The sequence below is a fragment of the Saimiri boliviensis genome, chromosome 17 (genome assembly GCF_048565385.1).
Source record: "Saimiri boliviensis isolate mSaiBol1 chromosome 17, mSaiBol1.pri, whole genome shotgun sequence".
In the NCBI taxonomy this organism is placed as follows: Eukaryota; Metazoa; Chordata; class Mammalia; order Primates; family Cebidae; genus Saimiri; species Saimiri boliviensis.
In genome coordinates this window covers 5,736,744-5,858,639 of record NC_133465.1, presented here as the reverse complement: position 1 = coordinate 5,858,639, position 121,896 = coordinate 5,736,744, and the positions used below count along the sequence as shown (strand labels likewise).

Genomic DNA, 121,896 nt, shown 5'->3' with positions numbered 1-121,896 from the left:
TGACAATGATTTGCATTTCCTGGAGTAGGGGCTGAGACGTGCCCTGGAATCTTTCCTCTTTCCTGTGGATTTTCCAATGAGGGTTTTCCGTGAATAGTCTTTTCTGCTTGAGTGATGGGCCAACACACGGGCAGGTTCGCAAGCTTTGTCTTCCTGCGGATCCGTCCACAGAGGCAGGTGACAAACGCTCACTCGAGGATGTCTTGCAGGCTCCTACTCAGGAACCCAGGCGCGCCTGCGCGTCGGAGCCCCTTGGTGGCGGGGGTCCGGCTGCGCATGCGCAGTCGGCCGGCCCCGACAAGTGCGCTGCACCATTGGCACCGGCTGGGGGCGAGCCGACCTCGAGCCGCCGCCGCCGCCGCCGTCGTTGCTACTGCCGCCGCGGCGTTCCGAGGGCCCGGACGTGGGAAGACTTCCCACACGGTGACTGAGATGTCGTCCACTGCGGCTTTTTATCTACTGTCTACGCTAGGAGGGTACTTGGTGACCTCACTCGTGTTGCTTAAATACCCGACCTTGCTGCACCAGAGAAAGAAGCAGCGATTCCTCGGTAAACACATCTCTCACCGCGGAGGTGAGAGGGGGGTCCCCGGAACCCGATGGCGGAGGTGGGGGGTGGGGGGAGGAGGCTGAGGGTCCTTTGCGGCTCCGCAGAAGGCAGCCGGGTGGCCGCCATCCCTGAGAGTCTGAGGGAGAACGGGGTTGCGCGGACTGGGGGCTCCTCCGGAGGCGAAGGCTGTGTGAAGGGGAGGTCTCCTGAGGGATCCCCAGTCTGAGCCACGGCGGGGGTCTCTCGCGGGCAGCAGGGCGAGGGGGGTCCTCTGAAATGGGAAAGACCCGATCGAGACTGAAGGGGAGGCGGAGCGTGTCTCGGCGGATGGAAGGATGATCGCCAGGTCCCTTCCTAGCACCGAGACACAAAGGGGCAGAGCGGTGCCGCGCCGAAGGGGCTCGGCGGGGGGCACCGGGGACTCACTGCTCGGAGCGAGCCGGTGGCTGAGTGGATGGGAAGAGCCGAGGCGGGGAGCAGGGCGGGGGATTTTCGAGAAGCGGTGCCTGGGGGCACGTCCCACCCCCACGCTCCGAGCACTCAAAATTGAGTGGAGAGAGGGAAAACGAGTCCCCCGAGACAGGGACATTTCCCAAGGTCACAATGAGAGCTTGGGCTGAACTGAGACAGGAACTAGAGTGTCCAGGTCCCCAGGGCTGCAAACCTTAAGACCTTTTTTCTGTCCTCTGAGTACTGCAAAAAAAAAAAAAAAAAAAAAGAAAAGAAAGAAACGCAAGGACAGGTGGATTTTTCAAAAGACTAAAAATGATTTCTTTTAGGACAGGACAGTATTGTTTAAATAAAACAAAAAATAAGTTTCCTTTGGAAAAGTGTTTTGCTAAAAGGAGCCTAGGTTGCCCACTCTCTAACTTCCCAGATAACAGGTCAAATCTTTGCTTCTTCATTATTGTGTTAATAACGTGTCCTCATTGCATTTCATGTATGATGTATAAAGTTTGGTGAAATTGGATTATCTTCAATCAATTTTCACTGTTCTTTTAAGGATGAATGTTAAACCAGTTTAAAAGTTGCTTGAAATTGAATACATACTTGAAATGATAATTTCTAAGAGTTTACAGTCCAAAACTTGATTTAGTACCATAACCACTTTACTAACACGTATCAGCCAAGGAATAAGATTTTGAAATACAAATACAGACATACATGATCATTCTTCTGGATTTTGTCAGTGAAACATAGTTCTAATGAGTGACTTCAATACTATTCTAGTCTTCCCACTCATGAAGAGCATCAGAGGTTTTAAAGGGTGGCCAGCCAAATGCCATGTTATTGCTTATTTGGGTTATCTGTTTTAATAAGCTATGTGGTTAAACTGTAGGATGACGTTTAACTACTAAGGTGCCTTCAACGATTGGCACCAGGGGCCAACTTTTAGTATTTAAGTTGTTGTCACAGAAACAATCTTCTTTTCTTCTTCTTCTTCTTTTTAAAGACGGGATTTCACCATGTTCGTCAGGCTGGTCTTGAACTCCTGACCTCAGGTGATCCACCCGCCTTGGCCTCCAAAGTGCTTGGATTACAGGTGTGAACCACCACGCCTGGCCTATCTTCTTTTTCTTTTTTGTTATTTTTTGTTTGTTTCTTTTTTTTTTTTTAATTAAAAAAATTTTTCTTCATCATCATCTTCTTATTCTTTTTTTTTTTTTCACTTATTATTATTATTATTTTTTTTAAGATGGGGTTTCACCACATTGGCCAGGCTGGTCTTGAACTCCTGACCTCAGGTGATTCTCCTGCCTCAGCCTCCCAAAGTTCTAGGTTTACAGGCCTGAGCCACCGTGCCTGGCTCATCTTTTCTTTCTTTATTCTTCTCCTCCTCCTCCTCCTCCTCCTCCTCCTCCCTCTCCTCCTCCTCCTCCTCCTCCTCCTCCTCCTCCTCCTCCTCCCTCTCCTCCTCCCTCTCCTCCTCCTCCTCCTCCTCCTCCCTCTTCTTCTCCTCCTCATTCTCCTTCCTCCTCTTCTTCCTCCTCTTCTCCTTCTCCTCTTTCTTCTTCTTCCTTCTCCTTCTTCTTCTTCATTTCTTCTTTTTTGAGGCGGAATTTTGCTCTTGTCACCCACACTGGAGTGCAATGGCACAGTCTTAACTCACTACAGCCTCTGCTTCCCAGGTTTAAGTGATTCTCCTGTCTCAGCCTCCTGAGTAGCTGGGATTACAGGTACCCGCCACCACGCCCAGCTAATTTTTGTATTTTTAGTAGAGACAGGGTTTAGCTATGTTGGCCAGGCTGGTCTCCAACTTCTGACTTCAGGGGATCCACCTGGCTTGGCCTCCCAAAGTGCTGGGATTACAGGCATTGCACCTGGCCAGAGTAAAGTCCTATTCTGGGGATGGGCAGTACACATTACTTTTTTTTTTTTTTTTGAGATGGAGTTTCGTTCTTGTTACCCAGGCTGGAGTGCAATGGTGTAATCTCGGCTCACCGCAACCTCCACCTCCTGGGTTCAGGCAATTCTCCTGCCTCAGCCTCCTGAGTAGCTGGGATTACAGGCACGTGCCACCACGTCCAGCTAATTTTTTGTATTTTTAGTAGAGACGGGGTTTCACCATGTTGACCAGGATGGTCTCGATCTCTCGACCTCGTGATCCACCCGCCTCAGCCTCCCAAAGTGCTGGGATTACAAGCTTGAGCCACCAAGCCCGGCTTACTTTTTTGTTTATTGTGTTGACTGATTTACAGAAAGTATGCTTACTAAAAACTCCAAAACAAAACCAAACCAGATACTCTAAAAAGCTATCTAAACTGTCATTGTGAATGATCAAAATTTTGTTTTAGAAGGAATACTTGTCAATCTTTGAAATTTTGCAACAAGTTGAAAAAACCCAGTGCTCCATAGGCATTAAAGACTGTGCTAGATCATCATAGCAAGTATCAAAGCCAGGATAAGCTAGATCTCAAATTTTTGGTTACTGTTCAAGATACTTTTAAACTATTTTCTTCCTAGATATTGAGTCGTTTCAATATTACCTCTTATATAAAAATTTCCATTCATTATTTGTAAATGTGGCATCAGTATTTATATATTTAAAGATGTAATGGATTCTTTTTTTTTTTTTTTGAGACAGAGTCTTACTCTGTCATCAGGCTGGAGTGTAGTGGCACAATCTTGGCTCACTGCAACCTCCGCCTCCCAGGTTCAAGCGATTCTCCTGCCAAGTAGCTGGGATTACAGGCACGTGTCACCACGCCCAGCTAATTTTTGTATTTTAGTAGAGACGGAGTTTTACCATGTTGGCCAGGATGGTCTCAATCTCTTGACCTTGTGATCTGCCCGCCTCAGCCTCCCAAAGTTCTGGGATTACAGGCATGAGCCACCGCACCTAGCCAATGTAATGGAAGTTTTATGAAAATCTTGTTAAATATCTGCAGACTAAAAATCTGTTTTACCTATATAATGGTCCTACAACTGTTCTGGAAAATCTTACCCAACAAGAAACCCAAGTGACACTCAGGATCGGAGGAACACATTTTATTATGCTGGCGGGCCCAGAAGGGTTGCACCCAAAAGTCTGGACCTCGGCTTAGAATAGTACACAGTTTTTATAGGTAAGGGGAAGGGAATGTAACTTAGGACTTCAGGAATTAATTTAGGACTTCAGACAACGCAGCAGGTTTTAGACAACGTGGCAGTTTCTCCTAAAGGTTTTCCAGTTAGTAAGCAATAAGCTGATGTACAGAAGCAGAAAGAGGCAGTTACTAACAAAAATAGGGGCAGTTTTAAAATAGGGATGGTTGCCGACTACGTGCTGACAAAATTCTGGGCAAAATTTCCACTTCACAACCACTGTAGTAAGTTCCCATGTCAGTGCTTCATACACTTTTGTTGAATATGTACACTCAATACTCCGGTTGAATCCAGAGTGATAGAGGAGATAAAACACTTTGTCATGCAAGATACTATGTCTCTGGACAGTAAGAGACATATGTAACTAGGAAGGAATTACTCCCTTGATTGCCTTTAATTTTTGTCTTAGACATGGATAATAGCAATCACTGGTTTCTCTGTGCAGGTTACTAGTATTTGGGCTTATTCTCTATTGCCATAACTGCAAATACCTGATATTTATTTATTTTTCCCCATAAGTAAACAATGATATTTCTTGTAAATTAGGTATATGACCATTGAAACATTGATCATGTTATGTGTATAAAGTATATGCACTTGAATTGATATAACCTGAAATTCTGAGTATCTACCCTGTTTCTACAATATTAGGTCTACTCCAAAAACATGATAAAGATTGTTTTTTTGAGACAGAGTCTCACTCTATCACCCAGGTTGGAGTGCAGTGGCGTGATCTTGGCTCACTGCAACCTCTGCCTCTGAAGTTCAAGTGATTCTCCTGCCTCAGCCTCTCAAGTAGCTGGGACTACAGGCACGTGCTGCCATGCCCGGCTAATCTTTTCTATAGTAGAGACAGGGTCTCACTGTGTTAGCGGTTCTCTTGACCTTGTGATCTACCCACCTTGGACTCTCAAAGTGCTGGGATTACAGGCATGAGCCACCATGCCTGGCCACATGATAAAGATTTAAATCACCCGAGTCAGATACTAGATTTGCCAGTAGTTAGCCTTGGGAACAAGTCTTAGTTTCTTTGTTTATTTTTCCGGACAGACTCTCGTTCACTTACCTTAGCTGGAGTTCAGTGGCAGCGAGCCAGGATTTTGCCATGTTGGCCTGGCTGGTCTTGAACTCCTGACCTCAGGTGATCTGCCTGCCTCCACCTCCCAAAGTGGTGGTATTACAGGTGTGAGCCATCAGGCCTGGCCAGCCGGAAGCCTGTTTTTACTTACTACAAACTGGGGACCATTTGCTTTGCTTACCTCTTTGAGTTGTAATGATGATCAGGTGTATAAAAGCCTCTTTGAAAAGTGTGAAAGTGTTTAGAAATATTATATGGGTGGATACAAAGTTTTCACAGTTGTATTTTGTAACAAAACTTTGAGGTCATTGAAAAGGAATGAGATCAGTCTTGTGGTTTCAAAGTTTTAATTTAACATTTTGGCCTTTTACTAGGATTGATAGTCTTTTAAAACAGAAAATACTCTGTTTCAAAAATTAAGTGCTGTAGGCTTTATTTCTTTAAAGCATAACATTGTATTTAGTGTATTATATTGTAATAGGATCTGTTGATCCAGCTGCTTCCCTTACTAGACTCTGAGTTCCTTATGGGCAGGGATCAGATTTGTTAGTTTCTGTGTTTCTAGCCACTAGTACAGATGCTGACATATGATAGAATAATAGCTAATTGTCTGCTAATTATCTACTGTGTACTAGATACTTTTCATGTGTCTCCTAAATTTATTTGATCATATAACATTTTTAATAATTACAAAGTGTTGATGAAACATCAGTAAGACTAAAGAGAAACCCTTTGGATTAAATGGAGAACAAACAATGCTCTCAAAGACTATTTTCTTAATTACTATATAAATTATGAATTTTATACTATTTTTTTTTTTTTTTGAGACGGAGTTTCGCTCTTGTTACCCAGGCTGGAGTGCAATGGCGCGATCTCGGCTCACCGCAACCTCCGCCTCCTGGGTTCAGGCAATTCTCCTGCCTCAGCCTCCTGAGTAGCTGGGATTATAGGCACGCACCACCATGCCCAGCTAATTTTTAGTATTTTTAGTAGAGACGGGGTTTCACCATGTTGACCAGGATGGTCTCGATCTCTTGACCTCATGATCCACCCGCCTCGGCCTCCCAAAGTGCTGGGATTACAGGCTTGAGCCACCGCGCCCGGCTAAAATCATACTTCTGCCAGGCGAGGTGGCTCACACCTGTAATTCCAGCACTTTGGGAGACTGAGGCAGGGAGATCACCTGAGGTCAGGAGTTCAAGACCAGCCTGGCCAACGTGGTGAAACCCCATCTCTACTAAAAATTAAAAAATTAGCTGGGCATGATGGTGGGTGCCTATAATCCCAGCTACTTGGGAGGCTGAGGTGGGAAAATTGCTTGAACCTGGGAGGCAGAGGTTGCAGTGAGCTGAGATCATGCCGCTGCACTCCAGCCTGGGCGAGAGAACGAGACTCTGTCTCAAAAAAAAAAAAAAAAAAGAAAAAGAAAAAACAAAATCATACTGCTTGTGCTTGAATCCCAGTTTGTTTTATTGATTATGTGACTTTAGCCAGTTTTTTCTTAGAGATAGTTAATATTAATACTACCTCATGGGTGGTGGTGAGGATTTTAATGAAATAATATATAAAGTGCTAAGTACAGTCTCTGGCTTTTGCTAATTATTAATGGCTTGGCTACCTTTTTAATATTTTAGTAGTGACTATGTAATAAACATAAAATAGATGAAGGATCTTAATATGTTGGCATGCTCCAGCTGTTAGGTTTAAATGAATTACAGTTAAATTTACTATGGAAAGCAGACATAGAAGATGTAAATAGGCAAATATGGAATGTAAATACTGGTAGTAATAATCATATTGACCGTGGCGAAGTGTGTTGAATTTCTGTCCTATCTTTTTCCTAGCATCTTTCCCCCAAGCCAAAAGATCCAACAAAAAATGTCTTTTTAAGACTCCCTGAACCCATCACAGATGTAAACAGTTATTAATTTATGCCCAGTCAGGCCGGGCGCGGTGGCTCAAGCCTGTAATCCCAGCACTTTGGGAGGCCGAGGCGGGTGGATCACGAGGTCGAGAGATCGAGACCATCCTGGTCAATGTGGTGAAACCCCATCTCTACTAAAAATACAAAAAATTAGCTGGGCATGGTGGTGTGTGCCTGTAATCCCAGCTACTCAGGAGGCTGCGGCAGGAGAATTGCCTGAGCCCAGGAGGCGGAGGTTGCGGTGAGCCGAGATAGCGCTATTGCACTCCAGCCTGGGTAACAAGAGCAAAACTCCGTCTCAAAAAAAAAAAAAAAAAAAAAAAAACTTATGCCCAGTCTTTTTAGCCCAGCTAATTTTGTATTTTTATTTTTTATTTATTTATTTTTGAGATAGAGTCTTGCTCTGTCGCCAGGCTGGAGTGCAGAGGCGCAGTCTCGTCTCACTGTAACCTCCGCCTCCTGGGTTCAGGCTATTCTTTCACCTCAGCCTCCCTAGTAGCTGGGACCACAGGCACGTGCCACTACACCTGGCTAATTTTTGTATTTTTAGTAGAGACGGGATTTCACCATGTTGGCCAGGATGGTCTTGATCTCTTGACCTTGTGATCCGCCCGCCTCAGCCTCCCAAAGTGCTGGGATTACAGGTGTGAGCCACTGCGCCCGGCCTTTTGTATTTTTAGTAGAGACGGGGTTTCTCTATGTTGATCGGGCTCGTCTCGAATTCCTGATCTCAGGTGATCTGCCAGCCTTGACCTCCGAAAATGCTGGGATTACAGGCATTAGCCTGAAATTCTAACAAATTTCAAATTTCAAATTATTTCAAACATAATACTCATGGAACATTCTTTTGTGGAATATTCTAAAAGATGTTAGGACAAAGTTCTTGCCTTTGGGATTTGAGAAGACTAGTAACATTGCTTACTTTCCCTTCTCAAGTTTTGAACCAGTTTAGAAATAAAATACAGGCATCAGATAACTAGAAGTCAAAATATTAACTCTATTATTAATATAACTGAATTTCGGCCCTATAGTGCCCTCTTGAAATTGATCTTAACACTAAAATGGAGTCCTTTTCCTTGCATTGACAGGACCTACCTTGGCAAATTTTCTATACAGATGAACAGAAATTTTATTTCTGAGGTTGGGCTACTCCAAATTAAGAGTACTCCGGCCGGGCGCGGTGGCTCAAGCCTGTAATCCCAGCACTTTGGGAGGCCGAGGCGGGTGGATCACGAGGTCGAAAGATCAAGACCATCCTGGTCAACATGGTGAAACCCCGTCTCTACTAAAAATACAAAAAACTAGCTGGGCATGGTGGTGCGTGCCTGTAGTCCCAGCTACTTAGGAGGCTGAGGCAGGAGAATTGCCTGAGCCCAGGAGGCGGAGGTTGCGGTGAGCCGAGATTGCGCCATTGCACTCCAGCCTGGCTAACAAGAGCGAAACTCCATCTCAAAAAAAAAAAAAAAAAAAAAAAAAGAGTACTCCGATGGGTTGAATTACAGATGGACAGACAGTTCTTTCTCTCTCCTTTTTTTTTTTTTTTTTTGTGACAAGGTCTCACTCTGTCACCTAGGCTGGAGGGCAATGACACAATCAGAGCTTACTATGGGCTCAAACTCCTGAGTTCAAGCAATCCTCCCACCTCAGTCCCCTGAGTAGCTGAGACTACAGGTATACACCACCAGGCCTGGCTATTTTTATTTTTTTATAGAAACGGAGTCCCACTATGTTGCCCAGGCCGGTCATGAACTCCTATACTCAAGCAATCCTCCTGCCTTGGCTTTATAAAGTGTTAGGATTATAGGCGTGAGCCACTGTACCCAGCCAGAAGACTATTTTTATTTAAAAGACTGGGGCCAGGCGCGGTGGCTCACGCCTATAATCCCAGCACTTTGGGAGGCCAAGGCGGGTGGATCACGAGGTCAAGAGATCGAGACCATCTTGGTCAGCAAGGTGAAACCCCGTCTCTACTAAAAATACAAAAAAATTAGCCGGGCATGGTGGTGCACGCCTGTAGTCCCAGCTACTCGGGAGGCTGAGGCAGGAGAATTGCTTGAACCCAGGAGGCGGAGGTTGCGGTGAGCCGAGATTGTGCCATTGCACTCCAGCCTGGGTAACAACAGCAAAACTCTCTCTCAAAAAAAAAAAAAAGACTGAGTAGCTGCCCAACATGGCGGCTCACGCCTGTAATCCCAGCACTTTGGGAGGCCAATGCAGGTGGATCACCTGAGGTCAGGAGTTCAAGACCAGCCTTGCCAACATATTGAAACCTTGTCTCTTCTAAAACAGACAAAATTAGCTGTGTGTGGTAGCACATGCCTGTGATCCCAAATACTTGGGAGGCTGAGGTAGGATAATCGCTTGAACTCGGGAGAACTCTGGAGACAGAGTTTACGGTGAGCCGAGATTGCGCCATTGCACTCCAGCCTGGGTGGGCAACAGGAGCAAAACGCTGTCTCAGAAGAAAGAAAGAAAGAAAACAAAAGAATGAGTAGAAAATTGTGGTTACTTAGGCTTGATTATTTAGCAGTTATGTTCTTTTTTTATTATTATAATTGTTATTATACTTTTTTTTTTTTTTGAGACGGAGTTTCGCTCTTGTTACCCAGGCTGGAGTGCAATGGCGCGACCTCGGCTCACCGCAACCTCCGCCTCCTGGGCTCAGGCAATTCTCCTGTCTCAGCCTCCTGAGTAGCTGGGATTACAGGCACGCGCCACCATGCCCAGCTAGTTTTTTTGTATTTTTAGTAGAGACGGGGTTTCACCATGTTGACCAGGATGGTCTCAATCTCTCGACCTCGTGATCCACCCGCCTCAGCCTCCCAAAGTGCTGGGATTACAGGCTTGAGCCACCGCACCCGGCCTAATTGTTATTATACTTTAAGTTCTGAGACACATGTGCAGAACGTACATGTTTGTTACCTAGGTAAACATGTGCCATGATGGTTTGCCGCACTCATCAACCCATCATCTGCATTAAGTATTTCTCCCAATGCTATCCCTCCCCTAGCCCCCATCCCCCAACAGGCCCTGGTGTGTGATGTTTCTCTCCCTGTGTTCATGTGTTCTCACTGTTCAACACCCACTTATGAGTGAGAACATGTGGTGTTTGGTTTTCTGTTCTTGTGTTAGTTTGCTGAGAATGATGGTTTCCAGCTTTATCCATGTCCCTGCAAAGGGCATAAACTCATCCTTTTTTTTTCTTAAATTGCATTTTAGGTTTTGGGGTACATGTGAAGAACATGCAAGATTGTTGCATAGGTACACACATGGCAGTGTGATTTGCTGCCTTCCTCCCCTTCACCTATATCTGGCATTTCTCCCCATGCTATCTCTCCCCAACTCCCCACCCCACACTGTGCTCCCCTATTTTCCCCCGACAGACCCCAGTGTGTGATGTTCCCCTCCCTGTGTCCATGTGTACTCATTGTTCAACACCTGCCTATGAGTGAGAACATGTGGTGTTTGATCTTCTGTTCTTGTGTCAGTTTGCTGAGAATGATGGTTTCCAGGTTCATCCATGTCCCTACAAAGGACACAAACTCATCGTTTTTGATGGCTGCATAATATTCCATGGTGTATATGTGCCACATTTTCCTTGTCCAGTCTATCATTGATGGGCATTTAGGTTGGTTCCAGGTCTTTGCTATTGTAAACAGTGCTGCAATGAACATTTGTGTGCATGTGTCCTTATAGTAGAACGATTTATAATCCTTTAGATATATACCCAGTAATGGGATTGCTGGGTGAAATGAAATTTCTATGTCTAGGTCCTTGAGGAATCGCCACACTGTCTTCCACAATGGTTGAACTAATTTACACTCCCACCAACAGTGTAAAAATGTTCCTATTTCTCCACATCCTCTCCAGCATCTGTTGTCTCCAGATTTTTTAATGGTCACCATTCTAACTGGCGTGAGATCGTATCTCAATGTAGTTTGGATTTGCATTTCTCTAATGACCAGTGATGATGAGCATTTTTTCATATGTTTGTTGGCCTCATGTATGTCTTCTTTTGTAAAGTGTCTGTTCATATCCTTTGCCCACTTTTGAATGGGCTTGTTTGCTTTTTTCTTGTAAATCTGTTTTAGTTCTTCGTAAATTCTGGATATCAGCCCTTTGTCAGATGGGTAGACTGCAAAAATTTTTTCCCATTCTGTTGGTTGCCGATTAACTCTAATCACTGTTTCTTTTGCCATGCAGAAGCTGTGGAATTTTTTTTTTTTTTTTTTTTTTTTTTTTTTTTTTTTTTAAAGACGGGGTTTCACCATGTTGGTCAGGCTGGTCTTGAACTCTCAACCTCAGGTGATCCTCCCACCTTGGCCTCCAAAGTGCTTGGATTACAGGCATGAGCCACCATGCCCAGCCTGAAGCTGTGGAATTTGATTAGTTCCCATTTGTCTATTTTGGCTTTTGTTGCCAGTGCTTTTGGTGTTTTGGTCATGAAGTCCTTGCCTACGCTTATGTGCTGAATGGTTTTGCCTAGATTTTCTTCTAAGGTTTTTATGGTGTTAGGGGCTTTAATCCATCGGAGTTAATTTTAATGTAAGGTGTCAGGAAGGGGTCCAGTTTCTGCTTTCTGCACATGGCTAGCCAGTTTTCCCAACACCATTTATTAAACAGGGAATCCCTTCCCCATTGCTTGTTCTTGTCAGGTTTGTCAAAGATCGGATGGTTGTAGATATGTTGTGTTGCCTCCAAGGCCTCTGTTCTGTTCCATTGGTCTATATGCTCTTTTTTTTTTGAGATGTAGTCTCACTCTATTGCCCAGGCTGGAGTGCAATGGCTGAATCTCGGCCCACTGCAGTCTCCGTCTCCCAGGTTCAAGCAAATTCACCTGCCTCAGCCTCCTGAGTAGCTGGAACTACAGGCGCGCACCACTATGCCCAGCTAAGTTTTGTATTTTTAGTAGAGACAGGGTTTCACCATGTTGGATGATTGCAATCTCTTTACTTCGTGATCCACCTGCCTCAGCCCCTCAAAGTGCTGGGATTACAGTTGTAAGCCGCCGCACCTGTCTGCAAGCAGTTATGTTCTTGGAAATGAATAAAGTGAGTCTGTTACTTTAAGAAAATAATCTAGCTGACTTGTATTGAGGCAGCACCAAGATTAATTTTCAACTTTCTTTTTCATTTTTATTTTTATTTTTTAGACTAGTCAAGTGCAGTAGTGAGAAGGAGGGAAAGAGTAGAACAAGGAGTTCGATCTGTAACTGACTGTGAACAATCAATTGAGATAACTCACTACCTTTGGACCAGCTTAATTTGAGCTTTCAATAAAAATTAGAATTTTAGAAAACTTGTATCTGTCACCATGATGAGCTTGACATCGTTTAAATTAAAATACAAGGCCAGGCACGGTGGCTCATGCCTGTAATCCTAGCACTTTAGGAGGCCAAGGTGGGTGGATCAACTGAGGTCAGGAGTTCAAGACCAGCCTGGCCATCATGGAGAAACCCCATCAAACCCCATCTTAAAAACAAAAAAAAAGTAAAAAATAATTCTTAAAGACTTTCCTAATGAACACAGATATTAACAAGTGTGATTTTTAAAATATTGCCTAATGTGTCAACATTTAGAAGGCCAGCATGATTCAATGAATTGATCGTTTCTAGATGAACTATGCATGCTATCAGAAAATCATGCATGGGTGGGGCCGGGCACGGTGGCTCAAGCCTGTAATCCCAGCACTTTGGGAGGCTGAGGCAGGTGGATCACGGAGGTCAAGAGATCGAGACCATCCTGGTCAACATGGTGAAATCCCATCTCTACTAAAAATACAAAAAAATTAGCTGGGCATGGTGGTGTGTGCCTGTAATCCCAGCTACTTAGGAGGCTGAGGCAGGAGAATTGCCTGAACCCAGGAGGGAGAGGTTGCAGTGAGCCGAGATTGCGCCATTGCACTCCAGCCTGGGTAACAAGAGTGAAACTCCATCTCCAAAAAAAAAAAAAGAAAATCATGCATGGGTGAAAGATCATTCAAAGTTCAAGATGGACCAATGGATTTTCACATAATAGAGTATGAAGTGATTACTCATATGGCTTAGATTCCACATTGCAATTGAGAAACTAACACTTGTTGAGCTGCTTGTGGTGGTGCCTACCTGTATTCCCAGCTATTTGAGAGGCTGAGGCAGGAGGATCACTTGAGCCCAGGAGTTTGAAGTTGTTGCTATGATCATGGCTATGAATCGCCACTGAACTTCAGCCTAAGCAACATAGCAAGACCCTGTCTCTAAAGTAAGGAAACGAATTACCACTTATTGAATTTTGATGTCATATCAAAGAAGACTCTTTCATTTCCAACTACACATCTCCGTGACTGTGGGTATAAATGAAGCAGATATGAAAATCTTACTGCTTTCTCTTAAACCAGATATTAAACAGATTTGCAAAAATATAAAGTGATACCACTCTTTTCATACATTATTTTAAAAAAGTTATTTTTTATAAAAATGTTATTTTAACATGTAATGTGTTTATTATTTTCTCTCTCTCTTTTTTTTTTTTTTTTTTTTGAGATGAAGTCTTGTTCTGTTGCCCAGACTGGAGTGCAGTGGCAAGATCTGGACTCACTGCAACCTCCACCTCCTGGGTTCAAGCAATTCTCGTGCCTCAGCCTCCTAAATAGCTGGGATTACAGGTGGTGCCACCATGCCCAGCTAATTTTTTTTTTTTTAGTAGAGATGGGTTTTGCCATGTTGCCAGGCTGGTCCCAGTCTTCTGAGCTCAGGCAGTTAACCTGCCTCAGCCTCCCAAAGTGCTAGGATTACAGGCATGAGCCACCACACCTGGCCTATTTTCAAAGTGAGGATGTAGAAGTCAGCTTGAAGGAACTAACGCAGAAATCAGCTTTGATCACTTGTTAAGGTGGTGTCTGCCAAGCTTTTCCACTGTGAGGTTACATTTTCCCTTTAAAATTAATAAGAGAAAAGGCCCTTATAATTAATAAGAGGCTCCCCGCCTCAGCCTTCCAAAATGCTGGGATTACAGGCATGAGCCACCACACTCAGCCAATTTTTAGAGGGAAATACTTTTAAAAAGTACACAAATATCCCATTCCTTAGCAAATCATGAATCCGTTTATTAAAATGGATTCAGAATTTTATTATTTATTTTTTCTTAACTTTTTTTAAATAACTTTTTTATTGTTATTTTTTGAGATGAAGTCTTGCTTTGTCTCCCAGGCTATAGTGCAGTGATGCGATCTCAGCTCACAGCAACTTCTACCTCTATGGTTCAAGCGATTCTCCTGTCTCAGTGTCCCAAGTAGCTGGGACTACAGGCACCTACCGCCATGCCCAGCTAATTTTTGTATTTTTAGTAGAGACAGGGTTTCACTGTGTTGGCTAGGCTGGTCTCAAATGCCTGGCCTCAGATGATCTGCCTGCCTCATCCTCTCAAAGTGCTAGGATTACAGGCATGAGCCACCGTGCCAAGCTTGGATTCAGAATTTCTTTTTTATTTTATTTTAATTTTTTATTTATTTATTTTTTCTTAAATTTTTCTTTTTTTTTCCATAACATTCTTGGAGTGCAGAATTTCCTACTCACTGATTTAAAATCTGTCACTATCATTATTTTGATGCTAGCAGTGTCACAGATTTGTCCAGTGAGAGGTCCTTCAAGCTGGCTCTTGTGTCCTTTTAACTTCTTTGCTCTTTGAGACAAGTGGTCAGTAGTTTAACTTAACTTACTGGTAACCCCTTTAGCACTCTTGTCTTTTTAGAAATATTCAAGAGTGGGCTGGGCGTGGTGGCTCACACCTGTAATTCAAGCACTTTGGAGGCCAAGGCGAGAGGATCACCCAAGGTCGGGAGTTCAAAACCAGCCTGACCAACATGGTGAAACCCCGTTTTTATTTTTTTTTAAAAAAAAAAGAAAGAAAGAAAGGAAAGAAATATTCAAGGGTGCTTTGTTTTTGAATATTATCTGAATATAATGTATTTCCATAGTTTTTGATCAAAACAAGGGCCAACTAACGCCATCCAATAAAAGGGTCATCTAACCTCAAAAGGCAACTTAAAAAAAACCAAATAAACCTATAACCTTCATATTTACTGCATCTGTTATCTATCATTGCATCAAGTCTAGTAACCAAGTGAATCTAAAATCAAACTCGTGTTTTTTATTTTTTTAACATGGGTATCTTCCTTCTGCTAAAGTGATGAAATTTTAGCACATTAAAACCAATATATTTGCTTCTGCATATCATATATTTCTATTGATTATTAATTAGGTCATCATAAGAATACAATCTAACGGGGCTTGGCATGGTGGCTAATGCCTATAATACCAGCACTTTGGGAGGCCAAGGTGGGCAAATCACGAGGTCAGGAGTTTGAGACCAGCCTGACCAACATAGTGAAACCCTGTCTCTATTAAAAATACAAAAATTAAGCCAGGCGCGGTGGCTCAAGCCTGTAATCCCAGCACTTTGGGAGGCCAAGGCGGGTGGATCACGAGGTCAAAAGATCGAGACCATCCTGGTCAACATGGTGAAACCCTGTCTCTACTAAAAATACAAAAAATTAGCTGGGCATGGTGGCGCGTGCCTGTAATCCCAGCTACTCAGGAGGCTGAGGCAGGAGAATTGCCTGAACCCAGGAGGCGGAGGTTGCGGTGAGCCGAGATTGCGCCATTGCACTCCAGCCTGGGAAACAAGAGAGAAATTCCGTCTCAAAAAAAAAAAAAAAAAAAACACAAAAATTAGCTGTGTGTGGTGATGTACACCTGTAAAAATACAAAAATTATCCAGATATGGTGGCATGTGCCTGTAGTCCTAGCTACTCAGGAGGCTGAGACACGAGAATTGCTTGAACCCAGGAAGTGGAGGTTGCAGTGAGCCAAGATTGTGCTGCTATACTCCAGCCTGAGCGACAGAGCAAGACTTTCTGTCTTTAAAAAAAAAAAGTTTTTTTGGGGGGGCCGGGCGTGGTAGCTCAAGCCTGTAATCCCAGCACTTTGGGAGGCTGAGGCAGGTGGATCACGAGGTCAAGAGATCAAGACCATCCTGGTCAACAAGGTGAAACCCCGTCTCTACTAAAAATACAAAAAGTTAGCTGGGCATGGTGGTGTGTGCCTGTAATCCCAGCTACTCAGGAGGCTGAGACAGGAGAATTGCCTGAACCCAGGAGGCATAGGTTGCAGTGAGCCGAGATCGGGCCATTGCACTCCAGCCTAGGTAACAAGAGCGAAACTCCGTCTCAAAGAAAAAAAAAAAAAAAAAAAAAATTTTTTTTTAACTTTTGAGTAGCATCCATAAAGTTAGTTAACATTTTTTACATACTATATAACATTAGACTATTTTTTATAATTCAGTATGTTCACATAAAAATCTGTAAAATTACAATATTATTTATTATTCCAGTTAATTAATGGACATTTACCAAGCACCTACTCTTTAACAATCATGCTAATGATTGTTATTATTATTACTATTGCCATTATCACTATGATTTTAATGTTTCTCCGAATGTTTACTATAGAATTTCACTGAATCTAATGCCTTTGGTTATAAAGTACACACTTTTTACATACATGTTAAGAAAGAGACCCCTGGCCAGGTGTGGTAGCTCATACCTGTAATCCCAGCACTTTGGGAGGACAAGACGGGTAGATCATGAGGTCAAGAGATTGAGACAATCTTGGCCAACATGGTGAAACCCCATCTCTACTAAAAATACAAAAATTCGCTGGGCGTGGTATACGGTCCCAGCTCCTCGGGAGGCGAGGCAGGAGAATCACTTGAACCTGAGAGGCAATGGTTGCAGTGAGCCAAGATCATGCTGCATTCCAGCCTGGTGACAGAGAGAGACTCCTCAAAAAAAAAAAAAAAAAAAAAGAAAAAAAAGAGCCCCTATAAAAGTTGATGGAAAAAAAAAAAAGAGAGAAAAGCTTGCCAATTAAATTGTTCATTATACACCCTTAATTGTAAAGTACATCTTCAGAGATGTTAAAAAGTGAAAAGCTATCATTTTAGAATTGATTGGCTGGGCACAGTGGCTCACAGTTGTAATCACAGCACTTCGGGAGGCCGAGTGGGAGGATTGCGTGAGCTAAGGAGTTCGAGACCAGACTGACCAACACAGTGAAACCTCATCTCTACTAAATAAAAAAATTATCCTGATGTGGTGGCGTGTGCCTGTAGTCCCACCTACTCAGGAGGCTGAGGCAGGAGAATTGCTTGAACCCTTGAACACAGGAGGCAGATGTTGCAATGAGCCGAGATTGTGCTTCAGCCTGGGTGACAGAGCAAGACTCAGTCTCAAAACAAACAAAACAAATAAACAAAAAGAATTGATGACATACAGCAATTTAATTATTAATTCATTTGATTACACCAATTCTATGAAAGTTAGATAGCTTTTCTAAGGTCGCATAATTATTAAACAGATTGGAGATCAAGTATACTAAAACTCCAGAGTCTCACCCTTAACCACCATAACTATACTCCCTTCAGTCAAGGTGATTAAAACAGTCACTTCTTTTAAGCAATTCATGAAAATGGGAGGAGAGAAATAGATAAATAATTTATGCCATAATATGATAAATGCCTTAGTAGAGCTATGCATAAGAGACTATGGGGATACAGAGGAGAGACTGTTTAACTCTATCTGAGGAGATGTATGTGTACCAAGTCCTCTTTGGTCTTTCCTTTGACAAATAAGCAGATATTACAGCTTAAAAATCATGGTTAGGCCAGTCACAGTGGCTCATGCCTGTAATCCCAGCACTGGGAAGCTGAGGCAGGAGGATTGCTTGAGTCCAGGAGTTTGAGTTTGAGACCAGTCTGGGCAACATAGTGAGATCCTTGTCTCCACATACACACACACACACACACATTAGCTGAGCATGGTGGCATGTATGTAGTCCTAGCTACTTCGGAGGCTGAGACTGGAGGATTGCTTGAGCCAGGAGTTTGAGGCTGCAGTGAGCTCTGATTGTGACATTGCACTCCAGCCTGGGAGACAGAGTGAAACCCTGTCTCAAAATAATAATAATGATAATAATAATGTTTAAGTTCTGTCTAACCCTCTTGTGTTGCTGTGGTTGTGTTTTGATCTTTGATTCCTACTGTTGCAGTTAAAAAATATTCAAAATACAGATTAAGTTTCCCTAATCTGAAAATCTGAAATGCTCCAAAATCTGAAACTTTTTGAGCACACTCACAGCTCCACAAGTGGAAAATTCCTGGTAAAAAATAATTTGAGGGAAAAAATAAATTTTTTAAAAAGAAAAAATAGATATATATACAGCAAATTCCCTACCTGACCACATGTGACAGGTTGCAGTCAAAAGAAAAGCAAACAACACACTGCTTATTCAGCATCCCCAAAGGAAAAAAGGCCCTTCCAGCTCCCTTCAGTTACAATATCTTTTCTGAGTTTGCCCAGATTTCCTCATGCAAGCATGCCCATGAAGGGTAATAAAATGGTAGGTATTTAGACTGGTCACAGCAACAGCAGATTCCTCATGATGCCCTGCATGATGCCAAGACCTATATGCATTATTCATTGTGTGTTTTTGGTTGTTTGCTTGCTTGCTTATTCTCTGCTCTTTGGTATAAACATGTTGTTAAAAATATCAAAAAGGCCCACAGATACTCCTGTGGGTTATAGTGATAAGAAAAAGAGTTAACATTTATGTTTATCAGTTGCACAGAAAGCTAAGGTGTTGTAAAAACTGAACAATGGTGTAAGTGTGAAATATCTTACAGAGGAGTATGGTGTTAGAATAACCGCTATATATGACCTGAAGAAAAAGAAAGATAAACTGTTCAAGTTTTATATATATCGGAAGTAGTACATATGAAGTGGAAGTGATGAACAGAAGTTAATTAAAAATAGGAAAACACTGCATAAAGCTGAAATGAAGATCTTAATCATGTATTGAAAGTGCATCCAGCCGGGCACGGTGGCTCAAGCCTATAATCCCAGCACTTTGGGAGGCCGAGGCGGGTGGATCACGAGGTCGAGAGATCGAGACCATCCTGGTCAACATGGTGAAACCCCGTCTCTACTAAAAATACAAAAAAATTAGCTGGGCATGGTGGCACGTGCCTGTAATCCCAGCTACTCAGGAGGCTGAGACAGGAGAATTGCCTGAACCCAGGAGGCAGAGGTTGCGGTGAGCCGAGATTGCGCCATTGCACTCCAGCCTGGGTAACAAGAGCGAAACTCCGTCTCAAAAAAAAAAAAAAAAAAAAAAAGTGCATCCATCAGCATCACAGTAAATACATGCCACTTCATGGTATGCTGATTAGGAAACAAGCAAAGAGCTATCATGATGAAGTTAAAATGAAGGGAACTGTGAATAATGAACAGGCCAGATGCAGATTTTTTTTTTTTTTTTTTTGAAACGGAGTTTCGCTCTTGTTGCCCAGGCTGGAGTGCAATGGCGCAATCTTGGCTCACCGCAACCTCTGCTTCCCGGGTTTAAGTGATTCTCCTGCCTCTGCCTTCTGAGTAGCTGGGATTACAGGCATGTGCCTGGCTAATTTTGTATTTTTAGTCGAGATGGGGTTTCTCCATGTTTGTCAGGCTGGTCTCGAACTCCTGACCTCCGGTGATCCGCCCACCTCAATCCCCTAAAGTGCTGGGATTACATGCGTGAGCCACCGCACCTGTCGCATTTGCAGAAATTTAAGAGATGTGACATTACATTTTTAAAGATTAATGTTGATTTAGCATCCACTGATTACGAAGCAGCAAAGAAATTCATTGACAAGTTTGCCAAGGTTATTGCTGTTGAAAAGCTGACCCAAGAACAAGTCTATAATCCTGATGAAACAAGAATGTTTTGGCATTACTGTCCCAGAAAGACACTGGCTGCAGCTGATGAAATGAGAATTAAGGATGCCAATGATAGAATAGCTATGTTAGGATATGCTGATGTAGCAGGCATGCATAAATGTAAACTTTCTGTGGTAGGCAAAAGCTTCCTTCCTCACTGTTTTCAAGGAGTGCATTTCTTACCAGTCCGTTATGCTACCAAAAAGGCATGCATGGATCACCACGAATATCGACATCTTTTCAGATCGATTTCACAAACATTTTGTACCAGTGGCTCCTGCTCACTGCTGGGAGGTTGGACTGGATGACAACTGCAAGATTTTGTTATTCCTTGACAACTGTTCTGCTTATCCACCAGGTGACATTCTCATACAAAATAATGTTTATGCCACGTACTTCCCCTAAACGTGACTTTATTAATTCCATGTGACCAGGGTATCCTTGGATCAATGAGAGTAAATATAAAAACATTTTCTTGTGCTAGCAGTAGTGAATAGAGGTGTGGGTGTGGAATGTTTTCTTTTATTTAAAATTAAGACAACCACAGATTGTTCCCATGGATGATTAACATAGTGACTCCTTTGCTTTCTGATAGTTTGGGGGACACAAACTTTGTTTCATGCATAAACTTCTTTTTGCTGCGTTGCCCAGGCTAGTCTCAAACTCCTGGGCTCAAGTGATCCTTCCATCTGGGCCTCCCAAAGTGCTAGGATTATAGATATGAGCCACCATTCCCTGCCAGAAAGTTTTCAAAAGGAGTTTAGCATGGACACCTTATATGCTGTTGCCAATGCTTGGAACACAGTGAATAAAGATAAATTTGTGTGTGCCTGGTGCAACCCCTGGCCTCTGACTATGTTTAGTGATGATAATGAACAAGTGGTGACTTTTTTTTTTTTTTTTTTTTTGAGATGGAGTTTCACTCTTGTTACCCAGGCTGGAGTGCAATGGCACGATCTCGGCTCACCGCAACCTCCGCCTCCTGGGTTCAGGCAATTCTCCTGCCTCAGCCTCCTGAGTAGCTGGGATTACAGGCACGCACCACCATGCCCAGCTAATTTTTTGTATTTTTAGTAGAGACGGGGTTTCACCATGTTGACCAGGATGGTCTCGATCTCTTGACCTCGTGATCCACCCGCCTCAGCCTCCCAAAGTGCTGGGATTACAGGCTTGAGCCACCGCGCCCGGCACAAGTGGTGACTTTTAAGGATTCCATGTGTCAACAAAGTGAGAAAAAAAATGATGTCTTGGCCGGGCGCGGTGGCTCACACCTGTAATCCCAGCACTTTGGGAGGCTGAGGTGGGCAGATCACTAGGTCAAGGGTTCAAGACCAGCCTGACCAAAATGGTGAAACCCCGTCTCTTAAAAAAAAAAAAAAAGATGTCTGACCTACTTACATATACAAAAAAATTGCCTTGCATTTGTGAGTAAATTGAAAGAAGTGGATATCAAAGAAATTTTTTTTTTTTGAGACAGAGTCTCCATCTGTCACCCAGGCTGGAGTGCAGTGGTGTGATATCGGCTCACTGCAACCTCTGCCTCCCTGATTCAAGTGATTCTCCTGCCTCAGCCTCCTGAGTAGCTGGGATTACAGGCGTGTACCACCACACCTTCCTAATTTTTGTATTTTTAGTAGAGATGGGGTTTCACCATGTTGGTCAGGCTGGTCTCGAACTCCTGACCTTGTGATCCACCTGCCTTGGCCTCCCAAAGTACTGTTTTTTAGCATTGACCATGAGATTCTAGTTGTTCATTAATTGACCAATGGTGAAACAGATGAAATAGTTCTGAATAAAGGTGATCATGATAATAGTCATGATAAGAATGAAGGTGATGTTAACATGGCAGAAAAAGTGCCCATAGACAACACTATGAAAATATGTGAATAGCTTACTGAAGGACTAGAGCAGGGTGCATTCATAACAGGACGGGAAATCATGTTCGTTTATAAAATCAAAAAGGGACTTCCAATACAAAAACTTGTTAATGAGGCACATGACTTTGGAGGAAACATTTTAAAAATCCATCCAGCAGAATGCCTACTCATCCCTAGAGGACCCAATTCCTGGTCCTTCAACTGCTTCTGATGTTTCTTCTCACCTAAAAAAGGAAAAGAAAAAAAAAATACAGTGTATGGTTACCTTTTAATCAAAACACAGCAAGGCTGGATGCAGTGGCTCGCACCAGTAATCCCAGCACTTTGGGAGGCCAAGATGGGCGGATCACTTGAAGCCAGGAGTTTGAGACCAGCCTGGCCATTATGGCAAAACCCCATCTCTACTAAAAATATAAAAATTAGGCAGGCATGGTGGCACATGCCTGCAAACCCAGCTACTCGGGAGGCTGAGGCACAAGAGTCACTTGAAGCTTGGAGGCAGAGGTTGCGGTGTGCTGTGATCATGCCACTGCACTTTAGCCTGAGCAACAGAGTGTGACTCTCTGAAGAAAAAACAAACCAAAACAAAACAATGAGACAGGTGGAGACTAAACACCTGCCTTTTTGTTGCTGTTTTTTTTTTTTTTTTTTGAGACAGAGTTTCACTCTTGTTACCCAGGCTGGAGTGCGATGGCACGATCTCGGCTCACTGCAACCTCCGCCTCCTGGGTTCAGGCAATTCTCCTGTCTCAGCCTCCTGAGTAGCTGGGATTACAGGCATGCGCCACCATGACCAGCTAACTTTTTGTATTTTTAGTAGAGACGGGGTTTCACCATGTTGACCAGGATGGTCTCGATCTCTTGACCTCGTGATCCACCCGCCTCGGCCTCCCAAAGTGCTGGAATTACAGGCTTGAGCCACCGCGCCCAGCTTGTTGCTGTTTTTAACAACTGTTAGAGGTTTTCTGGTGATGCTACTATGTTACTTAGTTACCCTAATCATGTTATTTTTTAAGCGCATTAGTGGTATTTCATATTTTTCACTGTTACATACTTACATATGAATAAGTTTAAGAAAATGTTTACTGGTAGCCTATAAATTCAGAGTCAAGAACGATGGTGATGCCAAACAACCACAGATTGTTCCTGTAAATGACTAAGAGAGGGGCTCCTTTGCTTTCTGAAGGTTCAGAGTCCACAAACTTTGTTTCATGCATAAAATTATTTAAAATATTGTGTAAAATTACCTTCAGCCTATGTGTATGAAGTGGGTATGAAACCTAAATAAATCTTATGTTTAGACTTGGGTCCTTTCCCCAAGATATCTCATTATATATATATGCAGATATTCCAAAATCTAAAGAAGTCAGAAATCCAAAACATTTCTGATCCCAAACATTTTGGATAAGGGATACTGAACCTATACCATTACACTCTTTAAAACACTTGTAATGTCAACCCCCTACCTGCCCCCCTCACCACCCCCTACCTGCCTCAGCAAAAAAAAAAAAAAAAAAAAAAAAAATCAGGATTCATTGGGTGTATCTTATTAGAATTAACTTCTGGAAAATTAAAGTGTTCAAAATATCTAAGTAAATAGAGTTTACATTTTCACAGGTGCTGGAGAAAATTTGGAGAATACAATGGCAGCCTTTCAGCAGTAAGTATGTAAAAAGGTACTGTTTTCTTTTACAGTTTGCAGGTTTTCTTTAAAGTGATGATGATCCACAAAGTGAGGATAGTGTAAATGTAACATCCATTTGTGATAGTTGTTTTTATTTTATTAAAATTTATTTTTTTAATTAGTTGGTCAGAAGTGTTACAAAGAGTGGCTTCTGTATTACTGGAAAAGCAGATGGGAGTTTAGGGTAATCAAAAGATACTATAGTTACAAAGCTGAAAGAAGACTTTGTAATAAGGAATGTACTGTGTATAATGCTAATTAGTCTTGGAGAGAAAGAGAAAATGAAACAACTGTTATAGTGGCTGCTATTTATGAATAGGATTATGTGTCTTTGTACTCAGTAATTTTTGTACAGAACTGAACCCTCAATCTGGTTTCTTCTTGGAAGCCTCAAGAGTGTTGATCTTTTTTTTTTTTTCCAAATAAAATACATTTTAAAAATTCCTATTTATAAATTATTTCATATAAGTGTCTTTTAGAGCATCTCACAGAGAAGCATCAAGAGAGACAGGAATGGAAACTAATTAATACCTTGTTCTTTGTCTTTAGAGTCAATGATTACCATTAGTCTATGGTAATTGTGAGAACACTGTTTTCCCTGAAAAATAAAGCAAAGAACATGAAAAGTTAAACCTAATGAAAGACATTACCTATCCATATTTAGTAAGACAAATTTTTAAATATAATTTTTGAGCCATTTTAATATATGTAATTGGGACTAAGAAATCAGAAGAATTTGACTTAACTTTTTGTTCTGCTTCTCACCATTCAAAGACACCTTAGAGATTGTTTTTCCTATTATAATTAGGTACAAAGTTACTGCTTTTTCATATGCTAGTTTCACCTAAATCCCATCTTCGTTGTATTTATCATCTCTTCTCGTTCTATTCTATGATGACTTTTGTCTACGATCTTAAAACCCTCTTACAAAAATTTAAAATTTTGACTGGGTGCAGTGGCTCACACCTGTAATCCCAACACATTTGTATGCCAAGGCAGGCAAGTCACCTGAGGTCAGGAGTTCGAGACCAGCCTGGCCAATGTGGTAACACCCTGTCTCTACTAAAAATACAAAAATTAGCTGGGCATGGTGGTGCATGCCTGTAATCCCAGCTACTCGAGAGGCTGAGGCATGAGAATTGCTTGAACCCAAGAGACGAAGGTTGCATTGAGCCGAGACTGCATTGCTGCACTCCAGCCTGGGCATAGAATGAGACTGTCTCAAAAAAAAAAAAAAAGTAAAATTGGAGGAGAGAGATCCAAGATGGCTGATCACTAGCAGCTCGGGATTGTAGCTCCCAGTGAAAGCGCAAAGAAGGAGAGGACGCCACACCTTCACATGAATTCTTGTTGCTCACGCACCAGGAGATTCCCAGCGGAGGAGCCCCACGGGTCGCCAGCGTGACTCTTGTGACCGGCGAGGCGGTTTTGCCGGCGCCTCGGAGCGTTGGTTCTTGGTGCAGAGTCGGAAAAGCACCGTCAATCTTAACGCCGCTGATTTAGTCAGTGCAGTGGGTTGCTCAGATTTTGGCGCTGAGAATCAATAAGTTGGACGTCCACTCAGAAACCTAATTACAAAGACGGTAATTATAAAGACCACATGGATAAATCTACAACGAAGGGAAGAAAACAGCCAAAAAAGGCTGAGAATACCCAAGATCAGAACGCCTCTCCCTCAGCAGGGGATCACAGTTCCTCATCAGCAACGAAACAAGGCTTGATGGAGAACGAGCGTGTTCCAATTACAGAAGCAGGCTTCAAAATGTGGATAATAAGAAACTCCTGTGAATTAAAAGAACTTGTTCTAACACAATCCAGAGAAACTAAGAACTTTGAAAAAAGGTTTGACGAAATGTTAACAAGAATACACAATTTAGAGAGGAATATAAGTGAATTGATGGAGCTGAAAAACACAATACAAGAACTACGTGAAGTATGCACAAGTTTTAACAGCCAAATTGATCAAGCAGAAGAAAGGATATCAGAGGTCGAAGACCAACTCAATAAAATAAAACAAGAAGACAAGATTAGAGAAAAAAGGATAAAAAGGAACGAGCAAAGTCTCCAAGAAATATGGGACTATGTGAAAAGACCTAACCTACGCTTGATAGGTGTACCTGAATGTGACGAAGAGAATGAATCCAAGCTGGAAAATACGCTTCAGGATATTATTCAGGAAAATTTTCCCAACCTAGTAAGGCAAGGTAATATTCAACTCCAGGTAATACAGAGAACACCACAAAGATATTCCTCAAGAAGAGCAACTCCAAGGCACATAATCGTCAGATTTACCCGGGTTGAAATGAAGGAGAAAATACTAAGGGCAGCCACAGAGAAAGGTCAGGTTACCCACAAAGGGAAGCCTATCAGACTTGTAGCAGATCTCTCAGCAGAAACCCTACAAGCCAGAAAAGAGTGGGGACCAATATTCAACATCCTTAAAGAAAAGAACTTTCAACCCAGAATTTCACATCCAGCCAAGCTAAGCTTCCTAAGTGAAGGAAAAGTAAAGTTTTTTGTGAACAAGCAAGCACTCAGAGATTTCATCACCACCAGACCTGCTTTACAAGAGCTTCTGAAAGAACCACTACACATAGAAAGGAATAAACAGTATCAGCCTTTCTAAAAAATACCAAAAAGAGCATCAATATAATGAATTTACATCAACTAATGGACAAAATAGCCACCTAATATTAAATGGCAGTATTAAACTCACATATATCATTGTTAATTCTAAATTTAAATTGACTAAATCCCCCAATCCAAAGACAGACAGACAATTTAGATAAAAAGCTAAAACCCATCGGTATGCTGCATCCAGACCCATCTCACATTCAAGGATACACAAAGACTCAAAACAAGGGATGGAGAAAGATTTACCAACCAAACAGAGAGCTAAAATAAATAAATAAAAAGCAGAAGTTACAATTTTTGCCTCTGATAAAGTGGTTGTTAAAGCAGCAAAGATCAAAAGAAAGCAAAGAAGGACATTATATAATGATAAAAGGATCAATGCAACAACAAGAAGAGCTAAAGATCCTAAATATGTACGCACCCAATACAGGAATACCCAGACATATAAGACTAATAAAGAGACTTAGACTCCCACACAATAATAGTGGGAGACTTCAACATTAATATTAGACAGATCAATGAGACAGAAAATTAACAACGATATCCAGGACTTGAACTCAGATCTGGAACAAGTAAACGTAATTAACATTTATAGAACTCTCCACTTTAAATACACAAAATATACACTTTTATCAGTACCACATCATATCAACTTAGAAGTTTAAACAAAATGTTGGTTGGCTCCTTGTTTGTCATTCTCTTCCCTCATTTTCTTTCACGTCTCCATTATTAAGGACAATTATAGGCATACCCATATTCAGACTGCATTCTAGCCCGGGCAATAAAGCAATATCCCCATTCTCTCTCCCTCTTCCTCTTTCTCTTTCTTCCTCTTCTTTATTCTTTTTATTATTCTTTTCTTCTTTCTCAAAAAAAAAAAAAAAAAAAAAAGTAAAATTGTTCCTCCTATCACCGACCATGAAATGGACTATTTTAATTTAAATTACTTTACTTTCTCTACTTAGATTATATATCTGCCTAGCTAGCCATAAGTAAGTATAGATATATGTTATGTGTACAGATTCTACAGACACACACTGTCGTATATCATTTGTTGCCAATGAGGTAGGTGATACATATGACTTCAGAAAAAAACTGCTTATAACTTTGAGTGATTTTAGCATTCTTCACATTTAAGGTACATAATATTTTATGTTTTTCTCCATAATTTTTGTTAAATTTTTATCAACCCCCATTATTTTTGAAATTAAGACACTGCGTTATACAATACGTTATTTTAAAGGATGATACATTTGAAAATATCACAGTTTTTTTAACCTTTGAAGATTTTGATCCTCTGAACATTTTTCCTTCTATAACTTAAAATGTTTTTGGAGATTTTTCTAGTACTTCAGAAGAGGGGAATACCTCTTTTCATGTGCAATTTTTTTGTTATTTGTTTGAGACAGAGTCTTGCTCTATCACCCAGGCTGGAGTGCAATGGCACTATCTCAGCTCACCGCAACCTTGACCCCCCAAAGTGCTGGGATTACAGGTGTGAGCCACTGCACCCAGCTAAGCCTACATTTTCAGAATAGCTCCTTTCTGTCTTCAATGATAGCCCTATCATTGAAGGGCTATAAAATGTCAATAAAATGACTAGTTAAAATCATTTGAACCTCCTGGGTTCAAATGATTCTTCTGCCTCAACCTCCTGAGTAGCTGGGATTACAGGCACCCACCACCTCTCTTGGCTAGCTTGTGTGTGTATTTAATAGAGATGAGGTTTTACCATGTTGGCCAGGCTAGTCTCGAACTACTGACTTCAAGTGATCTGCCCACCTCAGTCTTCCAAAGTGCTGGGATTACAGGCATGAGCCACCACACCCAACCTTTCATATGCTATTGCTAATGTTTGTTAGATGTATTTATTTGTAAGGCTGCTTTCTACTGACTTAGAAATTTGTAGGAAACCCCTCTTTTATTGAGTTTTTTTGTTATTAGTGGTGGTGGTTTGTGTGTATGTGTGATACATTAGCGCCCCTGCTAGGAATACATACTTTTTTATTGTACTTTAAAAAATTACAAATATTTCTGTTTAACTGCTGGGAAACTTAGAAGGGGTGTGTGTGTGTGTGTGTGTGTGTGTGTGTGTGTGTGTGTTCAACATACTTGTTTCATTGAAAAACAAGAAAACACTGTTTAAACATACTATTTTGGCCAGTCGTGGTGGCTCATGCCTGTAATCCCAGCACTTTGGGAGGCCAAGGCCCATGGGTCACTAGAGCTCATGAGTTCAACACTAGAAAAAGTACAAAAAAACAATTAATCAGGCATAGTGGCGTAGACTGTAGTCACAGCTACTCCAGGGGCTAGCTTGAGCCTGTAATGTGGAGGTTGCAGTGAGCTGAGGTGGCACCACTGCACTCCAGCCTGAGTGACAGAGCCAGACCTTGTCTCAAAATAAATAAATAAAAATAAACATACTATTTTCAAGGTTCTGTATATTAAAATACTAAAGAGTTGTAATATACAATCAGGAAAATATACATACTATGCTTACGTATGGTATATTCTTTTTTTTTTTTTTTTTTTGAGACGGAGTTTCTTCGCTCTTGTTACCCAGGCTGGAGTGCAATGGCGCGATCTCGGCTCACCGCAACCTCCGCCTCCTGGGTTCAGGCAATTCTCCTGCCTCAGCCTCCTGAGTAGCTGGGATTACAGGCACGCACCACCATGCCCAGCTAACTTTTTGTATTTTTAGTAGAGACGGGGTTTCACCATGTTGACCAGGATGGTCTCGATCTCTTGACCTCGTGATCCACCCGCCTCGGCCTCCCAAAGTGCTGGGATTACAGGCTTGAGCCACCGCGCCTGGCCACGTATGGTATATTCTTGATAGGATGGGTAGTTGAGGGAGAGAGTAAGAATAAAATGACTAGCTAAAACTTAGATCTTATTTATGTACATTTCACAAAGTGTATACATTTCAAAATGGAGGTGAAGGCCAGGCACGGTGGCTTACGCCTGTAATCCTAGCACTTTGGGAGGCCAAGGTGGGTGGATCACCTGAGGTCAGGAGTTCAAGACCAGCCTGGCCATCATGGTGAAACCCCATCTTTAACAAAAAAAAAAAAAAAGAAGAAGAAGAAAGAAAGAGAAAGAAAGAAAAGAAACAAAATGGAGGTGAAGATGAGGAGATATTAAAGACAGTATACACAGTCGGTATGGGAAGCCTGATTAAAGTTAACCAGAAAAATGCCCGGTTAAGGGCTCATGCCTATAATCCCAGCACTTTGGGAGGCTGACGTGGACAGATCACTTGAGGTTAGGAGTTCAAGACCAGCCTGGCCAACATGGTGAAACCCCGTCTCTACTAAAAATACAAAAATTAGCCAGGCATGGTGGCCCATCTGTAATCCAGATGCTTGGGAGGCTGAGGCAGGAGAACTGCTTGAAGCCAGGAAACAGAAGTTGCAGGGAGCCGAGACTGTACCACTGCACTCCAGCCTGGGTGATAGAGCAAGACTCTGTCTTGGAAAAACCACGCACAAAACAACCCCTAGAAGATCAAAAGATACTAAGACTAGAAGGGCTATCATTGAAGACAGAAAGGAGATATTCTGAAAATGTAGGCTTAGCTGGGTGCGGTGGCTCACACCTGTAATCCCAGCACTTTGGGGGGTCAAGGCAGGCAGATCACTTGAGGTGAGGAGTTCAAGACCAGTCTGGCCAACATGGTGAAACCCATCCCTACTAAAAATTTAAAAATTAGCTGGGCATAGTAGCACTCACCTGTAGTCCCAGCTACTTGGGGGGATGAGGCAGGGGGATTGCTTGAACTGGGAGGTCGAGACTGAAGTGAGCCGAGATGGTGCCTCTGCACTCCAGCCTGGGCGACAAAGTGAGGCCCTGTCTCAAAAAACAAACGAACAAACAAACAAAAAACACCCAAAACATTCATTTTGTGTGTGTGTGTGTGTGTGTGTGTGTTTATGTGTATGTAAATTTATTATGTTACAGTGGGGCTAAAGAAGTAATTAAAACTGCTGGACGCTGTGGCTCACGCCTGTAATCCCAACACTTTGGGAGGCCGAGGCGGGTGGATAACGAGGTCAAGAGATCAAGACCATCCTAGTCAACATGGTGAAACCCTGTCTCTACTAAAAATACAAAAAAATCTGCTGGGCATGGTGGTGCATGCCTGTAATCCCGGCTACTCGAGAGGCTGAGGCAGGAGAATTGCCTGAACCCAGGAGGCGGAGGTTGCGGTGAGCCAAGATCGTGCCATTGCACTCCAGCCTGGGTAACGAGTGAAACTCCGTCTCAAAAAAAAAAGAGTAATTAAAACTGACAAAGAAATAATTGTGTCTCATAATGTATGAAATGTCCTTTAATGTGGTATATAAAATGCTTTCACAAACACCATTTAATGTGGTGTATAAAATGCTTTCATAAACACCATCTCCCTTAGGTTATGAATATGGCTCTTCTATTATTACTTGAGGAGCAGGAATCTTTTCTTATTGATTTCACAATTCTTAATGCTTAGCTTAGGCTCTGACATCAATAGGCCCTCACTAGTTGCTTAATGAATGAAATATGGAGTGGGACACTCAGGAATAAAGCAGAACATTATTAAAGACTGACTGAAGGAGACTGAGCCTCCTTCATAGTAAAGCATAGAAGCACAAACTAAGGAATTGCACTGTACACATATATACACACACAGCCATTAAGCCCTTGAGTATTTAAGACGTGGTTCCCAAGGGCTAATACAACTAGGTTATTAAACCAGGCTGCCTTGGACATACCCATAGGACACTGTCATCCCTATGGTATTAGCCTGAATAGTAAGGAGAAAGAAGCAAATTGTATTTGCAGTAGCTAGAAGTATAAGTTGGCAGTCAAAGTAATTAATCAGTGACCTGGTTCTCAGGATAAATATTTTAGAATATCTAATTAAGATGACTAATTATCTATGAAATTGGATTAATGATACAACCTCAGTGTTGTGAAGAGTAAATGAGATTCAGATAAATTCTTTAAAATAAGTGCTTTAAGTTGTGTGTTGTTTCTGTGGAATTTCTTTCACATCTTCTTTTAGAGCTAGAGGTTTTATTTCTTTTTCTGGAAATGTATCCTTGGCATCTCCAACTACTTTTTTGTATTTGTCAACAGCTTGTCAGAAATTCAGCTATAAAATAGCTGATATTTCAATGGAAGTAGGTGCATGCTGTTATTTTTGGAAATTTTTGTAGGCAAAAATGTTAAAAAATTTTTATTTTTTCATTATGTTCTAGTTATTTACATATCAAATTGGATAATTTTACTAGAATAATTTACATGTTCTCCTAGATACTGTTGTTCTATTTTTTTATCTGTTAGTTTGTCAATAATAATAAACATACATAGAAAATATTTTTCAAATAATTCCTAAACATTTCTAAAAATAGCTAGAATTTGGCCACAGACAAACTTCAAACTTAGAAAGGTTTCTGAGGTAATATGTATAGTTTTGTTTAAATTGCCAGATTAGGACATACTTTTTTTTTTTGAGGCAGGGTCTCACTTTGGAATTCTTGCCCAGGCTGGAATGCAGTGAGTGGCATGATCTGATCTCAGCTCATTGCCACCTCCCCTTCTCTGGCTCAAGCAATCCTCCCACCTCAGTCTCCCTAGTAACTGGGACTACAGGTGCATGCCTCCATGCCCAGCTAATCTTTCATATTTTTTTGTAGAGATGGGGTTTTGTAGAGATGATTCACCTACCTCAGCCTCCCAAAATGCTGAGATTATAGACCTGAGCAACTGCACCTTTAATTTTACACTTTGGCTGGATGTGGTGCTTGTAATCCCAACACTCTGGAAGGCCAAGTTGGGAGAATTACTTGAGCCTAAGAGTTCAAGGCCGGGCGTGGTGGCTCAAGCCTGTAATATCAGCACTTTGGGAGGCTGAGGCGGGTGGATCACGAGGTCGAGAGATCGAGACCATCCTGGTCAACATGGTGAAACCCCGTCTCTACTAAAAATACAAAAATTAGCTGGGCATGGTGGTGCACGCCTGTAGTCCCAGCTACTTGGGAGGCTGAGGCAGGAGAATTGCTTGAACCCAGGAGATGGAGGTTGCGGTGAGCCGAGATCGCACCATTGCACTCCAGCCTGGATAACAAGAGTGAAACTCCGTCTCAAAAAAAAAAAAAAAAAAAATTTAAATAGAAAAAACTTATATAGTAAGGATATAAAGAAAGAAAATATATTTATACAGCTGTAAAATGTTTGTGTTAAGCTGTTATTACAAGAGTCAAAAAGTTTTTTAAAATTTAAAAGTTTATAAAGAAGTTACAGTAAACTAAGTTAAATACGTATTTTAAAATTTTTATTATTTTTAAAGAGACAGGGCCTCACATTGTCTCCTAGGCTGGAGTACAGTGGCATGATCATAGCTCACTGCAACCTTGACCTCTTGGGATCAAGTGATCCTCCTGCCTCAGTATCCCAAGTAGCTAGAACTATAGGGATGCGCCACTTTACCTTGCTAATTTTTGAATTTTTTGGTAAAGATGAGATCTCTTCATGTTGCCCAGACTTGTCTCCAATTCCTGCAACTCAAGCAATCTTCCTGGCTCGGCCTCCCAAAGTGCTGAGATTACAGGCATAAGTCAGTGCGTGCCTGCCCTATTTTAAAAATAATTTTTAGTTATTGGAATAAAAGTTCATGATGTGGAAAAAGAAAAAAAGAGAAAAGAAAATAAAAATAAAATAAATTTCCTGTTTATTATGTTTATAACACAGTAAGGTTTATAAGGGCTGCTGTACTGTATAGTAATGTCCTCCGCCTTCCCGTTCACTCACCACTCACTGACACCAAAAGCAACTTCCAGTTCTGTAAGCTCCATTCATAAGTGCCCTAATTCAGGTGTACCACTTTTATCTTTTATATCATATTTTAACTACCTTTTGTGTGTTTAGACAGATTCACAAGTACTTAACCCTGTGTTATAGTTGCATATAGTATTCAGTACAGTAACATGCTGTACAGATTTGTAACCACGGAACAATAGGCTATAGTCTATAGCACAGATGTTTAAATACCATCTAGATTTGTTTAAGTACACTCTGTGATATCCACACAATGACAGAATTGCTTGACCATACATTTCTGAGAACATATGCCCATTGTTAATTTTTTATTTTTATTTTTTTTATCTTTTTTAATTTTTTAAATAGAGATGGGGTTTCTCCATGTTGGTCAGGCTGGTCTTGAACTCCCAATCTCAGATGATCCGCCCACCTAGGCCTCCCAAAGTGCTGGGATTACAGGCGTGAGCCACCGCACCCAGCCTATAATATTTTTATATTACATGTCGTAAGTATAAACAGGAATATACATTTACCCCACACAGGTGAGTCACAGATAAAAGAATCATGTAAGCTAGTATATTTAAAAGAATGCTCAGCCGGCCGCAATGGCTCATGTCTGTAATCCCAGTACTTTGGGAGGACAAGGCAGGCAGATCACGAGGTCAGGAGATCTATACCATCTTGGGCAACATGGTGAAAACCTGTCTCTACTAAAAATACAAAATTTAGCTGAGCATGCGTGTGCCTGTAGTCCCAGGTACTTGGGAGGCTGAGGCAGGAGAATCACTTGAACTAGGGAGCTGGAGATTGCAGTGAGCCCAGATCAAGCCATTGTAGTACTCCAGCCTGGCCACAGAGTAAGACTCCATCTCAAAGAAAAAAAAGGAAAAGAATGTTCAGAGGCTGGGCATGGTGGCTCACACCTGTAATCCCAGCATGTAAGGAGGCTGGGGCAGACGGATCACCTGGGGTCAGGAGTTAGAGACCAGCCTGACCACATAGCGAAACCCCATCTCTACTAAAAACTACAAAAATTAGGTGGGCATGGTGGCAGGTGCCTGTAATCCCAGCTACTCAAGAGGCAGAGGCAGGAGAATTGCTTGAACCCAGGAGGTAGAGGTTGCAGTGAGCCGAGATTGTGCCACTGCTCTCCAGCCTGGGTGACAAACGCAAAACTCTGTCTCAATAAAATAAAATAAAATAAAATAAAATAAAATAAAATAAAATAAAATAAAATAAAAATAAAAGAACGTTCAGCATTTATTAGATTAAATTCCTGCTGTAATTCATTATATTGACTTTGAATAAATTGATGCCAAGAATGTTGTCTTGTAGATAACTGGTTATGGAAAGGAGGCAACATGATTCTTTTATTCTCAGTTCGCTTAGAATATTTTCATATGAATAAGTCATACTAGGTGGTGGTATTAAGGAGATATTTTAGTATTGTGGGATTTTTTGGATTTGTAACTCTAAATTGTTGCATCTGATGCATGTAAACTAAATGTATACTTAAGTGTGTCACAATGTCATTCTTCTATTTCTTCAGTGCGGTTAAAATTGGAACTGATATGCTAGAATTGGACTGCCATATCACAAAAGATGAACAAGTTGTAGTGTCACATGATGAGAATCTAAAGAGAGCAACTGGCGTCAATGTAAACATCTCTGATCTCAAATACTGTGTAAGTAAAAATGCATGAAAAATTAATATCTAATAGATACCACAGCCTGTAAGATTTAAAAAAAATAGTGAATAGCTGACATTGCTTCAGTAAATAATTTCTAAAATTATTTAAATATTGATTAAATACTGAATGTCAAAGGAAATTTTAAAAAACTATTTTGGGGCCGGGGATACTGGCTCATGCCTATAATTCCAGCACTTGGATTGCTGAGGTGGGAGGATTGTTTGAGGTCAGGAGTCTGAGATTAGGCTAGGCAACATAGCAAGATTCCATCTTTATTTAAAAAATAGGAAAATTGGCTGGATGTGGTGGCTCATGCCTGTAATCCCAGCACTTTGGAAGGCTGAGGTGGGCGAATCACCTGAGGTCAGAAGTTTGAGATCAACCTGGCCAACATGGTGAAACCCCGTCTCTACTAAAAATACAAAAATTAGCCAGGTATGGTGGCGGGCACCTGTGATCCCAGCTACTCAGGAGGCTGAGGCAGGAGGATCACTTGAACCCAGAAGGCAGAGATTGCAGTGAGCTGAGATGGTAACACTGCATTCCAGCCTGGGACTGGAGTGGGACTCTGTCTCGGAAGAAAAAAAAAAAAAGGAAAATTATCCAAACATAGTGGCACATGCCTGTGTTCCCAGCTACTCAGGAGGTCAAGGTGGGAAGATTACTTGATCCTGGGAATATGAAGCTGCAGTAGGCCAAGATTGCACCACTGCACTGCAGCCTGGGTGGCAGAGTGAGAGCCTGTGTCAAAAGCAAAATGAGGCCAGATGCAGCGGCTCACACCTGTAAGCCTGGCACTGTAGGAGGCCAAGGCAGGTGGTGGATCACCTGAGGTCAGAAGTTTGAGAACAGCCTGACCAACATGGTGAAACCCCATCTCTACTAAAAATACAAAAATTAGCTTGGTGTGGTGGTGCGCCTATAATCCCAGCTATTTGGGAGACTGAGGCAGGAGAGTCTCTTGAACCCATGAGGCAGAGGTTGCATTGAGCCAAGATCATGCCACTGCACTCCAGCCTGAGCAAGAGTGAGATTCTAACTCAAAAAAAAAAAAAAAAAAAAAAAAAAATCTGATCATTATAATATACATATTCATTATAGTAAATACTGATGAATGGAAGTTTCCCTTATGGTGGTAAATTGTGCATAATGTTACCACCAAAAAAGAAAAAAACAAAACCACTTATGTTAACAGCCTTCTACCTTATGTATACCTTGTATGTTTTTTAGATTTGTTTTCTCACTATGCATCATGTATGTTGAATTTTAGATACTTTAACATTATAACATGATAATGGCCAGCCTCAGTGGCTCATGCCTGTAACCTTAGCACTTTGGGAGACTGGGGTGGGCAGATCACCTGAGGTCAGGAGTTATAGACCAGTCTGGCCAACATGGTGAAACACCATCTCTACTAAAAATACAAAAATTAGCTGGGCGTGTTGGTGTCAGACTGTAATCCCAGCTACTTGGGAGGCTGAGGCAGGAGGATCGCTTGATCCCAGGAGGTGGAGGTTGCAGTGAGACGAGATGGTGCCATTGCACTTCAGGCTGGGCGAAAAGAGCAAGACTCTGTCTCAAAAAAAGAAAGAAAGAAAGAAAGAAACATTATAATATAATAAACATTTTTCCATGCTTTCCATCGCCCAGACTGGAGTGCAGTGGCGCAATCTCAGCTCACTGCAACCTCTGCCTTCCAGGGTCAAGCTATTCTCCTGCTTCAGCCTCCAGTGTAGCTGGGACCACAGGCATGCACCACCATACTCAGCTAATTTTTGTTTTTGTTTTTGTTTTTGTTTTTGTTTTGAGACGGAGTTTCGCTCTTGTTACCCAGGCTGGAGTGCAATGGTGCGATCTCGGCTCACCGCAACCTCCGCCTCCTGGGTTCAGGCAATTCTCCTGCCTCAGCCTCCTAAGTAGCTGGGATCACAGGCACGCGCCACCATGCCCAGCTAATTTTTTGTATTTTTAGTAGAGACGGGGTTTCACCATGTTGGCCAGGATGGTCTGGATCTCTTGACCTCGTGATCCACCCTCCTCGGCCTCCCAAAGTACTGGGATTACAGGCTTGAGCCACCACACCCGGCCCTAATTTTTGTATTTTTAGTAGAGATGGGTTTCACCATGCTGGCCAGGCTGGTCTTGAACTCTTGACCTGAAGTGATCCACCCACCTCAGCCTCCCAGTGTTGGGATTACAGGTGTGAGTCACTGTGCCCAGGCTTTTCCATGCTTTTAAAAAAAATAGACTTTATTTTTTAGAGAAGTTTTGGGTTTCCAGCGAAATTGAGTGGAAAATTCAGAGTTCCCACATACTTGCACAGTTACCACACAGACACAGGGTCCCCCACTTTTAACATCTGCACCAGAGTGGTACATACATTGACACAATATTATCACCCATAGTCCATAGTTTACATTAGGGTTCACTCTTGTACATTTGTTTTGGACAAATTTATAATGACATGTATCCACAATTATACTATCATACAAAATATTTCCACTGCTCTAAAAATTCTGTGTTCTGCCTATTCAGTCCTCCCTTCCCTCATCCCCTGGCAACTACTGATCTTTTTGCTGTCTCTATTGTTTTGTTTTTTCCAGAATGTCATATAGTTGGAATCATACAATATTTGGCCTTTCAGATTCCATGCTTATCTGCCATTAACATTTCAAATGACTGTAGTTATTCCCTTGTGTGGATATATAGTTATTTTTAAACGATTCTTCTATTGTTGGGCATTGGATTAGCTCACCATTATAGATAAAAGTTTACTGCAGTAAACTTTATTTTTTATTTTTTATTTTTATTTTTTTTGAGGCGGAGTTTCGCTCTTGTTACCCAGGCTGGAGTGCAATGGCGCGATCTCGGCTCACCGCAACCTCCGCCTCCTGGGTTCAGGCAATTCTCCTGCCTCAGCCTCCTGAGTAGCTGGGATTACAGGCACGTGCCACCATGCCCAGCTAATTTTTTGTATTTTTAGTAGAGACCGGGTTTTTTTTTGTTTTTTTGAGACAGAGTTTCACTCTTGTTGCCCAGGCTGGAGTGCAATGGCACAGTTTCAGCTCTCTGCAACCTCTGCCTCCTGGGTTCAAGCAATTCTACTGCTTCAGCCTCCCAAGTAGCTTCTCAGCTACGTGAGCCACCGTGCCCGGCCTGCACTGAACAGCTTTATGCATAAAGACAAAGCTTCGTCTCCCCAGTGGGGATGTGTGTAAAAAAAAATAAGAAAAAAAAAAAAAAAAAAAAAAAAAAAAGACAAACTTTTGTCTATCTTTAGCTTTTTATATAGTTATTTATAAAGATATATAAATATTTAGATTTATAAAAGTTATTTATATAAAGTTTTCTCTATTTTAAGATTATTTCTCTAAATATACTCCCAGAGGAAAATTATTGAGTAAAAGGACATTTGCCAGCTGAGTGTGGTGGCTCATGCTTGTAGTCCCAGTCCTTCTGAGGATCCATTGAGCTCAGAAGATCAAGGCTACAGTGAGATATAATTGTGCTACTGCACTCCAGCCTAGACAATAGAGTGAGACCCTGTCTCAAAAAAAAAAAAAAAAAAAGAGAAAATAAAATAAAAATAATATTTACTAGTATTGAGCATTTTAATTATACCAAAATTTACTAGATTAAGTTTTAATTAATACTTTATTGGTTATTAAGAAGTTTAAAATCTATTTAATTGTTAATTATTTTTCTTTTCATTGAATTGTATATTCCTGATATTTTTCTACTGAAATCTTTGTATATTATTGTGAAAAGGTGTATATTAAGTAGTACAGGTATCTTTTTTTATAGATGGCATAAGTAAGTAATATGGTTAATTTGCTGTTGGGATATTCTGCTGATGCGCACCTATGTAAACATGTTTCCTAGTGTTTTACTCTTTATGTTGAAGAACGACATCTCTGAATGTAAGACATTAGAATCTTATTATTTTTGGAAAGGTAACTTTTTTTTCAATCATGTCTTTTAAAGGAGCTCCCACCTTACCTTGGTAAACTGGATGTTTCATTTCAAAGAGGTAATATTTCTTATTTGTGGCTTAAACATTTATATTTTTTACATATGTGTGTTTCTTGTCATAGTACATTCTTCCTGAAAGCAACTGACCTCGAAGCCTGTTCTCTCAGGCCTATAAATCTGAAGCCTTGAAGATTATCTGATGTGAAATTATCAGGTTCAAAGATTTAACTGATTCATTCTACTTAAATTCACATACAGTTAATTTAAACCTGAATACTGATTTCAAGAAACATTTCACTTTTAAAGCTTCAAATTGTAGAATACTGTTGCAACTTATAGTAGCCATCCATACAAAAAATAATAAATAAATGAAAAGGGCTGGGCACCGTGGCTCATGACTGTAATCCCAACACTGTGAGAGGCTGAGGTGGGCAGATCACTTTAGGTCAGGAGTTCGAGTAAGCCTGGCCAACATGGTGAAACCCTGTCTTTACTAAAAATAAAAAAAAATTAGCCAGGCATGGTGGTGCGCACCGGTAGTCCCACCTACTTGGGAGGCTGAGGCAGGAGAATCACTTGAACCTGGGAGGCGGAGGTTGCAGGGAGCCAGGATTGCACCAGTGCACTCCAGCCTGGGCAACAGAGCAAGACTGTGTCTCATAATAAATAAATAAATAAATAAAATGAAAATAAATGAAAAGAATGAAAGGATCCCTTTCAAATCCTTTCTGGTTCCATAATATTTAATTCTGTCTTTTAGCTGCTCCCTATTTTAAATGATTAAATAGGGATTAAATAGGGATTCTATCATTCAAATAAACCATTTCCTAGTCATCTTCACTTAGCAGTTTTCTTCTGAGGGAACATTTCTCACAAAGAAACATGTCCCTTGGCCCAACTTGTTAGTTACTGCAGATGTTAGAATGGAAAATATACCACCTTAAGATATGTGCTGAACAGATATAGGCCCCTCATTGTCACAAGTCAGCCTCACATTTTGGAATGATTCAAATGTATAACTCAATAAAACCATAAGATGCTACGTATCTTACGTTGTGAATATATCATGAATCTCCATATCATGTATGATTTGCAATTATTATCGGTGGAGCTGACAATTAATGAAAGTTGAAACCTTCATTAAATGTCAGCTCCACCGATAATAATTTTTTTTTTTTTTTTTTTTGAGACGGAGTTTCGCTCTTGGTACCCAGGCTGGAGTGCAATGGTGCGATCTCGGCTCACTGCAACCTCCGCCTCCCGGATTCAGGCAATTTTTCTGCCTCAGCCTCCTGAGTAGCTGGGATTACAGGCACATGCCACCATACCCAGCTAATTTTTTGTATTTTTAGTAGAGACGGGGTTTCCCCATGTTGACTGGGATGGTCTCGATCTCTTGACCTCGTGATCCACCCGCCTCGGCCTCCCAAAGTGCTGGGATTACAGGCATGAGCCACCATGCCCGGCCCGATAATAATTTTTTAAAAGAACTGTAACTGTTCTATGAACTACATTTAAAATGGGCCAAGCCAGGTGTGGTGATGTACACCTATATTCCCAGCTACTTGGGAGACTGAGTTGGGAGGCTTGTTTGTGTCCAAGAGTTGGAGTCTAGCTTAGGCTACATAGCAAGACCTTGTCTCTTAAAAAAAAAAAAAAAAAAAAAAAAATTGACCACTGATAGGGAAACTTTGGAAAACCCAATAAAAATCAGAAAAAATTTAACATTAGCTATTTCTAAGGGATATTTAAATCTCAGATGTGTTTGATTTTAATTTCCAGGTAAGTCGAAGTTGTTGGTTTGAGGAAACTTTTTTCATTCTTGTAATTTATAGGATTATACTTGCCAAGCTACTGTAATATTTGTGTCAATTTTGAACTTGTGAAAGTTAAAAAAAATTCAGAAATGAAGTTTTTTCTATTTTTCCCTTTGTAGAGCAAAGCCAAAGAAAGCCCCACAAAAATTAAAAGATCAAACAGATGTGGTGGCTAACACCAATAATCTCAGCACTTTGAGATGCCAAGGTGGGAGGGTTTAGCAAGACCTCATCTCTAAAAATATTAGCCTGGCATGTGCCTATAGTCCTAGGGAAAGTGTTAAGACACTTGAGGTGTGAGGATCCTTTGAGCCCAAGAGTTCAAGGCTTCAGTGAGCTATGATCATACCACTATGCTCCAGCCTGGGAGACAGTGAGAACTTGTTCCCCCCAAAAAGAATCCTTTGAGGGAAATAAAAAAGTTTTAATTTTTTTCCTTGTTTTGTATGTCACTCATAAAGTCATGAAACTATTTGCCTAGACTGGAGCGAAGTGGCTCAATCTCAGCTCACTGCAACCTCTGCCTCCTGGGTTCAAGGGATTCTTATGCCTTAGCCACCTGAATAGCTGGGATTACAGGCGCCCACCACCACATAGCTACTTTTTGTATTTTCAGTAGAGATGGGGTTTCACCATGTTGGCCAGACTGGCCTTGAACTCTTGGCCTCTATTGATCTGCCCAACCCACCTTGGCATTTCAAAGTGTTGGGATTACAGGCGTGAGCCACCACACCTGGCCAATTTTTGAATGTGAAGAGACCTTTGAGACTGTCTAATCTCATTTTCTGTTATAGACAAGGAAACTGAAGTCTAAAGATGCAAATTGACCTAATGAAATTCATATAACAAGGAAATAACAATGCTAGAACTTGAACTAGATCTCTATCTTACCAGACCAGTGTTCAGCTGTACCATACTGCCTCTCCACTGGAACACTATTCTCAAATGCTGTATTAAGAACAATGCTGGCCAAGTGCAATGGCTCATGCCCGTAATCCCAACACTTTGGGAGGCCGAGGCAGGTGGATCACGAGGTCAGGAGTTCAAGAGCAGCCTGGCCAATATGGCAAAACCCTATCTCTATGAAAAATGCAAAAAAAAAAAAAATTAGCTGGATATAGTGGCGCCTGCCAGCTACTTGGGAGGCTGAGGCAGGAGAATCGCTGAACCTGGAAGGCAGAGGTTGCAGTGATCCGAGATCAGGTCACTCTAGCCTGGGCGGCAGAGCAAGACTCCATCTTGGGAGGCGGGGGGAAGAACAATGCTGTGGACGGGATGCAGGGCTCACACCTGTAATCCCAGCACTTTAGGAGACTGAGGCAGGTGGATCACCTGAGGTCAGGAGTTCGAGATCAGCCTGGCCAACATGGTGAAACCCCTTCTCTATTAAAAATACAAAAATTAGCTGGACATGGTGCATGCGCTTGTTATCCCAGATACTTGGGAGGCTGAGGCAGGAGAATCACTTGATCCTGGGAGGTGGAGACTGCAGTGAACCAAGAACATGCCACTGCATTTCAGTCTGGGCAGCAAAGCGAGACTTCTCTCAAAAAAAAAAAAAAAAGTATTAACCAAAGGGTTTGTTATTATCTATCCTGATTATTTGAAAGTAACCTATTTGTTTTTCATGGAAGTAACCTATTTGTTTTTATGGAAAACACATAATTTGGATAATCTAGAGTTGACTATAATTATTGTTTTTTGTTTGTCTGTTTGTTTTTCAAGATGGGGTTTCACCGTGTTGGTCAGGCTGGTCTTGAACTCCTGACCTCAGGTGATCCGCCCGCCTTGGCCTCCAAAGTGCTTGGATTACAGGCGTGAGCCACCACAACTGGCCTATAATTACCATTTTAAAGTTCCCTGAATAGTGAAAACTATTTAAATAGTGGCCCCTAACTTTTATACTGGCCACTATTACATCAAACAACACATCCTGTGGCATACTCCTTGTTTATCTTTTCTGTTTCCTGTTATTTCCCTCTTTTCTTTTGGTAGTCTACCATTTTCTAGCTGGCTGTCATCTGCCTAGAAAAATACTGGGGCAAACTTCTCTTTTTCCAACTGTTTTTCTAAATTCTAAGCAGGTTGAGGCATGTTATTTATGTATTATTATTACTATTATTTAATTTATTTATTTTTATAAAGGTGGGGTTTCACCATGATGGTCAGGCTGGTCTTGAACTCCTGACCTCAGGTGATCCACCCACCTCGGCCTCCCAAAGTGCTAGAATTACAGGCGTGAGCCACCGTGCCCGGCCTATGTATTATTATTTTTAAGTAGAGATCAGGCCTCATTATGTTGGCCAGGTTGGTCTTGAATTCTTGGCTTCAAGCAGTCTTTCTTCCTCACCCTTCCAAAGTGCTGAGATTACCGGAGTGAGCCACTGTGCCTGGCCTCATTTTTGTATCTTTACATCACTGTAGCACTTTATTTTTTCTCAGCACACATTTTAGTTTTCTCATACACTTGTTCTTAGATAGATTATTCTTATGTGTCATTTTGCTGTTCTGAAGTTAATCTGTTTGACCTTTTTGTAAATTGATTTTTTTTTTTTTTTTGAGACAGAGTCTTGCTCTGTTGCCCAGGCTGGAATGCAGTGGCATGATCTCGGCTCACTGCAACCTCTGACTTCTGGGTTCAAGTGATTCTCCTGCCTGAGCCTCGTGAGTAGCTGGGATTACAGGTGCCTGCCATTGCGCCTGGGTAATTTTTGTATTTTTAGTATAGATGGGGTTTTACTGTCTTGGTCAGGCTGGTCTCGATCTCCTGACCTTGTGATCCACCTGCCTTGATCTCCGAAAGTGCTGAGATTACAGGCGTGAGCCACTGCGCCCAGCCTGTAAATTGATTCTTGCATGTATCTTACTTGACTGCTAAATTAATATTTTAATTTTCACACACCGTGACAGAAAGACAGTTTTCCTTATGAACTTCAAGCGTGAAGTCCCAGAGAAAGATATTGATTGGCCTAGTTTGGGTCATGGTGGCCATCTTGAAGAAAAGAAATGGGGTATTATGATCATATGCCCACCCCTGAGGGTGAATGGGCAGTGGTTACTGTGATGACAGCCTTATCAGAACAATGTGAGATAAGGAGATACAATGTGAAATACAGGTTTCCAGAGGAAGGAAGAATGTTGAGTAGGTAAAAACATGGTGGCTCATGCCTATAATCCCAGCATCTAAGGAGGCCAAGGTGAGAGGAACCCTTGAGGCCAGGAATTCAAGCCCAACTTGTCCAACAAAGCAAGACTTCATCTCTACTTAAAAACAAACAAACAAACAACACAAAACAAAACAAAAAAACCCAGGAGACATGATACTGGATATGCCTCTAGTCTCAGCTATTTGGAGGCTGAAACAGGAGGATAACTGGAGCTGAGGATCACTGGAGCTGAGGAGATAGATAAAAGCTATCTACTACAAACATAATTTTAAAAGTTTAATTATGTAGTCTATGATGAATTTAAACTCAGTTATAAGTGTTAGATACACATCTTAAGATAGCTTAAGAAAAAAATTAAAAAATGAATTTATTTTCATAATTGGAAAGTCAGGGGTTATATGCCCTAAGACATGACTGATTCCAGTTGTTTAAGCAATAATTGGTCTCTGTCTCCATTTCATGCTTTTGGTTTCATTTGTGTTAGCTTTGCTTTCAGGGACAAGCTTTCCACATAGGTATGAAATTTTGGCAGCTTGTACATGATCCATTCAGTAAAGGATTTCAAGATGCATTCTCTCCCAGTGTCCATATTGTTATGCTTAACAGGTTAGACTGGTCATACGTTTAATCTGTGATCAGAGAGGCGGAGCCAATAATTGACAGTCCCATCAGAGTAACCCAGAGCCCCATCAGAATTACATGTAGTAACAGACTTTTCCTTTTTTTCGTCTTTAATGTACCTGCTGTTTTGTACATGAGTTCTAATTATAAATAATTTTATTTTCTGATGTGGATTTCATTTACTTTTTGATAATGCATCTTTGTTTTGACTTGCCATATAATAAGATGGAATAAAGGATTTTTCACCATTTTGTTATTTACAGATTAGTGGAATTCAATTTTCAGATGAAAGCAGAACACTTTTTACAATAATTATATAGTATGTAGAGTAAATTATATAAATCATTAGAGTCATTAGGGTCAAAAGGGACTAGAGAGCCAGGTGTGGTGGCTCACATCTGAAATCCAATCACTTAGGAAGGCTGAGACAGGAGAATTGCTTGAGATCAGGAGTTCGAGATCAGCCTGGGCAAAATATAGTGAAACCCTGTCTCTACACACACACACACACAAAAGGCCGGGCGCGGTGGCTCACACCTCTAATCCCAGCACTTTGGGAGGCAAAGGCTGGTAGATCACCTGAGGTCAGGAGTTTGAGACCAGCCTGCCCAAGATGGTGAAACCCTGCCTCTACTAAAAATACAAAAAATTAGCCAGGCATAGCAGGCCCCTGTAATCCCAGCTACTTGGGAGGCTGAGGCAGGAGAATTGCTTAAACCTGGGAGGTGGAGGTTTCAGTGAGCCAAGATTGCACCATTGCACTCTAGCCTGGGCAGTAAGAGTAAAACTCCATCTCCAGAAACAATTGCTGGGCGTGGTGGTGCATGCCTGTAGTCCCAGAGGATTACTGGAGCTGGGGAGGCTGCAGTGAGCCATCATCATGCTACTGCACTCCAGCTTTGGCTATAAGCAAGATCCTGTCTCAAAAAACAACAAAAAAGGGATCATGCGTGTGACTCATGCCTATGATCCTGGCATTTTGGGAGGCCGAGGTGGGTGGATCACTAAGAGACCAGCCTGACCAAATGGCAAAACTCCATTTCACCAAAACTACAAAAAAAATTAGCCAAGCATGGTGGTGCTCCTATAGTTCCAGCTACTCAGGAGGCTAAGATGGGAGGATCACTTGAGCCCAGGAGGCAGAGGTTGCAGTGAGCCAAGATGGTGTCACTGAACTCCAGTCAGGGTGGCACCCTGTCTCATCAAAAAAAGGGACTAGAGAAAGACTAAAGAAAATAATCCTCAGGAAATATAAAGAACAATTAGCCGGGCGCGGTGGCTCATGCCTGTAATCCCAGCACTTTGGGAGGCCGAGGTGGGCGGATCACCTGAGGTGAGGAGTTCAAGACCAGCTTGGCCATAGTGGTGAAACCCTATCTTTAAAAAATATAAATAGGGCCGGGCGCGGTGGCTCAAGCCTGTAATCCCAGCACTTTGGGAGGCCGAGGCGGGTGGATCACGAGGTCAAGAGATCAAGACCATCCTGGTCAACATGGTGAAACCCCGTCTCTACTAAAAATACAAAAAATTAGCTGGGCATGGTGGCACGTGCCTGTAATCCCAGCTACTCAGGAGGCTGAGGCAGGAGAATTGCCTGAATCCAGGAGGCAGAGGTTGCGGTGAGCCGAGATCGGGCCATTGCACTCCAGCCTGGGTAACAAGAGCGAAACTCCGTCTCAAAATAAATAAATAAATAAATAAATAAATAAAGAACAATTAAAGTGCCCTCCTAATTTTTTCATTACTTGAATTTTCTTTGAATAACTGCATTCATATAATTCTTCAATACATTACTGATTTAGTGTGTACTTCCCTTGCCTGAATGTTATTTTTAATCTCTGAAAAATTTAGTGATGATATAGCAAAACTTTAGAAACCATCACAGTATTTATTAGTAGGGAAATGGTTAAATTAGGATCAATTATTGTATAGATACTCAATGGAGTATTCTGACACCTTTTAAAATTATGATAGAATTAGATCAGTGGATTCTATCAATGTCAATATCATGGTTGTGATATTGTACTATAGATTTGCAAGGTTACCACTGGGAAATCTGGACAAAGGATGCATGGAGGCTGGGTGTGGTGGCTCAAGCCTGTAATCCCAGCACTTTGGAAGGCTGAGGTGGGTAGATCACTTGATGTCAGGAGTTCAAGACCAGCCTGGCCAACATGGTGAAACCTTATCTCTACTAAAAATATGAAAATTAGCCGGGTGTGGTGACAATCGCCTGTAATCCTAGCTATCCAGGAGGCTGAGGCATGAGAATCGCTTGAATCCGGGAGGGAGAAGTTGCAGTGAGCCGAGATCATGTCAGTGTACACCAGCCTGGGCATCAAAGTGAGACTTTGTCTTAAAAAAAAAAAAAAAAAAAAAAAGTGCATGGATCCTTACAATTCACTGTGAATCTGTGGTTATCTCAAAATAAAAAATTAATTAAAAACAAATCATAATCTGGGCCGGGCGTGGTGGCTCATGCCTGTAATCCAAGCACTTTGGAGGCCAAGGTGGTTAGATCACCTGAGGTCAAGAGTTCAAGACCAGCCTGACCAACATGGTGAAACCCCCATCTTAAAACAACAACAACAACAAATCATGATCATAAGCACAGTAAATCAACAGGAAAATATTTTTATGTGAAAATATCAGGTTAAACTCTGTAGCACATCATATTATTACTATATTACATCATGCATAGGAAAAAAGAGTAGAGAAGGTATACCAAATGGTCATAGTGTTTATATCTAAGTTGTTGGATTTACGTGATTTTTTTCTTCTTTATATTTTTCTTTATTTTGTAAATGTCCTTTAATGAATATATACTATAACTTTTCTAGTTATCAGAAAGCAAAAGTTGTATTTAAAAAATACGTTAAAAAATCTTGTTTTCTCAGCAGGCCAATGTGAAGGAAAAGATAACCGAATTCCATTACTGAAGGAAGTTTTTGAGGCCTTTCCTAACACTCCCATTAACATCGATATCAAAGTCAACAACAATGTGCTGATTAAGAAGGTACTCAAGGCATTGCCTCTTCTGGGTGTGTTATATCCTATTTCATAAAGTAAATAGGTGAGAGTAGGTGACTGCTTAGATTGATAAAGCTCAAGGAAATGTGATACCCTAGGGATCAGCATTGTTTTAAATAATGCCCTAGTAGAAGAGATAATTTTACTGTAGGAGAGCCTATTTTCAGAGAGAGCTGTCATGTCTCAGTCATGGATAAAATAAGCTTGTATGAACCACTCATTCTGGTATTTACATAATTAACTTCTAGTCTAACTTGTTTCATTTGTGATTAGTTTATGTCAAATTACTAAATAACTGTAATCTGTTAAATAAATTATATAATGGCATAATGTGAATAAATTTTGCATTTTATAAAATAATTAAGTTTATATATCAATTCTTCCAAAATGAGTTATGCTATTTATTGATGGATAGTCAATTCTAATTCATTTTTTAAGTGAAATGTTGTTAGTGGATTTGCAGATAGGCACATGTGTGATATAGCTGGCCTAGAGTTAGAACCTGAGCAACGCCACTTTATACAAGACAAAGCTATCTTCCAAAAATAAGTTGTAACGGCTGCCCCATTCTCCTCGAAATAACTGCTGATCTTGGCTTCTGTAAGTTGCCCATTATGAAAAGTTGCTTGTCTGTTCTTATCGGTAACTGCCAGAAGTGCTTGCCTTTGCTTATCAGAAAGTGCTGAAAAGTTGCTTGCCCTGCATCCCCTCACCTTCTTGGTCCTAAATCCAGGATGTGGTTTTTCAGCTTAAAAACCCACACTCCCCCTGAACTCGGGGCCACGGGTTGGAGAGACGTGAGTCTTCCGTGGTCCCCGGCAATAATAAAGACCCTGAAATTTGGCATACTTTTGTCTTGGTGTTAACTTTCCGTGCTCAGTCCGGTATAACACATGGATAAAATTTTGAATTTTCACACGTAGGTTTCAGAATTGGTGAAGCAGTATAATCGTGAACACATAACAGTGTGGGGTAATGCCAATTATGAAATTGTAGAAAAGTGCTACAAAGAGGTAAGCTTCAAAAATGATACAGAATTATCTATCTTTGTTATCTATAAATGATAAGTTATTATAGCAACACTTTTTGTTTTCTTATTTTTAAAGATAGAGTCTCACTTTATCACCCAGGCTGGAGTGCAGTGGTGCAATTATAGCTTACTGCAACTTCAAACTCCTGGGCTCAATCAATCCTTCTGCCTCAGCCTCCCAAGTAGCTATGTTGCCCACTCTGGTCTCAAGCTCTTGGACTCAAGCAGTCCTCCTGCCTTGGCCTCCCAAAGTGCTGGAATTACAGGAGTGAGCCACTGTGCCCGGGTCCTATTACAATAATAATTTTTTAAACTTATCTTATTTCAGCTAGGTGCTGTGGCTCACACCTGTAATCTCAGCACTTTGGGAGGCCGAAGTGGGTGAATCACAAGGTCAGAAGTTCAAGATCAGCCTGGCCAACATGGTGATAGCCTATCTTGACTAAAAAATGCAAAAATTAGCTGGAGATGATGGTGGGCACCTGTAATCCCAGCTACTTGGGAGGCTGAGGTAGAGAATTGCTTGAACCCGGGAGGCAGAGGTTGCAGTGAGCCAAGATCGTGCCACTGCACTCCAGCCTGGGTGACAGAGCGAGACTTCATCTCAAAAAAAACCCAAAAAACTTATATTATTTTATAGCCTTCATACAAAGGTAGTGGTACTGGGTGAAAGCAACTAGCCAGAAGTTTAATATAGTAGAGATAATGATTGGGACCTAGTAATATAAGTTTGGTGCAGTTGAACTGGTTCACAGAATTATTGTTTGCATGCTAATGTTAGTTGCTTACCAATATTTCATTATGTGTATTATAGGAAAAATATAGTTTCTGTCTTTTAATCACTGTCTTGTGTTAGGTAATTGAAATTTTTTTGTGTAATTTTGAGTTATTTTATTTTATTTTTTTTAAGATGGGGTTTCACCCTGATGGCCAGGCTGGTCTTGAACTCACCTCAGGTGATCCACCCACCTTGGCCTCCCAAAGTGCTAGGATTACAGGTGTGAGCCACCGCGCCCAGCCTAAAAGTAATTTATTTTAAATAATTAGTTCTAGGCTGGTCATAGTAGCTCACGCCTGTAATCCCAGCACTTTGGGAGGCTGAGGCAGGCGGATCACTTGAGGTCATAAGTTCAAGACCAGCCTGGCCAACACGGCGAAACCCCATCTCTACTAAAAATATAAAAATATAAAAATTAGCTAGGTGTGGTGGCATATGGTGGTGACCCCAGCTACTCGGGAGGCTGAGGCAGGAGAATCACTTGAACCTGAGAGATGGAGGTTGCAGTGAGCTGAGATCAGGCTACTGCACTCCATCCTGGGTGACAAAGCAAGACTCTGTCTCAAATAAAACAAATAAATAACTAGTTCTAAATTATCCTTTTGTTTTAAAAAAATAGAGTAAATAAATTTCAGAATTTATTTTGCCCCTTTGTGACATGGTGCTTTGTAATGTTTTTGGCTTACTTAATACAGGTGTTTCAGTTGTAACACAATATACAAGTCACTGAAAAATCTTGAGTTCTGTAAATTCATACATTAAGCATAACAGAGCTTATGGGAAAAACAGGGTTAGGGGCTGACCCTCAAAACTTAAGGCCGGCATGGTGGCTCACACCTATAATCCCAGCACTTTGGGAGGCTGAGGTGGGTGGATCACTTGAGTTCAGGAGTTTGAGACCAGCCTGGCCTTGATAATAATAATAAGAAGAAAAAATTATTCTTAGTAGAATACTTTTAGTACTCTACTAAGAATACAAAAATTAGCCAGGCATGATGGCAGGTACTTGTAATCCCAGCTACTCTGGAGGCTAAGGCAGGAGAATCACTTGAACCTGGGAGATGGAGGTTGCAGTGAACTGAGGTTGCACCACTGCACTCCATTGTGGGCAAGAGTGAGACTGTCTCAAAAAAAAAAAAAAAAAAAAGCTTGGCTGGGCACAAGTGGCTCATGCCTGTAATCCCAGCCAGCACTTTGGGAGGCTGAGGTGGGTGGATCACTTGAGGTCAGGAGTTCAAGACCAGCCTGACCAACATGGAGAAACCCCATCTCTACTAAAAAAAATACAAAAATTAGCTGGGTGTGGTGGTGGGATGTGTAATCCCAGCTACTCGGGAGGCTGAGACAGGAGAATTGCTTGAACCCACAAGGTGGAGGTTCCAGTGAGCCAAGATTGCACCACTGCACTCCAGTCTGGGCAACAGAGCAACACTCTGTCTCAAAAAATAAAATAAACTTATGCAACTTTGGAACCAGAGCACTAAAAAAAAAAAAAAAAAAAGAACCACTGCATTGAGTGTGAATGAATAAAAAGTCATTACGTCATCATTACGTGCCACATTTTCCCACTACCATCGTGTGCCCCAATTCTTTTTACGTTTATATCTTCAGTTTCCAGCATCTGGAAATTAAAAGGCTAATGTAAAATTCTTATAAATCATACTTTAAGAATTGCAAAAGTAGGCTGGGTGCAGTGACTCATGCCTATAATCTCAGCACTTTGGGAGGCTGAGGCAGGCAGATCACCTGAGGTCAGGAGTTCAAGAGCAACCTCACCAACATGTAGAAACCCCATCTCTACTAAAAATACAAAATTAGCCAGGCCTGGTGGTTGCGCATGCCTGTAATCCAAGTTACTAGGGAGGCTGAGGCAGGAGAATTGCTTGAACCCAGGAGGCGGAGGTTTCGGGATTGCACTCCCGCCTAGGTTGGAGTTTTCCTGAAACTCTGTCTCAAAAAAAAAAAAAAAAAAAAAGTGCAAAAGTTGTATCAATTATATAGCATGTTGGTAACATGAATAACAAAATTTTTTGAGACTTTTTTTTTTTTTTTGAGACGGAGTCTCGCTCTATCACCAGACTGGAGTGCAGTGGTGCAATCTGGGCTCACTGCAACCTCTGACTCATTGGTTCAAGCGATTCTCCTTCCTCAGCCTCTGGAGTAGCTGGGATTACGGACCCATGCCACCACTTCCAGCTAATTCTTGTATTTTTAGTAGAGACGGGGTTTCACCAAGTTGGACAGCATGGTCTCAATTTCCTGACCTCGAGATCTGCCCGCCTCGACCTCCCAAAGTGCTGGGATTACAGACGTGAGCCACCGCACCCAGCCTATTGACACTTTTTTTTTTTTTTTTGTCTTTTTGTTTTTTTCCTTTTTGTGGAGAACGGGGTCTCGATATATTGCCCAGGCAGGTCTCGAACTCCTGGGCTCAAGCTATCCTCCCGCCTCTGCCTCCCTAAGAGCTGGGATTACAGGCGTGAGCCGCAGCGCCCGGCCTATTGACACATTTTTATTGTGATGTTTAGGAATTGCTGCTAAAAGGTTTTTAGAGTCTTTAAATTCAAAAATGACAGAAAGCCAGAGGATTCTGGAAAAATATAGGAATCAAGGGAAATATTCTGTGATTACAGGCCAAAAGTGGGCCTTTTATTTTGAAAGAATTACAGACTTGCGGAAAGTTGCAAAAATAGTATAGTCCCATGCAGCCTTTGCCCAACTTCCTCAAAAGGTGACATTTGACTAGTATAGTACCAAAACCTGGAATTGATATTGGTATCTTACCGTTCATTAGACTACATAATTTATTCGATTTTCATTATTTTTTAAACACTGCATTTGTTTGTGTGTGTGTAGTTCTATGCAATTTTAACCCATGTATAGATTCACGTAACCACTACCACAGTCAAGATACAAAACTGTTTCATCACCTCTTTTCTCCCCTTTTGTATACAGTTACCTTGGGATCTCTCAGGCTCTGCTGCACATAAAACCTACTTGCATTGGCCAGGCGTGGTGGCTCACACTCGTAATGCTAGCACTTTGGGAGGCTGAGGCAGGCAGATCACTTGAGGTCAGGGGTTCGAGACCAGCCTGGCCAACATGGTGAAACCCCATCTCTACTAAAAATACAAAAATTAGCTGAGTATGGCAGCACACGCCTGCAATCCCAGAGAGTCAGGAGGCTGAGGCAGGAAAACTGTCTGAACCCAGGAGATGGAGGTTGAAGTGAGCCTGGATCAAGCGACTGCACTCCAGCCCGGGCTGGAGTCTCCAAAACAACAACAAACTTGCTTGCTTTAATGGGAATCTCAATTATACTCTGAATTGTAATGATGCTGACTTTGCAAGTTTTTGCCTTCTCTGCTAGGAAGAAAGGCCTGACCAAATAGGTGCTTTGTTTTGTTTGTTTGTTTGTTTGTTTGTTTAATTTTATTTTTTGAGACGGAGTTTCGCTCTTGTTACCCAGGCTGGAATGCAATGGCGCGATCTCGGCTCGGCGCGATCTCGGCTCACCGAGATCTCGGCTCACCGCAACCTCTGCCTCCTGGGTTCAGGCAATTCTCCTGCCTCAGCCTCCTGAGTAGCTGGGATTACAGGCACGTGCCACCACGCCCAGCTAGTTTTTGTATTTTTAGTAGAGACGGGGTTTCACTATGTTGACCAGGATGGTCTCGATCTCTCGACCTTGTGATCCACCCGCCTCGGCCTCCCAAAGTGCTGGGATTACAGGCTTGAGCCACCGCGCCCGGCCATGTTTGTTTATTTTTTAAGGCTAGTCAAATGAAGCAGTGGGAATGGAGAAGGAAAGAAATCAGTAATTTGTTGTAATCAATTAATTGTAAACACCACTACATTCAGCTCAGCCACCAAAAAATTCCTTGTATTTAAAAATTGCTACTTATATCATGGTATTTCTTCTCTATTACAGATTATTTCAGCATCTTCAATGCTCACGATTTTTTAATATCTTAAATTTTAAATTCTCTTAGCTGATTATGTATGTAAACTTGCTTATGAAGGTCTATCATTTTAAAACACATAAAATTAATTTTTATATACTTGTTTTTTTGAGACAGAGTCTCGTTCTGTTGCCCAGGCTAGAGTGAAGTAGTGGAAACCCAGCTCATTGCAACCTCCACCTCCCTGGTTCAAGCCATTCTCCTGCTTCAGCCTCCTGAGTTGCTGGGATTACAGGCATGCGCCACTCTGCCTGGCTAATTTTTTATATTTTTAGTAGAAATGGGGTTTCATCATGTTGGCCAGGCTGGTCTCAAACTCCTAAGCTCAGGTGATCCACCCGCCTCAGCCTCCCAAAGTGCTGGGATTACAGGCATGAGCCACTGCACCCAACTAATATATTTTCTTTAACCAGAAAATTTTCAGTGGGTAGATGGTCCTGCTTTTACATCTTATTTAATAATCATGAATTTGCATGATCTTGGCTTAACTTCCTTAAGTCTATTTTGGGGGTTAGGGTAAAAAGAAGCTAAAGTTGAGGAATCAGATAATTTTTTTTCTATTTTTTTTTTCCTGAATGATAACAGGAATTTTTTCTTTCTTTCTTTCTTTCTTTTTTTTTTGAGTCAGTGCCTGGTTCTGTCACCCAGGCTGAAGTACAGTGGCAGGATCTCAGCTCACTGCAACCTCTGTCTACCAGGATCAAGTCATCCTCCCACCTCAGCTTCCCAAGTAGCTGAGACTACAGGCATGTACCACCACGCCCAGCTAGTTTTTGTATCTTTAGTAGAAACAGGGCTTCCTCATGTTCCCTAGGCTGGTCACGAACTCTTGGGCTCCAAGTGATCTGTCTGCCTTGGCCTCCCAAAGTGCTGGGATTACAGGGGTGTGAGCCACTCAGCCTGACCCTAAATAATTTATCTCTCTTTTTTTTTTCTTGAGATGGAGCTCTGTTGCCCAGGCTGGAGTGCAGTGGTATGATCTCAGCTCACTGCAACCTCTGCTTCCCAGGTTCAAGCAACTCACCTGCCTCAGACTCCCTAGAAGCTGGGATTACAGGAGCACGCCACTATGCCGGGCTATTTTTTTTTTTTTTTTTTTGAGACAGAGTTTTGCTCTTGTTACCCAGGCTGGAGTGCAATGGCGCGATCTCGGCTCACTGCAACCTCCGCCTCCTGGGTTCAGGCAATTCTCCTGCCTCTGCCTCCTGAGTAGCTGGGATTATAGGCACGAGCCACCATGCCCAGCTAATTTTTTGTATTTTTAGTAGAGACGGGGTTTCACCATGTTGACCAGGATGGTCTCGATCTCTCGACCTCATGATCCACCCGCCTCGGCCTCCCAAAGTGCTGGGATTACAGGCTTGAGCCACCGCGCCCGGTCAATTTTTGTTTTTTAAAAATAAATATAGCAGGGCCAGGCATGGTAGCTCACACTTGTCATTCCAGCACTCTGGGAGGCTGAGATGGGAGAAATGCTTCAACCTGGGAGTTCAAGACCAGCCTGGGCAATATAATGAGATTCTGACTCTACAAAAAATTTTTGAAAAATTAGGTTGGCATGGTGGCATGTAGTAGTCCAGGCATGTAGTAGTAGTCTGTAGTCCCAGCTGTGTGGGAGGCTGAGGTGTGGGTTCACTTGGGTCTGGGAGGTCTAGACTTCAGTGAGCCATGATCCAGTCACTGTACTCTAGCCTAGTTGACAGAGCGAGACCTTGTGTAATTATCTATCTATCTATCTATCTCTCTCTCTCTCTCTCTCTGTGTGTGTGTGTGTGTGTGTGTGTGTGTGTGTGTGTGTGTAAACACATGAGTCTATCATATGTACATATGAGGGCAAGGAGAGAGGGAATGGAGATTTGTTGTTTAATGGTATAAAGTTGGCTGGGCGAGGTGACTCACACCCATACTCCCAGCACTTTGAGAGGCTGAGGCAGGTGAGTTGCTTGAGCCCAGGAGTTCGAGACCAGCCTGGGTGACATGGTGAAACCTCATATCTATAAAAAAATACAAAAATTAGCTGAATGTGGTGGCTCATGCCTGTAGTCCCATCTACTATAATTCAGGAGGCTGAGATGGAAGTATCGCTTGAGCCAGGGTCGAGAATGCAGTGAGCTTTGGTTGTCCCACTGCACTCCATCCTGGTTGACAGTGAGACCTTGTCTCAAAAAAAAAGGAAAAAGATGCAGAGTTGTTTTCATTTTAGCAAAATGAAAAGACTTTGGACTTTGGTTGCACAACATTGTGAATATACTGAAAACACCAAACTGTACCTTTAAAAATGATTGACATTAAAAAAAAAAAAAGCCCGGGTATGGTGGCTCACGCCTGTAATCTAAGCACTTTGGAGGCCAAGGCGGGCAGATCACCTGAGGTTGGGAGTTCAAGACCAGCCTGACCAACATGGTGGAACCCCGTCTTAAAAAAAAAAAAATTAAAAAAAAAAGATTAGGCCGGGCGCGGTGGCTCAAGCCTGTAATCCCAGCACTTTGGGAGGCTGAGGCGGGTGGATCACGAGGTCAAGAGATCGAGACCATCCTGGTCAACATGGTGAAACCCTGTCTCTACTAAAAATACAAAAATTAGCTGGGCATGGTGGCGCGTGCCTGTAATCGCAGCTACTCAGGAGGCTGAGGCAGGAGAATTGCCTGAACCCAGGAGGCGGAGGTTGCGGTGAGCCGAGATCGTGCCATTGCACTTCAGCCTGGGTAACAAAAGCGAAAACTCCGTCTCAAAAAAAAAAAAAAGATTGACATTCAATTTTTCTGGGGTGCAGGAGGTAGGGGTGGTGAAAAAATAAATAAAAAAGATTAAGATCTTAAATTTTGGCTGGGCATGGTGGCTCATGCCTATAATCCCAGCACTTTGGGAGCCTGAGGCAGGTGGATCATCTGAGGTCAGAAGTTTAAGACCAGCCTGGCCAACATGGTGAAACCCTGTCTCTACTAAAAATACAAAAAATTAACCTGGCATGGTGGTACAGGCCTATAATCTTAGCTACTCGGGGGACTGAGGCAGGAGAATTGCTGGAACCCGGGAGGTGGAGGTTGAGGTGAACTGGGACTGTGCCACTGCACTCCAGCCTGGGTGACAGAGTGAGACTCTATCTCAAAAAAAAAAAGATCTTAAACTTTGTTATATGTATTTTAGCACAATTAAAAGTGTGTGTATATATATATATGTCTATCTTGCATTTTAAAAGTTTTGGGATATGGAGCACATTTCCAATAGAAACTTAAAATGGTGGTTAGATTCTTGGACTAGTTTACAAAATCCTATTTATATTTGATATTTGATTCATAACATAGCTAAAAGATGACATTTCCAACAGTATTGATATGTATCTATATATATACTCATATATGGAGATATGTAGCTATATATTTTTTAAACAGAAGTAAAGTTATTGAATATTCCATATATTCGTCTTTTCATTTTGTTCCATTGGATTCTGACAGGTTTAGTCTTTAGCTGTAAGTACTGTAACCAACAGACAGAAGTGATATTGCAAAAGCAGAGAAGGTAATAGAGAAACTTTAGTAACATCATTACACTATAAGGCTCTAAGATCAATCCTGACCCATTTATCAAGGACTAGCCACTTTTAAATGTGGTGTATTTGAAAATCAATATTTATAATCCAGGGAATGCTTGTAATAGATGTCAAGATACAGTCTTGGGAAATATTGAAAGTTGTGAAGTAACCCTCTTTATTTGAGCAGTTGTAAAAGCAACATGTAATATTGTTTGTGTCTTTTAGAATTCAGATATTCCCATACTCTTCAGTCTACAACGTGTCCTGCTCATTCTTGGCCTTTTCTTCACTGGCCTCTTGCCCTTTGTGCCCATTCGAGAACAGTTTTTCGAAATCCCAATGCCTTCTATTATACTGAAGTAAGTGGTTACTCTTTTGTTTTAAAATCAATTGTCAATTACAGAAGGACTAAGATAAAAGCTCACTAATATCAATATCAATGATGAAGAAGAGATTTCTGTAGTGATTTCCATGTTCTATCACCTGACCTATATTATGAATTTTTATATAATTAAGACACATTCTCTAAAACAAATAATCAGGACCCAGTTTAGATTATAATGATTTTCTGTGGCTGTATAGTCAGAAATCAGATAAAAAGAATTTAGTTTAATTACAGAAAGTCAAAAATTGTTTTATTCTCACATCAAATAACAGTTACCCTCCACTTTCCCTTACTACTTTCTACTTCACTGACAGCTTTACCCAGCTGAAACTCCATTAAACTCCAAATTAAACAACAGTATTACTGTAATACATTTAGAAAGAAAAACCACCACCGCCACTACCATAAAAACCTCTGGAGATAGGAAAAGAAAAGTTTATATAGGATACCTCTTTTTTTGAGTCAGAGTTTCACTCTTGTCGCCTAGGCTGGAGTGCATGGTGCAATCTCGACTCACTGTAACCTCTGCCTCTGCCTCCCAGGTTCAAGCGATTCTCCTGCCTCAGTCTCCCTATTCTATTGACAAAACAATAGAAAACACTTCTTATCTACCAGAAAAAAAAACACCCTATTTTATTTGCTAGATTAAAGTGATCCTTAATCATTTATTCCTGGCCAAAAGAGGTGGCTCTTACCTGTAATCTCAGCATTTTGAGAGGCCTTGATGGGGGATCACCTGAGGTCAGGAGTTCCAGACCAGTCTGGCCAACGTGGTGAAACTCCATCTCTACTAAAAATACAATTAGCTGGATGTGGTGGTGCACACCTGTGGTCCCAGCGACTCAGGAGGCTGAGACAGGAGAATCACTTGAACCCCAGAGGTGGGGGTTGTAGTGAGCTGAGATAGTGCCATTGCACTCCAGCCTGGGCAACAGAGCAAGATTCCATCTAAAAATAAATAAATAAATAAACATTTATTCCTAAACTACTTAGCTTTCCTTTGGCCTGGAGTAGACTGTTTGCTCTATATTTATCTTCATGTGTTCCTTTTAGAAGCAAGTATTATTGAAATACAGACATAAGAACAAACTCTATAGAATTAATCTTTTCTCTAAAAAGTGATTATGGATTAAGACACAGGTAGGATATCTTTTGTGTATTTTAATACTTCTATGGAAAACAATGGATACTTCCTAAGATAATGTGTGATTGTTTAACAAGGTAATCAGTATTTGAGGTACTAAGTCTTTTTTTTTTTTTTTGAGACAGAGTGTCGCTCTTGTTACCCAGGCTGGAGTGCAATGGCGCGATCTCGGCTCACCGCACCCTCCGCCTCCTGGGTTCAGGCAATTCTCCTGCCTCAGCCTCCTGAGTAGCTGGGACTACAGGCACGCGCCACCATGCCCAGCTAATTTTTTGTATTTTTAGTAGAGACGGGGTTTCACCACATTGACCAGGATGGTCTCGATCTCTCAACCTCATGATCCACCCGCCTCGGCCTCCCAAAGTGCTGGGATTACAGGCTTGAGCCACCACGCCCGGCACTAAGTCTTTAAGATTCCTGAAATTTCAGCCAGGACCTTTCCATTGGGGCCAGAGTTAGGGAAAAAAAGAACTTGTACTTTATTTAGCACTTTTTTTTTTTTTTTTTGGGAGATGGAGTTTCACTCTGTCGCTCAGGCACAATCCTGGCTCACTGCAACCTCTGCCTCCCAGGTTCAAGCAATTCTCCTGCTTGAATCTTCAGCCTCCCAAGTAGCTGGGATTACAGGTGCCCACCATCATACCTGGCTAATTTTTCTGTATTTTTAGTAGAAACGGGTTTACCATGTTGGCCAGGCTGGTCTCGAACTCCTGACCTCAAGTGATCTGCCCACCTTGGCCTCCCAAATTGCTGGGATTACAGGCATGAGCCAACATGCCTGGCCCAGATATACATTTTTTTTTTTTTTTCTGAAATGGAGTGTCACCCCATTACCCAGGCTGGAGTACAATGGCTCGATCTTGGCTCACTGCAACCTCTGCTATTCTCCCACTCAGCCTGGGATTACAGGCGTGTGCTACCACGCCCAGCTAATTTTTTTGTAACCTTAGTAGAGACAGGGTTTCACCATGCTGGCCAGGCTGGTCTCAAATTCCTGACCTTGTGATCTGCCTGCCTCAGCCTCCCAACGTGCTGGGATTGCAGGCATAAGCCACTGCACCCAACCCAGATATATTTTTTTAGTAGTAAAGATAATTACAGGTGGGATGCAGTGGCTCATGTCTATAATCCCAGCATTTTGGGAGGCTCAGGTGGGCTAATCACTTGAGCTAAGATGGGCTGGTCACTTGAGCCTAGGAGTTTGAGGCCAATCTGGACAACATAGGGAGACCTCCATCTTTACAAAACATGCAAAAATTAGCCAGGCATGGTGGCATGGGCCTGTAATCCCAGCTATTTGAGAGGCTGAGGTGGGAGGATTGCTTGAGCTCAAGGGTTCAAGGCTGCAGTATGCTGGGATTGCACCACTGAACTCCAGCATGTGCAGCAGAGTAAAACCCTGCCTCAAAAAAAAAAAAAAAAAAAAAAAAAATATATATATATATATATGTATATATATATATTATATATAATGTATATATATATACATTATATATATATATACATAATATATATATATACATTATATATAATATATATATATACACACACACAAACACACACACATACATATATGTAATTTTAAAATGATAATTACAAAGGACAGGGTCTAGGTCTGCAGACTTTTTTTTTTGGAAATGGAGTCTTGCTCTGCTGCCCAGGCTGGAGTGCAGTGCTGTTATCTCGACTCACTGCAACCTCTGCCTCCTGTGTTCAAAAGATTCTCCTGTCTCAGCCTTCTGAGTAGCTGGGATTATAGGTGTGTACCACCATGCCTGGTGAATTTTTATGTTTTTAGTAGAGACAGGGTTTCACCATGTTTGTCAGGCTGGTCTGGAACCCCAACCTCAGGTAATCCACCTGCCTAGGCCTCCCAAAGAGCTGGGATTACAGGCATGAGCCACCGTGCCTACAGATATTTTATTTTATTTTTCATTTTTAAATTTTTTTATTAAGATGGGGTTCCACCATGATGGCCAGGCTGGTCTTGAACTCCTGACCTCAGGTGATCCACCCACTTTGGCCTCCCAAAGTGCTAGGATTACAGATCTGAGCCCTTGCACCTGGCCTGCCTACAGATATTTTAAAAGAAAGGAAAACATGCAGTAAACAGCTCACTTTAAACTATAGTACAGTTTTGTTGTATGTTAAAATCTACCACATACTAAATTGTAGCAGACAAAGGAAAAAGATTTCACCAAAAAAGAAGAGACGTGAGTCCAGGGCACCAGGGTCTCTGGAAAGACATTCATTTATTTATTTTTAAATTTATTTATTATTTTTGAATAGGGATAGCAAAAAGTTAGCTTGAGGCCAGTGGAAACAGAATCCAACTGGACTTTATTTCGTTTTTATCATTTTTACAAATATTTTTTGAGAATACACAAAGTACACGGCACTGTTTTCATTCTTCAGTTTGTTTTATTGTATCACACTGATATATTCTGTGTTTCTAATTTGTAATTCAAACTTTATTTTACCCTAGGCTAAAAGAACCACACACCATGTCCAGAAGTCAAAAGTTTCTCATCTGGCTTTCTGATCTGTAAGAATTTTAGTTTCTTAATATGCAAGTTATTACTTCAGCTATATTTATTAAATACTACACTTAAATTTAGTGCAAGCTTTCCACATGTAATTTGTAACAAGGACAAATTGAGTACCTACTATGCAAAATGTATATGAATTATTTAGAACTATCTTAATAACTAATCACAAAACCTTAGGAGGAATCTTGAGAGATAATCTCGTCCAACTTCATGAGAAAAGTGAGCCCCCATATACTCAGTTAAATTATTTACTTGGGGTTGTCTAGCTAGTTAGTAGCAGAACTAGAATAAATAACCATTCCTTTTTGCTTACTTGCTGTTTCCACCAAGCATGGTGAAAAGAAATATAGCAACACGGTATATATAAAAGTATGTGTTGCCTACAGCACATTTCTCAGAAAAATCTGCTCTGCACCAAGACTTAACAGCAGAAAGGAAATCCCATCTATAGAGTGAATATCAACTTTAAAGAAAATGCCTTAATTTAGACATGTTGGATTTAATTTTAGTAAAAATCACAATATAATTGTACTATATTTTGCTTTAAGATAGAACCTTGAATCCTTAAATATTTAATCGTCCCAAATCACAACTTTTTATTATTTAACATCTTTTTTTTTTTTTTTTTTGAGACAGTTTCACTCTGTTGCCCGGGCTGGAGTGCAGTGTATTGATCTCGGCTCACTGCAACCTCCCCTTCCTGGGTTCAAGTGATTCTTCAGCCTCAGCCTCCTGAGTAGCTGGGACTATGGGCACCTGCCACCACACCTGGCTAATTTTTGTTTTTTTTTTTTTTTTGTCCACAACAAACATCATATAATTTTTGTATTTTTTAGTAGAGATAAGGTTTCATCATGTTGGCCACATGGTCTCAAACTCCTGGCCTCAAGTGATCTGCCCACCTCAGCCTCCCAAAGTGCTGGGATTACAGGTGTGAGCCAACGCGACCAGCCTTAACGCCTTTTTCAAAGAGTCTTAAACAGTTTTATCTTTTCTCTGTGTCAGTGTTTATTATTTTTTGCTTTATTCCTGATCTAAGCTCCAGTTTTCAAGGATGCATTTTTTTTTGTACTCCTCAAATAAAACCAGGATGCATTTTTTTTTCTTTTTTCAACCCTATTAACTGACAAGGATGCATTTTTTAATTGGTGTTAAGAGCACATGATTTGTACTTTCTGTTATTTAATCATTCTAACAGATATAACAGAATAGAAATAATGTATATATCTTTCCAGTACAATGAATTCCTATCTTGCTCAAGAGATTTGTATTCTGAAAGCTCACTTATCAGTGAGTTACTTGAAACAAAAAAATGTTTTTTTCCCTAGACATAGGATAGTATAATTAATGGATATAATGCTTCTAACATAGCTTACAAAAGACTAATCCATTATGTAATAGTAAGAAAGGAAAGACAGCTCTTTCTCCTTCTTCAGCAGTGAAAATGAGGCAGCCTCTTTTCCATTGAGCTGTGTCAACAAGAATGAGTCTCCTACGAATCTGATAGCAGCAAGGAGTGAAAAGGAGGGTCTGGTTGTCCACCAATCAGCAGCCCGAAGTGAAAGGAGATCCAGCAATTAAGACATAAATTAATTCACAGCAGCCAGTATTACTTGAGACCATTTATTTTATTGCTGAAGCATTGGAATTAAACTAGGAATTAGTAAATTCTAATTGACTCAATTAGGACTAAGGACTGAAGTCCTAAAACAGTTATGCTTTTCTTTTTCTAGTTTACTAATGAGGAAAGCTTTGTTTGACCACCTAACTGCGCGAGGCATTCAAGTAAGTTTTTGGAATGATACATTTTGGAAGCAGCATAGCTCACCAGTTTAACACAAATATAAAGAGCAATAACTGACTTAGTTTGGCCCCTGCTTCTGATGATACTGCTTTACTGACCCACAAATGAGGACCTTCATTCCTTACAGTTAGCAATGAAGGATTAGCATTTCTGAAGCTAGGTTCCTCTTATGTACAGAATAGCTGATGCCAGAGTTGTGGGACAGTGTGTGTGTGTGTGTGTGTGTGTGTATTTTTTTTTCCTCTATTTTTTTGAGATGGAGTCTCACTCTGTCACCCAGGCTGAGTGCAGTGGTACAGTCTCGGCTCACTGCAACCTCTACCTCCTGAGTTCAAGCGATTCTCATGCCTCAACCTCCTAAGTAGCTGGGATTACTGGCGTGTGCCACCTAATTTTTGTATTTTTAGTAGAAACTGGGTTTTGCCATGTTGGCAGAGTTGGTCTCGAGCTCCTGACCTCAGGTGATCTGCCTGCCTCAGCCTCCCAAAGTGCTGGAATTATAGGCATGAGCTACTGTGCCTGGCCAGAACAGTGTATATTTAATGAGCACAGTGAATTTTTTTTTTTTTTACATCTCTCATTTCAGTAAGGAAGAAAGTGGAATTTTAAAAAAGGATCTAATGATTTCTTTAAATGACAACTTTAAAAGGTTATTTCTAAATGTACCAAGATTGTAGTGGATACTGTTATAAAAATAATTTTGTATTTTAACATTTATTCTCATACTTCTCACACTTCTAATTTTCAGGTGTATATTTGGGTATTAAATGAAGAACAAGAATACAAAAGAGCTTTTGATTTGGGAGCAACTGGGGTGATGACAGACTATCCAACAAAGCTTAGGGATTTTTTACATAATTTTTCACCATAGAAAAAGAGATACTTAGAAGTATTGAAAGAAAAGATGAAGACCTAAGAAAAAGATATTTCACCATCATTTCCCTAAGCCATTTCCAGAATGGTAGAAGGTTTAATCAGTTTTTATTACCTCATTTTTAAGCCTGTATGAGAATGTAGACACTATATATTATATGTATATTTATTTTAATATTGTATATTTTATGTTTGTAAATTATTTAGAAAGATAATTGGTAATGAGATGTAAGTTTTAGTTTCTTAATATGCATTTTAGTTTCCAGATCTTCTACAGAAATCTTGATTAATAACATACACAAAAATGTTACATATACTACATCATCTACAAAAATCTTGATCAATAATCTAGAAACTAGATTATCTTTTATTAAAAGCAGATTTAATAAAAGATTTAAGATGGAACCTTGAATGCTTAAATATTTTAATAGTCGCAATTACAACTTTTTATTATTTAATGCCTTTTTCTTTTCTTTCCTTTACTTTTTTTGAGACGCTGTATTGCTCTGTCGCCCAGGCTGGAGTGCAGTGTAGCGATCTTAGCTCACTGCAACCTCCGCTTCCTGGGTTCAAGTGATTCTTCTGCCTCAGCCTCTAGAAATGAAATTATCTAGATTATTGATCAAGATTTCTGTAGATGATGTAGTATTCTATTATAAGTAATTCTGGAATCAAAGACTATTGGATACATTTGGCATTGGGCCAAGTGCAGAGGCTCACAGCTGTAAATCCCAGCACTTCAGGAGGCTGAGGCAGGTGAATCACTTGAGGTCAGGAGTTTGAGAGCAGCCTGGCCAACAGGGCAAAACTCCATCTCTACTAAAAATACAAAAATTACCCAGGTGTGGTGGTGCACGTCTGTAATTGCAGCAACTTGGAAGACTGAGGCAGGAGAATCGCTTGAACCCAAGAGGTGGAGGCTGCAGTGAGCCAAGATGGCACCACTGCACTCCAGCCTGGGAGACAGAATGAGACTCTGTCTCAAAAAAAAAAAAAAAAAAAAAAATTGGCATTAGCCTTCACTGGAATACAATCAACTGGTTAGTAAAAGGTTTTTGTTGTTGTTGTTGTTGTTGTTGTTTTTATTTTGTCACAGAATCTTGCTCTTTCACTGAGGCTGGAGTACAGTGGTGCAATCTTGGCTCACTACAACCTCTCCTGGGTTCCAGCAATTCTCCTGCCTCTGCCTTCCAAGTAGCTGGGATTACAGGCATGCCTGCCACCAAGCCAGGCTAAGTTTTTGTATTTTTAGTAGAGACAGCGTTTTGCCATGTTGGCTAGACTGGTCTCGAACTCCTGACCTCAGATGATCCATCTGCCTTGGCCTCAAGGTGCTGTGATTACAGGTGTGAGACACCACACCTAGCCACTAAAAGAAATTTTGAAGGCCACTGCAGCTGTCTGGTAGTATCTTGTTATTTTTAGGTACATCTTAGTTAAAGGGGAAATATAAAATGAAAGAAGAGCTTGGAAATCAGTGATGTATAGTTATCTGGCAAGTTACACATAATTAGCAGCAGTCAGGCTCAAGAAAATAAAAGTTGATTAGTTGATCAGAAATAATATCCTGTAGAGTGAATTAGATTTCTGAGTTGCTATTGTTAATGGGAACATTCTATTTGAGACCTTTTTCAAGTGTGTAACAATTCTACCATGTCCCTTTTTTCAAGCATTAAAAGTGAACTTATCAATTGTAAATTAAGACAAGATCCAAAGAGTCATATTTTTGTTTTTCCTCTAAAAAAATGTAAGATTTCCAATTTTGGCATTAACTGAACCTACATCTAGATTTTAAATACCATCTTGAATCCTAATAATTATAGTAAACTGATCAAAGTGCATATCATTGTTCTTAACACTTAAAAAACCCCGTAAAGATGTTCCTGATCCTTAAAATTCATTTGAGTATTCAGTAGAAACAGAATTTTCCAAAGCATTAGACATGACTTTCTCCGTTTATCTGAGGTGACTTTGTGTAAATCTGTTTTTAATATATTTGACTAATTTTATGATCTCAGATTGTGAGGTGAATATAATCAGGAATAATAAGTGTCTTTTACCTAGATTACATCTCTTGTTTGGAGTTCAGCAGTGAAACAGCTATGAAGGATGACTGTACTCTCCCTCTGTCCCTGGATGACATAAGTTTCATTTGCTTTATTGTTTAAACTGAAATAAAGTTTTCCAAGAACAATGTAAGTGTTCTTGATTTTTTTTCAGTTTTAATTCCAAATATGCTTTATAGATTTTTTTTTGCAGAATTTAATGAGGTGTGCTTTAATCATATGAATAATAAATGCACCTGAGATTTCTCTCTAGTAAAGAAAATATGTAAACACTCTCATGGTAAGAAAGTTGCTTCTTGGCATTTGAACAAATAACTTGGGCAGGTAATCCATTGAATCAGTCATTTTCAATTTCACTCATTGTAACTTATGGTTATAGTTGCTAGGGATCATTTCGATCATCTTTGATAGAATTATTTTTGTTATTCTTTCTAAATTTTGCTTTGTTATGATTCAGAGTAGATCATATTAAAAGGCCAGCTTATATTTTATGTAAACCAGTAGAAGAAAAAGCATCCAATAAGGTAAAGATGTTTAGAAAATAATGTTTCAAAAGTTTGGTGATTTTATTATCAAGGTGACTTTAATTTTTTAATAAAACATAGTATTTTCTAACAAAAGGTTGATCATCATTCAGTTAACATCTGAATTCTGCTTCTTTATAGGGGCATCCTGTATTTGTTTGTTGGTTTGTTTTTTGGGACAGGTCTTTCTCTGCCACCCAGGCTGGAGTGCAGTGGTTCAGTCTCGGCTCACTGTAGGCCCAACCTCCCTGGCTCCGTGATCCTCCTACCTCAGCCTCCTGAGTAGCTGCCACTACAGGAGTACACCACCAAGCCTTGCTAATTTTTGTATTTTTTGTGGAGACAGGGTTTCACCATGTTGTCCATGACTCAAGCAATCTGCCCACCTTGGCACCTCCCAAAATGCTGGGATTACAGGCATGAGCCACTGTCCCCAGCCTCAGAGTTTCTTAAATCTCTCATTTCTGGCCAGGGTTAACTCTAGAAATTGAAGAGTGTGGAGCGACTATAGGCAGTCATCTCATAGCCGTACTGTGAAGAAGAATGGCTGTGATGGGTTGAGAAACCAGAACGTAAATCATAAATCACAGTATCCTCCAGTATGGGAAACGATTAACATCTAATACAATCCCAGCTACTTGAGAGGCCAACGCAAGAGAATCGCTTGAATCTGGACGTGGAGGTTTTGGTGAGCCGAGATTGTGCCATTGCACTCCAGCCTGGGCAACAAGAGTGAAACTCTATCCCCACCCACCCCCGGAAAAAAAAGGTATTTTCTGTGCCTCATTTAGGTAGCATTGAAAAATTAATGTTTGGAAAGTTGATCATCCTATAATCTGAAAGAAAGATATAAGCCTAGAGCAGAGAACAGTCCAGAAACCAGGTCAGAAGTCTAAACAGATTCATACAAATCTAAATTGCCTTAGATTGCATAAAAATTAATTTGGTGGCCAGGCGCAGTAGCTCACATCTGTAATCCCAGCACTTTGGGAGGCTGAGGCAGGTGGATCACCTGAGGTCAGGAGTTAGAGACCAGCTTGACCAATGTGGTGAAATCCCATCTCTACTAAAAATGCAAAAAATCCAGGCATGGTGGCGCATGCCTGTAATCCCAGCTACTCGGGAGGCTGAGGCAGGAGAATCACTTGAACCAGGGAAGCAGATGTTGTAGTGAGCTGAGACTGTGGCATTGCATGCCAGCCTGGGCAACAAGATCAAAACTCCATCTCTTTTTTATTTTTATTTTTTATATAAAGACGGGGTTTCACCATGTTGGTCAGGCTGGTCTTGAACTCCTGACCTCGGGTGATCCGCCCGCCTTGGCCTCCAAAGTGCTTGGATTACAGGCGTGAGCCACTGCACCTGGCCAACTCCATCTCAATAAATAAAAATAACAAATAAAAACAGGGAAAATTAGTAAGAGCTGGCAACTGGATAACCTTAAAAGGAGAAGTGAAAGTTACAAACCTGCAAAAAAAATGAAGAACCTGGAGAGGGGAAACAATGTGGTGGTAAAGATGATGAATGTGGGTGCACTGGAGTTTGAAAGGACAAAAAGAAGTTTGAGTGGCCATACTTGAAACATCTGAGCCCTTGGATGAAAGGCTAAATCTGGAGGAGTAGATTTAGGAGTGTCCTGTACTTCATAGGTATGAATTTGCAAAGTTAGCCCTTTAGGGGTGACATTAGTTGCTTCTCAGTATTCTACTTGTAATTTGAATAGTACCATGCCACTAGATGCCTAGGTTGTGAATAGCATGGGTTCATAGCCTAGTGTGACTGAATGATAACATACAACATCATAACAAATGCTCTCATTCATTTAAGACTTGTTCTTTCAAAAGTAGAGAGCTCTATCAAAACAGACTTTTGTTTTTTGAGACAGAGTCTTGTTCTATTGCTCAGGCTGGAGTGCAATGGTTCGATCTTGGCCCACTGCAACCTCTGCTCCTGAGTGCAAGCAATTCTCTTGCCTCAAACTCCCAAGTAGCTGGGACTACAGGCATGCACCACCACACCCAGCTAATTTTTGTACTTTTAGTGGAGACACACTTTCACCATGTTGGCCAAGCTAGTCTTGAACTCTTGACCTCAAGTGATACACCCCCTTTGGCCTCCCAAAGTGCTGGGATTACAGGTGTCAACCACCGCAGCCAGCCAAAACAGGCATAATTTTAGCTCATTGTACTATTTATGAAAAGAATACAAGTACAGGCCGGGCGCGGTGGCTCAAGCCTGTAATCCCAGCACTTTGGGAGGCCGAGGCGGGTGGATCACAAGGTCAAGAGATCGAGACCATCTTGGTCAACATGGTGAAACCCCGTCTCTACTAAAAATACAAAAAGTTAGCTGGGCATGGTGGTGCGTGCCTGTAATCCCAGCTACTCAGGAGGCTGAGGCAGGAGAATTGCCTGAACCCAGGAGGCGGAGGTTGCGGTGAGCCGAGATCGCGCCATTGCACTCCAGCCTGGGTAACAAGAGCGAAACTCCGTCTCAAAAAAAAAAAAAAAAAAAAAGAATACAAGTACATTAGTCCTGTTTGTTAAGTAGTTTTTAAATTCAGTTTTTTAAAGTCCTAAGATAACAAGGCAGGTCCTGGACAGCCTCTCCTGGGCAAGAGGAGGCTGAGCAGGTGTAGCAGGCTACCCGTTCCCACTTTGATGAGCACTGCTTCATTTTTTTCTGTTTTATATATGAGTTCCACATAAAATTGATTTGAAATAGGAATTTTCTGCAATTTTTTTCCATTTATAATCTTTAAGATTTTTCCCCTCTTGACTTTAATAGAAACTCTCTCCCTCTCCTCCTCTTCCTCTCTTTCTTCTTCTTTTCTTTCCTGATAACTCACTCTAAGCCTTTGCAAAATTCAATCAGTTCCCTTAATGGTTTATAATTTTTTTTTCCTGGTCAGAAACTTCTCAAGAACAACCAGGCCGGGCGCGGTGGCTCACGCCTGTAATCCCAGCACTTTGGGAGGCCGAGGTGGGTGGATCACGAGGTCAAGAGATCGAGACCATCCTGGTCAACATGGTGAAACCCCGTCTCTACTAAAAATACAAAACATTAGCTGGGCATGGTGGCGCGTGCCTGTAATCCCAGCTACTCAGGAGGCTGAGGCAGGAGAATTGCTTGAACCCAGGAGGCGGAGGTTGCGGTGAGTCGAGATCGTGCCATTGCATTCCAGCCTGGGTAACAAGAGTAAAACTCCGTCTCAAAAAAAAAAAAAAGAACAACCAATGGGTGGTGGGGAAGGAGGGGTGAGAGACAGGCAGAGGATATGAACAGCTAATTCACAAGTGTAAATGGCCAAGAAACATGAAAAATGTTTAACTTTCTTCATAATAAAATACTTACAAAATAAAATATTGAATATGATACCAATTCCCAAATCCTAGGTAGGCAAGAATGAAAGTATTGGTGAGAGGCATAGGAGAACAAGCACTCATAAACTGTTGGTAGGAATATAAATTGACAGAAGCTTTTTTAAAATTTATTTATTTATTTATTTATTTTATTTTTTTTGAGATGGAGTTTCACTCTTGTTACCCAGGCTGGAGTGCAATCGCCCGATCTCGGCTCACTGAAACCTCCGCCTCCTGAGTTCAAGCAATTCTCCTGCCTCAGCCTCCCGAGTAGCTGGGACTACAGGCACGTGCCACCATGCCCAGCTAACTTTTGTATTTTTAGTAGAGACGGGGTTTCACCTTGTTGACCAGGATGATCTCCATCTCTTGACCTCGTGATCCACCCGCCTTGGCCTCCCGATAAGTGCTGGGATTATAGGCGTGAGCCACCGCGCCCAGCCTTATTTTTTTTATTTAAGACAGAGTCTTCCTGGAGTGCAGTGGCATGATCACACCTCACTGCAACCTGTGCCTCCTGGAATCAAGCGTTCCTTCCACTTCAGACCCCTGAGTAGCTGGGACTACAGGTATGTACCACCATGCCAGCTAATTTTTGTATTTTTTTGTAGAGACAGGGTTTTGCTATGTTGCCCAGGCTGGTCTTGAACTTCTGGACTCAAGCCATCTGCCTACCTCAGCCTCCCAAAGTGCTGGGATTATAGATGTGAGCTACTGTACCTGGCCTTAGCAGAACACTTTGAGGATCAATTTGACAGTACTGTCAAATAAATACATCCTTTCATTCAGAAATTCCAGTGCTAAGAATAATATTCCAATAAAAAAACAGAATGAGTTGTCCGAAGATACATATGCAGAGTGAAAAATTGGAAACAATGTAAATATACAACATTAAGGGATTGGTTAGGCCAGGGATGGTGGGTCACACCTGTAACCCCAGCACTTTGGGAGGCCGAGGTGGGCAGATCACTTGAGGCCAGGAGATCCAGACGAGCCAACATAGCAAAACCCTATCTATCTCTACTAAAAATACAAGAAAATTAGATGGGTGTGGTGGTGTGAGCCTGTAGTCCCAGCTACGTGGGAGGCTGAGGCACAATAATTGCTTGAACCTCCCAGGAGGCGGAGATTGCAGTGAGCCAAGATCACGCTTGTGCACTCCAGCCTGGGTGACAGAATGGGACTTCATCTCAAAACAAAACAAAACAGTGAGGGAGGCCGGGCTCAGTGGCTCACGCCTGTAATCCCTGCACTTTGGGAGGCCAACATGGGTGGATCACAGAGTCAGGAGTTCAAGACCAGCCTAGCTAACATAGTGAAACCCCATCTCTACTAAAAATACAAAAAAAATTAGCCAAGTGTGGTGGTGGTTGTCTGTAGCTCCAGCTACTTGGGAGGCAGAGGCAGGGGCAGGAGAATCTCTTGAACCCAAGAGGTAGAGGTTGTAGTGAGCTGAGATTGCGCCACTGCACTGAAGTCTGGGCAACACAGCGAGATTCTGTCTCAAAAAAAAAGACCAGTGAGGGAGGCTGTGCATTCCTTTCCAAGGCATCTGTGAGCCTGCAGAGCAGACACCATGAGCAAAGCTCATCCTCCTGAGTTGAAAAAATGGAGTACAGTGGCTCGATCTCAGCTCACTGCAACTTCCACCTCCTCCTGGGTTCAAGCAATTCTCCTGCCTCAGCCTTCCGAGTGGCTGGGATTACAGGCATGCACCACCACGCCTGGCTAATTTTGTATTTTTAGTAGAGTTGGGGTTTCTCCATGTTGGTCAGGCTGGTCTCAAACTCCTGACCTCAGGTGATCTGCCTGCCTTGGCCTCCCAAAGTGTTGGGATTACAGGTGTGAGCCACCGTGCCTGGTGGAGGTATCTTTTTTTATATATACTCCAGGGAAGGATGGGAAGATAAGTATAAAAGACTGGGATGGGCCAGGTGAGGTGGCTCATGCCTGTTTTCCCAGCACTTTGGGAAGCTGAGGTGGGCAGATCACCTGAGGTCAGGAGTTTGAGACCAGCCTGGCCAACATGGTGAAACCCCATCTCTACTAAAAATACAAAATTAGCTGGGCATGGTGGCAGTCACCTGTAATCCCAGCTGAGGCAGGGGAATTGCTTGAACCCAGAGGAGGAGGTTGCAGAGAGCCAAGATCATGCCATTTCACTCTAGCCTGGGCAAAAACAGTGAAACTCTGTCTCAAAAAAAAAGAAAGAAAGAAAGAAAGAAACAAAAAGACTGTAATGATTTGCTCTTGAAAGAAAATAGAATAGTGAAACAGACTAGTGTGGTCTCTTACTCTTCTTATAGGGACATCAGTCCTATAGCATTAGGGACCTGCCCCTATGACTTCACTTAACCTTAATTACCTGCTAAAGGCCCAGTCTCCAAATACAGTCACATTGGGGGTTAGGGCCTATACGTATGAATTTGGTGGGGGGAAATGGGGGGCACAATTTAGTTCATAACAGATGGGGATGTGGTCAAAGTGGAGAGCTGGAGATTGGTTATGTGCGAGAGGAGGCAGAGATGGGAAGGGGAAAAGGAAGCACCTGTAGCGGACCACAGAAGGGCAAGGATAAAGACACCTAGTGTAACCAGGGAGTGTCAGAAAGAAGTAGTATATTTCTTTGTTTCCTAGAATACTTACTTGGAGATTTAGAGTGTTGTTTGTCACAATCTAGATCACTAGGGGGAGGAAATAAACTTTTCAAAGCTTTAAATTCTTTTTTGTTTTTGAGACAGAGTCTCACTTTGTCACCAAGGTTGGAGTGCAGTGGCATGATCTCGGCTCACTGCAACCTCCGCCTCATGGGTTCAAGCGATTCTTCTGCCACAGCCTCCCAAGTAGCTGGAATTATAGGCGTGCATTACCATACCCGGCTAATTTTCGTGTTTTTAGTAGGGACAGGGTTTCACCACGTTGGCCAAGCTGCTCTCGAACTCCCACCCTCAGGTGATCTGCCCACCTCGGCCTTCCAAGATGCTGGGATTACTGGCGTGAGCCAACACACCCAGCCTCAAACATTTAAATTCTGATTAAACTTCGAGGGGACAGTGAGTTTGAAAGTTTGGGCATTGTTAAATAATGGTAAATGTTACATTTATGTGGTTTAAATTTTTATTCACTTTTACATGTATTCCTGTGTTTCTTACTACAACCTGGTAAAGCAGTTGAGATTATCACCTTCCTGTTTTTTACGTGAAATTTTAAGTTAGATGATACCTTCAAAGGGAATTTACAGGGTCATTTGGCTAGAAGTGATGTGGTTGGGTCTCTTTAACCTTCCCACCCACTCTGACTTTTCTAATTTGTCTTCCATTCACATTTCAGTGTTGAGAGAAATGTAAAAAGCCAGGAGAAAAGGCAGTTGCAGTGTTATGCTATAAAAGTGAACTTTCCAAATAAAAGCTACAAGATGAAAATTTCCATATGTTAAGTGTATTTACTGTGCCCTGATTTAAACACTATTTTTCTTTCATTTTTTTAAAAGTTGTCAGATTCATACATCTTTTCTTTCATAGTTATGGGTTTGAGGTCGTATTTCAAAAGGGCTTCTGATTACAGGATAAAAATATATTTATGTGAGTATATATGTGTGTGTATACATATATGTCTCTATATACATACACACATTGTAATTTCCCCCTATATTTTCTACTGGTAGGTAGGTTTTTTTTTTTTTTAGAAAAAAATAATAAGAAAAAGAATAAATAAGAGGAAGAAAGAGAAAGAGGAATAGGGAGAGAGAACGGGGGTATTGCTTTGTTGCCTGGGCTAGAATGTAATCTAAATATGGGTATGCGTATAATTGTCCTTAATAATGGAGACATGAAAGAAAATGAGGGAAGAGAATAACAAACAAGGAGCCAACCAACATTTCATTTAAACTTCTAAGTTGATATGGTGTAGTACTGATAAGAGTGTATATTTTGTGTAAAGTGGAGAGTTCTATAAATGTATGTTTACTTGTTCCAGATCTGAGTTCAAGTCCTGGATATCGTTGTTAATTTTCTGTCTCATTGATCTGTCTAATATTAATGTTGAAGTCTCCCACTATTATTGTGTGGGAGTCTAAGTCTCTTTATAAGTCTTGTATGTCTGGGTATTCCTGTATTGGGTGCGTGTATATTTAGGATCTTTAACTCTTCTTGTTGTTGCGTTGATTCTTTTATCGTTATATAATGTCCTTCTTTGCTTCTTTTGATCTTCGTTGCTTTAAAGACTATTTTATCAGAGGCAAAAATTGTAACTTCTGCTTTTTATTTATTTATTTTTGCTCTCTGTTTGGTTGGTAAATCCTTCTCCATCCCTTGTTTTGAGTCTTTGTGTATCCTTGAATGTGAGATGGGTCTGGATGCAGCATACCGATGGGATTTAGTTTTTTGTCCAAATTGCCTGTCTTTGAATTGGGGAATTTAGTCAATTTAAATTTAGAATTAATAATGATATATGTGAGTTTAATACTGCCATTTAATATTAGCTGGCTATTTTGCCCATTAGTTGATGTAAATTCTTCATTATATTGATGCTCTTCACTTTTTGGTATTTTTTAGAAAGGCTAATACTGTTTGTTCCTTTCTATGTGTAGTGGTTCTTTCAGAAGCTCTTGTAAAGCAGGCCTGGTGGTGATGAAATCTCTGAGTGCTTGCTTATTCACAAAAAAACTTTATTTTTCCTTCACTTGTGAAGCTTAGTTTGGCTGGATGTGAAATTCTTGGTTGAAAGTTCTTTTCTTTAAGGATGTTGAATATTGGTCCCCACTCTCTTCTGGCTTATAGGGTTTCTGCTGAGAGATCTGCTGTAAGTCTGATAGGCTTCCCTTTGCGGGTAACCTGACCTTTCTCTCTGGCTGCCCTTAGTATTTTCTCCTTCATTTCAACCCTGGTGAATCTGACGATTATGTGCCTTGGAGTTGCTCTTCTTGAGGAATATCTTTGTGGTGTTCTCTGTATTACCTGGAGTTGAATATTATCCTGCCTTACTACGTTGGGAAAATTTTCCTGAATAATATCCTGAAGCGTATTTTCCAGCTTGGATTCATTCTCTTCGTCACATTCAGGTACACCTATCAAGCGTAGATTAGGTCTTTTCACATAGTCCCATATTTCTTGGAGACTTTGCTCGTTCCTTTTTATCCTTTTTTCTCTAATCTTGTCTTCTAGTTTTATTTCATTGAGTTGGTCTTCGACCTCTGATATCCTTTCTTCTGCTTGATCAATTCGGCTGTTAAAACTTGTGCATACTTCACGTAGTTCTCGTATTGTGTTTTTCAGCTCCATCAATTCACTTATTTTCCTCTCTAAATTGTGTATTCTTGTTGACATTTCGTCAAACCTTTTTTCAAAATTCTTAGTTTCTTTAGATTGTGTTAGAACAAGTTCTTTTAATTCACAGAAGTTTCTTATTATCCACATTTTTAAGCCTGCTTCTGTAATTGGAACACACTCGTTCTCCATCAAGCCTTGTTTCGTTGCTGATGAGGAACTGGGATCCCCTGCTGAGGGAGAGGCGTTCTGATCTCGGGTATTCTCAGCCTTTTTTGGCTGTTTTCTTCCCTTCGTTGTAGATTTTTCCATCTGTGGTCTTTATAATTACCGTCTTTGTAATTGGGTTTCTGAGTGGATGTCCAACTTACTGATTCTCAGCGCCGAAATCTGAGCAACCCACTGCGCCGACTCAATCAGCGGCGTTAAGATTGATGGTGCTTTTCTGACTCTGCACCAAGAACAGATGCTCCGAGGCGCCGGCAAAACCGCCTCGCCGGTCACAAGAGTCACGCTGGCGACCCGTGGGGCTCCTCCGCTGGGAATCTGGTGCGTGAGCAACAAGAATTCATGTGAAGGTGTGGCGTCCTCTCGTTCTTTGCGCTTTCACTGGGGGCTACAATCCCGACCTGCTAGTGATCAGCCAGCTTGGATCTCTCTCCCCTAAACACTATTAATAGCACTTGTGGAGACAGGAATCAAGTTGCTATTCCCATGAATAACTGAAACCATTGCCTGTGGGAACAGATGGAAAACTATACCACCGCCTTTTTGAGAAATCAAGAAACCTCAGGTAAGAATATTAAACATTGTCATTCAGTACCCAGAATTTGTTTGGCTTATACAACTAGATAGATTAATAGTGGGGTCATTTGCTGAGATGGAGAAAGTGAAAAGGAAATATTTCCAATGGGAATGTGAACCATTCTGATTCAATTCACGTTTTGAGAAACATTATCATGGCTTTTCCGCCTTTGGGCTAAGATCAAATGAGAAACATCCCAAGCCCAAGTACGCATACTTTCAACTCTACAACTCCAATCCTACTTTGAACGAAGGGATTAACATTTATTTTCTACCTTTTGTATGCCAGGTGGCTACACACTCATCATCTTATTTAATCTTCACCAGTCTTGTGAGATAAGTAGTAGTATTTCTGATTTATAGATGGGGAAATAGAAGCTCAGATAGGTTGAGTGACTCACAAAATCGCACAGCTAGTAAGGTCACAAACCTGGTGTTCAAACCTAAGTCTTTTTTTTTTTTTTTTTTTTTTTTTCCCCGAGATGGAGTTTTTGCTTTTGTCGCCAAGGCTGGAGGGTAGTGGCGAGATCTCAGCTCGCTGCAACCTCTGCCTCCCAGGTTCAGGTGATTCTCCTGCCTCAGCGTCCTGAGTAGCTGGGATTACAGGCACCTGCCAAATACCTGGCTAATTTTTGTGTTTTTAGTAGAGATGGGGTTTTGCCATGCTGGCCAGGCTTGTCTCAAACTCCAGCCTTCAATCCTAAGTCTTGAGAGAGCAAGTTCAAAGCTGTTTTCACCACACAGTGCTGCTCTTCTTTCTCCATAACCTTTGTCACTGAACTTCTTGAAGAAGATTATGGAAAGAGTGTCGTAAAAGAAATAAAATTTGGTCGGGTGCAGTGGCTTATACCTATAGTCCCAGCACTTTGGGAGGCCGAGGCAGGAGGACTGCTGAAGGCTAGGAGTTTGAGGCCACTTGGGCAACATAGACTCCATCTCTACAAAATGTTTGGTAGAGGAGTCTCTACAGAGACTCTAGAGAGCTGGAGTCTTGCCCTGTTGCCAGGCTGGAGTGCAGAAGTGCCATGTTGGCTTATTGCAACCTCAGCCTCCCAGGTTCAAGTGATTCTCCTGCCTCAGCCTCCTGAGTAGCTGGGACTATAGTCGTGCACCACCACACCTGGCGTGTGTGGTGGTGCACGACTACCTAAAATACTAAATACTAAAAACTTTTGTATTTTTAGTAGAGATGGGGTTTCACCATGTTGGTCAGGCTGGTCTCGAACTCCTGACCTTGTGATCCACCTGCCTCGGACTCCCAAAGTGCTGGGATTTCAGGCATGAACCACCGTGCGCCTGGCCTCTCTAGGAAAAAATTTAAAAATTAGTAGTCCTGGCTACTTGAGAGGCTGAGGAAGGTGAGGCTGCAGTCAGCTATGATCACATCACTATACTCCAGCCTGGGCAACTCTCTTTAAAAAAAAAAAAGTGGCCGGGCGCAGTGGCTCAAGCCTGTAATCCCAGCACTTTGGGAGGCCGAGGCGGGTGGATCACGAGGTCAAGAGATCGAGACCATCCTGGTCAACATGGTGAAACCCCGCCTCTACTAAAAATACAAAAAAATTAGCTGGGCATGGTGGCGCCTGCCTGTAATCCCAGCTACTCAGGAGGCTGAGGCAGGAGAATTGCCTGAACCCAGGAGGCGGAGGTTGCGGTGAGCTAAGATTGCGCCATTGCACTCCAGCCTGGGTAACAAGAGCCAAACTCCGTCTCAAAAAAAAAAAAAAAAAGTAAGAAGTTGGGTGTGGTGGCTACCCAGGAGTGCAGTGGTATGATATTGGCTTACTGCAGCCTCTGTCTCCCAGATTCAAGCAATCCTCATGCCTCAGCCTCCCAAGTAGCTAGAATTACAGGCATGTGCCACCACACTGGGCTAATTTTTATATTTTTAGTAGAGACAAGGGTTTCACAATGTTGACCAGTCCGGTCTTAGAATCCTGGCCTCCCAAAGTGTTGGGATTACGGTCGTGAGCCACTGTGCCTGATCAACATTGATATTAAAACTACTCCTACTTGGCCTCAGGGGCTCCAGCTTGTAACCCCAGAACTTTGAGATGCAAGGTGGGCTGATGGCTTGAGCCTTGGAGTTCGAGACCAGCCTTGGCAACATAGGGGGACCCCATGTCTGTAAATAAAAAAAACAAATCTCACATGGAGCAAACATTTAAATATCAAGAAAATGAAATGATAAAAATTCTTAAAAAAAAAAAAAATAGGCCAATGTGCTGGGTGCAGTGGCTTATGCCTGTAGTCCCAGTTACGAGGGAGGCTGAGGCTAGAGAATGGCTTGAGCCCAGAAAATGGAGGTTGCAGTGAGCCGAGATCCTGACACTACACTCCAGCATGGCTAACATAGCGAGACTCTGACTAAAAAAATCAGGCTGATGCCTGGGCATGGTGGCTCACATCTGTAATCCCAGAACTTTGGGAGGCCGAGGTGGGTGGATCAACTGAGGTTGGGAGATTGGGAGCAGCCTAGCCAACTAGTGAAACCCCGTCTCTACTAAAAATACAAAAATTAGCCGGGCGTGGTAGCAGGTGCCTGTAATCTCAGCTACTAGGGAGGCTGAGGTGAGAGAATCACTTGAACCTGGGATCAGGAGGTTGCAGTGAGCCTAAATCACAACATTACACCCCAGCCTGGAGGAGAGAGCAAGACTCTTTCTCAAAAACAAAAACAAAAACGCTGAATTGGCTGGGCACTGTGGCTCATGCCTGTAACCCCCACACTTTGGGAGGCAGAGGTGGGAGGATCACCTGAGGTCAGGAGTTTGAGAGCAGCCTGGCCAACATGGTGAAACCCCGTCTCTACTAAAAAATACAAAAATTAGCTGGGTGTGGTGGCATGCACCTATAGTCCCAGCTACTCAATACACTGAGGCAGCAGAATTTCTTGAACCCGGAGGCAGAGGTTGTAGTGAGCCGTTATGGCGCCACTGCACTCCAAACTGGGTGACAGACTGAGACTCTGTCTTAAAATAAATAAAGAAATAAATAATAATCAGCAGTCTTTGAAAAACACTTTGAGGAGGAAAGAACGTTGACTCCAGGCGGGGAGAGCAAGGTCGTCAATGCAGCGCTGCTCATACTGGCCCAGTTCTATCTGATGTTGCCCAACCCAATGACCTGGAGTCAAAAATAAATCTTCCAGATCTTCCAGTTGAGACTTCACTGAATAAGAGCTATATCTGCCCTTGGATACAAGTACGAAGAGGGGATCTAGGGCCACTAGCTTTTTCAGGTCTCTAATCCTGAGGTTGAGCAGAGGTATTAAGGGTTGCTGTTTCAGTTTCTTTCTTTCTTTCTTTCTTTTTTTTTTTTTTAATTTTTTTTTTTTTTTGAGACAGAGTTTCGCTCTTGTTACCCAGGCTGGAGTGTAATGGCGCGATCTCGGCTCACCGTAACCTCCGCCTCCTGGGCTCAGGCAATTCTCCTGCCTCAGCCTCCTGAGTAGCTGGGATTACAGGCACGCGCCACCACGCCCAGCTAGTTTTTTTTTATTTTTTTGTATTTTTAGTAGAGATGGGGTTTCACCATGTTGACCAGGATGGTCTCGATCTCTTGACCTCGTGATCCACCCGCCTCGGCCTCCCAAAGTGCTGGGATTACAGGCTTGAGCCACCGCGCCCGGCCTTTTTTAAAATTTTTATCTTTTCATTATTTTTTGTTTGTTTGTTTCAGTTTCTTTTTTTTTTTTGAGACGGAGTTTCGATCTTGTTACCCAGGCTGGAGTGCAGTGGCGCGATCTTGGCTCACCGCAACCTCCGCCTCCTGGGTTCAGGCAATTCTTCTGCTTCGGCCTCCTGAGTAGCTGGGATTACAGACACACGCCACTATGCCCAGCTAATTTTTTTTTGTATTTTTAGTAGAGATGGGGTTTCACCATGTTGACCAGGATGGTCTCGATCTCTTGACCTCATGATCCACCCGCCTCGGCCTCCCAAAGTGCTGAGATTACAGGCACGCGCCACCATGCCCAGCTTGTTTCACTTTCTTTAAGATAATCAGAGGCCGAGAGGAAACTGGTTCTGTGATACAGTTTGAAGAAGATCTAATCTGGGGTAGATAACGTTCTTCAGGGGTGGCCAGGGCCCAGCACGGTGGCTCACACCTCTAATCCCAGCACGGTGGCTCACACCTCTAATCCCAGCACGGTGGCTCACACTCTACTTCCAGCATTTTGGGAGCCTGAGGGAGGCAGATCACCTGTGGTCAGGAATTCGAGACCAGCCTGGCCAACATGGTGAAAAGCTACCTTTACTAAAAATGCAAAAATTAGCTGGGAGGGGAGGCGGGTGCCTGTAATCCCAGCTACTTGGGAGGCTGAGGAAGGAGAATTGGTTGAGCCCTGGAGGTGGAGGTTGCAGTCAGCCAAGATGGTGCCACTGCACTACAGCCTGGGTGACAAAACAAGACTCTGTCACACACACACACAAATTTGGGTGGGCACAGTGGCTCACATATGTAATTCCAGCACTGCAGGAGGCCAAGGCGTGCAGATCACTTGAGGTCAGGAGTTTGAGACCAGCCTGGCCAACATGGTGAAACCCTTGTCTCTACTAAAAATACAAAAAGTAGCCGGGCATGGTGGTGGGCACCTGTAGTTCCAGCTACTCTGGAGATTGAGGCATTAGGATTGCTGGGAGGCAGAGGTTGCCGGGAGCCAGAATCAAGCCACTGCACTCCAGTCTGGTGACAGGGTAAGACTCCTTCAATTAAAAAAAAAAAAATTATTTGAGGTTGGGCATGGTGGCTTACACCTGTAATCCCAGCACTTTGGGAAGCCAAAGTGGGAGGACTGCTTGAGTCCAGGAGTTTGAGACCAGACTGGGCAACGTAGTGGGACCCCGTCTCCTCAAATATCAATATATTTTAGTGTTTACAATGTGCTAGGTTCTATAGATACGCTAGTGAAAAAGGCAGGCAAGGTCCCTGTTCTGAAAGTCCATTCTGAAATTTTAACCCAACTGTGTGCAGGTTGACCACCATTGTATTTTACCTGACTCAGCAGCCTTTTTTTTTTAGGCTGAGTCTCACTCTGTCATATAGGCTGGAGTGCAGAGGCATTGAGGAAGGAGACCCAGGCATCTGGGATTCCCTCCCCCTCTGTCATCCACTGTGTATCTCAGTAAAAGAGAGAGCAGGCCAGCTGGCGCCTTCTGAATCTCCTTCCTGAAAATAACACGCTTGGTCCTGGGGAAATTCTCTGAAAGACACTATTTTTACTTAAAACAAGATCAAACCAGAAACCTTTTCACATGTGAGTCCTAAAACTGTAAACCGGAACCCTTTCATATGTAATTCCTGAAGCTGTAAACTGAGACCCTTTTCATATGTGATTTCTAAAGCTATAAAACTAAGATTCTTCCACGTGTCACATCTAAAGTATAAGCCTATATAAAGGCAGAACCTTCCTTTGTTAGATAAGCTGGGCTTTGGACAAATTATGTCCAGGCTCGCGGCCGAATAATAAACTCTTTCCTCCTGTATTCGGTGTTCGGGAAATCTGTTTGCCGCAGCCATTCCTGCTACAGCATGATCTTGGGTCACTACAACGTCTGCTTCCCAGGTTCAAGTGATTCTTGTGTCTCAGCCTCCTCAGTAGCTGGGATTACAGGTGTGCGCCACCATGCCCGCTAAGTTTTGCAGTTTTAGTAGAGATGGGGTTTCACCATGTTGGCCAGGCTGGTCTCAAACACAAGACCTCAAGTGATCCCCCTGCCTCGGCCTCCCAGAATGCTGGGCTTACAGGTGTGAGCCACTGTGCCCTTTTTTTATTAAGTCCCTACAGAAAACAACAATCAAAGAGCAGAAAACATGAATAGTATCTGATTCTAATTGATTAAATGAATTAGTATTCCTTTCCTTTTTGGAAAAGCAATAAAAAAATCCAGGCTTTTAATGAATTCCAAGTGCTGAAGGTAAAAGCTATATATATGCAACATTAACCAATTTTGTCTCTGTGCTTTTCCATTTCCAATGGAATGTTGACCAGCCTGGCCAAAATGATGAAACCTCATCTCTACTAAAAGTACCAAGAAAATTAGCCGGAAATTGCTTGAACCCAGGAGGTGGAGGTTGCAGTGAACCGATATTGTGCCACTACACTCCAGCCTGGGTAATAGAGCAAGACTGTCTCAAAACAAACAAACAAACAAAACCACAAAACAAAACAAAGCAAAAAAACCAACTTTTTTAAAGGATGTGTCCTTTTTTTTTTTTTTTAAAGACAGAGTTTCACCATGTTGGTCAGGCTGGTCTTGAACTCCCAATCTCAAGTGATCCGCCCGCCTTGGCCTCCAAAGTGTTTGGATTACAGGCGTGAGCCAACATGCCCGGCCGGATGTGTCCTTAATTGCATTTTGGAAATATAAGTTCTTTCAACTGTCATTTCTGCCTTTTATATATCAGTATAATATCTATAATATTGAGCTGGAAATATTAGAGAGGCAGTCCCACTATGTTGCCCAGGCTGGCCTCAAACTCCAGAGCTCAAGCCATCCTCCCGTCTTGGTCTCCCAAAGTGTTGGGATTATAGGCGTGAGGCCACCGATCCCGACCTTGAGCTGGGAATTGGCTTTTTCTGTAAAGAGCTAAATAGCAAATATATCAGGTTGCTAGTTATAGGGTCTCTGCCACAACTACTAAACTCTGTCATTACAGTACAGGAGCAACCACATGTCTTGCCTAAATAGATAAGTGGGGCTATGTTTCTATATATATTTTTTTATTTGATATAATTTTCATGGGTCACAAAATATTCTTCTTTTGATTTTTTTTCTAACCATCTAAAAAATATAACATCCATTCTTGCAAACAGGTTGGACTTGGCCTGTGAATCATAGTTTGGCAATCCCTGCTAAAAAGGACTGGTTAGTTCAGTTAATTAGGACGTGGTGATGAAGACAAGGCTGTGGATTTAATTCTCATGTGAATGATCAAATTACCTTGGCACTGGTGAACCTGTTGCAGTCTCAAACTCCGCCCTCATTTCTTGCCGGTAACTTGAAGATGTGGGCCATTATTGTCACCAGAAGAAGCTAATGAAAGATGCCATTTCCTCATGCTTCTATTTCTAATATAGCTTACTGATGATTATCCACACTCCGTCACTGGAAAGTTTTTCTGTTTGTTTTTTTGAGACAGTCTCGCTCTGTTGCCCAGGCTGGAGTTCAGTGGCATGATCTTGGCTCACTACAGCCTCCACGTCCCAGGTTCAAGTGATTTCTGGCTAATTTTTTTGGCATTTTTAGTAGAAACAGGCTTTAACCATGTTAGCCAAGCTGGTCTTGAGCTCCTGACCTCAAGTGATCTGCCTACCTCAGTCTCCCTAAATGCTAGAATCACAGGCGTGAGCCACCGCGCCCAACCCCTGGAAAGTTTTTGAATTCCACTTTTTCAAAGTAGGGTAACACAAATTGGACCATGCTCTTCTCACTCCCATAATTAGGGCAGTTGAAGGCAAACCGACTCATGAGCATTTTGGATAATTCTCGAAGAAAATGAAACAGCTGTGTAGTGCAAATTTACTATTCACCTTGAACATTTAATTGACCAAGATCATTCTGTGAATGCCCTAAGCAATTCCGGTAGATTTGCTCTGGGAGGAAGTAGAGGAGTACTTTTGTTTCCTGTCTGGATCATTTCTGAGTCTTTCGAAAGACCGAGAGCTCTATTTACCTTAACCAAGAACTGCAGGATACCTTTGTGCTGTTTTCATCTGAGAAGGCTTTAGGTTTTCTGACCTAGATTCTATTGCTCCCTTCACACCTCTTAATTATCTGCTTTTGAAATGGCTTCGTTTCCGAGGTAAGTTACGGCCAGGGGAGATTTGTGAAATATGTAGAGCCCTTGGGGGAGATTTGTCAACAAAGCCACTCTTTGTCACTTATCATTATAAACTGGCATTCCTCCAGTAGAAAGGACTTTTTGGTTACAGGTAGAAGTAGGTTCAAGGCTGGCAGAGCCTTTTCACAAGGCATAGTTCCTAAAGTGGATGTTTCGGAATTGAGGTTTGAAGGAGTGATTCCTGCTTGTTTCTCTGTTTGATCGACAGAAGCAAAAAGTTTGTTCAGAAGACTTGGGTTCAAAAAAAGAAATAAAAAATTTAAAAGGCCAGGCGTGGTAGCTCGCATCTGTAATCTCAACACTGGGAATCCAAGGGAGGAGAACTGCTTGAGGCCAGGTTTGAACTCCTAGTTGAAGCCCTCCCTGGCCAATATAGTGAGACCCCATCTCTAAAAATAAATAAATAAATAAATAAAATAACAAAATAAGGCCAGGCGCTGTGGCTCATGCCTGTAATCCCAACACTGTAGGAAGCCGAGGAGGGTGAATCATTTGAGGTGAGGAGTTCAAGACCATCCTGGTCAACATGGTGAAACCCTGTCTCTACCAAAAAAAAAAAAAAAAATAGCCAGGCATGGTGGCGTGCACCTGAAATCCCAGCTACTTGGGAGGCTGAGGCATGAGAATTGCTTGAAGCTTGGAGGTGGAGGTTGCAGTGAACTGAGATTGTGCCACTGCACTCCAGCCTGGGTGACAGGGTGAGAGTCTGTCTTAAAATAAATAAATACAGAATAAAATAAAATTAAATTAAAAAAGAAAAAAGAATTCCTGGGTTCAGTGGCATTCTGCTGAAGTCTGAAAACTTAAAATCATGCTTGATACTCTCCCCACCCTTTTTTTTACTTCCTCAAGATGGAGTTTTGCTCTGTCACCCAGGCTGGAGTGCAGTGGCACGATCTCAGCTCACTGCAACCTCTGCCTCCCACGTTCAAGCAATTCCCCTACCTCAGCCTCCCAAGTAGCTGGGATTACAGGAGCCCACCACCATGTCCAGCTAATTTTTGTATTTTTAGTAGAGACGGGGTTTCCGCATGTTGGCCAGGCTGGTCTCAAACTCCTGACCCTGTGATCCACCCTCTTTGGCCTCCCAAAGCGCTGGGATTACAGACGTGAGCCACCATGCCCGGTCAATACTCCTTTTTTCTTTCTTTCTTTTTTTTTTTCTTTTTTTTTTTTTTTTTGAGACGGAGTTTTGCTCTTGTTACCCAGGCTGGAGTGCAATGGCGCGATCTCGGCTCACCGCAACCTCCGCCTCCTGGGTTCAGGCAATTCTCCTGCCTCAGCCTCCTGAGTAGCTGGGATTACAGGCACGCACCACCATGCCCAGCTATTTTTTTTGTATTTTTAGTAGAGACGGGGTTTCACCATGTTGACCAGGATGGTCTCGATCTCTTGACCTTGTGATCCACCTGCCTCGGCCTCCCGAAGTGCTGGGATTACAGGCTTGAGCCACCGCGCCCGGCCTTTTTTTTTTTTTTTTTAATAGAGATGGGGTTCCACCACGTTGGCCAGCATGGTCTTGATCCCCTGACCTCGTGATCTGCCCACCTTGGCCTCCCAAAGTGCTGGGATTACAGGCGTGGGCCACCGCTCCAGGCTCTTTTTTTCTTTTTCTTTTTTTTGTTTTTTGAGGCGGAGTTTCACTCTTGTTACCCAGGCTGGAGTGCAATGGCACGGTCTCGGCTCACCGCAACCTCCGCCTCCTGGGTTCACGTGATTCTCCTGCCTCAGCCTCCTGAGTAGCTGGGATTACAGGCACGCACCACCATGCCCAGCTAATTTTTTGTATTTTTAGTAGAGACGGGGTTTCACCATGTTGACCAGGATGGTCTCGATCTCTTGACCTCGTGATCCACCCGCCTCGGCCTCCCAAAGTGCTGGGATTACAGGCATGAGCCACCGCGCCCGGCTCTTCTTTTTCTTTTTTATATAAAGCAAATTTATTTACTAAAAATGTCTTTTAACGTTCGAAAACACCCAACCTCCTACAACTGAAAACTTCACTGAGTTGGAACCTTGCACTATGGTGGCTTGAGAGCCTGTACGGTGGTGAATGGTTAAGAAGCCGAGGCCGGGCGGGGACCACCATGCGTCAGGGCCACTGACAGAGGGAAGATGAGGCGTGGGAGGCTGAGAGCCCAGGAGAAAGCAGTGGCTGGTGGGGGACACAGACCCCAAACCCCCAACAGAGGGGACCCAGCACAGTCTGGGCAAGGACCTGGGTCACCAGCTGCTCCCAGGTGATCTCCCTGTGGGTGTCTTATCCCTTCTGAGGCCGCATCTCACACAAATTCACAAGTGAATGGGGCAGACTAGGTCATGGGAAGCCTCACCCCAGGACTGGAGAACTTGAGTGGAGGTGTCTGCCTTGGGGAGTCCAGAGGAGCAGCAGCTGTGAGAGAGCTGGGGGGTCAGACTCTGGCAGGGTAGGGCAGGGGCTTCCATCCTGCAGATGACAGGGCTCACTGCCCATGTGTCCGCCTCCAGGGTCTGTCAAGGCGGCGGCTACTGCACCAGCCGGTAGGTGATACACCTGCCCACCGTCTTGCTAGGTCGGATGATCTTCACCACCCTTCCATACTGTACCCCAAAGTAGCGTGCCACGGGGTCCCCCACCTGCATCCTGGGCAGCTGGTTCTCTCGGAGCTTATATCAGGCCAGCAGCTCTGTGACCTCCTTGGACATGATGGCGTGCTCAGGGCCCAGCTCGTGCTCTGTGAGATTGATGTGCAGCTTCTGCTGCTGGGTGTGGTGGTGTGCACCTGTGGTCCCAGATACTTAATAGGCAGAGACAGGAAGGTTATGTGAGCGTGGGAGGTTGAGGTTGCAGTGAGACATCATCATGCCATTCATTATACTCCAGCCCCAGCAACAGAGCAAGACCCTGTCTCAAATAAATAAATAAATAAATAAATAAAATACTTGAGTAAATGGAAAAATAAACCATATTTTTGAAGGAGAATAGTAGTTAGAATAAAGATTAATATTATCAAATTAATTGCTCATGTAGATTTCATCACATTCTCAAACTGGATTTTTTAGGGGTTTGTTTCTGTTTTCATTTGAGCCTTGCAAGATGATTTTAAAATTTAACTGGATGTTCATTGTACAATTCTTTCAACCTTTCTATATTTGAATTTTTTTTTTTTTTTTTTTTTTTTTTTTGGAGGCAGAGTCTTGCTCTGTCATCCAGGATGGAGTACAGTGGTGCGATCTCAGCTCAGTGCAACCTCTGCCTCCCGGGTTCAAGCGATTCTCCTGCCCCAGCCTCCTGAGTAGCTGGGATTATAGGCACGCACCACCATGCCTGGCTAATTTTTGTATTTTTGATAGACACTGGGTTTCACAATGTTGGTCAGGCTGGTCTCGATCTCCTGACCTTAGGTGATCCGTCTACCTCGGGCTCCCAAAGTGCTGGGATTACAGGCATGAGCCACCACATCCCACTCAAATTCCAGATTTTAAAGAATTATATCTAAAAAATGAAAGCAAAAACCAAAAAAAAATTAGAAGGAAACATGTATGGATATATAATTCTAGAAAGGGATGACTTTCTAAGTATGAATGGAAAAAGAAATAATAAACTTTAGAATTTTTGCAAAAAAAATTAAACTTCAATTTAAGAATTAAAACTTAAGGCCAGGCATGGTGGCTTACACCTGTAATCCCAGGACTTTGGGAGGCCGAGGCAGACAGATCACAAGGTCAAGAGATTGAGGCAATCCTGGCCAACATGGTGGAATCTCATCTCCACTAAAACTACATAAACTAGCTGGGCATGTAGTCTCAGCCACATGGGAGGCTGAGACAGGAGAATTGCTTGAACCCAGGAGGCAGAGATTGCAGTGAGCTGATATCTTGCCACTGTACTCCAGCCTGGCGACAGAGCGAGACTCTGTCTCAAAAAAAAAAAAAAAAAAAGACATAGTCTTAAGTGAAAATGGCCAGAAAAAAAAAAAGATGAAGTCATGTTAGAGTAAGGAGGACCACTAACTCAAGACGACGGTGTCCTCATAAGAGAGGAATATACCACATGAAGACCAGAGACACACAGGGCAAAGATGGCCATGTTGTTACAGAGGCAGAGATTAGAGTATCTAAAAGCCAAGGAGTGTCAAGGATTGCCAGCCAATACCAGAAGATCAAAGGGTTTTCTCCTATAGGTTTCAGAGGGAGCATGGGCTTGCTAATATTTTGATTTAGGGTTTCTCGTCTGTGAAAATGTGAGACAATACATTTCTTTTATTTTTTATTTTATTTTATTTATTTTAAAGATGGGGTTTCACCATGTTGGTCAGGCTGGTCTTGAACTCCCGACCTCAGGTGATCTGCCCACCTTGGCCTCCAAAGTGCTTGGATTACAGGCATGAGCCACTACACCCGGCGAGACAATACATTCCTTTGCTTCAAGTCACCCAGTTTGTGGCTAATGTTGGAGAATAATTGACGTGAATGGAGATACATGTTCAAGGAAATGAATCACTGAATTATCTATAATTATGAAAATTTACGAAGATATGGTGGCTCATGCCTGTAATCCCAACACTTTGGGAAGCCAAGGCAGGATGATTACGGGACCCAGCCTGGGCAATGCAGTAAAACCCCATCTCTACCACAAAAAGAAAAAAATTAGCCAGGCAGGGTGGTGTGGGCCTGTAGTCCCAGTACTCATGAGGCGAGGTAGGAGGAATGCTTGAGCTGGAAGGTCTAGGCTGCAGTGAGCCATGACTCTGTCACTCAACTCCAGCCTGGGCCACAGAGCAAGACCCGGTCTCAAAAATAAAATAAAATAAAATAAAAAGACATTGTAAAAGTGACAAGAATGTATAGCAATAGAAGCATTAAGTGAAATATACTCCTAAGGTAGAATATTATGCAGTCAATAAAAATCATGTTTTAAAGACTTGGGTAAATATTTCACAATACAATAGCAAGTAGGGAAAGGTAGGAAATAACACTAAATATCCCATATGATTCAAATTTAATTTAAAAGATAATAATTATTTATAGAAAAAAGGCTAGAGGTAGACACTCTAAAGGGTTTTTTCCCTGTAGTTTACTATGGTTATTGTAGCAAAGTATGAGTGTTAGAAATGTCAGAGGGGAAGAGGAGACATAAATATATGTGTTTTTTTTGTTTTTGTTTTTTGTTTTGAGATGGGGTTTCACCATGTTGGCCAGGTTGGTCTCGAACTGCTGACCTCAGGTGATCCACCCGCCTCAGCCTCCCAAAGTGCTGGGATTACAAGTGTGAGCCACCGCAACCTGGCTATAAGTATATGTTTGATGGCAAACTCTGCCTCAGGGGCAAAAAAGCATAGACAAAAATGCAACAACAAATCAATGACATGTATCTAATTTATACCATTTCATTTCTCCTCGCAGTAGAGACTTGCTGCTTCACCCTTGAAATGCAGCCTACTTTTATTTTACTATTTTGTTTTATTTTTTTGAGTCAGAGTCTGGCTCTGTCACCCAAGCTGGAGTGCAACAGTGAGATCTCGGCTCACTGCAACCTTCATCTCCTGGATTCAAGCGATTCTCCTGCCTTAGACTCCTAAGTAGCTGGGATTACAGGTGTGCGCCAACATATCTGGCTAATTTTTTGAGTTTTAGTAGAGATAGGGTTTCATCATCTTGGTCAGGCTGGTCTGGAACGCCTGACCTCAAGTGATCTGAGCACCTTGGCCTCCCAAAGTGCTGGGATTCTCACAGGCATGAACCACTGCGCCCGGCCCTGCAGCCTACTTCAGAGCACAAGGTGGCAATGACTTAATTCAGACCCAAGCCTTCGTTCCCTAAGTCATCGGCATTTCTTAATGCAGAACCAAATGTAGACACTATCAATTTAACTCTTGTATTTTACTTTCTGTATATCATAGGCGACAAAGCCTAAGAGAAAGCACATGGAAGATTCTTGTGTGAGCTGGAGGATATTTTTTCTCACCAGGAATGTTCAGTTACACATAGGATTAGCAGCTTCTGAATAGCCCCAAGCTCCCAGCCTGCAGGAGCGGTAAGAAAGGCCAGCAGTGAGGTGTTTACAGAAGGAGGGATGTGGTGCCATTGCTGCAAGTGCCATGGGCACCAGCAGGGATGCAAGGCCTGGTCCAAGGTCAGCATTATGCAGCTGTGATCGCCATGAATGTCAGGTGCACTCTGTCACCTCACTGCAACTTCTCTGAGGAGTGATAAAACCCAAGGCATGTCTCTCTCTCTCTCTCTCTCTCTCTCTCTCTTTCTGATTAAAGTAATCCCTTCCCTCCCTTCCTTCCTCCCTCCTTCCCTCCCTCCCTCCCTTCTTCCCTCTCTCCCTTCTTTCTCTCCATCTTTCTCTTTCTTTCTTTCTCCCTTTTCTCTCTCCTTCCTTCCTTTCTTTCCTTCTTCCTTTCTCTCTCTCTTTCCTCTCTCTCTCCCTCCCTTTCTTCTCTCTCTCTCTCTCTTTCTGACAGGGTCTGACCTTGTCACCCAGGCTGGAGTGCAGTGGCATGATCTCAGCTCACTGCAACCTTCCACCTCCAAGGCTCAAGCAATCCTCCCAGCTCAGCTTCCTGAGTAGCTGGGACTGCGGGAGCATGCCATCATGCCCAAATAATTTTTGTATTTTTTTTGTAGGGACAAGATCTTGCCATGTTGCCCAGGCTGGTAGAGTGATTTCAAAATACTATTCGCCTACAGTTTTGCACTTTTAGTAAAATCCAAGAGAACAAAATAAGCTAATAAAAATGTGTACCTAACAAGGTAACTTTAAAACAATTTGTGGTGTTGTAGTAAAAATGGCCAGTTTTTTCATTGCCTATGGCATGTAAATTGGTACAATCTTTTGCAAAGGCAACACAGCAGTAAGAATCAGGACCCAGGCTGCATTCAGTGGCTCATGCCTAGAATCCCAGCACTTTGGGAGACTGAGACGGGAGGAGTGCTTGAACTCAGGAGTTTGAGACCAGCCTGGGCAACATAGTGAGACCCCGTCTCTACAAAAAATGCAAAAATTAGCCAGGCTTGATGGTGCACCCCTGTAGTCCCAGCTACTCAGGAGGCTGAGGTGAGAGGATTGCTTGAGCCTGAGAAGCAGAGGTTGTAGTGAGCCAAGACTGAGCCACTGCACTGCAGCCTGGGTGACAGAGTGAGATCCTGTTTCAAAAAAGAAAAAAAAAAAAAAATCAGGACTCTTGAACCCTTAAGGAAAATAAGAAATATGGAAAAAGAATAGCGATAATGGGAATTTGGTTCTTTGCCAACATCTACACTATGCACTGAGTATACACCATCTCATTCAATTGTTGCCGTAACCCTCCAAGGTTTAGGAATCATGAGCAAATTGTTCAGAAGGCTCAGAGGCAGTAACAGGCAGAACTGAGTTTTGTACCTATGTTGTCTAATTACATATTCTGTGCTCCTATCCACTCTACTGTGTTGCCGTATATCGTTCATATGCTTTGACCCAAGAACCGAACTCCTAGAAAGGTAACCTAAGAAAATACTTTAAACTGAAGAAAAACATAGTATTGCAGTGATATTTAGGAAAGAGAAAAATTGGCTGGGTGCAGTGGCTTACTCCTGTAATCCTAACACTTTGGGAGATCGAGGTGGGTAGATCGCTTGAGCCCAGGAGCTCGAGACCAACCTGGGCCGCGTTAGCTGGGCGTGGTGGTGGATGCCTGTAATCCCAGCTACTTGGGAGGCTGAGGCAAGAGAATCTCTTGAGCCTGGGAAGCAGGGGTTGCGGTGAGCCGAGATCACGCCACTGCACTCCAGCCTGGGCAACAAGAGCAAAACTTTGTCTAAAAAAAAAAAAAAAAAACCCAAAAGAAATATATATATATATGTGTGTGTGTATATGATGCTAGAAACACAAACAAATTTAAATATGCAAGTCAATAAAAAAAGCAGAATACAAGTGGTTATATTCATTAATTGCAACAACATAGAAATATGCACACATAGGAACTGAGATGCAATTAAAAATAGTTGTAGATTGTAGTTGTAATAGGACTGGAGGTGCTTTTTTTTCTCCCTCTCAAAATTGTTCTTCATTTTTAAAAATTATCATTATGGTCACCGGGCGTGGTGGCTCACGCCTGTAATCCCAGCACTTTGGGAGGCCGAGGCGGGTGGTTCACGAGGTCAAGAGATCGAGACCATCCTGGTCAACATGGTGAAACCCCGTCTCTACTAAAAATACAAAAAAAATCAGCTGGGCATGGTGGCGCGTGCCTGTAATCCCAGCTACTCAGGAGGCTGAGGCAGGAGAATTGCCTGAACCCAGGAGGCGGAGGGTGCGGTGAGCCGAGATCGCGCCATTGCACTCCAGCCTGGGTAACAAGAGCGAAACTCCGTCTCAAAAAAAAAAAAAAAAATTATCATTATGAAAATTATGGGCTAATAAAAAATATGCTGAGTAGGGTAGCTCGCTACTGTAATCCCAGCACTTTCGGAGGCTGAGATGGGAGAATCACTTGAGGCCAAGAGTTTGAAACCAGCCTTGGCAATATAGAAAGATCCCCATCTCTACAGAAAAACCAGTGTTTAAAAATTAGTGGCCGGTGCAGTGTCTCACGCTTGTAATCCCAGCATTTTGGGAGGCCGAGGTGAGCAGATCACTTGAGTCCAGGCGATTGAGACCAGCTTGGCCAACATGGTGAAACCCTGTCTCTACCAAAACTACAAAAAATTGGCCAGGTGCGGTGGCTCACGCCTGTAATCTCAGCACTATGGAAGGCTGAGGCAGATGAGGGCAGGATTTTGAGACCAGCCTGGCCAACATGGTGAAACCTCATCTCTACTAAAAATACAAAAATTAGCCAGGCGTGGTAGTGTGTGCCTGTAGTCCCAGCTACTTGGGAGGCTGAGACAGAAGAATCGCTTGAACCCAGGAGGCAGAGGTTGCAGTGAGCTGAGATCTCGTCACTGCACTCCAGCCTAGCGACAGAGCAAGACTCAATTCCGTCTCCAAAAAAATTTTTTTTTTCAAATATAGAAAAGTTGAAAGAATTATACAGTGAACATCCAGTTAAACTTTCAAATCATCTTGCAAGGCTTAAATGAAAATAAAACCGAACCCTTAAAAAATCCTCTTTGAGAATTTGATGGAATCTATATAAGCAATCTCAAAAAAAAAAAAAAAATTAGCTGGGGGTAGTGGCACATGCCTGCAATCCCAGCTACTTGGGAGACTGAGGCAGGAGAATCACTTGAACCTGGGAGGTGGAAGTTGCGTTGAGCTGAAATTGTGCCATTGCTTTCCAGCCTGGGCAACAAGAGTGAAACTTGGTGTCAAAAAAAAAAAAAAAGAAAAAAAAAAAAAGTGAAACACTATCTCAAAATCAATAAATCAATAAAAATAAAAATTAGCTATGTGTGATGGCAAGTGCCTGTAGTGCTAGCAACTTAGTAGGCTGAGGAGTGAGGATTCCTTGAGCCTGGAAGTTTGAGACTGCTATGAACTATAATCATGCTACTGCACTCCAGCCTCATTGACAGATTACAGTAGCATGAACTATAATCATGCTACCAACTCAAAAGTAAGTTGGCCATGTGTAGTTGCTCATGCCTGTAATCACAGCACTTTGGGAGGCCAAGACAGGAGGATAACTGGGGTCCGGGAGTTCGAGACCAGCCTGGGCAACACAGGGAGACCCCGTCTCTACAAGAAATAGAAAAATTAGCCCAGTTTGGTGGCACAAGCCTGTAGTCCCAGCGACTCAGGAGGCTGAGGTGGAAGGATCACTTGAGCTGGGGAGGTAAAGGCTGCAGTGAGCTATGTTGGTGCCACCGGACTTCAACGTGGGCGACAGAGAGACTGTCTCAGGAGAGGGGCCGCCTTTACAAATTTATGACCTGCTTTTAGACAAATCCAGGGAGGGCAGAGGGTTTTCCTTGTATTTGCTTCTCAATTGTCTTCAGCTCAAAATAGTTAATATGCCAAAATGGCATATTTTGGTGTGACATATTCTGCTACCCTTCCAGCTGTACATTTTTTTTGAAGAATACATTTTTTAAAACAAAATAAGATCTTTTCCTCCTTCTCATTATAATGTATCCCTTTGAACATTATCTGTAACTTTTATAAAGCTGTTAACCACAGAGTTTCTAACCTTCAGCACTATGGACATTTTGGCTCGGATAATTTTGGTTTTTTTTGTGTGTCTTAAGCGCTGTATATTAAGCAGCATCTCTGGTCTCTACTTGCTAGGTGCCAATAACATCGCCTTCCAAAAGTTGCAACAACCAAAAATGTCCCCACATATCGTCAAATGTTTCCTGGGGATGACAGGCAAAATTGCCCCTGATTGAGAACCACTATGCTAAAAGAAAGTCAGTGGCATAAAATGAGTGTGTAGCTGGCTGGTTATGCCCTTATTTCACCACGAGAGGTCTCCCTAGACCCCATTATGGCTCTAATCTGGCAAACAGTGGGCACCAGCAAATGGATTGTTAGGACTTGGTGGATGGTGGTGACAACAGATTTACACACTAAAGCAGTTGATCAATCTCCCACGCAGAAGAATTCCAAATAAATTATGTAACTACTGTACTGCAAAGGAGGGGAGCATTACTCCTCGCTCCTTACATGTAAGCTGAGTATGGTGACCTCTGTTCCAATAACGTGACAAGGAGTGGGAGGAACAGTGGGCGAATCTGACAATCAGCCAGGTGATCCAGGAGAACATCAACACTGATAAATCATATTGATAGCATGTACCCTTAATACGATGTATGACAATGGCACTTTACCCCTGCGTCTTCCTCTCAAACACACGTGACCCCAGTCTACTCATGAGAAAAGCATAAGACAAATCCTAATAGAGGGGCAGCCTACAGTCTATCTGATGAGAACTTCTTAATACCTGAAGACCATCAAAACTGGCCAGGCCCGGTGGCTCATGCCTGTAATCCCAGCACTTTGGGAGGCCAACGCGGACCTGAGGTCAGGCGTTCGAGACCAGTCTGGCCAGCATGGTGAAACCCCATTGCTACTAAAAATATAAAAATTAGCTGAGTGTGGTGGTGGGTGCCTATAGTCCCAGCTACTCAGGAGGCTGAGGCAGGAGAATCACTTGAACATGGGAGGTGGATGTTGCACTGAGCCAAGATGGCGCCACTGCAGTCCAGCCTGGTGACAGAATGAGACTCTGTCTCAAAAAAAAAAAAAAAGGAAAAAAAAAATTCGCCAAAAAACATCAAAACCAAGGAATGTCTAAGAAACTATGAAAACCAAGAGAAGCCCAAGGAGACATGGCAAGTAAATGTAATGTCATCTCCTGGGTGATACTGGAGCAGAAAAAAAGAACATTAGATAGAAGCTAAGGAAATCTGCATAACTAAAACAAATGTACCATACTAATATACAATATTAATAATAGGAGAAGGCCGGACATGGTGGCTCACTCCTGTAATCCCAGCACTTTGGGAGGCCGAGGCAGGTGGATCACCTGAGGTCAGGAGTTCAAGACCAGCCTGACCAAAACAGTGAAACCCTGTCTCAAAAAAAAAAAAAAAAAAAAAAAAATAGGGGAAACTATGTCAGAGGCAGGGTTATATATATGAGAACTCTGAATGCTGTTCAGTTTTTCTGTAAATTTAAAACTGCTCTAAAATTTGTCTATTAATGTTTATTTTATTTTATTTCGAGACAGTCTTACTCTGTCACCCAGGCTGGATTGCAGTGGTATGATCTCAGCTTACCGCAACCTCTCGGGTTCAAGTGATTCTTCTGCCTCAGCCTCCTGAGTAACTGAGATTACAGGCAACTGCCACCACACCCAGCTAATTTTTGTATTTTTAGTAGAGACAGCTTTCACCACGTTGGCCAGGCTGGTCTTGAACTCCTGACCTCAGATGATTGGTCCACCTCAGCTTCCCAAAGTGCTGGGATTATAGGCATGAGTCACTGCCCAGTTGAGTGAATAGTTTTAAGTAAGACATTAAGACCTGAGTGTTGGCTGGGGGCAGTGGCTCAAGCCTATAATCTCAGCATCTTGGGAAGTCAAGGCAGGAGGATCACCTGAGGTCAGGAGCTTGAGACCAAATGGTGAAACCGTGTCGTACTAAAAATATAAAAATTAGCCAAGCATTGTGGTGGGTTCTTGTAATCTCAGATAGTCGGTAGGCTGAGGTAGGAGAATTGCTTGAATCCGGGAGGCAGAGATTGCAATGAACCGAGACCGTGCTATTGCACTCCAGCCTGGGCAACAAGAGTGAAACTTTGTCTCAAAATAAAATAAAATAAAAATATTTGCTCTTAACTCTTTGGCAATATTTCTTCCATGTGACAGTCGAGGTTATTCACTGTCAATGTAGAGTAGGTGTGATATAATTAAATGGCACTGAATTGGCTGGGTGCAGTGGCTCATGCCTGTAATCCCAGCACTTTGGGAGGCCAAGGCAGGTGGATCACGAGGTCATGAGATCGAGACCACCCTGGCCAACATGGTGAAACCCCATCTCTACTAAAACTACAAAAAAATTAGCCAGGTGTGGTGGCACATGCCTGTAGTCCTAACTACTCGAGAGGCTGAGGCAGGAGAATCATTTGAACATAGGAGGCAGAGGTTGCAGTGAGCCAAGATTGCACCACTGCACTCTAGCCTGGGCAACAGAGCGAGACTCCATCTCAAACAATAATAATAATTAAATGGCACCAAGGAAAACCAGAAATCTGAATCCTCCTTTGGCTCAGGATACCAATTTCCTTACCAGAATATTGTGGATAATAATACCTGACTGTGCTTACCTCACTGAGTTATTTTAAGGGTTAAATGACAGAATCTATGAGAAAATGTCTTGCAAACTGTGAAGTATGGCATTGTATCATAAACACATTTTTACTTTCCAGCTTTCTGCAAATATGTGTGAGCGCATTGTAAAATGGAATGTGTGCACATGATTGAAGTACACTTCAGACCAGAAGCCTTAGAAGAAAATTTTGTCCGCTTTAAATCTGCCCTTTGAATAGAAGATCCCAAGCACATGGTCATCATCACAGATTACTTGTAGATTTTTTTTTTTTTTTTTTTTAGACAGTCTGGCTCAGACACCTAGGCTGGAGTGCAGTGGCTTAATCTTGGCTCACTGCAACCTTTGCCTCCCAGGTTCAAGTGATTCTCCTGCCTTAGCCTCCTGAGCAGCTGGGGTTACAGGTATGCATCATCACACCCAGCTAATTTTTTTTTGTATTTTGAGTAGAGATGGGGTTTCACCATGTTGGCCAGTCTGGTATTGAACTCCTGACCTCTAGTAATCCTCCTGATTCAGCCTCCCATAGTGCTGAGATTATAGGCATGAGCCACTGTGCCTGGCCACTTGTGGGTTGTTTTTTTTTTTTTTTTTGAGATGGAGTTTCGCTCTTGTTACCCAGGCTGGAGTGCAATGGCGCGATCTCGGCTCACCGCAACCTCCGCCTCCTGGGTTCAAGCAATTCTCCTGCCTCAGCCTCCTGAGTAGCTGGGATTACAGGCACGCGCCACCATGCCCAGCTAATTTTTTGTATTTTTAGTAGAGACGGGTTTTCACCATGTCGACCAGGATGGTCTCGATCTCTCGACCTCGTGATCCACCCGCGTTGGCCTCCCAAAGTGCTGGGATTACAGGCTTGAGCCACAGCGCCCGGCCCACTTGTGGGGTTTTTAAAGGCATCCATGAAAACAACAACAAATAAATAAATAAATAAATAAATAAATAAATAAATAAATAAAATAAAGGCATCCATGACCAGGATCTAACCTGGACCAATTAAGGCAATTAGAATTGCCTAGGAGTAGGGCACGCACGGCATTGGTATATTTTAAAAGCTTTCCAGGTGATTCTCATATACAACCAAGGCTGATAACTGCTCTCCTAATTGATCTAAAGTCAGCCCAATTCCATAGGGGCCCAATGTTACCCAGTCTGCATAGATGGCTCATCACCCCCCAAAACTGATGAAGTTGAAATATTCCCGTCAGGCAGTGAAGCTAAAATAAATGTCTGGTCCGTCAGGCTGCTAGGATAGCAGATGATATTGTCATTTGACTAAATGAAATGGATCTATTTCTTTTTCTTTTCTTTTTTTTTTTTTTGAGACAGCATTTTGCTCTTGTTGCCCAGGCTGGAGTGTAATGGCGCCATCTCAGCTCACTACAGCCTTCGCCTCCCAGGTTCAAGAGATTCTCCTCCCTCAGCCTCCTGAGTAGCCGGGACTACAGGTGTGTGCCACCACAACTGGCTGATTTTTTGTATTTTTAGTAGAGATGAGGTTCACCGTGTTAGCCAGAATGATCTTGATCTCCTGACCTCGTGATCCACCTGCCTTGGCCTCCCAAAGTGCTGGGATTACAGGCATGAGCCACCATGCCTGGACTGAAATGGATCTATTTCTGTTTCTTTCAAAAGAAGGAAGAGCCCAGTCAAGGGAAGGAGAATGCAGCAGAAAGGAGGAACAGCTGGTCATGCAATGAGTTAGCACTCTGCCATGGTAGAATGCTAGTATGTCAGAAAGGCTGCTCTGAGCTGTTGTTTAAACTCTGGCCCCTGAGTCTCAGTTGATCTTGTTTATCACGTTGACTGATGAACCTCTGTTGGGAGCCTGGGCCTTAGTGTTGCGCAGACCAAAGCAACAATTAAGCTTACAAGTTAGTAAATTAACACTGTTCGAAAACAGGCCACAGAGGCCGGGGATGATGGCTCACATCTGTAATCACAGCACTTTGGGAGGCTGAGGCAGTCAGATCACCTGAGGTCAGGAGCTCAAGACCAGCCTGGCCAACATTGTGAAACCCTGTCTCAACTAAAAATACAAAAATTAGCCAGGTATGGTGGCACACATCTGTAATCCCAGCTACTTGGGAGGCTGAGGGAGGAGAATTGCTTGAACCTGGGAGGTGGAGGTTGCAGTGAGCTGGGATTGTGCCACTGCACTCCAGCAAGACTCTGACTCAAAACAAAAACAAAAACAAAAACAGGCCACAGAAGAAAGAGCTGTTAAGCAAGGATAACAATAGGTGGCCATGCTTATGCCTGTAAACCCAAAACTTTGGGAGGTCAAGGCAAGTGAATCACTTGAGCCCAGGAGTTCAAGACTAGCTTCAGCAACATGGCGAAACTCTGTCTCTACCAAAAAAATGCAAAAATTAGCTGGGAGTGTTGGTTTGTGCTTGTAATCTGAGCTACTCAGGAGGCTGAAGTAGGAGGATTGCTTAAACCCAGGAGTCAGAGATTGCAGTGAATTGAGATTCTACCACTGCACTCCCGGTTTGGGGTGACAGAGCAATACCCTGGCTCAAAACAAAAACAAACAAAAAACCGAGCAGTGGATCACACCTATAATCCCAGCACATTGGGAGGCTGAGGTGGGTGGATCATCTGAATTCAGGCGTTTGAGACTAGCCTGGCCCACATGGTGAAACTAATAATATAAAAAATTTAGCGGGGCGTGGTGGTCCACGTCTGTAACCTCAGCTACCTAGGAGGCTGAGGCAGGAAAATTGCTTGAACCCAGGAGGCAGAGGTTGCTGTGACCTGAGATTGCACCCATTATAGTCCAGCCTGGGCGACAAGAACAAAAACACCACCTCAAAAACAAACAAACAAACAAACATGAAAAAAAGTTAGGTGTCCTACAGAATTAATATAATTCAGAGCTAGAAACTTCCTTCCTTTGGAAACAAAACTCAGGTTATCTTGACAAATCTAGGACTTCATTGTGTCCTAACCTTGACATCACCTCTGAAGGTGAGACAGGGTTAGCTAAATCACCTGTGGTTAATTTAATTTAGCTGTCTTTTTTTTTTTTTAAGTGGATTACTCTCCAGGACACTTACACTGAGTTCACAAGAGACCAGGGCTGCATTATGCAGTGACCAGACATTACCACTGGATGGTGCATTCTTTACCTATAAGAAATACACATGCCGGGCGCGGTGGCTCAAGCCTGTAATCCCAGCACTTTGGGAGGCCGAGGCGGGTGGATCACGAGGTCGAGAGATCGAGACCAGCCTGGTCAACATGGTGAAACCCCGTCTCTACTAAAAATACAAAAAATTAGCTGGGCATGGGCATGGTGGCGCTTGCCTGTAATCCCAGCTACTCAGGAGGCTGAGGCAGGAGAATTGCCTGAACCCAGGAGGCGGAGGCTGCGGTGAGCCGAGATCGCGCCATTGCACTCCAGCCTGGGTAACAAGAGCGAAACTCCGTCTCAAAAAAAAAAAAAAAAAGAAAAGAAATACACATTGGGGCGGGCACGGTGGCTCACAGCTGTCCTCGCACACTTTGGGAGGCCACAATTGGCAGATCACCTGAGGTCAGGAGTTTGAGACCAGCAGAGCCAACATGGTGAAACTCTGTCTCTACTGAAAATACAAAAATTAGCTGGCCAGCCGGGCGCGGTGGCTCAAGCCTGTAATCCCAGCACTTTGGGAGGTTGAGGCGGGTGGATCACGAGGTCGAGAGATCGAGACCATCCCGGTCAACATGGTGAAACCCCGTCTCTACTAAAAATACAAAAAAATTAGCTGGGCATGGTGGCGCGTGCCTATAATCCCAGCTACTCAGGAGGCTGAGGCAGGAGAATTGCCTGAACCCGGGAGGCGGAGGTTGCGGTGAGCCGAGATCGCGCCATTGCACTCCAGCCTGGGTAACAAGAGCGAAACTCCGTCTCAAAAAAAAAAAATTAGCTGGCCATAGAGGTGGACACCTGTAATCCCAGCTTCTTGGAAGGCTCAGGCGTGAGAATTGCTTGAACCCAGAGGTGGAGGTTGCAGTGAGCTGAGATTGCACTATGCACTTCAGCCTGGGTGAAAGAGAGAGACTCTGTCTTGAAAAAGCAAAAAAGAAGTACACATTGGTTAGCCCGGTTAGATCTTTAAGTTACATTTGAAAATCAAGGATATAATTAAGAAATGCATTGGATGACATTAAAAGATAGTACCATCGGCCAAGCGCAGTGGCTCACGCCTGTAATCCTAGCACTTTGGGAGGCTGAGGTGAGTGGATCACCTGAGGTCAGGAGTTCAGGACCAGCCTGGCCATCAGGGTGAAACCCCATCTTTATTTTAAAAAGAAAGAAGGCCGGGCGCGGTGGCTCACACCTGTAATCCCAGCACTTTGGGAGGCCGAGGCAGGTGGATCACGAGGTCAAGAGATCGAGACTATTCTGGTCAACATGGTGAAACCCCGTCTCTACTAAAAATACAAAAATTAGTTGGGCATAGTGGCGCACGCCTGCAGTCCCAGCTACTCGGGAGGCTGAGGCAGGAGAATTGCCTGAACCCAGGAGGCGGAGGTTGCAGTGAGCCGAGATGGTGCCATTTCACTCCAGCCTGGGTAACAAGAGCGAAACTCCGTCTCAAAAAAAAAAAAAGAAAGAAAGAAAACAAAGATAGTACCATCAAGCTACAGTAGCTGGATTCGTTCAATTCCTCTGTAGGGGTAACCAGTTAAGCAGAATGAAATACTTTATATTGTGGCTGGATATTTTCTGCTTGTACTGTGTTGGAGAAATTCTTGCTCTGTTTTATTCAGATGGGGTCTCACTCTGTCAACTTAGGTTGGAATGCAGTGGCACTATGGTGGCTCACTGCAACCTCCGCCTCCCAGGCTCGAGTGATAGATCCTCCTACTTCAACCTCACTAGAGGCTGGGACCGCAGGCTGATGTCACCCTGCCCAGCTAATTTTTTTAAAAAATATACAGAGTTTAGCTGGGCATGGCGGCGCGTACCTGTAATCGCAGCTACTCAGGAGGCTGAGGCAGGAGAATTGCCTGAACCCAGGAGGCGGAGGTTGCGGTGAGCTGAGATCGCGCCATTGCATTCCAGCCTGGGTAACAAGAGTGAAACTCCGTCTCAAAACAAACAAACAAACAAACAAACAAAAATATACAGAGTTTTGCTCTGTCACCCAGGCTGAAGTGCAGTGGCACAATCTCAGCTCACTGCAACTTCTGCCTCTTGGGTTCAAGCAGTTATCCTGCCTCAGCCCCCAAGGAGCTGGGACTACAGGAATGAGCCACCACACTTGGCTAATTTTTGTATTTTTATAGAGATGGGATTTCACCATATTGGCCAGCTGGTCTTGAACTCCTGACCTCAGGGGATCCACTTGCCTTTGGCCTCCCTGGCCAAAATTTTTGCTCTGCAGAAATCACTTTTTTCAGCTTGGCATGGTGGCTCATGCCTGTAATCCCAGCACTTTAGGAGGCCAACGTGGGTGGATCACTTGAGGTCAGGAGTTCCAGACCAGCCTGGCTAATATAGTGAAACCCTGTCTCTACTAAAAATACAAAACTTAGCAGGGCGTGGTGGTGCATGCCTGTAATCCCAGCTACTCAGGAGGCTGAGGCAGGAGAATCTTTGAACCTGGGAGGTGCAGGTCACAGTGAGCTGACATAGTCTTAACGGCATTCCAGCCTGGGTGACAGAGTGAGACCCTGTCTCAAAACAAAAACAAAACAAGAAATCACCTTTTTCAGACCAGGAGTCTCCAATATTTTTTTATTGTGTGTTCCTAATGGCAAAAAATTATAAATCCATCTTTCAAATTTTGATGGTTAATATTGAATGCAAACTTGATTGTACTAAAGGATGCAAAGCATTGTTCCTGGATGTGTCTGTGAAGGTGTTGCCAAAGGAGATTAACATTTGAGTCAGTGGACTGGGAAAGGCAGATCCACCCTCAATCTGGGTGGGTACCATCTAATCAGCTGCCAGTGCAGCCAGAATAAAAGCAGGCAGAAGACCATGAAAAGGCTAGATTGGCCTAGCCCCCTGGCCTCCACCTTTCTCCCATGCTGGATGCTTCCTGCCCTCGAACATCAGACTCCCAAGTTCTTCAGCTTTGGGACTCTTGGACTTTCAACCACAGACTGAAGGCTGCACTGTTGGCTTCTCTGCTTTTGAGGTTTCGGGACTTGGACTGGCTTCCTTGCTCCCCAGCTTGCAGATAGCCTATTGTGGAATGTCATCTTGTGATTGTGTGAGTAAATGCTCCATAGTAAAATCCCCTTCGTATATACGTCTAGCCTATTCATTCTGTCCCTTTAGAGAGCCTTAACACCCAAATCACCTGTGGATAATTTAGCTCTTTTTTTTTTTTTTGTATTATCTTCTTATCAAATCTCAATTGCTTTTATCAAGTAATATGTGTGACAGATAGTCTGACAAATGTATTAAAGGTAAGTAAAGTATCAATCTAGCTAAGGGTGATGCCTCAAGCCTTCAATCCAGACTTTGGGAGGTCAAGGGCAGGGGACAGTTTGAGGCCAAGAGTTGGAGACCAGCCTGGGAAACAAAGCAAGACCCCATCTGTACAACATATTTGATAATTAGCTGGGTGTAGTGGTATGCACCTGCAGTCTCAGCTACTTGGGAAACTGAAGTGGGAAGATCGCTGAAGGCCAGGAGTTCAAGGCTAAACCCTTGCATTCCAGCCCAGGTGACAGAGCAAGACTGTTTTTGGAAAGAAAAGAAGAGGAGAGGAGAGGGTCAGTCAGTTCTTGTTTGTTTATGCTTTATTATTTTCGGTTTTTGTTTGTTTCAGACAGTTTCACTTTTGTGGTCCAGGCTGGAGTGCAATGGCATGATCCTGGTTCACTGCAAACCCCATCTCCCGAGTTCAAGCAATTCTCCTATCTCAGCCTCCCGAGTAGCTGGGATTACAGATGCCTGCCACCCCACTGGCTAATTTTTGTATTTTTAGTAGACTTGGGGTTTCACTATGTTGGCAGGCTGGTCTTGAACTCCTGACCTCAGGTGATTCACCTGTCTCGGCCTCCCAAAGTGCTGGGATTACAGGTGTGAGCCACTGTGCCCGGCCTTGTTTTGTTTTTTGAGACAGAGTATGGCCCTGTCCCCCAGGCTGGAGTGCAGTGGCATGATCTCAGCTCACTAAAAACCCCGTCTCCCAGGTTTAAGCAATTCTCCTACCTCAGCCTCCTGAGTAGCTGGAATTACAGGAATCCATCACCACGCCTGGCTAATTTTTGTATTTTTAGTGGAGATGGGGTGTCACCATGTTGACCAGGCTGGTCTCCAACTCCTGACCTCAGGAGATCCACCCTCCTCGGCCTTCTAAAGTGCTGGGATTACAGGCATGAGCCCCACGCCTGGCCTGCTTATGCTTTAATTATTATTATCTTCAGTGTGTGGTTTCTTTGCAAGAATCTTGTTAAACCCTTATCTATTTTGTGAGGATTAACTTAGTGGAAAAGGAATAATGTAATTCAATCTGTAAATCCGTTAAACAGGACACAGTAACTGCAAGGTCTCACACAATATGCTGAGATGAAGCTAGTGACTGACCTGTCACTGTCAACCCCTTCAGTTGTGGTGTTTTTATTCTTCCCTGAGGTTCCTCGGTAATTTATGAGGTTATTCTTTTTTTTTTTTTTTTTTTTTTTGAGACAGAGTTTTACTCTGGTTGCCCATGCTGGAGCGCAATGGCAGAATCTTGGCTTTTACTGCAACCTCCGCCTCCTGGGTTCAAGCGATTCTCCTGCCTCAGCCTCCCAAGGCATTACAGGCATGTGCCATCAGGCCAAGCTATTTATTTTTATTTTTATTTTTAGTAGAGATGGGGTTTCTCCATGTTGGTCAGGCTGGTCTTGAACTCTCGACTTCAGGTGATCCACTTGCCTCGGACTCCCAAAGTGCTGGAATTACAGGCGTGAGCCACCATGCCCGGCTCATGAGGCTATTCTTCAGACAACATACAATACAATGGATTCACTCAGGGGCTAGAATATTTTACAGCTTTGGATACAATAGCAACATACAATTGTTCTTAAATTAGAGCCTAAGAATTATGCCCCAATCCCTGTGATTAGATATGGGTAGCCCCAAATCTCTAGCCACCTACTTGCTGACAAGGTGAGTCTTTTGTGTAGATGTCAGGAGTTCGAGACCAGCCTGGCCAGCATGGTGAAACCCCCATCTCCACTAAAAATACAAAAAAAATTTAGCCGGGCATGGTGGTGCATGTCTGTAGTCTCATGTACTTGAGAGGCTGAGGCAGGAGAATTGCTTAAGCCCAGCACTCAGAGCCTGCAGTGAGCTGAGATCACATCACTGCACTCCAGCCTGGGCAATGGAGCAAAAATCCATCTCAAAAAAAAAAAAAAAAAAAAAAGGCCGGGCATGGTGGCTCATACCTGTAATCCCAACATTTTCGGAGGCTGAGTGGGCAGATCATGAGGTTAACAGATCGAGACCATCCTGGCCAACAAGGGGAAAACCCATCTCTACTAAAAATACAAAAACTTAGCTGGGAGTGGTGGTGCATGCCTGTAGTCCCAGGTACCTGGGAGGCTGAGGCAGGACAATTGCTTGAACCCAGGAGGTGGAGGATGCAGTGAGCCAAGACTGTGCCATTGCACTCCAGCCTGGAGACAGAGCGAGACTCTGTCTAAAAAAAAAATTGAGATAAGTAAAGTCAACGGATAAAAAGAAATTTTGTTGAGGCTGGAGTACAGTGGCGTGATCTCATCTCACTGCAACCTCTGCCTCCTGAGTTTAAGCCATTCTCCTGCCTCAGCCACCCAAGTAGCTTGGATTACAGGCGCCCGCCACCATGCCTGGCCATTACTTGTCAATTTTGATAGATTAAAATAGCACCTCATTGTCATTTTATTTTTTCTTGTTATAAGATTTAATACGGCCAGGCATCGTGGCTCAAACCTGTAATCGCAGCACTCTGGGAGGCTGAGGCGGGTGGATCACGTGAGGTCGGGAGCCCAAGACCAGCCTGACCAACTTGGAGACACCCCATCTGTACTAAAAATACAAAATTAGCTGGACATGGTGGCGCATTCCTGTACCCAGCTACTCAAGAGGCTGAGGCAGGAGAATCCCTTGAACCCAGAAGGTGGAGGTTGCGGTGAGCCAAGATAGCACCACTGCACTCCAGCCAGGGCAACAAGAAACAGACTGTTCCAGAAAAAAAACCAAAAAGATTTATCACTTTTTTCTCCCATATCTTTACAAGTTATTTCTTTCTCTTCATATCCTTTGCCTTCGGAAAAATTAACCCTTAGTTTGTAATACGTGTTCCAAGTATGTTTTTTCAATTTCAAATGTATTTCTTTCTTTCTTTCTTTTTTTTTTTTTTGAGACAGAGTTTTTGCTCTTGTCACCCAGGCTGGCGTGAAATGGTGCCATCTTACTGTAACCTCTGCCTCCCAGGTTCAAGCGATTTTCCTGCCTCAGCCTCTGACTAGCTGGGATTACAGGTGTGCACCACCATGCCTGGCTAATTTTTTTTTGGTATTTTTAGTAGAGACAGGGTTTCACCATTTACTCAGTTTATTATGTGAAAGTCCTTGAGATAGATGTGTTTTAGATTTCCAAATCATTCAGCTCATATACTGCATATTACAGAGAACCCCAGGGACTATTTATTTATTTATTTATTTATAGACAGAGTCTAGCTCTGTTGCCCAGGCTGGAGTGCAGTGGTGCCATCTTGGCTCACTGTAGCCCCTGCCTCCTGGGTTCAAGTGACTCTCCTGCTTCAGCCTCTCAAGTAGCTGGGATTACAGGCACATGCTACCATGCCTGGCTAATCTTTTCTATAGTAGGGACAGGGATTCACCATGTTAGCCAGGCTGGTCTCAAACTGCTGGCCTCAAGTGATGGGCCTGCCTCGGCCTTCCTAGGAGCTGGGATTAGAGGCGTTAGCAATCTTGCCCAGCTGAGATTGTACTCTTTTAAATGGTAATATTTCTTTCTTCCTTTTTTTTTTTTTTTTCCCCCGAGACGGAGTTTCGCTCTTGTTACCCAGGCTGGAGTGCAATGGCAGGATCTCGGCTCAATGCAACCTCCGCCTCCTGGATTCAGGCAATTCTGCCTCAGCCTCCTGAGTAGCTGGGATTACAGGCATGCGCCACCATGCCCAGCTAATTTTTGTATTTTTAGTAGAGACGGGGTTTTACCATGTTGACCAGGATGGTCTCGATCTCTTGACCTTGTGATCCACCTGCCTCAGCCTCCCAAAGTGCTGGGATTATAGGCGTGAGCCACCACGCCCAGCCTAAATGTTACTATTTCTACAAGAGACATATGGCTATTCTGGGTGGGATTAATAAAGACTAGAAATGACCTCATGTCAAATAATGTTTGCCTTTGGGTGAGCTGCATCAAACCAGCTTTGGATTCGCAGAGCTTTTTGGACTTTGGAATTATGCTTAAAGAATGTAGACCTGTGGTTGTTGTGAATATTAGATTAAATTAAACAATGCATGTAACATGTATATACCAGTTTCAAAAACATAGGAAGCACCAAAGAAATGATTTTTACCGTAGTTAAGAGGGAGGTGCTAAGCCCTCACCACTCTTGCTTCCAGATCTTACGGATTGGCTTAGGGCTTTGCTTCGTGGAGTAGTTTGATCTTTGGGTGACTCTTCCTGTAAAGGCGAATGGGATATTTCAGGATAACAGAAGGTAAGCAGTTTTAGTCTTTGACGGTGTAGAAGAAAAAGAATGATTAGATTTTGAAGCCAGTTGGATCAGGGTTCAAATTTCATAGCATCAGCTCCTTTTTAAAATGAGGGAAATATCTATCTTGCTGGTTGCTTTGAGGATTAAATATAACTGGTTAGAAGAGAAACCGCTCTGCACACAATATGTGCTCACTAAATGATAGCAAATGTTTTGTTAAGGAGCATTCGGGAAGCCTGAGGTACAACCCTTCCTTGTTAACAGTCTGAAAGGCACAGAATCAGCCACTTTCATGACTGAAAAATGAGAGACTTGGACAGGGATCAGAGAAAGCATTTATTGTACATAAAGAAACAAAGCACTGTTACCATAATCTGTCTGTGGGAAGATGGCACCAGGCCCTGTCTGTGATGTAATGTCATGGGACTTTACTGGAGGGAGGTTGGAGGGGGTATGGTGAGACCTGTGAGGGGCAGCGCTCCCTCCCATACAGGCAGAGCTGGCTGTTTTCCCAGGTGATATAGTAGTGTGAGAGCCTGTGGCCTCCAGGCTTCAGGAAGTTTCCATTGCACTGTGATTTTAAAATGTAGCTTGTCTCTTTCATTATAGAATATCCTAAAGTTTCAAGTTTAACGTTATCATACTACAAAGTAAGACTGTTATCTATTGATCAGTATACTCTGAGAACAGACCCTCTCCATTTCTGCTTGGATTCCCACTGGATGCAACTCAGCTATAAAGCTTTAGGGAGGGTGTACCGTGTACCTGGTGCTGAAAATACAAGGATGATCTGATAAGGTTCCAGCCCAAGAGGGACTGGCAGAGAAGACAGATAACTGATAACTCTTAATTGGGAGTGTGGGATGACGTAATGGAGCTCTGGGTAAAGTGCTACGTAGGGTACTAAGAATAGGAAAAGTAATTTTCCTGGGGAGGCTACGGGCAGTTCTTCCATGGAAGTGATACTTGATCCAATCTTTGGATCCATCAGGAAAATGGATTTGAGATGGGATGACAGCAAAGGGCTGAGGGGTGGGGAAGGAGGATAAAGGAGAGAACAACATTCCAAGTGAAAGAAACATCAGGGACAAACATATGAGAAAAGGCAGTAGGCACATTCATGCATTTGCTCAGATAGTCTTTCAAAAATCTGTTGTGCTAGTCACAGTTTTTGGCACTGGGACACAACAGGAAGTAAGACAGACAGGTCCCTGATGTTTTCACAGTTTACTCTGCAGAGTTGGGTGGGACAAAAAAAAAAAAAAAAAAACAAGCACAAAGCAAGGAACAAGATGATTTCAGAAAGTGGTATGTATCCTGGAGAAAATGGGGTTATGATAGAGAGTAAAGGGGGCATGGCACGTATGAATGGGTAGTCAGGGAGGCCTCTCTGGAGGAGGCTTTATTTATTTATTTATTTATGCCACTAGAGTGCAGTGGCGTGATCTTGGCTCATGGCAACCTCCGCCTCCTGGGTTCAAGCGATTCTCCTGCCTCAGCCTCCCGAGAAGTTGGGATTATAGGCGGCCAAATCATGCCCAGCTAATTTTTGTATTTTTAGTAGAGACGGGGTTTCACCATGTTGGCCAGGCTGGTCTTAAACTCCTGACCTCAGGTGATCTACCCACCCTGGCCTTCCAAAGTGCTGGGATTACAGGTGCCCGGCCTGGAGGAGGCATTTGACCTCAGAGCCAAATGGTGAAGAGGCAGCCTTCTGGGGGCAAGGTGTTCGGGAGGATTCACGAGAGAGGTTGCTGGAAAAGAAAGACTGCAAAGGCTATGAAAAATGAAGGAATTTGGCGTCACACAGAGGAGACAGAGGTACTGTTCCAGTGACAAAGCCAGCCTGATAATCTGGCTGTGAGGCCAAGAATCTTTCAGACTTTTGCCAGCAGGGGTTTTTGTTTGTTTGTTTCATGAAGACTTGGCTGACTCTAAACAAATTTGTGTGTGTGTGTCTCTCTCTCTCTCTCTCTCTCTCTCTCTCTCTCTCTCTCATCTTTCCATCTCTTTTTGCTTTCCAGGATAAACATCTGTCTCATTTCACCAACTCTCCATTGGCGTCAGTGTCTCTCCTCAGTAGATTCTTCAGAATACTATTATCCAAGTCAAGCAGGAAATTCTGCCCGTAAGAGGCACTGAGAAAGTGTTTTGAGGGACAATTCAAGAACCCCTCTTTGAGCTCAGAGAAGAGAAGTTGCATCTATTACTCTGTTTCACTTACTTCTTTGTTTCACTTCTCCCTTCTCCTTTACCAGCTCAAAATGCTTGGCTCTTTTTGACTGGGAGGAGGCATGACCAGGCTTCATACTTTTCCTGCTGTTGGCCGGCTGGCTGGTTCTATTGTCTTCTGGCCCTAAGGTCTGGGGCTTCTTCCAGTCCCCTGCATACACACAGCAGGCCTGCAGGGGTCCCCAGAGCTCCCTCTGAAACCACTGTACCAGGCTGGTCTTCTTTAGCTCACATTATCTTTTATTTAAACAGAAACAGTAGCCACCAGTCTTGTTACATAACATACCAATATCCTAGGGTGTTAAACTAATTCAGCATCTACTGTTAGGAAGTGGTGATGTGGCAACACAAATATTCGCTGGCTCCCACAATATTGCGGAAACATTGTAACAAATGTGACTTTTCTGGCCCTACTTCGAATTTGAGAGCTGCAAGGGACTTGAGATCATCCGATTTCAAGCCTCCTTGTTTTACACTGTGAGAATCTAGGCCTGGAGAGACAAAGAAACTTGCTCAAGAAGCAGATCAGGGTGAGACAGCAAGCTCTTGCTAATCTCAAGAATCCACCACATTTTAGATTAAGGATTAAATGCTAAAGAGTTCTTGTTTGTGATTCCTTCTCATCTGAAAGCATTTCCCCTCATTTTAGGCTCTCCAAACTAGTCAGCTGTGAACCATGACATAGTGCCTCCGCTTATACTGAAACTGCAAATCAGAGGCTGTGTCCTCACCACAATACTGATGGGTTTGGAGTGTTCTGTTGTTTTCACTAACTTTGGAGATTGGATTCACATGCAATAGGTATTAACTGAATACAATTTGGTCGACTGAGCATATTTTAAAGACAGCTGGGTGGAGGTGCGGGTAAGCCAGCATTCTGGGTGTACGTGCAAACCAGTGTGTGGAAGGCAGGTAGTCAGCTGCACCTCCTGCAGCACCCCACATCCTGATGGCTGCACAGTGAAACACTAGTTTCCTTGGAGTTCCCAGAGGAACTACGGAACCCCAGTGTCTTGAGTGAAAGGCAGGACCTGCTCTGTTCACCTCGTTCGTGCCAACATTCTTTATCAAACTGACCTGTTTTCCTGCTGGGAGACTGCCCCACTCCACCCACCTGGTGCCTCCCTGGTCTCCTGACTACCACGAGCTTATTTTTTAACCTGCTCTTCCTTGAAAAGCACCACCCCAATGACCCAGAACGTGGACTCCTCCCTTCTGGTCACTGTGACCATCCCATTCTAACCACCGTCATCTGCCTCTAAAAGTCATGGAAAATAGCAGCAACAGCGGGGTCTTCAATTCCTATAAGCCCGTTTCGTACTTTTAATTCGCCGAAATTACTAGCAGGGCAGAGAGAAGACGGGAAATGCCTGGCTTCTGAGCAGGGCATGGGTGGGCTGGGTGGAACTGGCACTATCGTTTTAAATTCAATGGCCCCGGGTCCTCAGGGCCACTTCTGGTAACTCAGGCTCTGACTCAGGGAGACGTTAAGAATGTAAGGAGGGAATGAGTATATTGAGCGTCCAAGGAGAAGCACTGCAAATCCCCCTGCCCCAAAATACAGCCCAGGTTCTGGGAATCCCAGCCCTGCCCTGGGGGCAAACCCCGAGCCCAAATAAACAGCCTCCTCCTAAGCGCCGAGGGCCCACCCAGCTTTGTCATGCTTGGTCCCTGCCCCTCCCGCACGTGGCCCGGACGGGTGGGACCGCGACCAGCCCCACTCCCCTCGCCCAGGCCGTGCCGAGGGGTGGGGGAGTGGGCGGTCGGGGAAGCGGGGGGCGGAGTTCCGTCCTCTGATGATTGGCTCCGCGCGGATGGGCTGCGGCTGCGCCCGGCCAACCCGCGGCGTGTTGCTATGTGCTGAGCCGAGGGGATAGGCGCGGGGGCGCGTCCGTCACGGGGCAGCCCCCGGCCCGGACCCGGAGGGATGCGGAGTGGCGGCCGCGGCGGTGGCGGAGACTGTGGCTTTAAGAGCGCGCCGGGAGCCCGAGCCCCAGCCGGGCCGCCCTTCGCCGCTGCGCACCCCCGCGGAGCCGAGCCGGGCACTGGCCGGACGGGGCCGCCTGCCGCCGGGTGAGTGCGCAGGAGCGCGGCGCGGGCCGGGCGCGCGTGGGCGTGGGGCGCGCTGTCAGCGCGGGCTCTGGGTGCCCGGCCCCGGGGCTCCTCCGGCCGGGCCTGCGCGGGGTTGGGGGTGCGGCGCGCTCGGTTCCGCGTGGGGTCCCCGTGGGGGCCGCGGGCGCCGGGGGCGGGGAGCGGCCGCGGGGCCACGTGACCGGTTTGTTTACAAACACTGCGGAGCCCGCGGCCGCCCGCGGAGGGAGCCCAGGGGCGCGGGACCCCCGGCCGGGGCCGGAGACGCGCGCCAGGGGCCGGGCGAGTCTGCGGGGCCAGGTGTGCGGAGGGGGCGCGGGGCTGGGGTCGCCGCTTCCTCCTTCGCGTCGTCCCCGCGGGTGCGGACTCCGTGGGGTGCGGGTGGCGCTGAGGACGCCCTCTGTCCCTGCGTGAAGCTGGGTCCTCTTCCTGGGGACACTTGGGTCCGGGGTCTCCGCCCTGGCGCCCCCCGCCCCCGCCCCCGCCCCCTCGGGGGACTGGGCGCTCTCGAAACTCCTCGGACAGCGTCGCCGGCCCCAGCCCGGGCCGAGGTCACCGCAGCCGAGTTCCGTCCCGGCGCCTCCTCAGCGCTCTTGCCAAGGGGGTGGGCGCGAGGTCTCTCCAGCCGGACGGGCCGCGGGCGCCTCCCCCGAGCTGGCGCTTAGGGGCGGCCCCGACCTCCCGCCGCTTCAAGTTCACCCTGTTGGCCGCCGACCTCCTCTGGTGTCTTTCCCAGAGTTGGGGGCTTTTCTCCGGTCGTGGGGGCGGCGGGGTGGGAGACACCTGTTCTTTCGGACTTCTCGTCCGGAAGATTGCCACCTCTGCCTTCCGTCTGAGCTGCGAGAGTTTCAAAAACCAGGTGAGCGAGTGTCCTGTTTTCCTCCGCTCGGCGCGGAGCTGCGCCCCTGGCAGCCCCCTAGTCCCGCTGCGGGGAATGGCCCCAGGGAACTGCTCCCAAGCCTTGCTGGGGTTTTTACTTTCTGGCTTCCGTGCCGCTTTGCTGTCCTTGCAACTTGGGAGGCTCCTGAGTGAGTCCTTGCCTTTGGTGAATCTGAAGGCTGACGAGACAGCTGTCTTTTTCTCTCTGCTCTTCCTTGCTTGTTTCTAGTGTGGCAAAATGGGGTTCCCTGTCCCAGAGCATTGGGCAAGAAGGGTAGCGGTCAGCTTCAGAGCGTTAGAGGTGCAAGAAGTTCCGTAAATGCCCTCGCTGGCTCTGGGGTGGGACTTGATTTCACGTGCTTATTGCTCCCCCGTGCTCTCATAGTTCTGGAGCTACAGGCCCTGTGATCAGTGAGATTGGAGTCACCCTTCCCTGGCTTTTCCTTTTTCCTAGTCACCCCTGCAAGACCCCAGAGGTGGGCCTAACTTGAATTCTGTTTATTCACCCCTCTCTTCCCTAACCCTTAACGTGCGTGGCAGAGTCTTCCCCTCCGGTGAGGAACATTTTCATTCTTCTGAACTGAGTTTTCAGTGGCTACAAGTTCTCCCCAGGAACGAGCCCACACTGGAGTGAGCTGTGCAGGCTTCCTCCTCGGCGCCATCCCTTGTCCCCAGCTCCATGATCGGATCTCAGGCAGCAGTGCAGCGGGAGCTACATCCCCTTCCTCAGCTGGGCTTTGCGGCGGCAGTTCAGCATTCAATGACAGCGTTTCTTGGATCTGTCTTGATATTTCTGTGCTTGAACCATAGTCAGGAAGCTTGGAGTTAGGGGTGGGGAAAATGGGAAATAAACACTATCCGCGCAGGAAAACGGTTTTCCTTCTTCCCTCTAGTAGCATCGTTTTCAGGCTTTGAGTGGGACCCGCACTGCATACATGTTCGTAACAGAATTAAGTTTCAGAGAACAGTAATGACCCTTCCTACCTCCAATGTGCTGTATTTTAAAGTTTTTTTTTTTTTTTTTTTTTTTTTTTTTTTTTTTTCCTACTTCATTAAAAAAAAAAAAACAACTGCTGGTCATGACCCATTAATTTGATCTCCTGACCAAGCAGGTCCTGACCCACAGTTTGAGAAGCATTGCTTTAGGGCAGAGGTCCTCAAACAAAACGTGTATGAAGATGATGTAACACTGCTGCACGGTGTTGTGTACCAGTAGTGTTTAAAAATACAGTTTGTCGTACCCCAGAACTTAAAGTACAATTAAAAATAATACAGTCGGGCTACTCCGCAGATGTTTATTTTCAGTAGGCCGTAGGAATCTGCATTTTTAATAAGGGAGCCATGAGATTGTGATGCAGGTGCTTGATAAGAGCCCCTGATCTAGTGGGAACTGGAGGCAGTGAACAATGAAAGGTATTAACTTGGCTATGAAGTGCAGTCAGGTATGTGACCCCATGCTCTGCAATCCCAAAATCACTCAGCTGCCAATCACAGGAGCTTAGGCTTTGAAAAGTCTTAAGGGCAGAGTATTGTTTGTTCTCAACGGCCAGGAAGCCGTTGGCTTTGAGAGACGGGTGTCCGTCCCTCCCCACTCCAGCCTGTTTGAGGGCTGCTGCAGTGTTGTGTATGAGGAGCTGTTTCTAGGTGTGTGGGGGTGGGACATGTGAGCGGTGCCCAGTGCCGATTTGTTGTTGTGCTGTTAGCAGATTATGTGAATTTTTCATTGTCTTAATGATTTGAACGGTTTTGAGGCAGCCACACAGTCATTGTGCCTGGGGGACTAACAATTAAAAGGTTGGTTTTGTTTAGTATCTGGGTAGTCCAGACGGTGTAGCCTGGGGGAAAGGCAGGCTGGTGGCTCTGTTTATTTGGTGGGGTGGGGAGTCAGGGGTTGTCTACCATCACCTCTTAATAAGAGGCACAAGTTCAATATCTCCTGGGCTACCCCAGTCCTGGTTATTTCCCATTGTGATGGCCCAGTCCTGGCGTGCAGGTGAATCTCATTAGGCATCGTTTCTGATGCTGTTATCTCTGCCTTAAGGCACAAAGTGCAGCCACAGGTTAGATTTTTCCCTCTTAGTTATTGTGTTCAGACGTGTTGATAGAATACATTTACTTCAATTAATGAAAACCACAATTTTATCTTCAAAAAGGACTCTAAATTATCCAAATTTAACTTCTATTGTAGCCCTTTTTGCTTAAGGTGTGCCTAATGGGAGCATTAAGTGTGTGGGATTTTTAAAATTAACTTTAATAATGTTCAGTTTGGCCAAGCAGCTCACATTCAGAATGTTTAGTTTTGAGCATATGGAGAAAAGAAGGCGATGAAAGGATGACACGGGATAAGATGTCCCAGGATCGGAAAAGTCAGAAGGAAGAGAGGTTGAGGTGAGATTCGGATGGAGGACAGGATCCATTCCCATTGTCAATGATCCTGGCATTTCGTTAGGGTTTGTCAAGCAAACCACTAGGTGCTCTGACAACTGCATTCTCCTGAGCATAAAAGGTATAAAGTTTTGGAAAAGGAAGAAGCATCGTTTTCAACTTTAGCCTGCAGTGATGGAAAGCCAGCCAAGGCCTGCAGGCTAAAGATGTTTTTTAGAGCTGTTAGTTTTCAGTGACATTGTCCTTAAGAAAGGGTGATACGAGTCTGTGGAATATTGTACTGCCTGAGTTTGTTTACCTGGGAGCTGTGGATATAGCACTGGAGAGCTTAAAAGTAAATCAGAATATGCTATTCCCCTGTCTACAATTTGCCAATTTGCCAATGGCTTCCCATTGCCCTTCAGATACAATCTAATTCCTTTCGCTGTTTCCTGTAGGCACAGGCTAGGCTTGTCCTCCTCCATTTCTTCTGCTTCATCTCTTACCAGTCCCCACCCTGTCCGCTCTGCTGCTTCCTGCTTGAGAAGCACTCACCTTTCTGAGGTTTCTGAAACATACCATGCTTATTTTTGTCACAGGGCTTTTCTATGGGTAGTACCTTTTTCCAGAATGTTCTTTCTCCAAATTTTTTTCTTTTTTTTTTTTTTTTTTGAGACAGGGTCTTACTGTCACCCAGGCTGGAATGCAGTGGTGTGATCTGCTCACTGCGACCTCGGTCACCCTAGTTCAAGCGATTCTTTTGCCTCACTCAGCCTCCGGAGTAGCTGGGATTACAGGCACACACCACCACGCCTGGCTAAGTTTTGTATTTTTAGTAAAGACGGGTTTCACTGTGTTGTCCAGGCTGGTCTTGAATTCCTGACCTCAGGTGATCCGCCTGTCTCAGGCCTCTGAAGAGTCGGGATTACAGGCCTGAGCCACTGCGCCTGGCTCTTTCTCCAAATTTTTGCTCTCACTTGGTTCTCAGAGCTCCTTCCTGACAGACCAGTTATCTAGAACAGCCCCTCCCTTCTCTTCCCCTCAGCCTCTCTTAATCCCCTTAACGTTATTTTCTTCAAAGCACTTTAATACCATCTGGAAATATATTATCTACTTGTTTGCCGACATGGAAGCTTGAGAGATTTTCTGTCTTGCTTATTGCTGAACGGGCTTGGTGTGGAGTAGACGCTGGAGAAATATTTGTTGGTTGAATGCATGAATGACCAAGAGAACCAAAGTTTAGAGTCTCTAGAGGTGGAAATAGATAAGAGAAGAAGAAAAGAGAATTCTCTTTTTCTGGGATAAGATAGTGTTCTCTCAGAATTTCTTTCACTTGCAGTGTTTCTGCTTTTCACAATAGTTTTCATTCCTTTATTCTGTTTATAGGTTGGCAGAGGCTCCAAAAGCTGCATTGTTATTTTGTTGTTAATAAACAACTCTTACCCAGCCCAATAAGCTTACTCTAGGCCTCACTGTTTTCTTCTAACAAATAGCATTTCTGTCTCAGTAATCACATTTCATGAATGCCAGGAGGCACTCACTATCCATGGGGCTCAGAGCCTGGACTTTGGAATCAGAAAGTCCTGGTTATGCTCTGGGACCTTGGCAATCTACTAAGCTTCTCTAAATCTTTGTTCCTTGTTTGTAAAATGGTACTAATAATAGTTTGCATCACACAGGACTGATGGGAGGATTAAATGAGACTGCAGGGGAAACCAGGCACAGAGCCTGGCACCTAAGCACTCAGTGCTAGCTATTAATAACAGCACTAATATTAATAGGTGCATTCCCCTCTCTCTGACTCAGAGGAATCTGATCTCAATCCATTGATTTGGGAGTGGACAGTGTGTGATGGGGCAGAGGAGGTCTTAATGCAAGTAAGTGAAGACTAAACATGCCATTTCTATCTATTTGAACTAGGTTGGAATTTAGAAACCATCCATTTGCAACTTGACTGCTGTCTAACACCCACATGGAAGAAGTGATATTTACAGTAGTTTTTGGAAGGACGTACCGTCTACGTGCTCCTGTGGCCATTCTTGGTTTTAGACTTGATGGAGCCGCGCCATCTGCGTGCGCCATTATCTCAGCTCCTCCATTGTTACTTTTACTGAGTTGGGCTTTAGTGTCCGCCCTTGGCTATACGGAAGGACACTGACAGAAATAGCTTTATATAACTTGTTACTATAATCCTTATAAGGGTTTATATTGTTGAAGACTAGCCACAGACTCAGCGCCTCCTTGAAGAAGTTCATGGGAGAAATTCTTTTAGAACCTAGTGTCTCTGAAAAGCTTTGGCTCTCCTGAAAAACTGGTATGCTTTTTCTTTTGCGGGAATTGGAAATTTATAGCATCGTATTTCTCTTCTGCTTTGGCTATCAGGAAGTGCAGAGCCAAGTTTGTGGCTTGATTTTAGTGACTATGTAGGGCCTCCATCCTAATTTTTCCCAGTGTTAATCTTGTAATTTTTATTTTCTATTAATTAGGTGTATACTGGGTTGGGCATGAAAATCTATTTAGGTCTTAACATTTTAGAGATATAAACATTTTGAGGCTCAAACAGACAAAAGGATTTAAGACACAGTGCTAATTAGCGCAAAGCAGAAAACTATTAACCATACCTTCTGTTTTGCAGACCAAAGGCTCTTCCTACTGCTGCACATTCTGAAACAATATCAACTCTTCATCTAAACCCTAAATAGCCCATGTCTCCATTCTAGGGGAGAGTTTACCTTCTCACTGTAATGGGCAGAGCAGCATTCTGCTTGTCAGGTTCAGCACTATCACCTGCATTCCTATCATCTGGGTGGGTCAGCAACACGTGGGGGCTCCTGAGCTACAGAGCAGTCAGCCCTCCCCCTCGGTCTTGAAAGGAGTGTGTCTAGACTGAGTGGCTTTGATCTGAAACTAGATTGCTGGCTCCGAATGAGGTTAACCTCCAGTGTGTAGAGTTCCCTTGTCTGTTTCTCACTGGGAAAGAAAGGCTTGATATCCACTTGGCAGATGGGTGCTGCTGAGGCTCAAACAGGATCTTCCGGGTGTGAATAGTGGCCAAGTTTAGTTGTACCAGAGAAAGTGGCTTTATTTTGTTTTACCCGATAGGAAATTTTTAGTTCTAGGAAATACCGATCTTTCTAGTGATTTGTTTTTTTTTTGTTTTTTGTTTTTTTTTTTCAAGGCGTTCTATTCAGGAGTGCCTGGGGCAAATAAGTGTAGGCACAGAACAGATCCTGCCAATCGGGAATATTTTGATCCCTATTTTTGAGATGGGTTGGTGAAGAATGAAGAGAATTTACACATGCAGAAACATTCCATGGGGAACAGTTGTGTGCAAAGGCATCCAGGCATGAACATAAGAGGGAGTGTATGGGGAATGCTCAGTGAGCACGTGAGATAGGGGAAAGAGGGCACCGGGATGCAGCCCTTGGCGACCTCGGCTACAGTTAGAGCACTCCCGGAGTGGACTGTGACGTCATTCACCGTAAGGGTGAAGAGCACTGCACAGTGGCTGAGGAGGGAGGCTCACTCCAGGGGTTCTCAAAGCTGGCTGCCTTAAGAATTCCTCATCCTCGGCCGGGTGCGGTGGCTCAAGCCTGTCATCCCAGCACTTTGGGAGGCCGAGGCGGGTGGATCACAAGGTCAAGAGATCGAGACCATCCTGGTCAACATGCTGAAACCCGTCTCTACTAAAAATACAAAAAAAGTAGCTGGGCATGGCGGCGCGTGCCTGTAATCCCAGCTACTCAGGAGGCTGAGGCAGGAGAATTGCCTGAGCCCAGGAGACAGAGGTTGCGGTGAGCCGAGATCGCGCCATTGCACTCCAGCCTGGGTAACAAGAGCGAAACTCCGTCTCAAAAAAAAAAAGAAAAAATTCCTCATCCTCACTAAAGGCCTACAAAATCAGAATTTTCAGGATGGGGAATTTGTAACAAAAACAAGAAAATAGTAACAACCCCTGAAAAACTATTTCTCAGGTTCTTCTAAAGCAGCCAACCCCACAGTCTGAGGTTTGGAAACCACTGAGGTGGTTATTCCTCTGGGAGAAGCTACCAAGCAGCCTTGGCTTTTGGCCCCCTTACTCTTTCTGTTTTTGCTTTTTCCTCTGTATTGCTCCGACATATGTCATCCAGGACTTCTGCCCCTCTCCTCCCCAGCTTTGTTTCTTCTTTTACCACTATGGTCTTTGTCTGTTGGAGGTCTCTCCTTAAATTGACCCATTGCCAAATGGACCATAAGGGAGAAATGGATTCTCCTTCCGGACTGGCTGCATTAATGGTATAAACATGTGCGTTACATAAACCTAAATTAAATCGGGCTTGTAGTTTGTTTTGCTCGCAAAGCTCTTTGTTTCTGTTAGGATTTGAGGAAAAGTTATCCCCATACCTAACTGCAGCCTTCAAGCTAAGTACCCCCTCAGCAGGGAGTACGACTCCCTCTTTCTTGTGCCTAATCTGTTGCCCCACCTTCTGGCTCAGGTTATTCCCATCCCTGGTTTGTTTTCTCCCATTTCTGCAATTTAATGTTGAAGCATTGAGCTGAGTCTGAGAGTGTTTTGAGAGAACTTGACATCATTTTGCATTACGTTTGTTGAGTTGGCTTCTTAGACTCTCCCATTCTGCTGGGAGCTCTGGAAGGAGTTCAGGGATTTAGAAAGCGCCTCCTCAGACTCCACCCTGGCTGGTCTTGGTAGGAAGGATCTACTTGCAAGGTGGGAAGGAGATTGGAATCCCAGTTTTGGTCCTCTCTCATTGTGTGACCTCGGGCAAATGGTTCCTTTTTCTGTATCTGGAAAGCAAGGGTCATCATCATAATGCCTGTCTCCCTGGGTTGTTGTCAGGATTAACTGAGATATGGCCCCTCATAGACCCATAACAGGGAATTACTAAATTGTAGAATCCTGGAGGTTTATTAGCAGTTGCTCTAGGGCATCCCTCCCAACCTGCCTTCCTCCAGCCAACACTTTCTGAGCTTCTCTTGCTAGCTTTGGGCTGGGTAGGAGGGATGATAAACCATGGCCAGATATGGTTCGAAGTCTAGTGGGAAGTCTGACCCATAAACAACTAACTTTGCGGAACTTTTTTTTTTTTTTTTTTTTTTTTTTTAATTTTGAGACAGAGTCTTGCTCTGTGGCCCAGGCTGGAGTGCAATGGTGTAATCTCGGTTCACTGCAACCTCCTCCTCCCAGGTTCAAGTGATTCTCCTGCTTCCATTTCCTGAGTAGCTGGGATTACAGGCACCTGCCACTACTCCTGGCTAATTTTTGTATTTTTAGTAGAGGCAGCCATGTTGACCAGGCTGTTTTCGAACTCCTGACCTCAGGTGATCCATCCGCCATGGCCTCCCAAAGTGCTGGGATTACAGGCCTGAACCATCATGCCCGCTGGTTTGTGAAACTTTAAAAAATTATATTAAAAAGCTAAACAGGCTGTGTGCATTTACCAGGCCTCAAAGGATTAGAGGTATATGGTAGAAGCACCTCCAAGGAGGAGGATGGAAGGAGAACAGGGACTTAGATTCTTATTAAAATCTATCTGCTATTCCCATGCAGAGAAGAAACCCAGAAATGTGCTGTAGAGCGAGTCTCCCTTTCCCATCCCCACTGCTTTCCTCTCCTCAGTAAATGGCACCACTGGATGACAGTTTAATAATTCCTAGAACAAAATAATGTCCAACTTCAGGCTGGTGATGGCTGGGTCTTTAGACATACGAGCAACCTTTTGAAAGTGCCTCTTTTCTTTTTTTGCTCTTGAGTTTTTTTAAAAGTTCAATTTCCAAATTCCAATTGCAGAAAGGCGGGGAGCCCAGCCACGGATGTCAGAGTTTAGAGTTTTGGATTTATTTGAATTGGGAGATTAAAGTCAGAAAGCCAAAGGCATGCTGACAGCTGAACAACAGAATTGTATTGGCAGATTTGGGATGGGTGGTTTGTAGCTAATTGGGGCCCCAGCTGTGCCCTGGGGGACTAGCAGTTTAAAGAGAAATCAAGGTCACACAGTGCTCAGAGTTCACAACACATTCATGTATTCTTCAGATATTTGAGTGTGGGAAACACAGATGACAATCAGATAATCACCTCAGTAAAAGTATAGCTGTGGATAATGCTAGATGTGTGGCATAGAGGACCCCACCTAGTAGTGAAAGCTGGAAGACGCCAAGGAGGGTTCCCTGGTGCAGTAACTTCTGAAGATAGGCCGTATCTCTCTCTTTTTTTTTGAGTTTCACTCTTGTTACCACCCTTGTTGTCTCAATCTCTTGATACCACCCTTGTTATCTCGATCTCTTGACCTCGTGATCCACCCACCTTGGCCTCCCAAAGTGCTGGGATTACAGGCTTGAGCCACCGAGCCCGCCCGCCATATCTCTTACCCTGTTTTCCAAGACCTTGTTTTCTTGATAGATCTTGTAAATAGCTGTTTTTCTTTTTTTCTTTCTTTCTTTCTTTTTTTTTTTTTTTTTGAGACGGAGTTTCGCTCTTGTTACCCAGGCTGGAGTGCAATGGCGCGATCTCAGCTCACTGCAACCTCCGCCTCCTGGGTTCAGGCAATTCTCCTGCCTCAGCCTCATGAGTAGCTGGGATTACAGGCACGCGCCACCATGCCCAGCTAATTTTTTGTATTTTTAATGGAGATGGGGTTTCAGGATGTTGACGAGGATGGTTTCGATTTCTTGACCTTGTGATCCGCCCGCTTCGGCCTCCCAAAGTGCTGGGATTACAGGCTTGAGCCACCGCGCCCGGCCTAAGTTTTGTATTTTTAGTAGAGACGGGGCTTCACCATGTTGACCAGGATGGTCTCGATCTCTTGACCTCGTGATCCACCCGCCTCGGCCTCCCAAAGTGCTGGGATGACAGGCTTGAGCCACTGCGCCTGGCCAGCTGTTTTTCATTATACTTCAAGGATAGCCCTGTCTGGGGACAGAGAGATGGACCAGGTTTCTCTCTGGGTCACAGATCTTGGGAAAATTCTATTTGTTTTGTTCTAACCAGGATGATCATCTCTGAGCATGATCAAACACAAAAGGAAGGACTGTTGTTTAAGGGTGGCAGTCTCCTGGGGCTGGAGGAAAAGGGCACATTTGGCTCTCTCGTTGGCATGGTCAAGGCAGGCTTGAGGGATCCTTGTCTTCCTGGCCTGAAAGCAAGTCTGACATTTCATTTTTCTGTGACTCAGTCTTGCCTAGGGTAGCAGCCCAGACTGTCCTGGGGCTTTTATGGGGACCACCTTAGAAGAGGACTCCTAGGTTGGAGCCCTTATGCTTTCTCTAGGGGTCTAGAAGTCCCTGCCCGCTTGGGGAGGGTCACTTGGGAAGCTACCCAAGGGGGGCATGCACAGACCGTGTGAAGGGCAGAGCAGGAAATGCTTCTGCTGTCAGACAGCAGCCAAGTAAAAGCATCAGAGGCTCATGTCATGTGGCTCATTTGAGTGATGATTTCGTGACCCTACTGAGTTTCAGACTCCATCTGCCAGCCCAAATGAGTTCGCGTCACAAGAGTTTACTGGCTTCTTAACTTTGTGGAGCATTAATGGTGTGTGAGTCCCATGTAATGCCCAGATTGGATATTTTAAATGTACTGGATAGTGGCAAACTAAGGAGATTTTTAAAATACCAGCTTTACAGGGCACTGTGGTTTCACTCATGGCCATTCATTTTACTCAGTTAACGTTTATCAAGAATCTCCAGTTTGCTGGGGCTGTGAGTCCTGGGGAAACCACTGGGGGTGGTGTTGGGGGATCTGGAAGGCCAGACTTTGCACTACAAGAAGTTCCTAGGC

General features: G+C 43.3%; 1 protein-coding gene across 4 annotated transcripts; it reads left to right on the top strand.

The window, feature by feature from the left end:
- The first annotated feature begins 297 nt into the window (after positions 1 to 297).
- Positions 298 to 65,475, top strand: GDPD1 (glycerophosphodiester phosphodiesterase domain containing 1). 4 transcript variants are annotated; one of them, XM_003929095.3, is made up of 10 exons: positions 298 to 574; positions 23,424 to 23,466; positions 34,478 to 34,613; positions 38,604 to 38,649; positions 47,094 to 47,212; positions 48,150 to 48,239; positions 56,754 to 56,887; positions 60,543 to 60,602; positions 62,340 to 62,360; positions 64,630 to 65,475. In XM_003929095.3, exons 1-10 carry the CDS (start codon positions 433 to 435, stop codon positions 64,706 to 64,708), a joined length of 870 nt encoding a protein of 289 aa, XP_003929144.1. In that variant the 5' UTR covers positions 298 to 432; the 3' UTR covers positions 64,709 to 65,475. The 4 variants fall into 4 exon arrangements, with proteins under 4 accessions (XP_003929144.1, XP_074244188.1, XP_074244187.1 ...); XM_074388087.1 differs by having other exon boundaries at positions 298 to 550; positions 62,340 to 62,391; positions 63,159 to 64,667; XM_074388086.1 differs by having other exon boundaries at positions 47,097 to 47,212; positions 62,340 to 62,391; positions 63,159 to 64,667.
- Positions 65,476 to 121,896: the final 56,421 nt, after the last annotated feature.

Coding starts and splice junctions, on each gene's coding strand:
- GDPD1 (XM_003929093.4), top strand. CDS start 433: ATGTCGTCCACTGCGGCTTTTTATCTACTGTCTACGCTAGGAGGGTAC. Junction 38,650..47,093: donor GGATGTTTCATTTCAAAGAG/GTAATATTTCTT, acceptor TTGTTTTCTCAG/CAGGCCAATGTGAAGGAAAA. Junction 60,603..62,339: donor CTCATCTGGCTTTCTGATCT/GTAAGAATTTTA, acceptor TTCTTTTTCTAG/TTTACTAATGAGGAAAGCTT.